The sequence below is a fragment of the Zonotrichia leucophrys genome, chromosome 8 (genome assembly GCF_028769735.1).
Source record: "Zonotrichia leucophrys gambelii isolate GWCS_2022_RI chromosome 8, RI_Zleu_2.0, whole genome shotgun sequence".
NCBI lineage: Eukaryota > Metazoa > Chordata > Aves > Passeriformes > Passerellidae > Zonotrichia > Zonotrichia leucophrys.
Window position 1 is genome coordinate 6,318,593 of NC_088178.1, and position 144,179 is coordinate 6,462,771.

The 144,179-nt window shown below is 44.0% G+C and overlaps 2 protein-coding genes and 1 long non-coding RNA gene across 8 annotated transcripts; 1 reads left to right on the forward strand and 2 right to left on the reverse strand.

The window, feature by feature from the left end:
• Nucleotides 1–23,924: 23,924 nt before the first annotated feature.
• LOC135450780 (uncharacterized) lies at nt 23,925–25,434 on the reverse strand. 2 transcript variants are annotated; one of them, XR_010441159.1, is made up of 3 exons: nt 25,305–25,434; nt 24,087–24,214; nt 23,925–23,963 (listed from the first exon to the last, which is right to left on the reverse strand). It is a non-coding gene; the product is annotated as an uncharacterized LOC135450780 (long non-coding RNA). The 2 variants fall into 2 exon arrangements; XR_010441160.1 differs by lacking the exon at nt 25,305–25,434 and adding an exon at nt 25,001–25,067.
• A 9,947-nt stretch (nt 25,435–35,381) lies between these two features.
• PLA2G4A (phospholipase A2 group IVA) lies at nt 35,382–103,746 on the reverse strand. Of its 4 annotated transcripts, none has more exons than XM_064720350.1 (19): nt 103,654–103,746; nt 87,911–88,007; nt 87,614–87,752; nt 81,250–81,331; nt 69,053–69,201; nt 66,525–66,638; nt 64,054–64,091; nt 62,195–62,333; nt 57,263–57,399; nt 53,816–54,038; nt 52,450–52,564; nt 49,916–50,053; nt 49,481–49,573; nt 48,040–48,111; nt 46,115–46,366; nt 41,067–41,251; nt 37,985–38,180; nt 37,621–37,778; nt 35,382–36,814 (listed from the first exon to the last, which is right to left on the reverse strand). In XM_064720350.1, the coding sequence occupies exons 3-19, from the start codon at nt 87,644–87,646 to the stop codon at nt 36,680–36,682; spliced, it is 2,259 nt and encodes a 752-aa protein (XP_064576420.1). In that variant the 5' UTR covers nt 87,647–87,752; nt 87,911–88,007; nt 103,654–103,746; the 3' UTR covers nt 35,382–36,679. The 4 variants fall into 4 exon arrangements, with proteins under 4 accessions (XP_064576420.1, XP_064576422.1, XP_064576423.1 ...); XM_064720352.1 differs by lacking the exon at nt 103,654–103,746 and adding an exon at nt 103,461–103,595; XM_064720353.1 differs by lacking the exon at nt 103,654–103,746 and adding an exon at nt 102,641–102,658.
• A 23,768-nt stretch (nt 103,747–127,514) lies between these two features.
• PTGS2 (prostaglandin-endoperoxide synthase 2) lies at nt 127,515–135,028 on the forward strand. 2 transcript variants are annotated; one of them, XM_064719614.1, is made up of 11 exons: nt 127,515–127,654; nt 128,053–128,169; nt 128,278–128,421; nt 128,848–128,991; nt 129,371–129,552; nt 130,337–130,420; nt 130,590–130,836; nt 131,736–132,022; nt 132,179–132,326; nt 132,470–132,681; nt 134,261–135,028. In XM_064719614.1, the coding sequence occupies exons 1-11, from the start codon at nt 127,600–127,602 to the stop codon at nt 134,309–134,311; spliced, it is 1,671 nt and encodes a 556-aa protein (XP_064575684.1). In that variant the 5' UTR covers nt 127,515–127,599; the 3' UTR covers nt 134,312–135,028. The 2 variants fall into 2 exon arrangements, with proteins under 2 accessions (XP_064575684.1, XP_064575683.1); XM_064719613.1 differs by lacking the exon at nt 134,261–135,028 and having other exon boundaries at nt 132,470–133,411.
• Nucleotides 135,029–144,179: the final 9,151 nt, after the last annotated feature.

Consider the following 144,179-nt stretch of genomic DNA (forward strand, 5'->3'; position numbering starts at 1 on the left):
GAATATGAAATAAGAGAGCGACTCAGAGTTCAAAGCAGACTCGTGCATTGGTAACAGGGTTTTGTGGGGTAGCCACAGCGAAATAATGCACTAGGGGCTATAAAAAACCATAAAATCCCACACAGATCTGGATAAAATTTGGCACTCTTTCAAGAGTGGGCTGCCAAGGGGCTCTGGATTCACCCACTGAGGATTTCCCACCTGGAAAGCCCAAACACACAGATATGCGCCTGCTCAAATGCATATTTTATTTCCAACTTTAAATTACCTGAGAATATTTTGATCTGATGGTTGCAACCATGCAGATATTAATTTAATGCCTGTAAATTTAAATTCAACTTGGCAGCCAGTGCACAGAGCAAGCATTACCTGTCCCACATATGAAGCAAAGAGTTGACAAGCTGCTTCCTTTCTGTGAGACAAAATATTTATCTGGGTGCTCCCCAAATCAATACTGGGGAGGTGCAGCCAATTTAGAGGCCTCTGACACTTATGCATTATGAATTTACCACTCAGTATTTAACTAGAGACCAGCTATAATTAATATTAGCTTGCCTGGAATGCAGGAATAAGCAAACTAAAGTGTCTGTGGGGTACATAATTTTTGGAACACACCACGATGACACAGCCAGGCACTGTGGAAGTGTGGAATGAATGTGACCCCCAAAAGGGTTGAGATGGATGTGTGCAGCTGCTCATAGGAGGCACCCAACAAAACTATTGATTAAAATGCTATCATACGCAGGAAATTTGAGTTCTGTTTTGAAGCTGAGTTCTCCAGAGTTCTCCCTGTCCCTCCATCCAGCCCTTCCTCCTTTGCAACACAGGGAATAAAGAAACCCCAATCTCCATTTTCCTCAACCATTTCATTTAAACCATCCTTTACAACCTGCTCAGGTCACCCTTTGTATCCCAAAACAAGCACATGAAGAGGGTAAAAGACATTTTGCCAAGGAATGTGATGGAGCCACAGACACTGTGCTCCTGTGCATCCACAGTGCTCCCCAAACTGAATATTGAAAAGCCTCAGACTGCAAGAGCAGCCAAGGTTAATTTTGGATAGAGTTTGATAATTAGAGTTATCAGACAGTAGGAGCCTTCCCTGGGCATGTTTGAAACTTCCTCAAAGGAAAGACAATGTGATATTGTGAATATATTATTTCTTTGCAAAGATAAAAGCTGGAGTCATGCTGTGGGCATCACAAAATCTCTCTCTCTTTTGGTTTCTGATGTTTTTCTGCACTTTCTGTAGATCCTGCTCTTCTGTTTCTTCCAGATGTACCTGCTTTAGACAAAATAATCTGAAAATCTGTAGTAGTGTGACACCAGCTTACTACAGCAAACTAGATCTAAAAACACTCACAGCCCACAAGTCCTTCCATTAAATGGATGGCTATTTGCATAAAACAATATATAAATTTTAAAACCTGCAGAAAATAGCTGAGATATTTGAAGGTTATCATGTCTTGCTCCAAAACTCTGAAATTTAATCAGCTTTGAGAGTAAATTTGTTTTGGCTGAAATGTCCCAGTGTCCAATTCTCCCTGCACTGCCTGGTGGGAAACATCCTTCCTGTGCAAGCCAGGGAAAACTTAAATTAACTCCTGTGTAGAAAGTTGTGCCTATAATCACCTTTTTTCCAGGAGCTGGAAGTTTGGGGAGCAGATTGTGGTCAGCAATGAACCTGCTTGACAAGGTCAGGTGGTTTGTGAAGAGAAAATTGGTGCCTGTGCAGTAATTAGGTTGCACTGAAGAGAAGCTGCCAAAGTCCCAGCAGCCTCCATGGGGTAAAGCAGAGTAATTAAAGCAATTTTAATGCTTATTTACACCAGCAAAGGCTGGCTCTAACACTGGCTGTCAAAAAAAAAAAAAAAAAAAAAAAAAAAAAAAAAAAAAAAGGCACACAGAGGTGATGAAATTGCATCATTTCATAAAAAGCTTCTACTAAATAGTGGGGTGCTGGTGCTGAAATACCCAATTATCCCCTGGAATATTAACCTCTGTGCCCACAGGTGTCCAAGCAGGGAGCAGGAGAGGGGAATTTGCTGCAGTCATACATTCCCTGAGCCTTCACCAACACCTGAAGCCCTGCCAGCAGAGCAGCCCATGATTTAATCTGCTCTGCAAAACCCCCCAAAAGGGTCAGGCAAAGCTTTGTACAGGAAAAAAAAAAAAAAACAAAAAAACAAAACATTGACAGAATGCCTTTGGAGCAAGGGAAAAGCAGGAGGAGCTTTAAGAGCTTGAGCATAAGTTGGATAATCCAAAACTTGAGTTTTCCAGGCTGCTGAGGGGAGGGTGCCCAACCTCAACTCAGCTCTCCAATACCCAGACTACAACAGTCTTGGGTTTAAGCACCATTTCTCCTTTCATATTTCCTAGGAAAGAATTTGCCATTAAGGCCAAAATTGCATCCACAGGAACCAAAGATAACCTCAACTGGTGAAGAGATAAGACTTGGTAATTTCTTAACCATTACCAATGTTTCTATACTTCCCATAAGTTGTTGAGATTTGAGGGGAGGGTGTTGTTTTGCCTTTTTTGTTTTGTTTTTAATTAAGCAAAGCAGACAATTTGTACTAACTCTGTAATTTTCCCCTCACCCACAGAAGAGCTTTGAACATCAACTTCTTCCAGTTCTTTCCATTTTACCTGTGAGCTCAAAGCTGACTTTCCTCTGCTGCTGACAAAGTGAACCTGAGCAGTGGGAAGCCAGTAAATCTCAAGCAGCAGTGATGCTTTATGTACCTTAAGTACTGCAAGATTAAAAATGTGGTTTTATCACAGTGTGATACCGACGTTAATAACTCGTCTGGAGCAGGAATTCAAAGCTTTCACTATTCTATAATTGAAAGTAGCCCAGTTGCACACGGATTCAGGTGGCAACAGAGGAGCTCAGATCATCTTAGTCAGTGTTTCACTCCAACAGGAGTCTGAGAAGGGCAGTGGAGCATCACTCAGGCAGGCATTACCAACACTGGGGTTTGCATTAGCAAATGAAGCTACATGCAAGTCACAATCCCACACCAGCCGACTACAAAGCAGGTCAGGCATGCAGAAAAATTCACTTGTGGCACTCACTGAAAGCAGAGAACATTTAAATTTCAGATTTTCAGCCCATCAGCAATAGCCTTACCTGCTGCTACATTTTCAGTTGTCCCAGCAACAAGCAATCCCTTTCCTTTCAGCCTTTTTATTATGGCTTCTCCTTTTCAGTGGGCTTTTGTGAGACAATTATTTCATAAATCTTAATTACTGTATCATTTTGTTTTTCTGGGCTCAACACAACACCTGCAGGCTGTGACAGAAAGCAGCTGTCCCTCCCAGCATGGCCATGGCCACCACAGCTCTCACTGCAGAGCTGCCACTCTCACATCAAAGGAGGCACAGCAGCAGCAGCAGGGCACACTGCAGGGATTCCAGGGCAGGACAGAGGGACACACAGGTGGTCACAGCCTGGGAAGGGGCTATGGCATCTCCAAAATGCCAGGGACAAGATGGGAGTGACTGGCTGCAGGCAGGATGGCCACAGGGCACCAGGAGAGCAGGGAAGGTGGGCACAGGGAGGGAGGCTGGACCCCACTGCAGGCAGTGCTTGGGATGGCACAGCTCTGAGAAGGGTGGGCTGAGGCAAAGGCACAAGAGAGGGCAGTCAGGGGCACTCTGGTGGAGCAAGGAAAGGAAGGAAACCTTCCTCAAATAGTTTTGGAGGAGTCTTTACCCTGCCTGGGGGCTCCTGAACATCCCTCTTTGCAGAGAGTTCTCCTCACAGGGTGGGCAAGACAAGGCTCCTGGAGCTCTGGCAGCCTTGACCACTGCCCTGAGCTATTGTGTCCAATAAAATTATCAGGATGTCATTTTAACAGCTTTTGGTTACAATTTCACTCCCTTCTCATACAGGGCACACATTGCACCTGACTTAAAAAGACTATAAAGATGTCAAGGATGCACAAATGCTCTGTGTGTAGCCACAGCTTTGGACCCAAATCAGCTCTGCAGTCATAGTCCTCTCTGAAATCCAGCAAAAGTCTCTGGGCACACACTGTCACCATTTGTATTTCCTAAATCAGCTTAAACACAGCCTAAAAGAGTGGTTCAGTCCTGCCTGTAATTCTGTGTGAATGGCTCTCAGTGCACACACAATGCCCATTTCCCACCTAGATTTGCTGCCATTCCATCTCATTTGTGCAGGCCCAGCTCCTGTTTCCAGGTCAGGCTGCAGAGGAGCAGGAGCTGCAGCACACAGGGAAAGAAAAACCAATTCACTCCTCCCTTGCCAATCATAAAGAAGCCATGGAGGTAGAACACAAACCAGGCAAATCCCTGTGACCATGTTCACAGGAGTCTTAGGATGAGGGAAGAGACGAGGATCTGACTCCATGTTTCAGAAGGCTTGATTTATTATTTTATGATATATATATTCTATTAAAACCATACTAAAAGAATAGAAGAAAGGATTTCATCAGAAGGCTAGCTAAGAATAGAAAAAGAAAGAATGATAACAAAGGCTTGTGTCTCGGACAGAGAGTCCAAGCCCGCTGACTGTGGTTGGCCATTAATCAGAAACAACCACATGAGACCAATCACAGATGCACCTGTTGCATTCCACAGCAGCAGATAATCAATGTTTACATTTTGTTCCTGAGGCCTCTCAGCTTCTTAGGAGGAAAAATCCTAACGAAAGGATTTTTCATAAAAGATGTCTGTGACAAATCCCTGCATTTCTGATTGAAGAAATCTAAAGGTAGCAACCAGAAACTTGCCACTCATCTACAGGAATTTAAATAATAAAACACTCAACATATGCAGACATTTATATGTGTTTCAAAAGTAATAATATTTAAATGAAGGGAGTGAATGTCCTTAGGTAGAATTGAGGGCGTTTTAGTCAGCCATAATTTCATTTGAAAAGCCTAATAACACCTCTGGATTTAAATTCTATATATCATTCTGCTTTTGTTTTGCATTGTTGAAAATGCCATCACAAGAAAACAATGTACACCATTTCTAGTAGTGCATATTTATAGTTTATGGCTTCTTTATCCCAAGAAATTGCCACATACATATAGAAAATCAATCTTTTCAATTCCAAACTGTTTTAGAATTTATGTTCATTTTCTATTATAAGCATTTGATCTGGTCTATGAGAAGCCAGATAGGAAAGTTTTACCTTTTGCAGTCAGGAAAAAGATGTTCATGAGTATTTTTAGTCTCTGCCATGTACAAGCCTTAAAACCTGAGATATCCCTTCACATTTTATTTCCTGATGCTCAATATCTTTTCTGTTGCCTGTTTGTGATAACAATTCCTTTGGGCCATAATGAGGAAAAGTCAAAGTTTGTTCCACACAAATTCTTCCTTCCATTAATAACACTGACAGGGGTAGAGATGCTGAGGCAGTTTCTGCGCAATTAAAAAAAAAAAAATCTAATATGAAGCTGTAGAAGCAGTTTTGGTTATATTTATCATCAGATACTGCAATTAAAGACTGACAAGTTTGCAAAGCAAACAAAACAGAAATAACAATTGAGGCCACACCTCCAGAGGAAAAGGGAAAGTCAGGGTTTGAAATTATCACCTCTTGAACCTGGTCAGCTTGGCTTAACACAGATCTGGAGGAAAACACAGGTGTGTTTTCACACAAATGTGTGATGTAGGTATCTATGAATTTAGCTCAAATTTAGCAATTAGCCCTCTTGCTAAATACACAGAACTTCTGCTCTGAGGCCAGAAACCTCAAAAAGTTGTGAGTCACTACCACAAATCAGTCTATGTGACCACTTTTCATCCTTAAAGGCTCAGATGATTCAAAACTGTTTGTCTGCCCTTCCTCCCTCAAAAATGCAGCTATTAATTAAAACCCAGAGTGGAAGCAATAACCAAGCAAAAGCCAGAGTGATGCTGCCACATTTTTGGGAAATGGTTCATCATTTTTTATTCCATGGCTGCTGACCAGCTCTGGGGGTTACATTCCTGCTGACAGGGAGGCACCAGGAAATCTTGAAAGTGTTGGGTTTTCCCTCTTTCCAAATTAAAAAAAAAAAGTAGAGCAACCATGTCTGAGAAGATGCTGACACTGCTTAGTAACCAAAGGGATGGGGAAAAAACAAGGTTGGGAATTCACCTGCTAGAGTTTAAATTACCTTAAAAACCAAAGGTGAAACCCAAGAGTGCAAGGCACAACTTCTGAATGATCTGCTGGGGAATGCCCACACAGGCAGGAAGGATTCCCCACAAAATGCCCCCAAAATGGATAAAAGGATGTGGAATAACTGCTTTCTATATAATATTTCCCTATTTTTGCTATCAGCTCTGCACCAGTTCCTGGATATCATAAATAATAACAAGGCAGAAAAATCTGGAAACTCAGTGCAGGGTATGAGAGGGGAGGAGTTACAGGATTAATTTCTGCTTATTTTGCCCCAGGATTATATTTTGCTTAAATTTTAGTGTGCTCTGGTGAAATTTAAAAATCAGAAAGTGAAATGTGCAGGTGGAATGGCTGAAGCACCTTCTGTGTGACAGGGACAGCTCAGGGAGGGGACAGGGAGAAGTGGCACAGAGAACTCGTTGTGCCAGCGCTTCCTCCTCTAGGATTTGACAGCAGAATTCTTGGAGGACACAGGAAAAATTCCAAAATTCCAACCCACAGAGAATTTGAGAGGCTGCAACTCTCTGCCGACAAGTGACAGTGCTCCTCTCCAGTATTATGAGGGAATTTTGGATTTTGGAAACGTGGAGCTTAGCAGGATTTCCAAAACTCTGTTGCATCTCAGGGATGAAATCTGAGTCAACTCTAAACTAATATAAATCAAGGTTAAAATGCAAATCTGGCCAGGCAGAAAGTACAGTTTGTCTCTTATCCTGCTTACACATTTCTGGTACTTTCTGTGCAGTTTCAACCACTTTTATTTTTTCAATGAGAGGCCAGTCTCAGAAATTGCAATATAATTGTGAAATTTAAGGGTTACCATCCAAGTATATTTTCATTTATCCTCTTTAGTTCTGAAATATCCCACCAAGCTGCTAATATCTAATAATCCATTCAGAGAAGCTGAATGTTATCTGTAAAAACGAAATTGTTTACATTCACCATGGCTTACTGTAAATAAAAATGTTCATTCATTATTTAAAATGCAGCAGAGCTTGGTGAATTTTGTGTTTTCCCTGCTCAGTTTTGGCTCCAACCAACTCCATAAATACATTAGCACCATCTTTTGGCTAAACTAGGTCCAGACCTATATATTTGTAGCTTTTCCTTACAAGTGGGGTTGCTGCATTTTCCTGGAATTTCCAACCTTTTGAACATGAGGAGGAGCCAGACAGGGAAGCGAAGCTCAGGCTGTGGCTGACAAACCAACCAAGACAACATTTTCATATCTACACTGAGGTGCCTTTATGTTGTTGCAGCCCTAAAACTGAATTTTTATAATTATTTTTCTTCCCCTAGAATTGTGTAAAGGTGATTTTTTTTTTGGTACAAATGCAAATCACCTCCACTAATTATTAATCAGATGCTTGTTTGAGTCATATCTTTTTCATAAAACATGCAATGTGGGCCTGCTCTAGGGATTTGCTGCTACTTTGCCACTCACTTGTACTTTATGTTACCAGATATAAAAGACTCTAAATTCAGACTTAAGGTGGTTGGTAAAATGTATTTTTTCCCTCCTTATTTTACCTTATATTTTTTATTGTGCTTATTGAAATTAGTTGAAAGGTGGGATGAAAATGCAGCTTCTGTTTAGGCAAAAATCCCTCCTCCTTTGTGTATTCCCTTTTTCCTTCTGGCATTCCATCAGGAAAACCATCTTACATGCTTGCTCTGCTTAATGGTGTCTCAACAGGGTCACATCAGAGCAAAGATGGAGGGAATATATGGCAAATGTGACAAATTCAGGACTTTGGGACATTGTACAAACTGGACTCCTGGAATTTCATAAGTAACAGGTTGGGGGGTTTTGTTTGTTTATTTTTTGTTTGTTTTGTGGGGGATTTTGTTTGTTTTCTGTTGTTTTGGTTGGGTTTTTTGGGGATTTTTTTTTTTTTTTTTGCTTCTCTGGATCTGAAGGGATTCTGGACGGACATTTCAAATATGAACACCTGTGGAGCACAAAGGACCTTGGAAAAGTGGAATTGTCTTGCTGAGGATCCTGTCAGTCCAGTTTCAGCCTCACCCCAGTCAAGTGTCCCAATCTGCCCCCAAGGAGCTCTCTGGAGCTTGGCCAAGCTCCTGTGGGATTACTGGACCTGCAAGGAGAGGGTGATGAGGATCCCCAACTCCACACCCAGAGCTGGGGAGAACAAACACATTTCCAGGTGACTCAGGGGATTTCCATCCCATGAAATCACCCCACGCTCCATGGGCTGCAGAGGAAAGGGCATTTCAGAGCAGGATAACAGCCAGCTGCAAAGATGGGTGGTTCCAGAGAGAAAGGACAGAGTTTGGTACAACCTTCTGTCGAGTTTGCATCATCCACAAACCTACTAATCCCACCAGAATCCCCTTTTCCTCATTTGCCAAAAAACCCCCACATCTTCCCAGGGCAAACCAGCGTGAAGTAGTGTGTATTTTTAGTGATATTCTCTATATTCCAGCTGGGGAATGGGATTATTTGGACACTGTGCCCTGCAAAGCTCTCACCATTCATCACCACCCTGACCCAGGAGTGCAGATACATCAGGATTTGCCCCTGGCACTGAGTGTTGCAGCTTTGTTAATCTGGAGCAGAAAAATAATTTGCTGCATGAAAGCAGCAGATACCAGAGCAGAACCTCATGAGAAATATGTGCCATATTTATATATATATATTTAATATGGCATTTAGAAACACGTCTTTGCCAGTAACAGCTACTGGAGTAGGGTCAGTGAAAGCAAGTCAAAGAAACTTCCGTAAAATAGGCTGAACCTGTCCAAACAGAAGCACTTCTCTTTTCTTCCTGTTTTTCCTTTGGAATTTTTTAGCTGCAATGAGAAAAACTGGTAATAATTGGCTACTTTATGACTTATGGCTAAAGCCATGCAGTTCAAAAGTCTCCTGTGGAATATAATATTTATCTGTATAATTTTTACCTCTATAACACACATACCCCACACCAAAATATGTTCTTGTATCCCTGCTGATGTCATTTCAGGACTGAGGAGTCTGGAAAGATTGCTTGGACTAGATGATCTGAGAGGTTTCTCACCTTCATGATTTTATTATTCTAAATAATGTGGGAACAGGAATGTGTTACGGCCACGTGGAACAACAGCTGGAAATAGGAGGCAGATAATAATGTAATAGAAAAATATTGACATATATCTGAAGAAAATGATGCCAAGATGGGCAGAAAAGCAAGGATGTACAAGACCTTGTCTCATTCTAGCTGGCAACAACCACATTAACCAGGGGAAAAGCTGCCCTGGCAACACACACCAGTGACCAAATCCATGCCAGCAAAATCTGATATAGGAAAAGAGAAGGGCAGAGAACCAAAATGAAAGAAAACTTTTATTATATTTGAAATGCAGAGGCAAAAACTGAAATCACCTGAAGCAAGGTAAAAAACTGCTTGAACTGAAAAATTAGAAATAGATGTTTCTCTTTTAATTCTGAAAGGCTAAAAAGACTCACCACATACCCATTTGCATGAGGAACTTTAAGTTCAAGGAGATGTTTTGGATAAATAAAAAATTACTAAAACCTAAGTGTTCCTCTAAAGGTACTACCCCAACTTGTTGCAATTACTTTAAAACAATCCAGAAAGTCTTTGAAACACACCAAAAATAGTTTCTAAATAGAAATATGCGGAATATGTGAGAGGAAAGGGTTTGAAGGATTTGCAGGAAGGATTTTTCTCCTTGTTGCACTGGATTTGCTGGTCTTTTCTTAAAACACTTCTAAAGATTCTAAATCTGTAGAAGTCAATTTTTTTTCTATAATCTGTTATTTTTTTTAAGCATGAAAGTTTTGAAATTTCAAGCAACAAAACATACCACTGTGGTTTTTTTTCACCTTTCCAGTTACTATTTGATAATGGGCTATGAAACCACTTAATTGAAGGGAGCCCAGCCAGTCTCAATGGCTTTGGGAACCTGCATTAAAAGCAGCCCTTTTCTACTCTGTAAAATGGCAATTTCCCCAGGCCAAACACACATTATTTGGAGTCCTTTGGCCCAGTCTTTGTGTGCTTTGTTTTGTTTATTGGAATAAAAGTGTTTTATTTATTGAAAACCCACTCTCTGTGAGACACTAAGCCAAGGAAAATTCTGTATTTAACACCTCTCTGCACATTGGGCCCTGACAAAGGACTGCTGCAGTCACTTTACTGCAAAGAGCAGAAAATCAGCTCCTGCCAGACCCTTAAATATTCTCTTTTTGAATCACCTAAGAACATCTGATTGAGACTGGATTGTTTAGAGATTGGGTGTCACTGTTAGAGCCTCTCCTACTTCTTCAGAAAGATCATATCCCTGATGTGGGAGAGACTAACCAGACCTGGGAAAAACAGGACAACTGGTTTTATTTCTCTAGTATATTGTCCTCCCTAAAAATAAAATATAATAACTGAAGAAAAAAACCAAACAGGAACCACTCTGGAGTACCCTAAAAACCCAAACAACAATCCACACCTCATCTTGGATGATCCATTCCCTTCCATAAAGACAAACCTGAGCACTGTTTCCCTTTTGGCAGAAAATTATCCTTTTAAACAGACAAGTGACACTACTCAACAGTTGGATTTTCTTACCATTTAAAACCATCCTACCAAATACCAAGCAGGCCAAGTTTTCCCTGGCTGCTAAAAATCAGCCTCAACATGAAGAAAGATATCAAACTTCTCACCAGCACTAAATCAGTACTCCCCAGGTTAAACCATAAATGTACTCAACCAAGTCAGCCTTAGAAGCTTTTCATTTAGCTCTACAAAGATAACACTAGATCAGCACTTTCATTAAAAAGAAATGTCATGGCTCATTCCTTTCTGTGATTGAAGAGGAAGCAGCAACATCTTCCAAAACTCAGGAGAGAAACATATGCTGCAATAAGAAAATAAATACAACTGTGATTGTTGTTCCATTTAATATTTCAGTCTATGATTATAATTACTTCCTGATTGGGAGGAATTCTCATGTTAAAAGCGAATTCTCATGCCATGCAATGGTAGCTCAAGCAGATCAAAAAAAGCAATGGCAAAACCCACAGGATGAGCCAGGCGCAAGGTGCAGGGACAGAAACTTGACTGGTCTTCATTTGCTCTGGTTTTATTCCAACTGTGCAGCTGAAGAATGTTTCACCCCCACCACCTCTCGTTACCTGTCCAACATCTGTAATTTAGCCACAAAACTGGACCAGAACTGCTGGAACACCTAAAGCTGCAGCAGATTTTGGTTGTGGCAAGTCAACAACTCCTTACCAGGTCTTTCCCTTTGGTATCTGCAGCAGTCAGAACGGGAGGGTCAAAGGCCGGATATGGACAAATCCTTGTCCTCAAAGGAAGCCACCGTCACAGAACAGGGGGCAGTGTCCCTGCACTGGGCAGGCACAGACCCCACAGACTGTTAGGGTCTGTGCTTAAAGGCTCCTAAGACTTTACTCCTAAGGAGTAAACATGGAGTAAAGCAAATGGGGAGGGGTTTGGCAAAACATCTTCCCTGCCTGCAGATCATTTGAGGTCAGAACTTCTCACTGGAGGGGGGATGAGTTTCAAGGAATGGTTTGTCCAGAAGTCTTTCTTCAGGATTAAATGGCTGGTTGGAATGAAGGGCTGATGGAGAAAATGAGGAAGTAGGAAGGGGAGAGCCTGAAAAAGCAGGAGCTGAACTTCCCAATATCATGGCTGGCATATGTGGATCAACCATGACCTACAACTGTAAGAAAGCTGTGATCTGAAAAGCAGCAAAGGTGCCTCACAGGCAGCACAAAGCCATCCCCCAGGGCCCATGGCAGGGGACATCTACGGGATGGAGTCAATCCCCAGGCACACTCAGCCTCTCCCAGGAGTGGAACACCTCTGTGCCATTTCCACTGCTCCCCTGCCAGCAAACCCCTCTGCTGAAGCCTGATGCTGTTCAGGATGGGACTTGTACTTGAATCCCAGAATAGTTTGGGTTGGAAGGGACCTTATATCTCTTCTTATACCCACTCCCACAGGCAGGGACACCTTCCACTTTCCCAGGTTGCTCCATGCCCCATTCAACCTGGCCTTGGACACTGCCAGGGATCCAGGGGCAGCCACACCTTCTCTGGGCACCCCATGCCTGTGAGCTGCAGGGTATCCAGGTGGAAGCAAATCCTCCAAATTGCTCTGTTTGAGAGTCAATAAAATACACTCTGATCACTGGAGAGGAAGAGATGAGCACTCTTAAGCCAAAAGCAAGTTTCTAAAGTTCACACCTTTTCCCTTTTACTGAAGGCTCCATGTTCAACCAGTGTGTAAATCCACCAGAAAACAGCACTAATCTTTCTGCAAGAATCCAAGCCCAAATTTGCAAACCAAAGTGAAGACCTGAAAGAGTCTTTCTGTTGTTTACACAGCACTGTCCTCCAGCTCTTTAGTACCACAATGCAGAGCACTAGTAATTCAACATAAATACATAACTGTACACACAGAGCGTACACAGAGTCACTCACAAACAGCATCCCCAAAACCCACAGACAGGGAGCTGGGAACCTTTGCTGTTAATCATGACTACTTTCTTTGTGTTAACTTTAAAATAGTAATGATCTTCTTTTATGTTAAATGCACGAGCAATGAAGTAAAACAATGTCAAGTCAGATGAGAGAACGCGAAGTCACTTCAAACAATCGAGATGTGACGCTCACTGTTAAGTACAGTTCTGCTTTCAACAGATTAAAGTACTCTCAGATCTATTTTTTGTTCCAGTCAAAGGCAGACACGTTGCATAAAACATCAGGGGGCTTTCTTTGATCAGATGCATAACTTTACATTTCTTGTTAAACAGTTATAAAAATAAAAAGGCCGTATAAGAGGTAAACTCAGAGGATATTTATACTTTCCCGATGACAGCTCAATCGGGGTCTGGAGTTTAGCACCACTTTCAAGATGTAAAAATAATTATTTGCAGAGTAAGTTTTCAAGTTACATCTCTAGAGGAGATAAAGGAATGATCCACAGCTCTGTGCAAAACAAGTCCCACTTGGAGAGGGTTGTTACCTTCATTGAAATGAACCTCTGCTTAATATCACTGGATTAGAATAGAGAGACTTTCCAAGCATTAATAGGGCCTTTTTGTGCCACTCTGCAAGTTCACAGGAATGATAAAACTGTCTTAATTAAGTCTAAAGATTTTCTCAGCATAAGAGATTATCCCTGGGAGAGGCTGCCAGAGCAGTTCTTTGTCTTTGACAATTAGATCAGATCTGAGGCACAAATGGCAAAGCCCAGAACAGGAACTTCTAAGAATAAAGCATGGCAAGGACAGGCTGGTGCTCAGCCTCAACCTATAGCCTCGTTTACTGAGGGTTTTAAGGCTTTTCCAAAAATAAAAATGAATTTGAGATATCAGGTTTTTATATTGATTTTCCTCTCTCTCATAAAAAAAAAAAAAATAAAAAAAGGAAGGTTAATCAACAGCTAAGGAATTTGAAGGTGATTAACCATAGGAAAGAACTTGTAATACAAAGGAAAATGGGGCTGTTAAGACCTTCATGCTTAGGGTGAGATAAAAACCATGCTGGACTAAAGGTTGATTTCTCCAAGTTTTTTTATCTTGCAGCTCTGCAGATTTTAATACCCAGCAGAATAAATCCAACCACACAGTGAATGGCTGCTTTTCCTGGGAGCACATTTTTTTTGTTGGATCACCAAGTGAGCACCAGGCATGCATTGAACAGTTTTGGTTTGTGTGTTTCCCAGGCAACTTAGTTTTAAGCAGTCAGAGCAAAGAGAGAAGGAATTCTTCTTAAAACATCAAAAAATCAAATAACCTGCCAGCAGATTAAAGGAGTTTTATCCTCGTTTATCCAAACTCCTCGTCAACATCCTTAAACTCAAAGGGATGTAGGTCAGCTCTGCTGTCCTTTCTTGAGTCACATCTGAGACTGTGACAGGGTTCAACTACTTTGAACAGCATCAGCTCTGTATGTGCTGCCAATCCCACCCCTACCTCAGGAATGGGAACTTTCATCTTCTGAGACACTGAGTTTTAAAAGTGCAATGTTTTTTTTTCTTGCCCCAGTGATATGATAGCATTTCTAAAGTCTTGGTCTCTCCATAAAAAATACTTGTTGGTTATGCAAATAAAGGACAGCTTAATGCTTTGGGTTAACTGACACAGTTAGGAATTCATGCACACAACTTTTCCAGACTGTAGAAAGCAATTTCGCTCTGATTTGCAAGACAGCAGCTCAGAATCAAAGTTGGAAAAGACCTCCAATATCACATAACTGCACTCCTTTAGTGGCCCACTCTGCACAATCCCTCATCTGTTTCATAAGATGTGCTGGAAAAACAGCACTTAAATTCCAGCTCCCCACTCATTAAAATTACATACAGCTACCTGCATTGTGTATCTGCCAATGCATTATTTATTCTCCTTCCCAAAACTGGGATGGATTGTGCAGTTCTCCTTGAGGAGGAAGGCAGGATCACAGCCCAGACAGCTGACCCACAGCTGGCCAAGGGGATATTCTATCCCATGGAATGCCCAGTGCATAAACTGGGGGGAGCAATCACTGCTGAGGGACTCAGATATTGGGCATCACTCACCTTTCCTGCTGTTTTCCTCTGTCTCTCTCCCTTTCACTGCAATTATTATCATATTTTATTTTGTTTCATTCATGAAACTGCTGCTTTCTTCCCAATCCTCCTCCTCACCGTGGGAGGAGAGGTTAAACCTCAACAGACAGAAGGAGATTTTTGTCTGCAGCTTTGTTATTCTCAGACAAGTCCTTTGGCCAGTCCATGCCATCCCTGGCAGGATTTTTTCACATCAAGAGAGGAACCAAGAGATCCACTGAGGCTTTCCATTTTTCTTTCAGCTGTATATCAAGCATTAAAGGATAAGTATCCACCTGGTGAACAAGGAGTTTTGGTAACACAGCATGGGAAAAAGAGCTCTATTCCACTTTCCAACATCAGACACTGTGTACTGTTCACCTTTGTGCAAAATAATTTGCAAAGAGCAGATACCAGGAGATGGGGCAAGTGGTGAGGAAAACTCCTTCATTCCTCCCTTCAAAGGTTTGAGGATGTTCTTTTCCAGCTGTTCAGCTGGATCTGTGCCATAATCTATTTGCATAATCCCCTCTGAATAATAAATAACAAGAATAATAAAAAACAAGCAAGAATGACAGAGTGAATTCTGTGTCTACACCAACAGGAGCTGGTGTCAACCTCACCCTCTCCTTTGCTGCTTTCAGGGCATTTTTGTTTCACTTTCCTGTGAGACCTAAAGCAATATTCTGCTTTTATTTCAAAGTTTACATTCCTGTGATTGATCCTTCTTTGTACTGAGCTCCCCTGTGGGTGTTGCTCCACTCAGAGCTAAGAAATCATCTCTCCACCTGCCTGATTTGGTTTTCAGGATGGTTTAGACAGTTCCAGGCCAGGCTGGAAGGGGCTTGGAGCAACCTGGGACACTGGAAGGTTCCCTAGTGAGAGGGACAGTCCTTGCAACCCAAAGCAGGCAGTGATTCTGTGATATCTGCAATAAAATCCCAGTTTCCAAGTCGCAGTTACTGTCCAAAGAAAACATTCTGTCTGTATGGCAAGTGATGACTGGAAAGCAGAGGGAACAAATTCCCTGTGTCTCACAGGGCTGTATCCATGCAGAGGTGAAAAATGGGGGAACAGGCAGTTTGGCAAGACAGAGAACAACCAGAATTCATGAGCATGTTCCACGTAAAGCCTGGTGGATTATCCCTCAAAGAGGCACAGGAGTCTGGAAAGGAAGGACCTCCCAGCTGCAGCCAGGCAGCACAAGCCAAAAACAATTAAATTGAGCTAATTTCAGCTAATGAAGCAGTTCATGGAATGGAAACCTCTCAGACAACTGTGACACACAGACTCCTCCAGTGAAGCTTTGGGAAAAGGCTAAGCCTGGCCATAAAGCCAGAGCACACACATCACAAATGAGCAGGCCAGGACTTGGTCCTGAATCCTGGAGTTCTGCATCAAAAGCACCAATATGAGGAATGTGCCATGGGACTATTAAATTTTTGCCAATAAACCCACAGGAAGGTTCCTAGATACAAGAACAGTCATCAAATAAACCAAAGTAGAAGATGAAATTCATGTGTTTTAACAGTTTTGGTGCTGGCCCTTTCAAATGAATGTCTTATACCTGAATCGTTTTAAACCCCCTTTCCCTCTTTTTTAAACAAATATGTTCTACCCTTTTTTTTTTAAGTTAAACTAAAAGGTAAGAATATTTCCTCATATACTTTTTATTTTTAAAAGAAATGTGTCATATTATACATCAGGTTAGGAAGAACTGTTGGCCTAGAGTGACTTTAAATAAAACCACAATGTTCAGAAGCTTTCCATTAGCCCATTATGGTCAACTTTGAGTAAGTATTTTCTGCCATGGGGTGAACCTTGCTTTAAGAAATTCCATTCTTCCATACCAAAAATGTGGTATAGCTAAAATCGGACGTTTGCAAATGTACAACCAGCACCATCTAAAATAAACTCCAGCGAGGCACCAAGATTGATATTTCCTTTGCTTTGGAAATTTTACCATGGTCCAACACTAGAAAAGCACAAGACTAATCATTATCCTCAAACTTCTCCTTTAATTCTCAAGGAGGAAAAAATCAAGCTGACCAAGCCCATCCAGAATACTCCATGTTTCTAATTACCAGAGCCAAGAGCTGCTGAAGTTTCCAGTCAGGGCTTTTAAATCAGGATTATCCTAGGCAGAGGCACCAGGAAAGCACAGCATGCTCATTTCAGGTGCAAATCGAGCTGTTCCCAAAGGATGGGCAAAAAAAAAAAGTTAACAAAGCCTTGGCTGGCACTCAGCTTGAACCCTGGTTGAATCACATGCACAGAAATTGTGTTTCAGGGAAAATAAAAGGTATTGCTGACATCAATACATCAGAGCCAAAGCTGCACAAGTCCCAGAACTGAAGGGCTGCTTGATGTAGCCCAAATGGGGAAGCAGGAATTACAAATGGCCAACACCTGCTGCATTACTGATCTGGATTCTCTTCTTCTGAGCCTGTGGGCATAATTTGAAATTTCTGTTCCATTTGTACTAGACCAAAGATTTCTGTCAAGGCACCATCTGTAGCAATGAAATCCCCATCCAACTCCAGTTCCTGACACAAACCAAACTGAACCAAATGGAAATTAAACCTGCAAAACACCTACATGAAAGCAAACACCTCCAAACTATCAAAGCCCTCACCCATCAGAGTGTATTTACACCCCGTGTAAAATCCCTTCTGGGATACATTTGGAACAGCCACAGCCAGGAAAAGCCTCAGTGAAAGCAAATGCACAACAATCTCAAAAAGGCTGACAGCCTGCATCCCCAAGGCACTCTCCAAAATTGTTCATTTTATTCCTCTGGAGACAATTGGGGTGTCTGGAGCAGTCCAGCAGCTGCAGGTGCTGGTCCCAGGGTGTGCAGGGACCACGTGCATGGTGCAATCAGCACTTTGGAGCAGAAAAGGGAATTGTTTCTGATGTCAAAACTGCCTTTGAACTGCTCTGTTTTCTTTCTTTCATGATCTGCTGAAGGAAGTAAATGACTGGGGATGGGATGAGATCCAGCACTTTTGCATAATTTTTTTTCCCCAGGAGCATTCAGAAAAGCACTGGATTCTCAGCCAGGTAGAAAAACAGAAATTGGTATCTTAAAAGGAGAGAAAAATGAAAGGTTTTCAACACTGCACATTTTAAGCTGGGACAGGGCACACAACCAAGTGTTGTGCAAATACAAGATGTGAGAAATTTGTGCAGATTCCTGTTTTGCTGAGCTGTGAGAGAGGAAGGGAAGGTTTCGGAACACACAACTACAGAGAGGAGCTCTGTGCAGTGGGGTCATGCTCAGCACCTCCCTCACCCAGCAGATATTCATTATCTGGGACTGGAACCAGCAGAATTGTTTGGCATGAGAATTTCTGTGCTTTTGAATGGAATTCAAGAAATTGAATGTCTTTGACACCACTGGGGTGGGGATCATCAGCTAATACCCATTCTGAGGTTACCCCCAAAGAAAGTTGAGCTTCCAGGCAGCAAGAAAGAACCAACCTTCTGGGGAACCTCCTGTTCTTGGAGAAGTCAGTTAAAACCCTTCGGGAAAAGAGATAGCTGTAACATGGGTCACCACAGAATGCCAGAGTGGTTTGGGTTGGGAGAGACCTTAAAGCCCATCCAGTTCCACCATGGGTAGGGACACCTCCCACTGGACCAGAAAGGTCCAAGCTTTGATCTCCATGAGTCCTGGATGACTTTCCTAGGAAAGACATCCCACATTTTAACACCAGTTCATCATCATCCTGCTGTCCCCTGCTCTGCCATCCTCAGGCAGCTCCAACACAACCTGGGCTGGGGCAGGACAAGCACTCCCAGGCTGCTCCCTTTGCTTGTCCACAGCCAACCATGAATCTGCCAAACTCCACCTGCCTGGGGCTCCTTACAGACATTAAATACTTTCTACAAGAGACACAGTTGGCTGGACCAAGAAAATTTATTGAGCTGTTGCCACAGACAGTTAAAATTTATGAAGGGCTTCATATTAACTAGATTGTATATAAACATTTTAAAATGCTTCATGCAGAAGGAGCTGGAATAACTCAGAGCTGAAGCCATGGGGATTTGCTTTGAAAAAGTTGCATTTTTTTCTCTGAAAACATTCACATGTGACCAGAGGTTTCACACCACACCTATGTAGCTGCGGCTACTGAGTGTTATTATGATATTTCCTGAAAAATCTTTTTTGCCCAGAATTTTTCTTCTGAGAAGCCTCAGAAAAGAAATGTAAACAATAATTATCTGATTGCTTTGGAATGTGGCCTGGAGGTTGTTTACCAACAGGTGCATCTTTGATTGGTTCCATGCAAATTGTGTTGACATAATGACCAATCCCAGTCCAACTGTGTCGGGACTCTGGTCAGTCACAGATTTTTATTATTCATTCTTTTCTAGCCTTCTGTCTATATATAATCTTTTCTCTCTATATTATATATATTATATATATTATATATATTATATATATTATATATATTATATATATTATATATATTATATATATTATATATATTATATATATTATATATATTATATATATTATATATTAGTATAATTTTAGTCTATAATTTATTTTAATATCATATAATAAAATAGTACATCAACCTTCTAAAAATATAAAATCAAATTAATCTCTTCCCTTGTCCTAAAACCCTCACAGCCACCACAACTGAGGGAGAATTTTGTGGCTTTTGTCCAAAGTCACTTTGAAACAGCATCCCCTCTGAGAGGATGGATGGAGGGTTTGCTGCTCGTGTCTTTTCCGACCTTTGAAAAGAACACCCAAAACTGCACACAAGCAGCTCTTCCACAGCATAAGTGGTCTATTATTAATTAACACTCATGCCACACTCAGCTGAGCCCTTCTCCCTGGTCCCTGCAGGCATGGACAAGGAAGGGAAGTTTAAATCAGACTGGGGAGGCAAGGAGAGGCTGAGTGCCCAGCAAAGCCCTGGCACAGGAATGCAACTGGGATTTAAACATCCTAACCCTCTGAAGGCCAGGATCTCTCTGTAAAGTCACAGAAGCCGTTGCTGCTCCCTCATGCTTCAGTTCTAGTTTGCCATTGATTTGTGATTTATGGTTAACCTGTGCAATGTCACCTTGCTGAACCTGCAGGCAGCCTGAGGCAATTCTGGGGGCATTCAGCAGGATATGTGGGTGGTTTTACCTTCCCTGGACCCCTCAGTGTGATAGCAGATTGAAAACCTCCTCCTGACTGTCTGCACTGGGATGTTTTGCTGGGGGTCTCCCAGTGAAGTGGAAGGAAAAAGAGAGAAGTCAAGGCTGTGAATGAAACTCAGTTTTACAATTAATCTGAGCATGGGAATGGCTGGAGCTGTATCAGAGGAGGGTTAGGCTGGATATCAGAAAAACGTTCTTCCCCCAGGGAGTGGTCAGGCAAAAACACAACAAGAAGAGACACAAAGACACCCAAATTCATGTTAAAAAGACATTTTCCTAAGTGCTAATGTAACAGAACAACAACAGGTGAAAACACAAAAATCTAAAATTAAAATTAATGGCAAACTTCACAACACATTCCTTTAATCCCTGTACTAATAACAGAGAGTGCAAAGCTCATCAGAAATTCCTCACAGGACCGAACTCAGACTCGGGGAAGAGTTAAAATGAGCAGCTTCACTATTTGCTGGTTTGCTCTCCAAAGTGTTGCCTTGCACTGGATGCATTTAATGTGCTGAGGAAAAGGGCAGCAGAGGTCCCTGCAACCAGAAGATTTCGAGGGAAATGGTCACTTTCTCCTCTTAAGTGACAATTTAGTAAATTTTCGCTGTGACAGGAACAATCGAGAAAGCGAATGAGGGGAGGGGAGGGAGATGCTGGTGCTGGGTTTGGCACAGAGGGAGCTCCACACCTCGGCTCGGGGCTCTGCTCGGGAATTGCAGCTCCTGCAGAGCACGAGGAGCATCTAGAGGATGTGGGGAGAACTTCCAGAGCAGGGAAAGCTCATCCTCGGGAATGGGAACAGAATAATGGAGAAAATAAGGGTGTGCCCTTACCCCTTCCCCATTGCTCTTAGAGCTGCTTAAACAACCCCAGTCAAACCCCACTTTGCCAAATCTAAATGGGATATTATGGCATTTCTGCTGATGAAAGAGGCAAACTAGTAACACACACATATACACACACAAACATCCCACAAACCCCACAGCAGTGGGGAAAGGTGACACTGCAGGAAGGAGGAGATAGTCCAGTGGAAGGTGTCCCCATAAGGGCAGGGGTGGAACAAGGTGAGTTTTAAGGTCCCTCCTGAGAGAAATGGTGGATTTGTCTTTACAAACAAGCTGTGAGTCTGCTGGTAGATAAAACTAGCACTGGGAGATAAAAGAAACAATGGAAACAATTCCACTGACTGATGAATGGAAAAAGATATTTGCTTTTACAAATAAACTTGAGGTTTGCTGAGAAATGAAATTAGACATCGAAAGATGAGAGGAACAATGAGGAAGAAAAAACCCTAAATTCCATAAGAATTAAAAATTAAAAGGGAGGGTTACACATTAGAGGGAAATCAGTATCAGGCGTATTGGGGAGTGTTTACCAGCCCCACACCCTCTGTACCTTCCCGTGGCAGCATTCTGGGCCTCTCTGCTGCATTCTCCTGTTTCTGAGTGCTAATAAGTCACCAGCACAAGTTATTTCCACAAAGACCCCCTCTCCAAGGTGCTGCTGAATGATCCACTCCAGCAGAGCAGGGATCAGAGGGCAGAATAATTCACATGGATTCATGTGCAAATAAGACAAAAGTACCAGCAGCTCTTGACTTTACTTCAGTTTCTTTTTGCAAGAAACTCTTTTCCTCACTCCCAATCACCCACAAAATCTCCTAACCAACTGGAATTAATGGTCATTTGAAATACTGTTTAAAGAGCTAAAGAACTACACTTGAATAATTCAGCTTACACTCTCTGAGGCACATTCTGCAGGACTGTCAGATTTGGGCTCATTTCTTCTTCTTCCCAAATGTTTCTTATTGCCCACTTCAGGGCTTGCTCCAACTTCTGCTGGGAAGTTTCCAGTTGTGACAAAGGATTATCAAGCCCAGGAGAGCTGGGATCTCCTCCACAAATGTTTTTGTAAGATAACAGCTTCCAGCAGCTTCTTCTGAAAACTGGATCCCACCTGTGGTGTCTCAGCCTGACACTTAAATAGATCAGGAATGGGGAGCCGATTTTGCCAGGGGTCAAATTGATGGTGGGATTTGTTGCTTCTTGATAGTTTGTCATTTTTGGAGAGGTCAAACCACCGTGGTTTGGTTCTCCCACCAGCTCAAAACACATTGGGTGTCTTTCCCTTGCCTCTACTCTGCTCCTGCCATCCCTGAAAATGCATTGGAGTTGCTGTGAATAAGTGATTGCTTTAAAAAAAAAAATTAAAATTCCCAGAGTACAAAAAAAATAAAGAAAACCTCATTAAATTTCCCACTAAAATTTTCCTGCAGGGAATGAGCTGGAAGTGGCATTCAGAAAGAGCAACCAGCAATGCCAGGGACACTGTGGGACACAGAGCGACACAGAGCTGTCACCTGGGTGTGATGTACCAACCTGGTGAGCTTGGGGAACTCCTGAGGATCCCCAAAAGAGGGGGAAATAAACAGCACAGATGTGGTAATCACATATCCTCTGAACAGAGAGAGGCAAATCTCTCCCAGGATTTTCCTGGGAAGCTGTAAGAAGGCTCAGAAAAAGAATTAAAACCATTATTATCTCAATCTCTGCACCTGGCAGGCAATCTCTGTTTGTCAAAGATGTTTACAAAAGGACTTCTCTTCTTGACCAATAGGTGAGAGAAGATTAGCTTTTAAGAATCAAGTCTTACATCTACTATTGTTTCTATAAGAACCGCGAATTTCTAATAATAATGTGATTTTTTCATGCCTTCTGATGATGGAGTCTCTGTATCACCTTTGTCTGTCCCCAATACCCCTTTGGTGATACACAGAGCTTAAAGAGAAGAGAGAAAGAGGGCCCAGGAAGAGGCTGCACATGCTCCAGGTTCCCAAAGAAAATAGAAATTGTGTGTGCTAAGCAAGCAAATCATGAGTCAATCTATTCCTGCAGAGCTCCTGCAGCAGCCCATCCCCCTGGGAAAGCTTTCTGTCATCACCTGGGGCAGCTCATGCAGCTGGGGATAATGCAGCCTCCTAAGCCAAAGTGCCCAGCACTTCATTTCAGGGCTCTCCACTGAAATGCTTGCAGCTCTGATGGACAGCAGGGCCACATTTTACTCCTCCACCTTTAGAGATTGATATGATCTCCAGGAGAGGCTGAATTCTCTTCAGCTGCAGGACCAATTCAGGACCACAAATGTGCAGTGAGAATTTATCAGACAGCCTCTCTGTCCCAGCGTTCAGGGAAGGTTTGCTAGAGCCCAAGAGACACATCAGCATCGTTTCCATCTCCGTCACTCCCTCCCCTCAAAGAAACAAAAATGTGAACAAGGTGTTAAGAGCCAGCATTACCCACAAGAGACAGATTTATTCCTTTTGTTCCTTACTGCTCTCATGGGCTATTTGGTCTCTTTCAATGCTAATCCATCTCCTCTCATTTACTGTTTGCATTAAACAGTAACCCGGGGTCAAGGCTGAGGGTGAGATTACCAAGGGGAATTCATTGCATTTTCATTGTGCTGGATGCACAAACACATACTGGCCTCTTGGGGTACCTCCTTTAAAATCCAGCTGGGATCAAAGCCCCGATCACTCCAATTGTCCTTTGAGCCATTTGAAGATTTCCTGGTCCCTCACAGGAATAAAAGAGTAGAAGATTTCAGTCTCTTTTCAGCCCCCAACATGCACCCACACTTCCCAGAATCCCACATTACCAAAATTATTTCCTCAATCTGTGCCTTGACTCCCATTTGCTCGACAGACATCATGCAAAATCCCAGAATGGTTTGGGTTGGAAGGGACTCAGCTCATCCAGTGCCACCCCTGCCATGGGCAGGGACACCTTCCACTGTCCCAGGTGACTCCAAGCCCAACCTGGCCTTGGGCACTTCCATATCCCATAGTTGTCAAACTGACCTGAAATTTCTATTTCAAATGAAATACTTTTCATCCATTCATTTATCTCCAGACAAAACCATTATAATTAGAGATTTCACTCCAGCTTGTTTCCAGGCTCCCACCAAACAGAAGAGAAAATAGGAGCCACTTATTTTATTTTTAGCAAACATTTTCTACCTGTTTTCCTTTTCTTTCCCTTGTCTTTTGTTCAGGAAAACCTGGCCATATTCTAGGCAAAGAAAAAAACAAGGAGATTTGATGGAATAATTCCAGTTTTACTGCTTGGCACACAGGAGCCAGAGGAGGATAAACTCAAATACTCAGAAATATAGTGCAGTGTTAGAAGCCTTACAAGTATCTGGGTGGCCTGATTGATGTCCCTGAGCCTCCCAGCTTTGCCTAGGCCAGCCAGCCAAGGAGAACACCAGTCCCTGGGATGCCATATGGAAAATGGGCGATGACACACATCCTAAGGGTGGCCTGTAGGGTAAACACGGTGAGTAATGATCCCTGTGACCTCCTTACTGGTGCTGGAAACAAGTCTGCAATTCCCATCTCAGTATTCAACTCCAAACATAACCCATTCACAACAATTTCAGATTCATGGAACAAAGCTGGGCCCTTGAAATATGGCTGGGACAGCAGAAAGTAATAAAAGAAAATTTTATAGAGCTGGTAGTCATCATGATGCACTTGTAATCATAGAAGCATTAAGGTTGGAAAGGACCTGTAAGAGCATTGAGTCAAAATCCTGTGGTTGTCTGGGGAGGAAATGGAGGTGACACAGATCACCACATTCTCATTAAAGAAAAATTTTTAAACAAAAATGTTAAAAACTTAAAATAAACCCTGTCACTTTGATCTCCCATGTTTTGCTCCTGCCCTGCTGGGATTGTGACTATTTAATCCAATAATGAGAGCAAACAATTGACCACTCAGACTTGTACCCATTTGCAGTTCCTTTCCTTCCTAATGATCCCTTTGACTCCAGGTGCAAAACTGTCTTCTGAAAGTGAGGAAAAAAGAAAGCCACAAAAAGCTTCTCTGAGCAACCTCTGCAGGGCTGCACCACTCTCACAGTAAAAAAATTCTTTCTTGTGTTGGAAGGAGGGAATTTACACCAAATTTTCCCTGATGCAGCTTGATCTTGTTACTTTCTGCTTTGTCTTCACCACCTGCACTTTCCAGCCTGCTCTTCAAATACTCATGGAACCCCCTTCTGTTGTCATTATATTGCAAAGGTTCCATATTGCTAGAGTTTCATACCTCCTTGATGTTTCCTGTAGGCAGCTCCTTTAGGCACTGACTCTTCCTCATACTCACAGCAGCCAACTGACTCCAGTTCCCCTCAGGCAACCAATCCACTCTTTTATAACACTCTTCTTATTGGCTACAGCTGTGGCCTGTTAAAATCAGGCCTGCTCCTAATCTTTAATCATTAACCCAGCTACAACCCTTTAGGGGGTACAATTACTTTTTATACTACCTTTATTTACTTATAATCTATCCCCCTACACCCCTCCATTCGTACAATACTTTTTATTGCTTCTTGTTAACAATTCCTTAATACCTGTCTAAGATGGGCTGAAATGAAGGAATATCCTTGTGCTTTTTCAAGCCATCCCACAGACCCAGGTCGTAGCACTGTTCTCTCTCCACCTCCTGGCAATTAATGTTGGCTCCCCCAGGTAGAGCAAAACTGCAAATAAAGAGGAACATAAAAATGTCCAGGCCCCATCTATTACGAAAGGCAGCCCTTGTTGCTGGAATTTACAGACTGCCTTTTAGTTTTATCATTTTATCCCCCTTGAACGCTAAAATCAGTTAATCCTGGGTAGCAGCATAAAACTTGGGACCAGAGACAGACTGTAAATCATCCGAGGGTGTTGTGGCACAAATCCCTGCTGGGAAAAATGCAGCAGCACTTAACTCCTTCCCTTCCCTTCCTGTTCCTCCTCAGGGCTCCAGGCAGGCAGCAAGGTGGGTATTTATTCACTAGCACCTCTCAGAGTGCTGCAGTGCAATGCCTTAATCAGTCAGTGAAACTTTATCATGCTCTTGTGCAAGAGCATGGATGGATGGATGGATGGGCAATGGAGAAATGTACCTGTGAGCTAGTGAACAGGATGCTGAACCTCATCCTGTGATGTTTCCACTTCACACCACTGTCTCCCTATGGGATATAGTGGGTTTCTCTGGAAGATCAGGCATGGGCTACTCATGGGCACTAAAACCCTCCGCAGAAACAATAATAAGGAGTAAAACAGCAACAAAATCCAACTGGACAAACCTCATCTGACCCAAAACATTAAAATCTGTTTCAGCTTACAATTGTGTCATTCACAAGGGAATTGGTTTCTCTTGGAAATGAGATTTCCCATTTCCTCGGGTGGTGGTACTGCACTTCCAGTTGCTGCTGCTGCTGCAGATGAGCTGCTTCCCCTCACATCCTTGGCTTTTCTCGCTGAAGAGCACAAATCTGGGCACAGAATCCCTCAGTCCCTGTCCAGCACCAAAGGGAGGAGCTGTCCCAGCACCAAGAGGTGGCGCCCAGAAACCAGGAGATGCTGGGAATGGGACTGGTTTGTGCGAGGCAGCATCAGGGTGAGGAGGACAGGGGAAAACACATCAGGACGGATATAGAAACTGTACAAAATGAGGATCAGCCCTTTCCAGCTCCCATTCCTGACTTCCAGGGCTCCTCATGCTCCAAGCACCAAGCTCAGGTTGCTGCAGCTGTGCACACACCAAATCAGCAATTTGTTCTTTCTCCACACCTTTGCTATCAATTTATTCCAGACAGACCCTTGACTCCTTCTCTTGGCCTCAGCTTTTTATAAACCCTTACAGGAACACTGTAACAGAGTAAATTGCAAAATTCCATAGTAAAAATCCCTGCCGTGTTTTCCAGTTTCCTTAAGCTAAAATTTTCTTGGGTTTAAAGTGAGAAGTGAATAGTCAATATACACAGTTTTGAGCACAAACTACTGAATGAAGAAAAACAAACCTTTTACTGTAGAAATTAATTGAATTAGGAAAAAAACCTCAAAGTACAAGTCTATAATATCTTTCATGTTACAAACACAAGTTCATCAGCAACATATTGAAAGAGAAAAAAAGAGAAGGGGGTTAAAGTTTGTCACTTAAATTCACTTCAAAGAGATTTCACTGAGGCAAGACATTTCAAGCATTTTAAAAAATAGGGTTTTTTACCAAAAAAAGAAGGAAAATATTTACATTTTGAGAAATTGATAAGCCAGTACTTCAGAGTACCCAGTCACTGACTGAGTGCTATAACTTATGGGCTGAGGTTTTTATGGCTGATGTATTCAAGCCTTTCTGAACACTGATGAAGGACATAACAAGGAAGCAAGGAAGACATCCTCTAAACCCAGTGGAAGGAAGCCAAAGTTAAGCAACCTTCTAACCACTTTAGTAAAATAGTCTGAATTTGTACCCTGAGCAACCTGGTCCAGTGGAAGGTGTCCCTGCCCATGGCAGGGGGATGGAATGGGAGGAGTTTTGAGGTCCCTTCCCATCCAAAGCAGTCTGGGATTCCATAATTCCTCACAGCTCTCTCCTCAAAAAAAGAAAAAATAAAAATTGTGGAGGGCACTACAACATTTTAAGTTACTTTTGAGAAAACTCTGACGTTCTGCTCTGCACTGAACCCAGTGGAGCCTCTTCTGCCTCTTGCATACTCTGTATTTGTTTTTACCATTTCTTGTCAGTGCCAAACAGAGCAACATCAAATTTCTTCAAAGTACTCCCTGAAAAATGACATTTGAATTTAAACATTTCACCTGCTAGAACTAAAAGTCTCTGTACAGTGCCTGGAATTACACATTTTCCCCCCTGTGCTTCTGCATCTGCCTAATAATTATTGTCATTCTGATTTAGGGCACTGCTGAACACTTTTGGGAGGGTAACTTGGACAGAACTTCAAGTAAACATTTTTTTTTTAGGGAACAAGGAAAAAAATAAGAGTTTTTTGCTGCAAACACAGGATCTAACTGAACTTACAAGGGGAAAACATGGAAAAAAATGTTGGACTTCTGTGCCACTCCATCAATTTTGTGCCCACTGAAACCACCCCATTTCCACAGTGCCACTTACCAGGGTTGGCTTAGTGCTGGAAGGAGCCGTCATTGAAAATTTACATTCATGTCCATTTCAGAGTAGCAACAAAACATTCTCCAGGATCTTTTTTCTTTCTTCTCACATCAAAGAAATATATCCTGTATTAATTCTAAACCAAGGAAGTGTTAAATTAATTTTTAACATCCTCACTGTTACAAATTCATGACTTTTGGAGATATTTCTTATAGTTTCTTCATAGTTCTGAAAGTTTCCTTAATTTCCAAAGAGACATTTCCAGTAGTTTTTACACCACTGAAAAGTTCCTTGAGTTTCTAAAACCAAATCTCTTTGTGGATTTATTTGCTGAATTGCAAAACAAATTTAGCCACTAATTGGAGACAGGTTGCTCTGGATAAAAACTACAGATCCTGCACAACTGTCCTTAATCAGAATGCTGATGAATCTCAGCCACACTTTGATACAGTATTTGAATATCTTCCAGCCTCAGGATTCTGTGACTCGTTGTCAGGAAGACAAAATAAAGCAGGTAACGATTACAAACTAACCTGTGAAATAACCCAGCCTCATTTGTGCAGGTAAATATTAACTGAGGAGGAATGAGGGGTTTGTTTAGTTCAGGGCTGGAGACTTAAAACAATGCTGTGCACGCCTGGGGAAAACCTGATGGCTCATTAGTGGTCCTGCTTGGCTGAAGGGTCAGGGAGCTTGGGAGTGCTGCCAGCCACAGAAAGCTACAGAAAAAGGCTGGATAGCTTCCAGGGGTGTTTTGATGGAAGTCAGGCTGTAAAGGATGTCCATGGCAATGTGGGGAAGAGATGCTGAAATGTTTTCTCTTTTCCTGGAGCCTCCATTCCTCCTGTTCTTCATAGAACTGGTTTGGGTTGGAAGGAATCCTAGAACTCATCCCATTCCAGCTCTGCCATGGGCAGGGACACCTTCCACTGTCCCAGGTTGCTCCAAGCCCTGTCCAGCTTGGCCCTGGAAACTGCCAGGGGCAGCTACAGCTTCTCTGGGCACCCTGTGCCAGTGATCTTCCCCCAGCCCTGCCTCTGAGTGAGTCCCCTCACTATGGAATTGTGACACAGAAAATGTTTAACCTGAGATTTCCCCTTGCTGCTTACAAAATGCAAAATGTGCCAGAGGCCACTCTGTGGTGGGATGGGTGACCCTCAGGACTTTCACATTCATAAAAATGGACCTTTAGGAAATAGTGGCAGGAATTTTTGCTCTTGGTAAAAAAAATCAGGATTGAGATCAAACCTCCCATCATCATGCTATCAGCACAGGTACATGCTCTACACTCCATCTGAGTCTTCCACCTAAAACAGTGAACCAACAGATCTTATCCACTACAAAGTGTCCCTGCCCATAGCAGAGGGTTGGAACAAGATTGAGCCTAAATGCCCCTGCCACCCAAACCATTTTGGGGTTTTTATGGATGAATGTATGGAATGTCAACCACAGCAGCTGAAGTACTGCAGTAGAGCACACCCAGAAAACATTACCCAAGACACAACCCAAAGCTCACAAAAAGCCAGGGATTCTTTCAAATTTGCTGTTAAATCTGACACATCTTGAATGTTACGTTGGCTGTGTTGTTTCTAAAGAACAACTGCTATAAATAAATATATGTGATTATCTGCATCAAAAACTATTTAAAATTAAGCCCAAGTAAAGAGTCTCATTTTTCTTTCTTGCCTTTTCAGAGTGATAGATAAGAATTTATGAGCTACTTAGCTCTTAGGTATTTACAAGTGAAAATACCTAAAGGCAAGAAAACCAATAAGGCACAGAGCAAAATATGAGACATATTGCCTTGTACAGACAAAAAGAAAAGAGAAGACTTCTGATTATTTTTCCTGCATTAGCACTGAGAAGTAGAAAAAAAGAAAAGCAAGTTTTGAGGTAAGATTGCTGAGGAAAATCTGATGATAAATGGGCAGCTAAGCCTTCCTGTAAGGGACGAATGAAACCTGTCCAGTTTTCCACTGAAATGATTTCTATTCCAAGGTTAATCACCTTTTTTTTGCAGCTTGAAGAACTGACTGTGCTGTCCCTGAGGCACTCATTGGGTTGCAGAGGTTGCCTGAGGGACAGCCAGGTTGCTCAGAGGCACCTGGTGTTAATGTCCTGCAAAAAGCTGTTCATGCATCCGGGAGGAATGTCAAGAATCATTAAATCCCTATTTACTGGCCTTGTACATCACAGCATTTATCACTCGGTGCTGGCCTGGCAGAGGGCTTTCTCACCTCGGCGGGCTGAGGGAGGCTGGAACTGTCCAGGTTTTGCAGGGAGCAGCCCCTGGATGCCAGAACTGCCCTTCCTCTCTGGGTTGCATCGCTCTGCCAAGACCTTCAGCCCACAGTCAGGGGGGCTGGGTGAAATAAACAGGGCCAGGAGACTTCTTCTCCTTTTTAATGCCTTTATTAAAAGTGATCAGCTCAGGATTGGGCGGCTCGGCAGGGCTGCAGTCCCCGTCGCGTCTCCCAGGGCGACTCAGAGGAGGAGGATATGGGCAGCTCTGTCCGCTAGGGGCAGAGCCGGGGGATCCAGGCCTCGTGGGAACCTCTAGGGCGTGGTGTCTCCGTCAGATGTTACTTTCTCAGCGTTCAGTCTTGCCTGGTCCCGGCGTTGGGACGACTCTTGCTCAGGGCGAGAGGGGCTCCGCATCTCTGCAGGCTCAGCACTTGGCTCCTCATGTCCAAACATCACTTTAGTCCCTCAATTCTTATTTGGCTCGTTGTTTTTGGGGTTTTCTCTGTGGGTTTGGAGTCGGGGTCCCACAAAGCATTCTGGTCTTTGGAGTCACTTTGCATAACCCCCCCCTCCAGGTCTCTTCTCTTCACTGTTCTGGGAAAGGTACAACTTAGCCTCGGGCAAGGCTCTGCTGATACAAAGGGAGCGATAAGCCACAACGACTCGTGATTACCATGACAAAACACCAAGAACCCTGGCAGAGAAAGAGACCTGGCTGCGTCCCTGTAAATCTTTCTCTCAAAAAAAAATATTAACCATGGGGACACCAAGGAACCCATCTGGGAGCCACTCAACCTCTGTGTGCTGCTCCTACTGGGAAGCAAGGGCTGGATCTTCACATCATTTCTATTTTTCCTAAGCACCCTGTGTTTACTTAGATGGTGAAATAACGTTGCTTGGCTATTACCTGTGGATTCATAATACCAAGTTCTCTGTTTTGTAAGAGATTTCCTCGGTGTCCCACCACACAGGGAACTGGGAAAACATGAACAAGGGCTGTTTTCCACTGCAAGGATTTGCCACCAGAGAACAGTGATTCAGTGACATCCTTTAAGCCAACAAATATTTGTGAAGTGCATCTTACAGCACCACAGGCAATTATAAAAAACTCTTTCAATGAAGTTGAATTTGTCAAGCTGACATTTATTGCATTACTCAACAGAGCAGGAGAGTTGGCTTTGGTCACACTGCAGAGCACAAATGTTGGAATTTTACATTGGAGTGAAACGTTCAAACTTCACCAAACTGAGCTCCACAGGAGGAGTTTTGGCCTCACCCTTCCAGGCTACAAGAGATCAGAACTGCCTTGGTTGGGCAGAGGGAAAGCTCACAACAGAAGGATGGTCTAAAACTCAGTGTTAGACTAAACTCTGTGCTTTACAATTTTCTCTCAGATTGATAGGAATTTGGCTGATATTGTGAGAAGTTATCACTGCCTGGAAGAAAAACATCTACATTATAGTGTGTGCTGTACAAAACACCCAAGGCTGCAGTCTTCAGGACAGAGAGAGGCTTTCTGACTCTGGGAGTGTGTAAAGCTTACAGAGGCAACTCAGTGTCCCTCAGTGTTCACCTACTTTTCACATCCTCACCGTTTTTAGCCATTTTATTAAATTTAGGTCACTCTCATCACGTTTTGCTGCTTGCACAACTCACCCTCCTTGCCACTAGTACTCAATCATTTACAAACACAAAGACCAACCCAAATCCTGCTGCCTTTTCCTCACACAGGGACCAAACAGCAGGACAGGAAAATGTTGGGACTTTAAATACTTCCTTTAGCTGGAAACATGCACTGACCCCATGGGTGAGAGGAAAAGTGGGGTGAGTTTGGTCTAGAGTAATGACAGTTCATAAGTTGAACATAAATTTCAAATACATATATTTAACTGTATAAATATCTGTATTCTTAATCTAGAAGATTGTGTTTCCTGTGTTTCAAACAATGTACACTGAAACATTGCTTGCTGCTGGATCTTCCAGCTGTCCCAGCTCACAGCCATGTCATGGAGCATGGTGGAGTCCCCATCTCTGGGGGTGTTCAAAACCCATGTGGATGTGACATTTGGGGACCAGGTTTAATGCTGAACCTGGTGGTGGTGCTGGACTGGTGGTTGGACTTGATGATCTGTTAGGTATTTCCCAACCTTAATGGTTCCATGATCCCAAGATTCCAAAATAAAAGAAAAGGAAGTGAGCAATAAAGACAGAGTGGATTTCAGATGTCAAATTATTCTCTAATTTGTTTTCTGGCAGCTCATGAAAAAAGAGACAGAAAAGACACAGAGGCAACACCAGCAAAAGGCTGGTGGTCTGGTGGGGTATTGAAACCTGCTCTGTGTCACCTTGGAATAAATTTCTTTACCTAAAAATGGGTTTAAAACGTGGTTTCAAACAAGGTGTTAAAAGAGGCTTGAAGCTGAGGGAGGAACAGCAAATGAGAGTTAAACAGCACTGCTAACTTCTGGGCTTCTGCAAGGTCAGAAAGGCATCAGTTCAAAACAGCTTCCTCGCAGGGTTATAAAGGGGCAGAGCAGTTCCAAAGGAGGAACAGAGACCTTCCCGACCCCAGCCCTCTGTGCTGGCAGCATCCTGGGATTAATCAGTGCCAGGAGCAGGGGTTGACCCGTCACACAAAAATGCCCTCAGGCAAATCCCTGGGGTTTGGTGAAACCGGATCAGAAGGATTTGCCTTGAATCCACAGCTGCAAAGCATCAGAGTCTCTGCTTCCCAAACACGCTAGCGAAACATTTCCCTCAGTCTCTTTTGAAGCCGTGGCATTAATTCCGGTTTGTGTTTTCCGGCACACGCCCTAAATGAGCTGTGAGAAAACGTCTGGGAGGTGTTAAGCACCAGCGGAATGTGGAGGGTGTCTCCTCTGTTCTCCTCATCCCAGAATTTGCAGCCTGCCTGGCACAAGTCCCGTGTCCCCTGCTGTCAGTGCTGGCCCAGCATCCCCAATCCATCCAAAAAGTTGGGTGAGGAGCAGAAATGCAGCTAAAATACAGAACGGTACCAAACAAATTATGTAACTTTAGAATCATAAAATCATGGAATGGTTTGGGTTGGGAGAAGCCTTAGAGCCCATCCAGTGCCATCCCCTGCCATGAGCAGGGATGCCTTCCACTATTCCAGGCTGCTCCAAGCCCTGTCCAACCTGGCCTTGGATGCTGCCAGGGATGGGAGGTGTAGCTTTACCAGTCTAGTGTATTCTTCAAGACAGAAGTTACAGTTTCACTCCCAAATAAGCCCAGAGCTGCCTATTTTTCCCTTGCTCAGTTTTGATTTGCCTAAAACCATATACCTGGGTAAGAATTTTGAGAGAGACACAAAGGCCAAAACCACCTCAAGGTTCCCAGGTTTCTGTGGCCAGCTTGGCCACAGCCTTTGAGGAGGACACACTGGAAGAGCATTGTACTGATTAAAGACAAAATACTTCAGTATAAAGGTGGTTTGATGTTAAATTCCCTGAGGTTTTTCTGACAGGTCTCGGGATGGCCTCATGAATGGGCTGCTGGCTCCAGGTGAGATGGAATGACAGGGAAACCCCAGGTGGTGGAGGACAGTTCCATCTGCAGACAACAGACCCAGCCCAGCACCAGTGACCCCACCACAGCTGGGGTTCCCCTTTCAGTGCCCCATTTGTCCCCGTTTCTCAGACCTGGCTGTGTTCCTGGCACCCCTGAGATCCACCCTACCACATGGATCTCTCCAAGCTCATGGCTGCCCGCTCATGGAGCTCTGTTCACAAACATCTCCTGACAAAACCAGGAGTCTTTTGGCTTGGCCTTTGTTGTCTGATTTCAGGTTTGTGGGGCCCTCATGGGTTACACAGCCACGGAAGAATTGCTGTTCCTGTGGGGTTTGGTTTCTCTAAAGGTTAAGGAGTTGCCGTGTCCTGGCCGTGCCCCAGGGCCTGCTCCTAGCGTGCTCAGCAGGGCTGTGTTTGTGTTGCCATGGGGAACTCCTGGGAATCCTCCTGCCCCTGCCTCCCACCCCTCCTCGTGAGAAGGGCCCTGTGTAACCTCCTGGCTGAGTCACATCCCCACACAAACCTGTCCACCCCGGGAGCCAGCAGCCAGCGAGGGGTGAATTTACAGCTCCAGGAAACGTCTGCTCGGCTTTGCTTCCAGTGAGCACCAGAGCAAAACCTGTTATGTCAACACAAGGGGTTGCACAATCTGCTGTTTGATGCCACATCCACTCCTGAGCACAGGCAGATCTCCTGGAAAACCAGCCCTGTGTGCTCTGTAGGAGATCACTCAGTGCTCAGGTGTCATCCCACAGACAAAACATGCCCAGGGGAATGGGAAAGGGCATTGGCTGCAGCCCCATTCCCTGCCAAAATGGGTTTTCTTCTCACCAACACAAACAGGCCAAGGCCACTGCTCCAGACCTCCCCAGGTCAGTAGGATTTATTCTGAGCATTCCCTTCTGCTGGTAAAGGAAAAGGCAGGCAGAGATTTCCAGTGCCCATCCTGGCACTGCAGCCTGCCCCAAGGGCCCAAGGAAGAAAAGCTCAAGGCCACCCTCAGTGCTGGGTGTCCCAGAGCCCACCAGAGCAGGTCTCCAGAGCCCACCAGAGTTTTCCAGAACTGTTTTCTGGAGCCCACCAGAGATGATCTCCAGAAAATACCAGAGCTGGTTTCCAGACCATACCAAAACTGGTTTCCTGAGCTGTTTTCCAGAGATGGACTCCAGAGCCCATAACAGCCATTCTCCAGAGCCCACCAGAGCTGGTTTCCAGACCATACCAGAGCTGTTTTCCAGGAATTCAGCTCACCCCCAAGGCTTCACCCCCTTCACCAGTGCAGGGTGGCACTTCCATGTCCTTCAGGCATGAAGGATCTCCCATGTGCTGCCCCTACAGTAATGTTTGAAGCCTGAAATAATTCATTTTCTAAATCCACCTTTTTATGCCTCCTAGGGATCACAGGCTGGGTTGGGAAAAAGTACTGTACACACAAAGCAGAAGAACCTGGATTAAAGGGAGGGAAAATGAGAAACAAAGGATTACATTTCTAGGTATGGGGAAACTCTGTGTGGTTGGTGTCACATTGTATGTCAGAAGAGGGGTTTTCCTGCATTATTATTCTCCTTCTACATTATTTTTAATAATGTTTAAGGAACTTCCCTGCTTTATAAGGAATCCAAGATTAAAGGTAGCAAAGACTTATCCCGTGCACTGTCAGTCTTGTGAGCTGCCCCTCACCATCGAGCTGCTCCACATATCTTCACAAAAAACTGAAAATAGCCCACAAATTATCAAAATAAAACTGTCTGAAAACAGCAGGTGACAAATATAGTTTTATTTTTTATCATCTGGTAACACTGTGATAATATAAACTGTATAAAGCATGATAAAACTCTTCCATGAAACAGAGTAGGTAAATATTATAAAATAAAAAACACAAATATTACATTACCAAAAGGAAAGATGACATTTTAAAGAAAATATTACAATATTATAATGGTACCAGTTCCTTTCTGTATTCCAGAATTTATGGCAAATGTTTAAATTATGCAGCAATAAGATAAGTTACTTTTATTTTCTCTGTTGATTTTAAACATGCACTAACTCAAACAGAAATAAAACCTATTGATCAATACAGGAAATGTTATTTAACCACAGAACTTTGCATGTAGACTTGGACCAACCTAGACTAGTGGGAGATGTCCCTGCCCATGGCAGAGAGTGGAATGAGATCTACTTTAAGGTCCCTTCCACCCCCAACCATTCCACAATTCTTTGGTATAGTGGCTGTTAAAGAAATGCATTGTAATTATTCCCCTTCCCAGGGATTTTCTGACTTTAGCAATTAAAGATTTCAGAGGTGCAGCTGCATTTTCTGTGCATTTACAGTTACAGCAATACTGGTTGAGATGGTACTAAAATAATCTCTGTCTACGCAGTCTTTCATTAATCAAAGTACTAAGAATATATTTTTAAAATAGCTCTTAAGGCTTCACTTTCTTACCTGGGCACGTTCTACCAATCCCCAGTAAACATTGCCACTGTCCCTTTGCAGAAATGTGTTATTTTAATCATGCTCAAATGCAAAATCACTGTCAATTTATGAAAAAACATTCAGGTCAGAAATACACAAACTGACAATAATTTAACCTATGGCTGCCAGTAGCTCAGGAGTTAAAGCAATGTAATTTTGAGGATCAAATAAGAAAAAGAAAGTATCAGAGGTTTCGTTTTTTGTTGAGTGGTACAGACATTCTCATATAGCAGTAAAGTGGATTTCAATTTTTTTTTTAATTCCATCTTACCCTTCAAGCTACGCCCAGTTTACACCAATTAAAAATCAGTTACCTCCCCAAAAGAAACCAGTGTTTCCAATTCTATAAGAAAACACAAAGACACTGAACCCAATGATCCACAGTTTTAATAACAAGGATCTCAGCCCACTGAAATGTTTTCAGCTCTCAAAAAAGCAGTACAAAATGCATTCACAAGAAGACGTTCTCAGGAGTGTCGCACAGCCCTGTGAGGAGCAGGGATGCTCCACTCAAGTCCTTCTGCCTGCAGTTCCAAAGGCCGGAGCAGCTTCTGGGCAGGGCAGGGCCGGGCACAGCCTCTACGTGTGGTTGTTGTTGTTGAGGTTGCTCTTGTTGAAGAACCTCCTGGCCTCCACGCTGCTGAGGGACACGGAGCAGCGCGAGGGGTTCTGCTTCCTGTACTCGATGCTCTCCACCATCGCCTCCTTGATCACCTGCAGCCAGCAGCAAAGCTCAATTTGAACACTTTTGAAATGGACAGGAACAGCCCTTTCTCCCATTAACAGCTGCTGCTCCAACTTTTAGCTCCCCTCCATCACTGAGCAGAGGGATCGATGAGTTTTAGCACAAATAATATTTCTTGAGTGTATAAAATACTGGTTTTAATGTGGTTAGTAAGAATATGAGGGATACCACTAACACCAAAGAAGTCACACAAAAACACACGGTATTTAAAAAAGCCACAGTGAAACTCAGAAAGGTAAATCCAAACATTGAGAAAATCCATATTTCAAGGATGTAGAGAGTAATTATTATGTTGAGAAAGATTAAAACTTCACTTTTAAATCCTTTGAGCTGATGTAACAAGTTTTCTTCACTGTATTGATTAAAACCCCTGTATCTTTATCTGGGATGATCATTACACTTGTCAGTCCACAGATGTTGGGATCATGATGTCATGTCTCAACAACTATCAATTACAAATAATTATTACTGAGTTAGCCGAGAAAGAAATTTCCTTCAGAGGAAACTTCCAGTGTCCTTTTTGTCCAATTAGACAAAAAAACCCCTGAGTGTAAAGTCCTGCACATCATGTTTACATCTTTAACACTGCCCTTTGCTCAGTTATCCTGAATGGACTGGGATGGTAAAATGGCAAAACCAAGGCATGAACCGAATGAGAAAATCAGGCAAACACTGAGGCAATGCCCTGCACCTTCAGAAGGGCAGATTTAGGGCTTTCCTCATATCACCCACTTCCCCCTGTAACAATCCAGCCCCTTTAACCCCCCATACTCACATCCATGTTATTGAGGGTGTTGAACTCCATGAGGTCATGGAGCCTCTTGAAAGCCTCGTTGGGATACTGGAAGTTGAAGGTAGAGAAAGGTGTGTCTGGATCATCAAAAATATCAAAATCTGCAAAATCCTTCTCTTCTTGTGTTTCTCTGGGAACACCTGCACAGGACAAATACAAAAATTCCATCCAAATGTTAGGGCTGAGGATTTATTACCTTATTTTTAATGGCTCCTTTGAATTAATTCCCTAAGAACTGCAGACAAAGCTGCTCTGAGTTGTTTCAGAGGTAAAACATTCCTAGTACATAACCACCGAGTGATTCCAGAGGAACAGGTGGATTCAGCATCAGGAATTGTGAGCTCACCTGGAGCTTTGTACTTCCTGAAGTCGATGTTGGCCAGCACAAAGTGGATGATGGTTGGACAGTCCTTCTCTGAGGAGGTGTCCTTGGGTTTGAAAACATAGCACTCCTTCATGCCCTCCCTGTCAAACACATTGGGGTCTATCTTGGGAAAAGGAAGCTTGTTCATTTTGGCCCATTTTTCAGCCAGCAGGATCTCCTGGAAAGAGGAAAATGTTTAAATTATGCAGCATTGACTCTTTCTTTTCCTGGAAAGAGGAGAAAGACTCAGGTGGCAGAAAAGCTTCCACTGCAAAGTCAGGAGGTTTGCAGAGACAGGGATCGTGTGGGGTGGTTAATGTAATCCATAAATTATTAGATCTCCAACACAGGAAGGACAGAGGAGGCCCCAGGATGGTCAGAGGGATGGAGCAGCTCTGCTGGGAGAAAAGACAAGGACAGCTGGGATTGTACAGCCTGGAGAGGAGAACCTTTGGGGACACCTCACTGTGGCCTTCCAGTGCCTGAAGGAGCTGATAGGAACCATGGAGAGAGACAATTTCCAAGGGATGGAGTGACAGGACACAGGGAATGGCATCCCACTGGCAGAGAGTAGGTTTAGCTGGGATATTGGGAAGGAATTGTTCCCTGTGAGGGTGGTGAGGCCCTGGCACAGGGTGCCCAGAGCAGCTGTGGCTGCCCCTGGATTCCTGCGAGCATTCAAGGCCAGGCTGGATGGGGCTTGGAGCAAATCTGGGCTAGTGGAAGGTGTGGGGTGGGATGAGGTTAATGTCCCTTCCAGCCCAAACCACTCTGTGGTTTTCAGGATTAATCAAGTGGATCTCAGCAGGACCAAGTGAACACCTCACTCACCCTGCCCTGGCTCAGCCACCTGCCACATGAGTCACAGGAAGGAACGTGGTCTGCCCCAGAAACCTGGGGGTGAATTTACAGAGCTGACAGTGAGGGAAAAGACATCCATAATTTTACTTTGCAAAGCAGCACCAGTGCTGTGGCAACCACTGAGAGCTCCTAAACACTTGTTGTACACATTGCCACACATTGTTGCACTCAGAATTAACTCCCACACTCAGGGGCCTCTCAAAGCACACCGTGTGAAGAGCTCTGGAGAACAGGCTTCTTTTTCCTCATGACAACCCAGTAAACAAGATAATTTGTAAATAATGACTCAAAAGCATGTAATGAGGGTGTGTGAGAGGGAGGAGAGGGAAGGTTAAACATCTTTAATCTTGGTTTTCAATGAAATAGAACCCTTTTTTGGACGGCTGTTTTGATACGCAAGAGATTAAGAGATAGTGGGTGTAAAATGGTAAACCAAGGCTCGAGTCATTGAGTAAAATATTAGAGTGCTACCATAGATACAGGCCCATTTCTGAAGTGGCATTTGCTCTTTGCAATGCACCAATGGGACAGAACTGGTTCCTGTTCTTGTCCTCTGCCTCAGGAATACACCTGTGTCTGCCTCAGCACACACCCACTTGTGCTCCAGAAACAATTCCCTTCAAGAGAGGTTCTGGAAAACCTGAGGCACCATCTAGTTTTCCCACCATTTTTTATCATGTTAAGGGATTTTTTGCATTTTGAAAATTATGGTTTAGAGAAAAACCTTCAGAATACCACTTGAGTGCTCATTAATCTCTCCATGTTCCCCAAAACAACCCAGAAAATTGCAGCTGACAATGACAGAATGCTAAGGGTAGCAGGGGTGACCATTTACAGCCTTTTGCATGGGCTCCACCTGTGGAATGTTAAAAAAGGAAGGAAAAAGATGTTTCAGAGGCAAGGGCAGTGCTGTGTCAGCAAATTTAGCTGCTGGGGCAAACATTCTTGACAAACAAAGGAGATACATTCTTATGCAAACAGAATATTAAAGGAAAAAACAGACTCTGGGATTCAGTCATTTAAGGAAAAACAAAGGAACTCAAACACTAGGAAGTCTTCTCAGTGCTCTATTCTCCCCAGTAGCCCCAAGAGACCTGGAGATTACAGGAATTTCTCCTTTTTATTCTCCTTTAATTTTGCTTTGCAGTTGGCAGCACTGATCTCAAGCTCATTTTCCTACTGCTGTTGCTTTCTAATGCTGTTTTGGGAGTTTTGTCACTCCATAGCAGCTGAAGGAAAAGAATTCTCCATTTGTTGTAACTAAAATTTGTCTGTAAAGCAACAAGGAATGCCAGCTGTTTTTCAAACAGGAGTGTTTGAGTTCTCTTAAAAGTGAGTTCCCTTAAAAATTATTTTAAAAATCCATTTGGGTTTGAAACAAAATATGCCTCTTTTCCGAGGATGGTAGAATCATTAGAGTTGGAAAAGATCTCCAAGATCACACAGATCAACCAAATCCCACCACACCCACTAAACCACAGCACAAACTAAGAACCTCACAGCAGTCTCTGAAGAGCTGCTTGTTCTGTAGCAGCTACCAAAAATGATCCATGTAAAGGCTTTGGGACCAGCTGGAGCTGTGTGGATGTGCAGGTGGTACAGACTGACAGCTGTGCTTTCCACACCTGCTGCAGAAAACAGCCATGGCACTTACTCTCTGTTTTCTTGTTGCCGTTTTGCTCTGGTCTGGATGAATTTAACATGGATGAATTTAAGATGGATTTTAAACCAGGATTATCCTGGTGAGATGTAAATGAACAGTTAGCCCTGATTCCAAAAGGTTATTTATTTAGCAATCCTGAGATGAGACATTTCTGCAAGATGCTGACACGAAACCATCCATTTACATCACAGCACACAAAGGAGAGCAGCTGGGTGGAGGGAGAGTATGGTAGGGAAAATGACTTAATTGTTTAATTCTGACAGAAAATAAAACTCTGCAATCAGTGCCAAAGCAAAACTTGCATAAAAACAACCAAGCTCCTGCTTCAAGGCAAGTTCATGATCCCTCTTTGTGCCAGTTGCCTCACAGAAGGCATGTAAACAGGAACTGAGGTACAGGGCAATATTCTGCCTTGACGTGGAAAGAAATATTCCAAAGCTGCAGATACAACAGCACCAAGGCTTTTCTGGGACCATGTGGAATAGAACTGAGTCACCTCAAACCCCTGAATGCAAGAAAGGAGGGGCCTGTGTCACTTACTTTGAAAGGAGGGCTGGAATCACTTGGCCTGGCTGAGAAATCAAAGGAGATGATGAGATCCACGCCTCTCTGGGGCCTTAGGATGAGCGGGTAGGGCAGGTTAAAGGTCAGCCCACTGTCCACAATGTGGATCTTCTTGCTCTTCACATCCAGGGGCTCATAGATCCTCTCAAACTCGTCAGGATCTGCATGGAACATAGAAAATCCAAACCAAGAAGGGACATCTGAGTTAATAACTGAGGTTCTGATGAGGTCTCCCCAGATTCTGGGGACAGCATGGAGTTTGAACTGCACAGTGTATCCCAGGTAAACACACCATGAATTCAAGTGTAACTAAAACTCTTGAAAACTGGAGAATGAGATGAAAAGCCAGAACTGGAAGGGCCCTCAGGAAGTTCATTAGGTAGACCCAGAGGGGGTGAAGCAAAGGGGATAAACACCCAGGTTTGATCCCAGCCCTCCCACCTTCACTCCATCATCCCAAACAATCCATACACAAAGGAAAAGGTGTGTGGGATGTCAAGAGACATATGGGGGTGTCAGAGGATGGTCCCAGACTCTGTTCAGTGGTGCCAGTGACAGGATGAGGAGCAATGGCCATAAACTGAAACACAACAAGCTCCACCTCAACACAAGGAAGAACTTCTTTCTTTGGAGAGTGCAGAGCCCTGGAACAGCTGCCTGGCCCAAACCTATTCTCCCAGGTTCCCTCCCAACCCCACATCCTTTGCAGCTCTCCCAAATTTACCCAAAAATCCTCAATGTGGCTCTGCCCTCCTGTGACACTTGTCTGTGCCTGCTTCTGCTCATTAAATTGGGACTATCAGGTCTTGTTTTCCAACCTGCACCAGACTTGATGACCTCACTCTCACCACTCCAGCAGGAACAAAGAGAAATAGTGACCCATATCCATAATTCAGGCACTGGACAGAATTCCCTGTCAGCCGTTTCCTGCTGGTGCTGTCCCAGTGTGGTATCCACCACTCTTTTCTCTAAGCCCAACCTGATGATGTTTCCCTCTAACCCCAACATTGCCTCAGGTACAGCTCAGGAAAACCCAATCCATTTTCCCTGAGTGTCTTCACAGTTGTCCAGGTCTCTGGACACTACTAAACTATCCCTGCTGTACTTAAAAACTTTTCCCCTGACAGTCTTTTCTTGTTCCGGACCTTACAAATATTCCCAGTGCATGGTTTTGCTTTTTAACAAAAAATCTATTTCTCATATCTGTAGAGGGCAGTGTAATGTAAGGAATGCTGGATAGAAAAATGTAAAAATATAATTATTTCTGCTATAATTGAATGTCCTGGTACCTACTTATTGACAATGATAGTAATCTGGGAAATAAAAGGGTATTTTTGAAGCAAAGAAAATCTATAAAAAATAATTCTTACTCTTACTCTATTTCAGAAGCAGTATGTTGTGAGGACCAAACAAAATCTTAAAACAGATTATTTTCTTTTTTATTTCTGCTGTTGTTTAGAAGAGGATCCTTTCCTAAATAATAAGGCACCATTTCTCACTATTTGCCTTGATTTCTAAAGGAGAGAACACTTTTAAATCATTGCCTATTGCTAAAGGGCTAAGTGTGTTTATAAATTTATTTTAGGACTTACTTTAGATATATTTCATAATCATGAATGAGCATAAATGAATGAAAATGTATCAGTATTTATCAAATTCATCACAACTTAAAAAACAGGAAAAAATCCACACTGACTACAGTTCCCTTTATCACACGTAGACCAATTTGTTTTTCCTCTTCTTGTTTAAACAAGTCAAACACAAATTAACCCTTGTTCTCACTAGAACTTCTAAGAAATTGCAAAAATATTTTTGTTCCTGTTTCATCTTTTCTTATGTTACAAAAATTGAATTTGAAAGGTCCTTTAATCAAGAACAGCATTAGCTATAACAGTGTTTGTGATGGGAGTTTTATTACTGCCACACAAACTTCCTCCCAACACTAAAGAGTAAGATGGATCCTATTGCTTACAGCCCTCATGACCCTTTTTGATAAATCAAATTTATCAAAATAATCTTACTATATTTGAAAGGAGAAAATGTCTTCATGCTGTCAATAAATTTATAACAGCCATATAAATGGGTTTTGGTAATCACAGTCTTCATAGAATCCCAGAGTCTGGGACATGAATTTTCAGCCTTTTAGGAAAGATGCATTCCTATTACCAGCACCTTCCAGTCCCTCAAACAGCAAAGTGAGAGAAAATGAGAGGATGTGGCACTTGGGGACAGAGTTTAGTGGCAGTGCTGGGTTAATGGTTGGACTTGATGATCTTAAAGGCTTTTTCCAGCTTTAACAACTCTGTGGGTCTGTGTTTAGCAGCCCAGCTCCATGTTTAGCCAGCTAAGTCCTGTCAGCTTCCCAGCAATGGGATTCACAGAGAGATATTTGTTAGGAATAAAGAGGGCACACCTAGAGACCAAATTTGCCACAGATGGCAGCTCCAGTGGGAGGAGGGCAGATCAGAAGGGCACTTGCTACTGACGTCCATCCACTACAACTGTTTCCATAAATACTGAAATAAGGAAGCAGGGATTAGGGGTTATTTTTCCCCATTGTTATGCACTTGGCATTTTCTCAAATTGTTCAAGTGTGTTGTAACATCAAGAAAAGAAACAGAACAACTCAGAGTTCACAATGAAATCACTCCTGATGAAATAAGAAAATGTTTAGCATGATTTCCACAAATAGAATCTGTGGAAAAACAAAGCCAAAGGTTTTACTTCCAGACCAAGCAGCTGGGATCTCTGCTGCAGGCACTGCACACCCTAAATTCAGTAATGACTGTAAGACTGCCCAAGGTCAGCCACAGTTCATCCTCTGCAGAGGGTTTGGGACAGCTGGAGATGGAAACTATTATTGATATCCTTTTTGATTCACTTATTTCTCCTTTGGAGTGTATGGCAATAAAGGAGAGTAAGTCTTAAAGCAATACAGACTTCCCTCTGCACTCAAGCTGACAGGTAAACTGCCAGTGCTAGGAATAAATGTGCACAGTTTAAATGCATCCAGTGCCACAGTAATGTAAGGATTTAAATTTTACACCACAGTCTCCTTTCCCTCTGCACCTCTGGGCTCCTCAGCTCTTCCATATATTAGAAAAATTCACAGCATTACAATGTGGATATGCTCATCACACTACTGAACGATTACATTTTATATTAACTACTGACATTTCAAGGGGTTTTTAACTATTTTTGACTACAATATTGCAACCACTCACAGCTGTCAGATCTGAGTTGTAACTGCAGGTTTATGAATGTGGGCTTTGGCTAACAGCAAAAAACTGCAGTCATGTCAAACTTTTCCCATTTTAACCCACAGAAGTTTCAGGCACTCCAAAGTAATTGTGTCAGAGGTGCAGAGTTCTGTCAAACCAGCATTTTATTTCCATCTAAATCAAATCCCAGGAAGCTGACAATTGATTCTGAAGACTATCCACGTGTCTTAATTATGCAAAATTCTCATCAACTGTCATTTTTTCCAACCATAAATTTCCTACCCACTTTCCTGCCTCTTTTCCAAGTACTATAAATATTAAGACTACCCAGTTGTAAACACTACTGAGATGACAGAAATATTTAGAAACTGGAGTCCAGATGGAAATTACTCTTCAAGCCCTGCAAGGGATTTGTTACATTAACAAATACACATTAGAGCACGGCTGCTACTTAAGCTTTTAAATGACATCAGGTATTTACTGTTGCTTAACGAGCAGTTGGGACAATCTCCTTCCTCTGCATAAGAAATGAGGGCTGAGGAGAATGGTGCTGTCACCAGGGACAGTTGGTTGGGCTGTGCTGGGAGGAACAGCCTGGAGGGACACCCCCTTCAGAGAGGTGTAGTGGTTATTTGCTTGATGGATCACAGAAACATGGGTTGGAAAGGACCTTGAAGATCACTCAGGGAAACCCCCTACCATGGGCAGGGACACCTTCCACTATCCCAGGTTGCTCCAAGCCCTCTCCAGCCTGGGCTTGGACACTTCCAGTGCCAGAAGAACACTGAGAAATTTGCCTTTCACTGAGCAGATTGCAGTGAACACTAAAGCAAAGGCTCCAAAATCCTAACCAAGCACAATAATTCTTCACAGCTACTGTTCCACACACTACATCCCTCACGGAGTGAGGGAAAACTATGAACTTCTTTTGCAAATTCCTACTTTTCTGAAATTCTTATTCTCTATCAGCATTCTTGTTTAAGCCAATATGAAACATGGATGCACCTGCACATCAGGGACCCTGGAATGGGAGAGTTTGTCGGGGTTACACTGGGAAGAACACGATGGCAGCAAAGTAAGAGTCTATCAGTGCCAGGGCAGGGTCAGGCTGAAGCTCAGGGAAAGGCTCTTCCCCAGAGGGTGCTGGGCACTGCCCAGGCTCCCCAGGGAATGGGCACAGCCCCAAGGCTGCCAGAGCTCCAGGAGGGTTTGGACAATGCTGCCAGGGATGCACAGGGTGGGATTGTTGGGGTGTCTGGGCAGGGACAGGGGTCAAACTCCATAATCCTGGTGGGTCCCTTCCAAAATTCACTGATTCTGTGATCCTACAAGTGAAGAAGTGTGTTACCTCCAGGGGTTTTTCAAAACACAAAGCAGATGAGCTACAAAGGTTTTGCAACAGGGAAGTCCTGCCGAAGAACAAGGAAAGGTTTCACTTCCACCACCAGGCTTAGCATCAACAAGAGCCAAGGAACAACCTGGATACCCTTTGGAGAAGGCCAAGACAGTGAGAAAGCAGATGTAACAAAGGGCACCATGCACAAAAGCAGTTTGGTTCTTTTCTGCCAAACCAAGAGCCACTGTCCCTCCCTGCCCTGTCCCACAAGCTGTGCCGAGGGACAGGGCAGGGAGAAGACAGAAGTCACCATATGGTGCCCTTTGAGCTTCCCAGTCCCCTCACAAGCTCCACTGCTGGACAATACCCACGGAGCTGTTGTGGCCCTCCCGGTGTGACATTACCACACTGGGAACGCGCTGCCTCTGCCTTCATGAATAACCATAGTTAGTGTTCTGGGAACTGACCTGCCACTGCTGCCGGCTCCTCCTCCTCCAGGGACTCCTGGGTGAGCAGCTCTGCCAGAGGGGACAGGGGGTAGCAGCTGTTGAGGTTGAGCCCCAGCATGAAGTTGTGCACCTTGCCAGCGCGGCCCTCGCGCGTGTTGAACAGGGCGCTGTCCCCCACCAGGGCCATCAGCATGCGCTGCACCCAGCTCTCCTGGCTGCTCTCCTGCAGCCTCCCCTGGCTCTCCTGCTTGGCCTCGGCGCCCTCCGTGCCTGCACACAAAAATGGAAACACCCAGCAGTGTAACCCCACCATTGCAGTGGCTATAAAACAAAGGAGCTACCAAAATACAAAAGTTCTTTCAATGAGCCGGGGGCTGGATGATGGAGTTTTGAAACAATGATTTCAGAGAAGTGCAGAGAATTCATCCTTTCAACTTCACAGCCCAGTGAAACGTTTCATCTACACCCCAATAGTGTGGATGCGTCCATCAGGAAAATAACTGGGAACGTTAGATGACCAGAGCATGGCTTTCTCTGTAAGCTCAGGGATAGACCTGAGCTGATAAGATCCATACTTGATGTAGACATAAATTCATCTGGATGTGCAATGACAGCCTTCTCCATCTCTCCTGCCTGTTAGAAATCCAGCTTTGCTCAGGAAAGCAGAGTTAATCAGCATAAAGGATAATGCTGTAGCATGGGAATTGTAAAATACCTGAAATTATCATTATAGTAAACTGTAGACTACAATTAATATCTGGCTTTAATTAACTAAAGAATACAATGAAAGATCCAGACTTAGATGTCTACAGTTGAAGCTCTCACAGTAAAAATGAGCTGGACAGGCACCACCCTCCATTCATTTACCTGCCAATACTTGAGTTTTTGAGGGTGTTTTGGATAAGAAAATAATTCAGGCTCAAGCTTGATACATTAAATTGAGCTTTTAAACTTTTAAAGCCTCTTTAAGCCAGGGTTTAAAGGAGCTGAGTTTTACATAAGTAGAGAGAAAACAAGCATCAGAGAAGTCCAACATCTGTCCAATAACATTCTATGGAAGTGAGAAGGATTTCCAAGTGTTTACAATCCCAGATTTGTTGGTTGTTCACTATGGCTACAAACTAGGAGAGAAATGTGTTTGGTGCTGGCTGTAGTGTTTAAACAGGAAACCCACAAATAAACACAAAATCTGGTACCACCTATGGTTTTACACATAGCGGGAGCTGAAGAAGCAATCACTGAGCTGAGCTAATGACACAATTCCCTGTCTCCCCATACAGGATTGTCTTTTCTTCTGTAGATCCTGAAATCACAAACAGCTGCATTCTCAACTTTGCTCCACTTGCTAGAAATAAAACTCCATTTTTGCAGGTGAAAATCACCTCAAAAATATAATCAAATACTGAAAGCTGACTAAGGCACCAGAAATCTCCAGGTGCTTTAGGTTCTTAGAGGTAATTGTCAACAGAATCTTTTCTTCCCACTGCCCAACATTCCTTTTGTGGCTGTGCCTCTTCTGGGCACCTGGATTTGGGCACTGTTACAAACACTGTGCCATGCATGAGGAATTTCCTGTATCAGATGTCATTTGTAAAGGTGCTAGAAGACACTTGTGAATGATGGAAACGCACATTAAACCATTCCCAGGTAAATATTTGATCACTAAACCCTTGAAAACAATGAACAGTGTTGGTTTAGGGGGCTGGCAGCAATTCCAAGGTGCCTCTGAGCTCAGCAGTCTGCTGGAAACAGACTTCTGAGGAACTCTGGCCCAGCAAACCCCATATTTTGGGATGTATGTGGAATTCCAGACAGCTGAGAGAATCAGGAGACATGAAGAGAAGCCCAGTACCTCCTGGGGTCTCCTGTTCTCTATTTTGCTGAGCCACACAAAAGCTGATGGAAAAAGGAAACAATGAAATGAAATCTGAGCATATCCTTACCTTTTGGATGCTGTGACTCATCTTCACTGTCTGAACTGTCATTGCTCACAAGGTGCTTTAGCCTAATATTTTCTGTTGAAAGAAATATAAATTCCTTTAAACTGCTGGGGTTTAACTGGCAGAACAGTTAAGAATTTCAGAACAATCTGAGTCATAAAATTCTCAGTCTTTGTAACAGAAAATACATCTGAAGAAGACTGGGTCTGCTGTGGACATTAGAATGTGAGCAGCAGGTATTGGATTCAGCCTGCAGTTTTTAGCCTGGAAAAGAAGATGCAACCCTAAAGCAGTACCTCCCACTCCCGTCTGCATACCTGACACACTTTATTCACCTTCATTAAAATGTAGATGTTTCGCTTCTGTCCTCTCAGTAGCTCCAACTGAACTAGGAAAATGTTACTGTGGTGCCCAGGTGGCACTGGGACATCTCCAGCTCTGCTCCAGACTGTGGTTCAAGTCACATAAATATTTTCACACCTGATCCCACTTCAAAGAGTATTTTTTAAATGATATGTGAAATGAGTCACAGATGATAAATAACATTCTGTGTCTCACTATCTTTCAAAACCAAACTTTTCCATGATCACAGTTGTTGACAGGGATCCTCCATGAGGAGGTGTTAACCCTCAGGAGCTGTATCAGAAATTGGAACCTGGATTTACCTGGTCTCATTCTCATCCACAAAGAAGAGATTAGCAAGTAGCTGAATTCCATCCATTAGGAGGCAGACAGAGGTTATTATTTAAAAACTATCTCAATCTACATTTGCTCTTCTTGCTCTTCAGAAAGCTCTGGCTGTCTAGGACAATTTATTTATTGGTCAGATCTTCCCCTGTAATGCTGTTTTTTCAACAGGAAGCAAAAGTATGAAAAGCCTTTTATCATTAACTACATTCTCAGATAAAACTCAATTAATTCCATCCAAACCAAGCCACAACTCTTTCTTTACAGTCACCTTGTCATTTCTCTACCAGGAGTGAAACCAAAACCACTCAATTTGCAAGCAAAGGACCAGATAACCAACAGGCTGTGGTTAGAATGGAGAAATTTAACAACCCAGAGGTGAGGAAATTCAGGTGCATTTTGCTAAACCCTTCAATACCCCAGTGTCAAAAGACTACATGAGTAACTATTAAATACTTGTCAGCTTCTGCTCTCAAAAATCACATAACAACATGAAGAGAAGATTCTATTAACTACCAGAAAAGAGCTGGATAGATTCATGTGACTTTCAGCAGCTCTGAGTGACCAGAAACAAAAATGAAAGAAAGGAAACAACATTCCCAATGCTCTTTCCCTGCCTCAGCAGCATCCAGCAGTGCCAGCAATTAAAGGTAATTAATTCCACATTCTTAAATGACTACAGGCAGTGCCATCCTTCCACAGAGGGAGAATCTTGCTAGTAATTGCTCTGTATAGTGGAATTATTTACTAATAGTACCTAATTCTTCTTCCATGGTGGGCCCTTTATTCTGAGAATTGGAGACACCAAGGACTCTGTTAAATAATATTGAAAATGCACTGCCCCAGACACCTGAAAGAGAAAAAAATAAACACTGAATGGTGATGGGCAGAAGGAAAATAAACTCCACATATTTTAATAAGCACTACTGAAGCAGTTGGTTGCTCTCTGAACAGACCTCTGAGTCTGGAGCAGGCCAAATCATAAGCTCAGATGTTCAAATCACAACAAAACCCCACAGAAATTAGAAATAAATCAACAATGCCAATCCATATCTATGAAATCTTTCAAATTATGTCTTCCAACAAACTGAGAGCTCCACTTCCTGTCTCCACACTTTGTGTAACTTCATTTAAAGTCCATGAACTACTGAAATTGCTTTTCATTTTAAGTCTCTTTCTGTCACATACTCACCCATGAGGAAATGCAAGGGATTTTCAGCATATTTCTTCACCACTGTCCCCATAAAAAACTTGCTTCCAAACAGATCAGGAGACATGAAAGTGCCATACTTGGCCATTCCAATTTCATATGGACTGAACTCCACCCAGTCTGCAAAGTCAGAAACAAAACTGCTCAGTCAGAAATCTCGGGGTGGAGGAAAATGATGGAGAAATGAAGCAAGCAAAGAAATTTTAGTGACATGGGAAGCCAATAACCATTAGGAATATCAAATCAAGGTCAGTGATGTCTCAGCAGGGAAAGAATCCTCATTCTCTCTTATCAGAATAAACTTTGGTGAAAAGAATGAAGTTGGAAACCTGAGGTATAAAAGGAGAGATTGCAAATGAGGGAACACTCAGTAACATCTGATTTTCATCCCCTGCTTCAGCATAGTTCCCTGCCACATGTGGGTCTCAGCTCCAAGCTGCTTTACCTTCACTGCAATTCCACCAAAAATGGAGAGCAGTGACAGAGGTGGCACAAAACCAATTACTGAATATCCCAAAGGTTGTGAAATATTCTAGCAGAGGCATTTGGATTCTACCCAAACCTAAAGTTTTGTGTGAAAACCAATACCAAAAGCAAGACTGAGAGGCAGCTGATAAACTTATCAATTCAAACATTGCCAAAGATCTCCTTAAAAGTCCATTTAATTCAACAGAGAGCTCAAGAAAAATATGGAATAAGATGTTCAAATGCATTTTCTCATCTTAGCAGAAAATATCAAAAGTGATGTGGATTCTATTAATGAAGGCCTTTGAAAATGGATCTTAGCTGACTTGGAACACTTTTTTTTTATACCAGTGGAATTGCTTCCATCAGAGAATTCAGTTCAAAAAGGGAGCAAATAACAAACAAAACATATCTTCCCTTTTTATCATTTCACCCATTCATCTATTTCACCTTCCCTATTTTTAGCAGGGGTTGATTTGACTGGAAATAAACCAGAAGTAATTCTGAAATAGAGAGGTGAAAGAGACAGCTTGGAAATATCCCCACATGTCATCCACCCTCAGGATATTCCTGCTTCCGTGTGGAGCAGAAGGTGAACACTTGTCCCGAAAAGGAAAGATTTAATCATGACTGCTGGGAGTTTCATTTCAGGTAAGGGTAATGCTTATCTGAGCTAAGTCAAATACAACATCCTATTTTCCAAATAAGTCACCCACAAATCTTCACATTCACTGGAACAGAAGGTAATTCCATTGAAGCCCCAGTCCAGGAATTTCATATTTCCTTTTAGCTGTATAAACATGAATTGGCAGATATGTATGCAGAACCAGGGTGACAGCAAAGTTGAACTGAGAATTAGAATTAATTTGTGTTAGTCCATCTCCAGCTTGCATTTGCACTGAAGGAGATTTCTCAAATCACAAAGCCTGCTCAGGGAAACAAAATTTCTGCCTTAGAATCAATGTAAATTAGGAAGTGTAAATATTTCTGTTCAAGATTTACAAGAGCTCTCACATCAGGAAAAACTAAAAGGAGGAACAGAACTTAAAATAAGAAGCAATCAAGATCCAGCACCCTCTGTAATGAGAAATATCAGCCTCAAAAGGCAAACCGCAAGACCCACTTGCACAGGGAATATCTTTCTATAGAGCAAAGTAAAGTTTCTGGTCTTGCTTATAGAAAGACATTATTAACAAAAGATCATTTTGGTTTTAAAACAGTAATCTAGTTACAATATATTGAAAAACAGAAGTTCATCTAAAACCCAAAATACTCCTACTTTCAAACAAAAACGTATCAGTTTCCTAAGTAGCAAAGTTAAAGACACATTTTCCCATGAAATATTCAGCCTAATTTACAATTCCTCATTTTCATTTCCAACCCAAACTCTGACAGCCACTTATCCAAATAACTATTTCAGGAAATATAATGACATTGTATTTTAGGCAAATGACAATGATATTTTAGGAAATACAATGAGGCAAACCACCTGGCACTTCCCTTTCCTGTATATAACTATATACAGATGCACACATCCTTATCTTATTGTACATCTTCCACAACTGGACCCACTCTCAACTGAAGTTACCAGAGGGGATTAAAACCTATGGAATAAATACAAGTGAAAGGGTTTTTTTGTGTTACCAACAGCACTTCACACTGGTCAAGAAGTGAAAAAGAGGCATTATACCTAATTTGTTTGTCCAATTTTAATCACAGAATCATTAGAGTTGGTTAAGACCTCTAAGATCATCAAGTCTAACTGCTGATGTCACCCTTCTCTGAAAGAGAACATGACAGGATATATTTTCCTTTTCCTGTTTGATATCCTAATTTAAACATCTTTTCCCTTGCTGAAGTCACCAGGTTTCTCTTTGGCTTGGCACTCCTACCTGAATATGTCATCATCTATCCCTGAGTAACTTCTTATCACCCTGTCAGATTCCCAGAAGTCAGATGCAATTTGTCTCAGACACATTAAAAAGGGTTTTTTAACCAGCCACACACCTCCCTCCTTGCCACAAGTGACTCAACACAGACTGGGAACACACCTGCAAACATCAGCTCTGAGACATCTGGTTTGACGTGCAGACAGGTGAAGAGTGGCAGAGCACACTGGGCATTGTTGACCTTCTCTTTCATATTGCTCAGAGTGGTGTCCATCCTCTGCAGGGAAAGAAAGACATTGGTCCCAAACACACCCTGGAAAGGCCTACTCATATATATACATACATAGCTTCAATATATATATATATATATATATATATATATATACGTAAATATCACATTTTTTTTTATTTTATATAAAGATCTGGGAGTCTCCTCCTGTCAATGAAATTTGATAAGAAAAGTTTCTCACTGATGCGTCAGGTTCTGATTTTAATTAAACATCTGTGCATTTTTTCCATCCCTTGGTACACAGGGACTTCTAACCAACCTCACACAATCATTAACACCCCTTCAGCATCAGAATTCTATACATCTGCCAGTAAATGCTGTGTTGCCTCTTTCTCAGTGTTTTAAATTGTTTAAAACCCATTATCAGTGTAGGGATAGAAATGTATAAAACACATCAGCAAATCTACTGACACATTTCAATCTTTCCACAAGATCAATTCCAGCTGTTGCTTACCTGACTCATTTGAATTGGAAGTTTCTGTGCTTGATTCAGCCAATTAGGAATTTTCAGCCAATTATAGAATACAACAGTGTGAAGCTCTCCTGTTGTCTTATTTTCAAACAAAACCAAAAGCATCTTTCACGTTGAAATTAGTACTTTTTTAAGCAAATGTTGTTTCTTATTGTCACAGACATGTTTTATGAAAGATCCTTTCCTTGGGATTTTTTCTCCTGAGAAGCTGAGAGGCCTCAGGAACAAAATTTAAACAATGATTATCTGCTGCTGTGGAATGCAACAGGTGCATCTGTGATTGGTCTCATGTGGTTGTTTCTAATTAATGGCCAATCACAGTCCAACTGTCTCAGACTGTCTTGGTCAGTCACAAGCCTTTATCATTCTTTTTCTATTCTTAGCTAGCCTTCTGATGAAATCCTTTCTTCTATTATTTTTGTATAGTTTTAATATAATATATATAATAAAATAATAAATCAGCCTTCTGAAACATGGAGTCAGATCCTCATCTGCTCCCTCATCCTGGGACCCCTGCAAACACCATCACACTTATAGCAAAATGTGCACCCTTTATTAGATGTCCCTAAGGTAATTTCAAAGAAATAGTAACAATGGGAATGATATAAGAGTTTTTCAGCTTTAACACCATCAAATAGTACTTTTTTAAGCAAATGTTGCTTCCTATAGCAAAATGTACACCCTTTATTAAATGCAACTAAGGTAATAAAAAAAATTAGTAACAATGGGAATTTTATGAGAGTTTGACAGCTTAGATGAGCACTCACATCATGGATTAGTGTTTCCCCTATGAGCATGCCAAAGATGTCAGTGAAGGTGACAGGCTGCCCTGAGCTCTTCTTGTTCCACAGGGCCTCGATGTAGCGCTTGACCTTCTGTGGGGTGAGCAGCAGCAGGGGGTTGTGGCTCACCGAGTGCATCAGCTCCTCATTGATCTCCTTTGGGCCCTTGGCTGGGAAGTCAGGGTGGGAATACAGAGTTGACATATACCTGCAAGGGCAAACAGGCTCTGTGAGCATCAAACCTGCTGCCTGGAAGCTACACGAAGCTCATACATGAGCTGATACAGGTACTGATTAAATCAGGTTCATTAACTCTCCATTTATACAGGAAATTTTAGTCTCCCTTTTCTCAAAGCACAGAAAGCTGAGCAATATGTTCTATATATAAGCACAGGATCAAACACTCAACATGCATTTTCCATAATGTGTATGAAGCAAATGATTAAAGAGTCCTCATTTTTCTCTTTAAGGGATAGCAGACAGAATATGCTATGCTGAAAGGAGCTCCTCAGTTAGCATAGCTGTGTGGCAGACTGGAGGTGCTAGAAGGACACATGCAGCTCTCTCCCTATAAGAGTTACCTCTCTGCCCTCTAGTTCATTATCACTACTGAAAAATTCCTAAAATATCTCAGTGTATCACAGAATACCAGAATGGTTTGGATTGAAAGGGACCTCAAAGCCCATCCACTCCCACCCCATGCCATGGGCAGGGACAACTTCCACTGTCCCAGGTTGCTCCAAGCCCTGTCCAGCCTGGCCTTGGACACTGCCAGGGATCCAGGGGCAGCCACAGCTTCTCTGGGTACCCTTTGCCAGGTCCTGCCCAGGGAACAATTCCTTCCCAATATCCCATCTAAACCTACTCTCTGGCAGTGGGAAACCATTCCCTGTGTCCTGTCACTCCATCCTTTGGAAACTGTCTCTTTCCATGTTTCCTGTCAGCTCCTTCAGGCACTGCAAGGCCCCAGTGGGGTCACCCCAAAGGTGCTCCAGGTGAACAATCCCAGCTCTCCCATCCTTCCCTCCCAGCAGAGCTGCTCCATCCCTCTGCCCATCCTGGTGCCTCCCTGGGCTCTCTCCAGCAGCCCCAGCTCCTCCCTGTGCTGGGGCAGCTCTGCAGGTGGGGTCTCACCATGCTCAGGGGCACAGGGGCACGATCCCCATCCCTTTCCTACTGCCCAGGCTGGGGCTCAGCCCAGGGCAGGGGGTTCTGGCCTGGATATGGCCCCACTTCCCAGGATATGTTGCTGCCATAAGCATCTGAAGCACAGTAACTACAAGCTGCACAGAGAGCTGGCTGGCTGTGAGGATGAGGTCAATCATGAGTTTGTCACTAAGAAACAAGCTTAACTTTACTGCAAACAAAGCTCAGACACACGTGCAGGCAGCCCTGGCTTCCACTTGGTTGCCTTAGGTCACACCAAGACAGGCCCTTCTAATCTGTGAGAGGCTCATTTACTATTATTTACCCAGTGACCTGGCCCAGGTACACATGCCTTACACTCCTGGCACAGCTCTGAGACACACACAGGGTCAGCCTGGCCCTGAGGTCATGCCCAGCCATCTGTGTGACAGCACAGCCAGCCCTGTCCCACGTGGGCTGCCAGGGCTCCATGTGAGCTCCTGGGTGCAGGGAAAGGGGGATGAAGCTGGAGGACTCAGCACAAGGTTGAAGCAAGATGGCAGGAAAGCATTGCTCCAAGGTTAGGCATGCAGCTGAGGGGACAAGTAAAAACCTGCCTGTCCCACCAGGAAAGGAATTCTCCACCCTTCAGGAAAAAAAAAAGAAAAAAGAATTATTCCCAAAAGACAGACTGCATGGAAAAGAAAGAAAAGGTAGGGAGTGCCAAAGTGTCAATTTATTTATTCATCAAGCAAGGAAAGACTGAAGGATGACATCAGAGAGCAAAGACAAATTTGTGCAAACACAACTGTCTCCAATCTGTTTCTGACTGGAGCAGTTCAGATAATCTAATATAAATGATAATCTCACTATTTTAACTCAGATTTTATAGGTTTACATTAGATCACCTACGCATTCACCCCTGGGTTTTCCCCAAAAAGGACCTCACAGCCAGCAAAGTGACGTCTGTCCTGAGCAGGGACTGCAAACCCTCCCCTAGAAACACAGGTAATGTTTTAACACCACATTCCAGTGCTCTTCATCCACCTTCTGCTTCTCACAGCTGTGACACAGGTCCATCCATCTGTCTCAATGGACAGTGATAAATCTTTCCCCACCACCAGAGACAGAAAACACAGGTTCCCACCTTTTATAGTCCAATCTAAAGGAGAAATTTACTCTAGTTCACAGACACTTCTGGCATTTCAAAACCTCCTGGCATTCTGAAAGCTTCCCTCTAGTCTGGGAGAGGGGGAAGCAATCTTCACACAATGAAAAATAATTAACAAAAAAACCCATACATGGAATAGAACTGATAATCATCTCCTTCAAGAGTCAGCTCTGGGGTTAGAATGTGGAATTAAAATTCATGTGCTTCCTTAGAGCTAAACCAGGTGATAAAGTTCATCCCAGGCAGATTCCCTGCTTGTTCATACTACAACAAGTCTTTTTCTCTCAAAGAATTGAGACAATTGTATAATCCCATCCCTGAGTCTGAAAGGACCCTCAGGTCTCTGCTCCAGCCTCCTGGTGCTCAGTCAAGTTCAGCTTTCTCACAAGCACTGAGTCACACTGAGGATGGCTCAACACATTCCCCTGCTTAGCCACTCACTGCAGCAATTCCCCTAAGACTTCATCCAATTACTCCTTGTCCTTTCCCTAAGGATCTCCAAAAATAATTTGTGTTATTCACATCTACTCATCAGGAACTGAAGACAACAATAAGATCTCCCTTTTTGATGCCTGTGCCTGCTCCTCAAGGTTAAATGAACTATTTTAAAACCTGATGCACTGTCTAAATTAAACAGTGCCAGTGGGACTGAGACAGGGGTTAATCCACAGAGGCCCTGCAGGGTGGCCCCAGCCATCCCCAGTCAATCCACCAGGATTTTACACTGGCTGTAAAATGAAGCAGAAGATCTTTCAGTGATTTTAATGAGCTCTAAAAGCCCTCCTGAAGCATACAACAGATTTTGTGTTGATTGAGTCATCAGCTTCAAATCACAAGGGATTTTTTTTTGGTTTTTCATTTTTCATAAGGAAAATGAAACAACACACATTAGGTGTTGATACAGAAATATGGGTGCATATGGTGGCACCTCTTTCCATTCTTTCCTGCTCTCAAAGCTCCTGGGAAAGCACCTGGAATTGACCTTGCCATTTGGGGCATCCAAAACACCTCCCCCAGCAGACCTGGATGTGTAAAACGTGCTGTGAATTATAACCATAGAAATAAGCCAGCTCTGGTGACAGTTCCCTCAGAACCCGCAGCAGGGAAGCTGAGGATAAGCAAGAGGAAGGTCTTACCAGGTGGATCCGGAGAGCCCAGCAATGTAGGTGGCACAGTCCAGGACTCCTGACTCATAAAGTGCTTTCATGACTCCAGCAAAGCCCACCATGGCCCGGAACCCCCCTCCCGAGCCCAGCACGGCGATCACCGGCACCTGCAGGGAGGAGACAACACCAGCACCACATCAGGGACAAGGGACACGCCCTGGGAGCGCCCCGCCCAGCCCCTGGACATCCCAACAAGAATCAGAATTTATTTATTTAATGTTACAGGTCACCACTTGTAGCATAAAATAAATCCGTCCTTCTTATCCATGACGTGAAATAGAGGAGATATTAAATTTAGTTATTAAATGAACTTTTCACTTACAAAACCACTGGGAATTTTAAAGGAATCTAAACACCAGCTTTAATCCAATTTGTATCATTGTGACAGAGCCAAAGGCAGTAACATTTACTAATGAGAAACAGAACAGAGACAAATAATATTTTGACTGGGAGTTTATAAGCAAGTTTTATAACAAAAACATCTACTATTACTACAAAGCATGAAGACAGTCTCAATTTTACCACCACTTTGCAAAAACTATCAGAGAGATAATAGGAATTCATGGGGATCTGGACAACTCCTCAGCCATCAAGAGAGGAGTGAGCAGAACCATGTTTATTATGGCACCAGGTTAAAATTGCATCCACAGGGGTTCATTTTACACTTTTCTTCTTCTTACTGCCCAGCCCTGACCTCCAGGCTGTTCCCCTCAACTGCACGGCTTCCCCAGGTATCTAAAAAGTGGACAAAATAAAATAAAAATTCATTTGCTCCCACCATCATGTGTTTTGGCCTAAGTAACAGCCCAGAAATTTTGGCCCAGTTTCCAAAATCCAGGAGGATTTTCCACTGTTCAGGGGTGACAAAGGAACCACCTCTTGATTGTTACTGAGCACAAAAAGAATTACACAGCTGTGCAGAAAGCCCCTATCTGATCAAACTGCTAATCTGTCAAAAATCTCCCTGAAAGGCAATTCCAGGTGCCAATGGACAGGATCAGTGACAAGAAAAGGATCCATGTGATGACAGAGTCCTGTTCTTTCTGCAGACTCCATGCTCCAAGCCATGAAACTCCCCTGAGGACTGACTGTCCCAAGGAAATGCCCATGAACAATGACCAAGGCACTCAACATGTTTCTTGAGGCTTCCACTCCCCAAAACTGCTTATTCTTGATGCAGTGAGACTATTCTGTTCCCTCCTTCATAAGTGCTCAGCTTTAGTAATAGAAACCACAGGTATTCATGGTGCAGCTCCAGAGATAGGGATCTATCCCAAAAATGACACAGCCCAGGGAAGGATTTGGGATATGTTTTGTTAAGCCAACACCCCAATAACGGAGCAGCTGCTTTGAAGGAAGAGCCATGTCAGCAATCCCTCCTTTAATCACCTGGGGAGGCTTTGAAAGCTCCTCAGGAGCACTGCCCACTCAGCCTGAGCAGACACATCCCAACAGGATGGAGATGTCACCTGCAGATGCAAGCCTGGAGAAGGCATGTGAGAACACTCCCAGAGCTCCACTGCTGCACCCATCAGTGCACTGGCACTGAGAAAATGGGAGAGTCCCTCAGGAGGCAGAGGAATCCACCATGGTGATGGGCTGGGAATGCCCAGGAGAGTCACCAACATCCTGACTGCAAATGCTTCCTGATCCACAGGCACTCTGGACATCCCAGGCTCCTGCACTGGGAAGGGTGGGTACAGCAAGGGGAAGGTGAATTATGGAATCAAAATCCTTCAGAGGTTGGAAAAGACCTCCAAGATCATCAAATCCCACCATCAGCCCAGCACCACCACCATGTTCACCACTAAACCTTGTCCCCAAGCGCCACATCCACACACTTTAACACTTCCAGGGATGATGATTCCACCACTGCCCTGGGAAGCCCCTTCCAATGCTTTACAGCCCTTTCCTTGAAGAAATTTCCCCTAATACCCAACCTGATCCTCTCCTGGCACAGTTCGAGGCCATTCCCTCTCATCCTGTCCCTGTTCCCTGGGAGCAGAGCCCGACCACCCCTGGCTGTCCTCTCCTGTCAGGTTTGTTACATCAGCTTTTAACTCCAATTCAGTTTCTGACATGTTTAAGGGCACAAAACAGTAAAAACTGAAATGAAAGACACCCACCCTGCAAGTTGCTCTATGGGATAAATAGGGCAGAGGCAGGGAGGGGGAGAACGAGCTGCACCCAGAGCACCCAAAGCCAAGAATCAAGAAACCACATCCTGATGAAGAACAAAGAAAAAGAGGATACCAAGGGCTGCACACTCCTCTACTGAGCCCCAAACCCTTTTTATAGAGCCACCAGCACATGAGTTCACTCAAACCAAAAGGTTCTTAATCCTATCTTCCAGTAATCAGGCAAGAAAAAGCTAAACCATAATAAATCTTGTTTTGGGAATGAGTAGTGCAGATGTCTTTATCCAAATGCCCTGCAAACACAGTGCACAAAATCTGAATACCTGTGGTGGGCAAAGAATGCCATAGGGCACACAAATGATTATTAAAAAATTGTTCTGCAAATCCAGTCATAGAGAACTATATGATTTCTCTGGAAGATTATGGTATTTTTAGAAAATTGCTTGAAGCAACAAAAATTAAAAAAATAAATTGAGCAATAAGAGAAGTACGAGAAATCTCTACCTCTGTGTTTCCAGAACGTGCCTCAGGATTAAGTTAGGAAATTTGGAACTACTCACTTCCCCATGCAGACATGTGTAATGAAGTCAGAGGTATTAAAGTCTCTCAGCATCCCTGCAAAGTACAAGTCACTCACAGATGAAACAACTTGGGTGAATTTTGAGTATGTGACTTATCCAAGATAAAACAAGACCCACAGACAGCTAAAACTACTCAATGTCTCCCAACTTCATGTTAAGACTTCAGACATCACATAAATCCTCCCGCTACCTTCCATCTGTAGCAATAAAAGTAAGACTACAGTTTAATTTGAACAAAAACGGTTTTTTCATTGCTAGAAAGAGATAAAAACTCTGTAAGTTTAGAAATACACATTTGGCATATGAAAAATGGGAGGATACCTACAGTTACTGTCTGGGAAGATGCAATTTAACTGATATAATTTCACTAATGGAGTCAGTGAGGGATACCAAGGGAAGATGATGACAAAGAATAAGAAATCTTAGCTGTCCTTTGTAGTAATTCATGCACAGATACCACCTGAATGGAACTGAGACCTGAGGCACTGAGGATCACTCCAGTTCCAACTGGAGTTTGGCAGAGTAACCACATCCTTTCTGTGGAAGATCTTATTCTGCTCCAGGTCACACCAATGTCACACTGACAGATTCCTACTCTGATAGGATCTGCATGTGTTAAGATTAAAATAACTGAACTGAAAATTAAGAAACTTTGAAAATGTTCCTTCTCAATACACACATATTTTCTCCCAGTCCAATTAAAATATGTACAATTCTTGTTAAATTCTTTCATGTTCCGCAGAAAGTTTCATTAAGCAAGACAGAGTTCAAAAGTACACTACAATAAAACATTTACCACCTGGTCAAAACTTCAGGGAAATGTAAAAGATATTCTTCAGTGCTGGCTGCAAAAGACTGTCACATTCTCCTTATATTAAAATTGCACAAAAGGAATCAAGAGCAATGAAGGGATTAATCCACATTAATTCATAGATTTTGTTCATTGCTTGACACCTCCACAGGCACAAAGTGTTCCTGTCACAATTCTCGAAGCAGCACAGGAGAGGGAATGGACAAGGAAGGAAGAGGATGGGAAAGCTATAACAAAATAAGTAGATCTGTACCAAGTGGATTCTTAATTAACTCTAAATAATGAAGTGTTTTATGAAACCATTCTGTGAGGCCATGGCACAGGGTGCCCAGAGAAGCTGTGGCTGCCCCTGGATCCCTGGAAGTGTCCCAGGCCAGGCTGGACAGGGCTTGGTCACCCTGGGCTAGTGGAAGGTGTCCCTGCCCATGGCAGGGGGTGGCATTGGATGATCCTTTCAGTCCCTTCCCACCCAAACCATTCCCTGATTCTGTAAGATGTCCCAAGCCACCACCAGCCCACTGTGATCTGCTGGCTTCCCTTCCTCTTGGCTTGGTCCAAAGCACCAGCTAGTCAAGGAAAGCTGCAGTTCCTCATGTTTCAAAGAAACAGAGCTTCATAACCCTAATCCAGTCAAACTGGCTCAAGGAAAAGAAGAAAGGAAGAAATAAACTAATTTCCAAGCTGACTCTAAATTTAAACCAGCTCATTTCCTGTCTAGTCTTTCAGAGATGAAGGTCACAGAGCATGGGATGGGTACTGGGCATGCAGGGGCATATTCTGTGCTGGGTGAGTGCCTAGAGCTACTGCAGGATTCAGCAGGTATTTCACATACCCTGAGGCACTTTTCAGATGGCAATCTCCCCTCACAGCCAACACCTTAACAAACGAGAAAAATCAGAGCAGTTTAAGGGGCAAATGAATCACAGAACCCCAGAATTATTTCATTGGAAGGGACTTTAAAGCTCATCCATTGCCACCACAGGGACAACTTCCACTATCCCAGGCTGCTCCAAGCCCTGTCCAACCTGGCCTGGGACTCTTCCAGGGATCCAGGGGCAGCCACAGCTTCTCTGGGCACCCTGTGCTAGGGCCTGCCCACCCTCACAGGGAAGGATTTCTTCCTAATATCTAATCTAAATCTCTCCTTTTATAGTTTCCCCCAGTCATAAACTTTAATTTCTAAATTTAGAGCCAAGAAAAATTACTCTCCAGGCTAAATATTTTATGCTCACAGAAGAAAAGGATTTTTATCACCTATAATCTTTCTCCATCAAACCCTTCCACCTCGCACGCCTCATTCTTTCCTCTGGCAGGCAAATGAAGGATTCCAAAGGGGATGCTAGAGTTCCTGCTGGGAACTCTGCACACTTACATCACGGGAAGAGGTCAGGTTGTGGCTCTTCTCCCCCAGGAATGATTTGATGCTGTGCATGATGTTGTCTCTGCGCTGCTGCCGGAACCTCTTCTCCTCGTCGCACAGCGCCATGCTGAACCGCAGGTCCGTGGAGGAGCTGGTTGGGAAAGGGACAGCCTGTCACAAGGGGCTCAGTCCCAAACAGCATCACTAACACCTCCCTGGGAAACCAGCAGAAAATCCTCACCCACTTACAGAAGATGAAATAAAATTGTATTTTTCATGTGATGCCATCCATCTGCTCTAGAGTGATGCAGGCAATGTGTCTTTAAGCTGTGCATTTTATGTAGAACTCATTAAAAGCAAATAATTAAATACAGCAAGTATTATCTGTACTCACATACAATTATAAACCTACAGCACAGGAAAAACTGAGCCCTTTTCTCAGTATTTTTCTCTACATTGTGGGATAAAAAAATGTACACAAGACTGCATAAGGATCTCAGTGCTGTACTTAAGGTACAACTTCAGCTGCCACTTCCCATGGACAGCAAAGAGGAGTGGACGAATCCACCTTGGTCCCACTGAAAAGCATATGGTGGTGAATATTTAGCATATTTAGGCTCAGACAATAATTCCCCAGATTGGTGGAATGGATCCATTTAGGTTCAGATAATAATTATCCTATTTTTAAAACAACCTATTATGCAATAAAATAATAGGATTAAGAAAAGGGGTAAAAAGAGTCCCTAGTAGCAATGTTCCATGAAGATATCCACAATCTGCATGGCTATCAGGGAATAGCAGCAGAACTTGATAAGATCCTTTACATTTCAAAGCCTAAGAAGACAGAGCCAAGCATCTTGTGTTTATTTAATGTCAGAGATATGAAATATTTGTACAGTACAAAGCCTGGCATGTTCAGGGTGGTCTCAAGGACCACCCACAAATGCACTTTCCTAGTACAACATGATGAGAAGAAATTATCCCTGGGGGATGTTTGTCATCCGGAGTAATCAGGAAATAACTTGACTATTACAGTGCTCAGTGCTCCTATTTATAGCTACAGACAATAAATGACTCCTTAAATTCCTTACTCTCAGAAAATGATTTTTAGACTTGAAATGTATTGTTCTGCTTATGCCTCAATATGATTTATAGTCTTTCACCAGGATAGGGGAAGAATGAGGGGGAAAGACAGCTAGAGAAGGGGAAAAAAAAATAAGGGACAAATAAAGGTAGGCATCTGCTTAGCTTTTACATGGAGAACTCCTAGCCCTAAATCTTCACCTAAAGCTTCACTATGCAGTATTTACATTTAAATACACTTGAGGAGCAGCAGCTGAAAGTTAATGTGAGGGACCAAGTTGCCAGAGAAGGTAAAACAGTGAGGATAGAGCTGCACCTGAGTGAGGTCTGTGGATTTTTTAGAAACAAAGCCCTTTTTTGAATGAAAGAATGAAATGCCTTCACATAAACCAGGCTGGGAGATCCATGTGGGATGGCCTCATTCCTGCAAACATTTGGATGGGTCACACCTCTTAATCCCAGTGAGGGTGTTTAGTCAATAACAGAATTACAATGTGAAAATAAACCAAAGTTGTAAAATCTCTTCACTTTTACAGTACCTGGTATTTCTATGCTACAAAAGGGAAATTTGCACTCTATTTCACATGATTTTAAGAAAATCCCAACAGGGTGGGACTCTTGGGGTGTCCTGTGCAGGGCCAGGAGTTGGATGATTCTTATGGGTCCCTTCAAATTCAGGATATTCTGTGATTCCATGAAAATTTTAATGAACAGTTTAAAATAAAAAAAAAATCCTTTGCTGCTGGTATATTTTCACCTGTTTTTTAAAAAAAATATGAGATACTCACCATACTTCCAGAGACAATTCCAAAGTCATTTCTGTGACCTAAACAAGAAATATTTAAATATTGTTATAGCACTTAGAGAGGGAAAACTCACAAACACACCTGGAACACCAACTACTACTGTCAGAACTTTTCTTTCTTTCTTTCCTCTTCACTTTTTTTCAAAGGAGGGTATTTTTGGCACCTACGAATGAGATTCTTTTCTATGGATTTTTATTTTAAAGCACACAGTGGGATTCCAAAATACACCACTAGAATTGAATACAGTGGAAAATGTTGGTAAGTGCTGGCTGTCATTCCTCAGATCCCACTGTCTTGCCTTTCTTGCACTGCTAATCCCTTTCTGACATGCAGCTCATCTCTGTCCTGAGGGGATCTGATGCTCTTCACCCACTCATGGCTGGCAGAACCAGGGGATCACACCCAAGTGCCACCTCTGTGAGGGAATCACTGCTCTGTGTCCCACAGGAGCCACCAAGTGTCTCTCCAAAGCTAAACATGGCTTAATTAGCAGTCAGGAAGGGTGACTGTTTCCAGCTTGCTGGAAAATGCAATAAATGTCACTGCATAATGGCTTCACTTCCCAGCCACACTGAACTGCCTGGCCATGAGCTATGGGTTGGCCTCCTCTGCCTTTCACTGAGCACTGAAAGCATTGCCTGCAGGCAAGAAGTTAAAAAACGATGATTAAAGCACCAATTCCCTGTCAGGCACAATCCAGGAGTACTGGCTGTGGAACTCAGACAGAATGGAGAGGGTATTTTCACCTTCCCTCTGAGCAATGGCGTTGCTGCTGCAGCCCTGGAGGAGTGACAGATTCAGCGTGTCCTCTGTGTAAAACCAGATTCTCCTCCTCACTTGGGGCATGTGAGCACCAGGGATGGAGCCACAACAGCCCACACTGAAGGGCTGCCTGACCCTCAGACTGCAGAGAAGGATCTGGGATGCACAGCTGCCTCTGACTCCCATTTTCTGAAATGGGAATTGCAAATGAGGCAGGGCATGAGCAAGGTGGGGGGAGAAAGAAAGAACAGGCAGAGAAACAACAAAGGGAGGACATGAAGAAACAGAGTGAAGACTCACTGAGGAAGCACTTCAAAGGCTGGGAAGCAATTACACTATTCCCCACCTGGCATTACTAATTTAGAAAGCACTCCTGAAACCATGCAGTGATCCAATGCTTATAAAAATGTATGCAGATGAAAGAAACCCTTGGAGGGAAGCATTCCAACAGGGAGATATCATGGCATTTTCTATATCTTACACAGACTGCCACAGACATTTCAGGAATATTATTTCATTTTCAGTTTCAGGAATTCTGTATGTACATTGTCTACATCATGCTCAACCTGACTTCATCTCCCCTTAAGCATTTGCTTATAGATTTCAGAGTGTATTTACCTTTTATGCACTGTTTTTTTGCCCTGTGACTCCCTACTAAGCTTTGCTGAACACTGATGAGAAGTTCAAGCAAGGCAAGGCCTTGTATTTATGGAATGAGCTCTGTGAACGGTGTTTGCAAAATGCATTCATCAGTTCTTTCTCACTGCTCCACCTCATGCCTGGCAAAACCAGGACCTGCTCTCAGCCCATGCTCTGGAAGCCCAAGAGTTACTGAAATGTAGTGAAATAAATATGCAGAAACTTCAAAAATGCTGTTATTTTAAAAAGGAAAAATAATGGAATGTATCAAAATTCCAACTGCCCTAAGGCTATGCCAAATGAAATGCTAAACTTCAAAAACATATAAAGGTCTCTAGTTTCCAATAAATAGGCCTTTAACCAGTTATTTGCTGTTAACTATGCTTTAAAATTGTATCAGATGGAAAACAGCAGAGTGGTGACAAATCAAGATCTCTAATCAAAAAATAAACCATAACCCAAACCAGAAATGCAGATGGTATTTATAGATATCAATATGTGCAGAACAAGCTTAATTCCATCCAGCTTTAACAACAGTTTCCAGGAGTTACAGTGCAGGCAGACAAGCCCTGTTCAAGGGACTCCATCTGATTTGCAGACATGTTTAAAGGGAATAATCCAATTACTGCATCATCTGCATCACTGCATGTTAAGCAGGTCTGTGTTACAACAAGCCACTTCCAGAAAGTGAAACGTGTAATGATAAAAGAATTCCTGCAGCTTTCTGGAAGCCACAGGCAGCAGCAGGAAGGGCAATGCACTGACCAGCAAACTCTGAGTAACCTCACACTGACTGAGGCCATGAAACTAAACTGCACTGAGTGTGAAAGAAACTGCTTTAGGCAGAGGAAGTCCCAAACTGGACATTTAAAGATGATTCTTCCAGCAGGGACACCAAGGCTTTCAGTGGCACTGCTTTGCTTAATTCTCCTCTCAGCAGGGCTGTAAGAAGATAGATAATTAAGGCTTAAAAGTGTCTTTAGGCATCCATGGGCAACACTGAATACTCAGAAAACTTCTGACCAGGGCAAAGACATGAATGTCCAACTTACATTATTGAAAGTTAGCTGGACCTCCTTCTTCTCTCCCAGTTTCAGAGAAGAGATGGGAAACGTGGATGTGCCAAGAGTCTCATCCATAACATAGTTGGCATCCATGAGAGTAACCTGGAAGAGATATCCATATATTCAATTCCACTGCAAGAAATCCTTTTTTAATTCCATCAAGCCTATCAAAAAATTATATGGAAGAAGAATGGGTCTGACCCAACCCAGTCAATGCCCACTGCCAACTGACATTTCTTTTAAACCAGGATAAGTGGAGGTGGCACTTCAAGGAACTGAACTGCAGAAGTACACCAGGACTACTCACAACAGGATTTTAATCTTAGCACCTTTATGGCAGCAAATCACACCATCTTTCCAATACCTTCAAATTCTACATACAGTAGAAGCAAAGCACAGTACCTTCATATTTCCAGTCAGTAAAATTTCCCTGTGTAGAAACTTGTATAGTTCTAACTATAAAAAACATCCAGCAACTTTTCAGAGAAGATGGAATCCACATACCCCAGCCTTGACTCCACAGACCAAGATTGTTACAGCAGTGATTTGGCAAAATGTGCAGCATTCCAATTTACACAAAGCTGCCCTCTGTATCCAGCCAGACTTTCAAGTCTCTTCTCATACCCTCCATGCTGGAGCAGACCTTTCAAAAATGTGATAATATCCAAAGAAGGATGTGGATATGCAAGAACACCATTCCATGCTTTTGCTCTAATCCATGTGGATCTATGTTTAGCAGACTTCTTTTTCCCAGTGGCTGCTTTCCAAGTCCTCAAGACATATAGAAAGAATTTCAAATTCTCATTTACATGGTTTTTAAATGAGATCTGCAGACTAATTTGATTTACAGGTTCTTTTTCCACTTTGTGGCATTATATCTTCTAAAATATCACATGTTCGTGGCTTGGACTGCATCTTTTGTAGAAAACAAAAGGAATCAAGATACAATCACTTGAATAATTAGTTGCTACATCTGGGATCAGCCTCTTCTCAGCTATAAAGAATTTTCTTCATCCTGTGCCACAAGCAACCCTTTGAAATTATGAATTCTCTTTCTTTTAGGACAGAGCTCATTATTTTAATGGTATTTACCTTGCTCTGTTTCCTTGCAGAACTTTATGCCCATTCCTGCAATCTCTGAGTTCTGTCTCTTAAAACCAAAAGCAAAAACTTCTTAGTGGGATTCTAAGAGCTGCCTACACTTCAGAAGGCAAATTACCCTTGGGATAGAGTTAAAGATGAAAACTGAAACAATCGAAGGAGTCAAAAGGATTGTGGAGTCTGAGCTTCAGAATTCACAGAGTATTAGGGTGGGGAGGTGACTTTACATATTTTGGACACTGCACTCCATTGTAGAATCCAAAGGCTCTTTCCTACTCTGCCAGGTCCACAATTAACCATTATTAAATGTTATCATCTACTCTTTGAGGGCAATTATCAGGGAATTTTATTGCACTATCTCAGAAGCAGCAACAGCCTTTTGTTATTGTAAAGATGCATTTCTACCTATAATCCATCTTGCTGTGTTTGTGACTGTAATATAATTTTATCCTTTTCAAAACCCTTGAACCAAATTTCGTCCTCAACAAATTCAAACACTCCTAGAGAACCTGCCTCAGTGAAAAGGAGCTCAGAGCAGGGCCCAGGCTCTGCTCTAGGAGACCCAGCAGTGGCAGAGAGGAACAGGCAGGAACTGATGCCCAGGAAATCATTGTGAATTCCCTAATATCTTTTGTCTCTAGGATGCATGGGATAGTTCTTCAGATCCAACAAGGAATGGGTATTATGCTCAAACAGTAGAGCCTTCCCCAGGAGCACAATTCCCTTTCAGACCCAAGGTCTGATGGTCACAGGCTCAAGGAAAACCTTCACAGGCTGCAGCCTCTGTCCCAGTCGTCCAATTTAGACTGAACTCTGTAAGCTCTGGTCAGAAGAGAGCAGGTGGCAGGGCCATCCTCTGTGAAAAACAGAGCTCACAAAGGACCAGAGCTAACCCTAAATCCTTTGCCATGCCCACTCAGAAAACACTCACAGCTAACATTCAGCTCTTGTGTGCAGCCCGGAGAAGTTTAACACATGAGACTGAACAGTGGCTTGGCCAACAAGGCTGGAGTGTGCAGAAGAGCCCTGGGTGTGCTCCAGGCAAGGAGGACACAGCAGAACCAGCCTTTTGCTCTGTTTCCTTGGGCAGAGACTTGACTTAAGCCCCACCTATTCCCTATCTGTAAGGGCTGAATCAGGGTAGGAAGCAGGGAGTACTCCGCAGCTGATGTGAGGAACAAGAAGTTACTATCCCTCAGGAGCTGTCCAAGGGTGACTCACAGGCATATCTGGTAATGACTCTTCAGGCTACTCCTTGAATAACTCAATTTATCCACCACTGCTTGCTTAGCACCACAGCTAAACCCAGGTTTAACATTTTAAACAAAGAGGTGATCTTGAGACATCAAATGCCACACATGTGCAAGGCACTGTTGTTTTACCCTTCACCTGCCCAGCCCAGCCATGGGATTTACCTCCAGGACATTCTCCAGATTGGGGTCCAGAATGAACTCAAAGGTCTCATCCCACACGGGGTTGATGTCATTGTTGAAGTGTTTGGTTCTCTTCCTGCAGTCGGGGGCAGTGGGGATGAACAGCTCCACGTAGGGATCTGGAGTGTCAACTGTGGAGCACAACACAGGTCAGGCAAGGGAAAACTCCAGCTTGGGCTGGAAAAAATGATACAGTTCTGTGTACCACTCATGGGAAAGGACAGAAAGATATGCAACTCTTTAAGCTACATAAATGCAATGACAAAAATGATACAACAACTGTAGCTATGATATTTTCTGAAAAATCCTTTTGCTAGGATTTTTTCTCCTGAGAAGCTGAGAGGCCTCAAGAACAAAATGCAAAAACAATGGTTATCTGCAACAGGTGCATCTGCGATTGGTCTCATGTGGTTGTTTCTAGTTAATGGCCAATCACAGTCAGCTGGCTTGGACTCTCTGTCTGAGACACAAGCCTTTGTTATCATTCTTTTCTTTTTTTTATTTTTAGCTATCCTGATGAAATCCTTTTTTCTATTCTTTTAGTATAGTTTTAATATAATATATATCATAAAATAATAAATCAAGCCTTCTGAAACATGGAGTCAGATCCTCATCTCTTCCCTCTTCTTCGGACCCCTGTGAACACTGTCACAAACAATACCAACAATCTCCCCAAAATAAACATTAGGGTTTTAGGAGGAGAGGGGCAAAGCCTTGAGCAAACAGAAGGGCACAGGGACTGAGTCAAGTTTATTGGGAATATGCAAACATCTGCCAGAGAGTGGTGTTTTTAAAAGCTTTTACTTCTTCCTCTCTTTCTAGCCTTTAATGGCTTTGGCTCATGCCACAGCAGCAAGTGTCCCACAAAATAATGAAAACAAGCAGTTTGCTGTGGGTTTTGGATCCTCTTTCACCTTTGCTGGTTTGGGAGTGATGGAGGAAATCTGTCCCAGCATTGCAGTGCTGCACACAGCATAAGGAGCACTCAGTTCTGAAACATTGCCACCACCACAGCCCTGGGGAGTCACCACAGGATGAGGACATCTCATTTACACAGCAGAACCCTGACTGGAAACAGAGATATGGCAACTGCAGCTGATAGGAATTACTGGGGGAGAAAAGAAAACATTGGCAAATCCCATCGGATGTGTCTAAAAATAGCCATTCCCGAGAGCACAGAATGCTACCATAAAAATGAACTTTCTAACAGTGAAAGCAGGGGTTTCTGTACAACGAGGGGGGAAGTTTGTGTCAAATGAGGCCAGGGCTCAGAAGCCTCCCAGGAGAGCAGGGGAAGTTATTTCTGTGGTTATGGTGGATCAGGAAAAGTTTCCTCCTCTGCTCTGGTGAAACACCCACATCTTTCCAACACTGAAACACAGAATCACAGAATATCCTGAACTGGAAGGGACCTACAAGGACCATCAGTGCAACTCCAGGCCCTGCCCAGACACCCCAACAATCCCATCCTGTACATCCTTGGGAGCATTGCCCAAACCCTCCTGGAGTTCTGGCAGCCTTGGGGCTGTGCCCATTCCCTGGGGAGCCTGGGCAGTGCCCAGATTAAATCTTACCATGAGGAAAAGCAAGTCCAAACATTCCTCCTTGTACACATTTTCAATCTAAAGATACTTTTTTCCAATAAAGACGAATTTTAGAAACTGTGGGAGTTCAGTAAGACCTTATCCATGAGATTCCTGAGGACCAGAATCACTTCTCCCTCCTACTGGGAGAAGAAAGAAAAGAAGATAACAAAGAAGTTGGGTAATTTCAAATCAAATCAAGTATCTTTTGGGGAAAAAACCCTGACCAAACAACCAAAAAATAGGCTTTTGGAAATTACTCAGAAGGCTCTGAATGTGTCCCCAGGCAAATCCTATTCAGTGTTATCCTAATCCAACTTGTCAAGGAGTTTTCCACTGTGCTCCATACCTGTGGGGCTCAAATAATTGCTACATTGAGGTGGTCTCAGTGCTCCTTGAGTAATGAACAAGCAGCTATTTTAAGCTGGGGATCAGTGAGGAAAGACTTTAAATAGCAACTTTTATTAGCTGCTGAGGAATTATGCCTGATCTTGTCTCTTCATTTTGGGCAGGGGAACTGGGGGATCAAGCCCCAAGTCTTTCCTCACGGGCAGATGTTCCAACTTGCCAACTTTTCCATTCCTTCCAACTACTACACAAAGCTCTGCCACAAAGAAAAGAATCAAGAGAAACAAGGCTCTCTGAAACTAAAAATCCATTAAGCGACAAGGTCTTGTTAAGTCTTGATATCCAGCATGATTTTAGCAATAAACACCCAGGCTTGCCCTGCAAAGAGACTGAAGCTGCCTACAGAAACCTTGATTTTAGACAAAATCCTGATGGCTGAGCAGAGCTCTAAGCAAAAGATCAGTGCCTCCCTCTCCATTCAGATCATGCTGTGTGATCAGTCCAAATGCTTACAAAAATCCAATTTTTCTTATCGACACAAACAGCAAATGGTTTCCAATATCTATATTTAAATTCCCAAAGCATGAAGAAATCCCAGACCTCTGACATGCAGATCCATCACTACCTTTCTGTCAGTCAAACCCCAGTAGGTGTTGAAACAGAAACTAAACCCAAGGCATGGATCAACTAAACTTGGAAAAATCAGCCTTGGTAGCTCAGTACTGCCAAGTCACCTCACTCCATCTCTTTATTAGCTTTTTAACCAAAGGCAAAGATTTAATCACCTGCCCTTTCATGTTTGAGAGTTTATTTGGAGCTTTTTCAGCTAAGAAAATGAAAATCTATTCTTTTTTAACTTCCTTCTTTAGATGAAAATATATGGGAAGACTGCTTGCTCTGATTAAGATACTGCTATAAGCAATACAAAATACTTCTTTAAGATATATTATATGAATCAAAATCTAACTCCTTGGATCCTTGGATGGGGATCAAAAACTACTAGCTACCTGGCAAATAACACAGAAGTATTTAGCTAATGTATTTCAAAACACTGAAGTTATCAAATGTACATTAAACAGCCAGCGTGCACTCTCAGCATTCCTGCCTGGGCTTCTGCTAATTGATTTGCCAGGTAATGTTAAAAAAAAAAACTAAGCTGAAAATGTAACTAAAAGCAGCTTGATCACCCTGTTATCACAGAACCTCCAAATGGTTTGGGTTAGGAGGGACCCTAAAGCCCATCCAGTGCCACCCCCTGCCATGGGCAGGGACACCTTCCACTGTCCCAGGTTGCTCCAAGCCCCATCCAACCTGGTCTTGGACACTGCCAGGGATCCAGGGGCAGCCACAGCTTCTCTGGGCACCCTGTGCCACCCACACAGAGAAGGATTTTCCCCTAGAACGCTCTCCATCCTGCCCTCTGGCAGTGGGACGCCATTCCCAGTGTCCTGTCCCTCCAGCCCTTGTCCCAAGTCGCTCCCCAGCTCTCCTGGAGCCCCTTTAGGCACTGGAAGGCTGCCATCCATATTTTGTTTTTAAGAGGAAGAATCATTATGGTGTATGGGTCAAAAGCTGCCATTCAATCACGACAAGAGAATTATTTATGTCTGAGAACGATCTCTGTCTAGACCTGATGACCTAAATGTCTTTTCCAACCTTAAGGAAAGTTCCTCTTTTGGGGAACTGGTCCTGTGTTGCAGCAGCTGCCTCAGCAGCAGCCACGTGGGGGAATTGCACTTGTTCCCAGGACATTTCTGAGGAAAGCAGAGTTTCTGTGCAGCTCAGCCCTCAGGCTGTTCCTTATGCAAGCCTGCTGCTCCATCACCATTTCTCAGAAACAAGGCAGGCTGAACCAACAGTTAAGCACGAGTATCTCAAACCCCACCTGCCCTCTAAAAAACACAATTAAGCCTTTCAGCACTGATGCCAATGAGGGTCCTGCAATTAGCAGCTTGGAGGCAGATGAGGTCTTAGGTAATTAACAAAATGTTGGTGATAATCCAGATTTACAGCCCCCTCCCACCCAAAGCTCCAGGAGCTGAAGACACACATCCAAAACCAAGAGCAGAGCCAGCATCCCCTCTGCTGGTTTTAAACTGCTGCCTTAGGAATGGCTGAGAGGTAGAAAGTAAGGATTCACTGACTTTGCTTCATCTGATTTATCTCCTTTATTTAAGTCATGGCTATAGGATTCTCCCTTTAAATTGCATTGTGAATCACCAAGTGAAACACACAGTGGACAATAATTAGGGTCAAACGTTTTCACAGTGAAAAATGAGTAATGCTTTAAGCAATCTGGCTATTAGGGAAACCTGTAAAATTTTCTGCAATGACTGCAAACCATTTGATCTTGTGTTATTAAGATTGGTGAGATGGCTATCATCAGGCTCTACAGTAATATGATTAATAGTTCAGATATATGATTTATATTTCAGTCATTCCAGTTTCAATAACTTCAACAGCATAATTACCATAAAGAAACTATAGAAAGCCTGTTCAAATATAACACTGAGATAGACATATACCTATATAAAAATAAAAAGTGGTAATAACCTTTAATTTATTTACCATTAAGTGCAATCCCATTGATAAAAACTTACTAGGTCCCAAAGGACCATCTTTGTGTATTTCCCACCATTTTTTTTGCTTGCTGCTCCACACTACAACTTGTTCAGCAAATGCAGCTGAGCAGCCTGGCTGAGGTCAAGCCAATAATGGGAATTGCTGGACGACCTCTCTCTCCTGAAAGTGGAAGGAAGCTAAACAACTACAGAATTTCTATTCAAATTGTGACTTTTATGGGGCCTCACAGCAGCACAGAAATTAGTTGATGTCTCTGCCACAGTCAGGAGAAAAAGTAAAGAATTTTAAAATCATGGGTTTTCCCAGATTCATGTGATTTTTCAGTTTTTAAAAAGGGAATTCTTAAAAACTGTACTTATCAATAACTGTCCCTCCAACCATGGAACAGATACTTGAAATGCTCCAACAAATCCATAGTCTAGCAATTATTCAGATACCAGGAGACTTGCCAGAAAGCCACAGGAACCCAAAAACCCCAGGAGTACTCCCTGCTGCTTGTGTTTAGGGCACCAGAGGGAATGCCAGGGCTGGTGGCTTTGGGGATTTTGCAAAGGGCTGATGCAGTGCCAGATTCCGTGAGCGGAAGGTGACTCCAAGGGAAGTAAGGCACCTCTGAAGCAGCACCTATGCTATGAGAAATCCTGGGATTAGGTAATACCTTCATTAAACATGATTTGTGTCTTTTATGTGCTTTTCATCTCTGGCATTACTTCAGTGGAGGGAAGAACCAGCTCCCAGCACAGGCTCTGCACTATCACCCAGTTCACTGGGGCAGGACACCAGTGCTCCCACTGATCCAGCCTTGAAAGGGCAAAAAATCCCCAAACAAGTCAGCTTTTGGTCAAGCCACATTTGTAGAAGGGCCAAGAAGAAAAGAAACACTGCCTTCTCTAGGTTATCTGCACAGGCCCCAAAATGATACAGTTCAGATTCTTCAGCTCATGCTTTTAAAATAACATTTTCAAAATGAATTAGAAGTCTCCTTCAGGCAGCAACCTGCAGAATTCCTTACCCAAAGAGCTGTGGATGAGAAGACCTATGTGGATTGAAGGAAAACCAGTGAATTTTCTGCAAGAGAAACTCAGAGGCAGCTGATGACCCCAAAGGCACATCCAGCTCAGGGAGTCTCACTGAAGGCAGCCAAGGAGAGGACAGGATCAGTGGGAAGTGTCACACTCTTACTCTGTTTGGATTCCTTCTTTACATCTCACTGTAACTGATGTTCTTCCCAATTCTCCCATGGATCAAGCATTAGTCCAACCCTAACAATTCTCCCATGGATCAAGCATTAGTCCAACCCTAACACATCTTCAAAGCACTCCTGGGACAGGGGATGAGAGGGAAAAGAATCGAAAGCAAGAAAAAGTCAAATTATCACAGGGGACAAATGGGAGCTTCCTGCTAAATGGAAAGGCCCAAACTGGAAGGACAGTGACATCCACAGGTTCTGGAGGGGAGCCCCACCAGGAAGCTCTGCCTGGAGCAGGACAGCACATGGGACAGTGTCACAACTGAGATGGCCATGATATCCAGAGCACCACCTTACCCCTTCAGAAAGCTGCAAGCATCCACCCTTCCTGTTCTTTAACTCAACCTTTTATCCCCTCCTGTTGGTGCCCTGCCCCTGTGTGGCCTCTGTTCCCTTTGGTGGCTGCTCAGTGCCCCTGGGCACTCCATGGCTCCTTGCTGTCAGTGCTGCTCACCTGCTGCTCACAGCTGCACCCACTGGGGATGAGGCTGGGCCCATTCCCAATCACCACACGCTGTGTGCCTACAGGACAGGAGCAGCTCCCAGCCAAGCTCTGGGGCTGGTCACAGCCTGGAGCAGGGACAGAGGGCTCTCCAGCCACACAAGATGGATCCCAGGCCTGAGCCAGCACTGCTCCATGTCACCATCACAGCATAACAGAGTCACAGGAGAGCTTCGTAAGGATGGGAATGAGCTTTCACCAACGTCTCACAGAAACAGGTCCTCCCTCAGTAACTCCATGGCAAGCACTCTCAGACAGAATGTCTCATCAAAATCGTATTTTTGCAGCTGGGAAGAGCAACATTATCTGGATCAATTTCACTGTGGAACACAAGAGCCCATTTCTAGCACAACTTCCCCCTCCCAGCACTGGATATCCACACAAAAGGGAAAGGATACTGGGTGTGCCAAGGAAACTGAAATCTAGCATTTGGTTGCCTCAGTGTTAGGCTCAGATCTGCAGCAGACATCTTGAGCAGTTGTTAGCAGCACTGTTCATTTAAGATTTTTTTCTTTTATCCGTCTTTTATGGATCCACATTTCAGCCACATGAACACTTGCATATGCAGCTTGTAGGATGTGGAGGATTGGCCAACTCTGACCTACTTTTCCCAGGCTGTTAGGCTGGAAAAGGGGAGCAGTTTAGCTTGTTTTCCCCTTGCAAAAACCAGGAGCTGCTCCAGGGCCTTGCAGGAAGAGCCTTATCTGATGGCACTGCACCAGGTAAGTGCACTGTAGCTAATTTAGGGTGCAAGACTGGCCAGCTGCAGACCAGACAACAGCTGGATGAGTCCTGGATGAGCTGCTGTAGCAGAAACCATAATACAAGCAGGCAGATCTCCAGTTCCTTCCTTTCAGCTAGGCCAGGTTTAAAACCGTGCTCACACCTGTCTGGACTGTCATGACTTGGGTTAAACAAGCCAGCTCCAACCCCAGGAGCTCTGGCTCACAGGGAACGGCCCCAGGGGACAGGGGTGTGAGGGACAAACAGGGCATGCTGCACATCCCTTCCTCAATTCCCAGATCCCAGGGCCAGACAAGTAAAGGTGTGCTCCCATCCCAGTTTCCTTTGGAGATGTGGGAAGCCATGAGAAAGGGCATCTCCTGAACTCAGCTGGCTGCAGTGACATGGGCTGACCATGCCAAAAGCCACCCAGGAGCTGCTTCCCAGCTCTATTTGGCCAAGTTTTGCAATGAGAGCTGAGGTCTAGTGACTTCACTGCTCCCAGCTCTTGTTCATCTGAGCAGCTAAACCGCAGTGGAGATGAATCCTTGATTCCAACGGGGTGGGCAGCAACTGGGAGAGAAGCTGAGTGCCAGTGCTGCAAGCTAGCAAACTTTAAACATTTTTAAAAAGGGAATTTTTTCCTAAAAATACCCAGAATGTGGAAACCCAGGGCAGTGGGAATATTTCTCTGTCTGCTCTGGGGTGCCCTGACCCCCAGGGGAGCACTGACTTTGACCCTCATTCATGGAGAAAGTTTCCCAGACTACAAGATGAACTAGAATCCACAAAAGCGTGAAATAGATTATAGGGAGTAGTGTAGGTGTGTCACTTGGTGAGAAATTTAGGTTTTGGAGTTTTTAGTATGTTGTGGATAGAAGCAAGATAGAAGGGCGTCATCCTGGGTTTCTTTTTCATGCTTCTTCTTCCTTCTTCTCCATGGATTTGGGTGGCATTTTGTAATTGGGCAGAAAACTCCCATTGCAGCTCTTTGGGATCAGTTATTGGGTTAAAAGGGAAAATAATCTAGGTGTCAGTTGTTAATTGGATAGTTTAGTTTTAAAAGACCTTGTAACAAGAGATTGTTGGCCATTTTGTGCCTTCTAATGAAAAGCTGCCCAACTCACAGTACTGAGACTGTTTTACTGATAAGAAATAATAAACACTTGAGTGTCAACATGAATTACTGTCTCAAGTGCCTTCAATCCAGACCCAGAGAAACCAATGACTGGTATCCCCACACTGGAATGACACTGTTCATTACCACAGCATCAAAAGAAGATGAAGCAAGGAAAAGCTGCAAATCCCAAACAGGATTAAGCAAGATGAGTGATCGCTAAGAGCAGAGTCACACAACTGGTTCCCTCCGTAGATATCACCGTTTGTTGTGAAAGCTAGTACATTTAAATACACGCTTAAATATATAAGACAAATTTTACAATGCTTCCTCTGACCCAGTTTTCCACCAAGATCCTTGAAAGTCCAGAAGGGGAGAGAGATGTTATGGAAAGGAGATCCAGGTTCCAAGCATTTCTCTTCCACAATGCTGCAGTTTTGGACTCTGGGATTTTTCCTACAAGTTCTTGTACTGTCATGTCAGTAAGGAAGGGCTCTACAGTTTGGGTGGCATCTGAGTAGACTCAATACTACACATCTACTGTATAAGAACTCACTGGGCCAGAGGCAAAGTCTTTTTCAGGAGGTCCAGTCAGACAAGTGATTTTACAAGGTCTGCAATCAGCAGCAAGCTACGCAATAGGATAATTAAATTAAGATAATTAAATCCTCACCAAAGCCATGCAGATTTCCTGATTTTTCACCATGTAATAGCTTTATGTAGCAGGTTTGGGGCAGCAGGGGCATAGAATCCTAGAATGGCTTGGGTTGAAAGGGGCTGTAAAGCTCTCCCTGCCATGGGCAAGGACACCTTTTCCTAGCCCAGGTTGCTCCAAGCCCCATCCATCCTGGCCTTGGGCACTTTCAGGGATCCCGGGGCAGCCACAGCTTCTCTGGGCACCCTGTGCCAGGGCCTCACCACCCTCACAGAGAACAATTCCTTCTTAATGTATTTTGTTTTGTCTTCTTTTTCATTGACCTGTGTTTCTGAATTCAGCAGAGTGCATTGGCTGACCCCAATCTCCATGACAGCTGGTAGAGGGATGCAGCAGGACAGAAGGAAAGGTGTACAGGAGGTGGGTTTTCCTTTATTCCTGACTGTCCTAGGCTGCTACAATTAACTGGCAATAAATTACAGTCATTTTCTCTGAGTGAGCCTGTTTGTGTGGTGAGAGGTGAGAGCTGTCCCTGTCGTCACGTGACCCTCTTGTCATGTTCTCTCCCTGTGCTGTTGACAGAGGGAGTGACAGCAGCCAGCCAAGGTCACCCAGCACCCACCTGCTGCACTTACTCAGCTCATAAACCTCAGGAGCTGAGCACACCTCCCAGAGCAGCAGCCTCCAAACCAGGATTTAAACCTTTGTACAGCTACAGCTGCACCACCTGGATGCTGACAGGAGGTATCCAGGGTGTGGGAGTCACATTTATCACTCCCACTCCCAGGGGACACTAAAACTGAGACAAGTGACACCAATAAAGGAAGGACTTCTATAGAGACAACAGTAATGGGCAGACACCTGAAATAAGAAGGGACTTGAATGAATTGATGGGAAATAAAGGGTCTACCCTCAAACCTCTTTTGTCCCCTTCCCACCACCCTGGGTGGGGAGTTCTTACAGGAAATCTCATTTATCACTCCCACACATGGATTCAAGGAATGACAAAATGGCCTGAGGATGACACAACCATTTACACTGCCCATTCATGAAGAGCTCAACAAATCCTGGAAAACTTTCTAGAAATACTGGTTATCTGCCCAGCCTGGGCTTGAGGAGACAGAGGTGTGGATGGGCATGCCAGAGGAGTCAGTGCCTCCATGCCACCCATTGTGGGGGGCACCACACGCACCAGATCTGCCAGCTAAAACTCCTTGAGCACAGGTAGAGTTCAGGGCCTCCAGATGAAAAATGTCACACAAAGCACTTCAGCATATTTCATAAACTTAGATTTGCTCAGATCTCTCAGAGCTGTTCCAGAAAGTCTTGGAAATGCTGATATGGAAAAACAACAGCAAAACAAACAAAATCCCTCATGTTGCCCCAGGCCTCCATCACACCACAATGTAAAATTGTTCCCAGAGCACTTCTGGTTCATAACCTGGAGCAAAAACAACAGAAAAAATTAAGGGGAACTCATCAGAAGAGTCAACAGCTTGGGAGTGTCCATGAGGAAAATGAAATTCAGCCACCCATCCCAAACAGGGCTTACACATGGTCTGTCACAGCCATCTTCCTGTCCTTGAGACAGAAAACCTGATGGAAAAGTTCAGCGATTCCTTCAACAAGTTTAATTTTTGGCAAATCAGATAAAACAAATATATATATATATATATATATATATATATATATATATATACACAAGTTGGCACAATCAACTGTAAAGCCCTTCTACACTCTCAGCTTCAGGCACCTCCCCACAGTAATTAACACAATCACTCTTTTCATCAAGTAGCTGCCAGGCTCCCACAACAGGGAATAAAAATACTTTTAATTTTCCCAAAATAAAAAAAAAAAACAACAGTCTGTTTTTTCTCATTTTGGGGGATCTGCCAGGACCCCAAGTACCAGCCCTGGGTCCTTGAAGCTCACCCAGAGATGCCTCTGCCTGGGGGTGCCTCAGGCTACTGAGCTCTGGCAGTTGTCTCAGACAAGAAGCCAAGCAGGTTTCAGCGGCCCTACAGCATCACTCTGGCAGGTTTTATCAAAATAAAATGTTCTTCCTGAGCAGCTTCTTGATTTTGATGACTTGCTAAGATAAGAGGACTTTTTTGTTTTCTAGAAAAAAAAATACAATTATATTGAAGAATAATATTCAAAGTTTATACTATAGGACCATATTTGATCTAGTGCACAAAGTTGCCATGGCTTTTTTTTCCTGCCCATGTTGCCCACACTGCCTCATGACAGACACCTGCATCCAAGACCTGTGTAAAGCCTTTGTTTTTCCATTTAACTCATCCTCTTACACACACAAACTCATGGGCTCTTTGTTCCACTCTTCCAGCTCCTCTCCCGAGGTCTTCTTATCTAAAGACCACCATATGTATGAAATTATATATATCTGTATCCACACACCACTGCATCTTCCCTGCGTGCTCCTTCCCCTCACCCCACAGGGGATGACAGGTTCACAATTCCCTCTTTTCCCCTTTTCCAGGGCTCCCCTCTCTTCCCTTGTACTTGTGGCTGTTGAACATCCCCCTCTCAAGTAACCCTCCTGCAATTTTAGCAACAACAGCAGATTTCAGTGATGAAAACCCCCTGGAGCAAAGTGCAGGATGGGTGGGTCAGAGCAGCAGATGTACTTTGACCCAAAAGTAGTTTCCAGGAGTTGTATGTCCAATCAGCTGGATGGGAGAGCAGGAGACAAAGGTTATACTCATCCTCCCTGCCCCAGCCTGCAAGCACTGGGAAAAGGGAGAGGTGGCCTGGCAGCAAAGCAGACAGACATAAGGAAAAAAGGAATATTCTTTTTGTGGATTCAGCTAATATTCTCTCCCTTTCCCTCCTTAAGAGCAGAGCAGAGTTGTTCTTCCTAGTGGTTTCCTGTTCAGCTGTGAAGTCCAGAGGCTCAGCAGCCTCCTAGAAAGAGGAAGAGGTGCTGTTGCCATCCATCTCCCCACCACAGGATCTGCTGGACCGTTTGGGTGGGTTTTCTCTTAATGGACTTATGTTTTTTTCTGCTTTCTGCACTGACTCAGCAGTGCTGAGGCCCTTTTTATCCCCCACCAAACCACAGCCCTGTGAGGTGGCAGCAATTTCCAGTTTCACTGCACTCACACAGCACTTCTGACCCAGCCAAAAAGCTAATTGTAGGTGTTGCTGGCTTGTAGGCAAATCGTTTACAACTCACTCAGCCCTCCTGGATCAATGAAAGGAGGAGCGGCACATCTGCTCTCTGAGTGAGAGTGAGCACTGACACGGGGACGCTGCTTTAGACAGACAAACAGACAGACAGACAGAAATCCACCACCAGCCCACTGACAACCATTTAATGCACTATGAGTCACCAGCTCCCCCTCCCTGCCCAGGCTCACAGGAGAAAAGCAAAATAGAAAGAGAAGAGAGGTACTCACGCATGTCACCAATGGCTCCTTTGGTGACATTTGTGGCTTTCCTTACTGTCACAGTGAATATGTGCGAGTACTGATGCTCCACCTGAAAGTCAGAGAGTGACAGGTGATTAAGATCCAGAACCAAGAAACACCCCATCTCTCAAAAGAAGCTTTCATTTTGTCCAAAACCAGAGAGAGAGAAATCACCCAGTCAAAACAAAAGGGAAACTCATACTGGATAGAGCATCCTAAAGCTGAACTGCACCCTGGAGCTTTACCAAGAGGTACCTGCACTGGGGCTGCTGGATTTTCCTGCAGCCACACCTACTAATCTCAACCAACAACACTCCCTCTCACCACAGAACCTGCTCCGAGGCATTTAGTCAGGCAGCAACCACTGAGAACAGCAAGGGAAAAATAAAAATGGGCTTTTTTACAGCTTGTCTTGGTAATTGCCTTCCCCTGCTAAAAAGAATGAGAGGAATTACTTCAAAGTCTGTGTTCTGGAGCAGATAAATGCACAGTGCACACACAAGGGGTAAGAGTTAGTGCTGTACTTTCTAGTACACATCAATATTCAGTGTGAAAGCAGCGTCAAGACAATGTAAGGAAGGTGCAAAGCAAGCTGTTAAAACAGCCACCAGCACCTTTCCTGCACTTTCTGGAGGTTCTTGTTTCCTGCAAAGCCCAAACACACAGCAGGAGCTGCCTGCCTAGGAGCAGGTGTGTCCTCAGCAAACCAGGGAAGTAGGAAAAGACATGAAATTAAGAAACAAAAAGCAAAAGCCTTAATAAAAGAGGTCACTAACTTGGCTGTAGTGTTGCATTATCTACATGGCCCTGAGTTTGACCAACCTGCTAGAAACCACTGAGAATCACCAGTGCAGACTGCAGGGCAGCCAAGACTGCCTTTACAGGGACACAGAGATTGGAAGGAAAAGTGAGGTATTAAAGCCAGGATCAGGTCTCACACCATTGTATATTTTCTATCTTTTCCTAACCACCCACTGACCTTGTGAAGTACATTAAAATAAACTCACTCACTGGGACCAAAACAACCAGGGAGAAGGCCACCATCAGGAAATTCACTGAAATTAATTTAAAATCATAGACAATACCCTTGCTATGGGACATGCTTATTCATGCTCTGCCTGGTGTTTTCCTGGTATTTTTTCATCTGGATATTTCCTTTTTTTTCCTCCAGAACTGGTTGTTTCAGCCAAACCTCCTTATTTTGTGTCTACAGCTCACACCCAGAGACCTGAGCCAAACTGGATCCCTCTCATAAGAATAAATGAGAATATTCTCATGAGAATAAATAAGAAAAAAGTTAACATCTCATAGGTTACATAGAATTTTCTGGAAAAAAATTTAAAAAAGGAAAAAAGGAAGGCCAAAACAAATCTTCTAAAGACAGCAAAGTGACTTGTGAGTGCTTAAGTGGCATTTGAGTCAGGAGTCAATAAAAAGCATCTCCAGTGACAGCAACACAACTCCTGCAGCAGCCTGAGGTGTGCCAAGGCACAGCCACATCCCTGTGGCAAAGGCTCCAGGAGAAAACACCCACAGCCATGCAGGGTGGGTGGAAAACATCCACACTCTCATAGAGGTGGCCACAGATGACTCCACTGCAGCCATGCCTGACCCAGACACTGAGTTTATCAGCTTTATCTGGCTGGAATCACCCCCACACTGTGCCAGCTGCTCCAGGATCCAGCCAGGACAGTCTGCCTGGCTCTGGAATTTTCCCCTGGCAGCCACAGGGGTTATCTGGATCCAAGACCAAATGAGCAGGCAAGGAGGAAACTGTGGCAATGCCAGCTGTGGTGCACTGAAACTGTCATGGCACTGCAAGTGGTTCAGCACCACAGGAAAAAGGGAATTCAGACTCTTCCCAACACTCCCAGTGGGATGCTGCTCACCTAAAACATCAGACCCAGCAGAGAGGGCTCAACTCTGGGAACCCAGAGTTTCTAAGGAGCAACATGTATTTCACAGCCTTGCATGGGCTGACATGAAGACTTCCCAATGACTGAGTGACATCCATCACCTTCTGCACTGCAGCTTCTAAGATGGATAAACGGGAAGGAGGATGAGAATTCTCCCTGAACAAATTTCTGCCTCTGCCAGAGGGCAAAAAGAAGTCCAGAGTTTCCCTCCACAGAAGGGTAAATGGGGATTTTGGTGGGTATCTGGGAAGGGCTGTGTGAAGTCACCCCAGCTCTGACATTTACCCTGCCCCAAAAACTTTTACAAGCTGTGACTCCCCAGAATCCATGGGCTCTCGCTGCCCCCTATTTCCAGCTTGCTCTCTGAAATTGTCCAAAGCTACTTTATTATCTTCCATTATATTATCTCCCAAGTATGCCAGATTGATAGAGTTGGTTTCACAACTGGTCTCAGTTTCTTCATACAGACTGAAGCATTTCCTTTGTCATATCCAACCTTGTAATTAAAAGAAACAGCCCAAAGTACAAACACACCACCCTCCTCCTTTTTCGCAGCTGTCAAGAGAGAGCTTGTCCTCGGTGGAGACCACAAATCAGAGATCACTGAGCATTTAACAGTGAAGAGGAGTTATAATTAAGTGACAAGGATGGGACATGGGTGTGCTGGGCTTAGTTCTCAGCTGATAGATGAAGTTCATGTGCCATTCTGATGTCCCACAGCTCTGGCTGGAAAAGGGGGGTACTACACAATGTTCCCTGACAACAAGCACTCTGTAAAGTAATTTGCTTGCATCTCCCATATGGCTAAACTTATATGCCCAAAATTCTTATGCCTACCATCAAAGCAAGGCCAAGCCACCACTTCCCAGTTTGCTCTCTTCCCAGCAGCACAGATAACGCCACTATTTCTACTACAAGTTTATAACTGTTTTACTAATGCCTTCACAAAAATTGCTTTTTATTAACTTAAGCAGCAATGTCCATCATTCCAGCTGTTGCACTGCCAAGGAAATTAAGTCTGGTTTAAGACTGCGATCTTCTGAAAGGCATGTGAAAACACAGAGGCCTGGCAAAACAGAAAAGCAGTATCTTCTTTCCCTGTGCCTCACCCAAAACAACACACTGAGGATTACAGTTTTACACAGTTATTAATATTTGGCCATGGTCATACACTTGGAAGAAATTTGCCACTACTGAAATAAACAATCTCCCTCTTAGTAAAAAAAATAAATACACAGATACACACAGGAAGCTTGAAAGTCTACATCTCTTCTTACACTAAAATAAATGTTTTTCATGCAAATTAAATGCAAGTGGAAATTAGAGCAATTTTCCACTTAGGATGCAGTTTCTAAGGAGATCAAAAGGCATAAATGTCCATATTTCAGAAGCATTTTTTATTAGTTTTTCAGAAGGAGGTCTGATGAAGGCCCCTGAAAACACAATGAGAAATGTATTGACTCTGAATGCCCTTACAAATCCAGTCCTTGCTAGTTCAGATGACTAAGCTGCGTTTTCTCAAGTGACTTACGTTCACCTTAAGTCTTGATAAAAATCTGTACAAATACATCAAGTACTTCTGAAAAACAGATTATGGTAAATAAATCACTTAAACGTTGCAACACTGAGAAGAGCAACATCCACATTCCTTTAAAAATCTAGGACAGGTTACAAATTTCAAAAGCTCACCATTAACTCCAGTGCAAGCTGTCCCTGCCCATGGCAGTGAGGTGGGGTGGGCTTTAAGGTCCTATCCAACTCAATCCATTCTGGGATTCTACAGATTAAAAAACTCAAATACACTGTCCAAAGTGACATGCTTCGCATGTGTTTCACTTCACTTCCTCTTTCTCCATAAATGTAGAGAGGAAAAGAGAAAAATCAAAAAGTTTTCACCATGCTCTGTCTGAATATGGGTTTTCTGAGTTATGGAAACTCAGGTGGACAGTGTTCACTATTCAATCTACATTTTCCATGACTGCACAGCCACAGTTCAGCATCTCCTGTTTTCACACCTCAGCTCTCATTTGTTCCTCTCTCACCTTTGAGCGCTTTCCTTGCCCTCAGTAAAATTTCCCTGATTATCTGCTCTGCTGCTCTCATTTAGCTGTCCCTGCATACCAACACACCCCTTCCCACCAGGGGTAGGGACAGAGCCCCAGGATCTCCCAGCACACGGGCGGGTTTTGCCTGCCGCCCTTCCGGCCGTGCCCGGCCAGCCAGGGATTTGCATGGGCTCAAAATCACATTTGTCATATTCCAGAATGCTGAGTCACAGAGCACAGCTCCACCAGGACACGGGCATTCTGCAAGCCAGGCAGGCAGGCAGACTGCACAGGTATTAAATGGGTTTACTTCCTTCATGTTAAGGACACTTGAGCTAACAATGGAGCTGGACAAATGAAAATATTTGCTTGTTTACTTAAGTAATTGATTTTCATGGAGCCCATGCTCTTCTTTCACAGGGTATTATAGTTAAGACAAACTTCAGTGCCCACACACAAATTTTATCTTTTTTCCATTGTTATAATATTTATCCCCCATATCAAAGTAAATGAAGAGGTATTACACAGTTTAATTCTTTGCATTTTTGGAATAGTCAGTTCTCTCTGCACCTGCAACAGCTTTCTGAACATCCTAATTTATACATCAGAGTCTTTCATAAAATGAGAAAAAAAAAGCTCAGAAAACACACAAGAGCCAGCACAAGGATTTCTGGAAAATGCAGAATCCTTCTGAGTAATTTAATGCCAAATATCATTTAAATCCAGTATTTTTGCATTAATGTGAGCCTGCTGCCCATGACTGATCAAAATTGCAATAAAAACTTTCCACAGGATTTCAGTTTTCAAATTTAAAAACTTCAAAGATTTCCATTCACTTTCCAAGCAATTAAAGGATCAGCTCTTGCACAAACAGTGTTGATTCTGGAATTAGCAACAGTTCAGCATTCCCAGGGAGCTATAACTACATTTACTACACACATTTTTTATGTATTATATTACATATGCAGGACAGCTCCATTTTGTTGATTATTGGTATCAAAAAGTCCTTTTATGTAAGTAAGATTTATTAAAATACATAACCGAGTGCCTCAGAAACCTCTCCCATAAAGATAAAGATCATTCCAAGCAATCCATCCAGGAGAGGGCACTGATGCTGGGAGGAATTAAGCCAGCATTGTTTTAACACAGACATCACCCTGAGGTTTTGTCCTCCCTCCCAGCAGCTCCCAGGACTGGGCAGGGAGTACAAGCCAGTTTGACATCTGCTGGCTGCACACTGGCGTGGAGGATGTGAGTGCATGGGGCACAAACCACAGGGCCGATAAGAGATCGCTTGTAGGAAGCACAGGGAGTATTTTTAGCTGTGTAAAAGTAAAACACTGTGACAAGTGTGTGGCAGCTATCACTGGGGACACCTCACTGTTGCTGTCAGCCCAGTGCTGTCACAGGAAGCCCCTGATAGGAACATCCCCAGTGTGCCTCTGGATTTTGGCTTGGGCAGGAATTGCCATCCCAGTGCTGGCTCTGGAAACTCACTTCCAGCTGTGCTGGAAGGTTGAGAGGCTGCTGAGCCACTGAAGGGAGTTCTGCTCCCATTTCCTTCCTCCTACTTCCACACATCCATGGGCTGAGCTCACCTTGGGCCAGCTGCAACAGCACAGAATGGGATTTCTAACCCTTCCATGGAATCCCAGAGTGGTTTGGGCTGGGAGAGACCCCAAAGCCTGTCCAGTGCCACTCCAGGCAATGGACAGGAACACCTTCCACTATCCCAGGGTGCTCCAAGCCCTTTCCAACCTGGCCTTGGACACTTCCAGGGATCCAGGGGCAGCCACAGCTTCTCTGGGCACCCTGTGCCAGGGCCTGCCCACCCTCACAGGGAAGGATTTCTCCCTAAGAAATTTTTGTCTATTTTTGTATTGAACAGGTTTTTTGCTCATTCAGCGGGATCCATTGGCTCACTGCCATCCCAAGGGTGTGACAGCTGGGACAAGGATGCAGCAGGAAAACTGGAATAAAGCAGGAGGAAGGGAGCAGGGGCACAGTGTGCTGCTGAGTGGCACAGATCATCTCACTCTGAGTTTGCACAATATATTGTGAGGATTCTCTTTGAACCAACATTAGTGACATACACCAGTTTAAGATCTAAATATCCCAAAATGCCAACTTCTCTCTCCATTCACATTCATACTAATGAAAAGGAAAAGAGTACAACCTCCTCCTCCTGCCCCGCTCCCCCCAAAAAAACCTGCACTGTGAAGAAGAAAAGTAGACATACCATTTCTTCTAGGAAATAATAACAACTCTAATGTTATGTCCTTATATAGAGTAACTTCCAGCAGAGAAGTCATTATACAAGACAGTGTATATATATCAGAGAAGATAGTGTGTACATAGATATATATATATATACGATTCAGTGCTACTTACCACAATGTGTTGATAAGGATCTATGATAGACATTTTTGCCTTAGTTTATTCAAGGCAACTGCCAAGTATCTATTTCAAATCCACACAGGAGAGGCTTCCCCTCTTCTCAAAGCAGAGTTCAGTATGAAAGGTCCTTTAACTAATAAATAAAAAAGAAGATATAGTTAAAATTAATCTGTTCCTTCTGAACTATATTTTACAGAGCAAATCAGTTACTACTCTTTTGGAAGGTTTTCACAATTAATTTGTTTACCAAGAACTTAATTTCCCATAAACTGTGGAGATATAGGTATTTACCTGCCTGAGCGGGAGAAATTTCTCGTGTTTATTTCCTCTACTTCAGGGTAAGAATCCAGTATCTTAAATTCCAGTCATGCCAGTGTTTCTAGCAGCTCTGCAAATAAACAAAAGAAGAGAGGAATTATATTTATTCTGTAACTATATTGTAGTATTTATGCTACCACGCATTACAGGGCTGGTTGTGACTGCGAGCTCTGCAGGAGCAGCAATACTGCCCTCTGTAAATCCAGGAAGGGAACTCCAGCTGGAGCTCTGTGTAACCTCCTGGCCAACCTCCACTGACTGGACATGTTCCAGAGGCTTGGAGGGACAAACTGCAAATCAGGACTTCATGGCTCTCCCACAGGCTCACCACAGGCCACTGCTTTCTGAGCACTCAGTGAAGATCAGGGGCCACCAGAGGCCTTCAAAGTCAGAACTGTTTTTAACCAACCAAGTACCAGAGGTTACTCTTGTGTGCATCTTTAAAAAACCTGGGGAACTGCTCAACAGGATCAGTTCTCAGATCCAGCTGGACCATCGTCAGACCTGAACCATCAGCAGAAATTTCAAAGTGAAAGGAAGTGAAGCACCATTAGGGGTTTGGTCACAAGGCAATGATTCCTAATGCTCAATTCTGAAACAGCAGGATAAGCCCCAAGCAATTCTATATATCACTCCCAAACCTTTGCTCTTGAGCAACTACATGAAGGCATGACAATAAAAATTTAGTTTCATTATGATCACTAGAACATTACAATGTCTTTTCTTTAATCACTGAATCATTAAGGCTAGATAAACCCTCCAAGATCATCAAGTCCAGCCATTAATCCAGCACTGCCAGGTCCATCACTAAACCATGTCCCAAAACACCGTAACTCACATGTTTTCTGAATGCTTCCAGAGACAGCAATTCCATCACTTCCCTGGTTATGCCTAACCACCCTTTCCTGTCAGCCCTAACAATAGTTTGAGGGTTGGAATCACCCTGGGTTTATTTATTCATTGTTATCTGAGGAAGTGGGAATAAGAAAGACTTCAGCATTGGAGAATCATGGTAAACGTGCCCAGCTATATAATTTCTGGAGAAATTGCTGACATCTTGGAAGGCAATCCAGGAAAGGGAACAGCAGGAGCTACCCAATCACCATAATGGAGAGGAAATTTGTAAAACCAGAAAATACTCATTTCCCTGAAGTGCACAGTCAACTACCACACTTGCTTTGAGAGGATACACAAAACCAAGGCAAGGTTACTGCTCTGTCTGGGGAAATAAGAGAACAGGTTAGAACCAGGATGAAAAGCCTGGTTCGAGTTAACGTGCTGCATCCCAAAGGCAGAGTTCCAGCTCCCCAGATGATCCCTCAACTGGTTCAGACATGAGATCATGCTCTCTCTCCCTACAACCCCCCGCCTCATTTGTTTCGACATCTGCAGGAAGCGCGTTGGTGATGCTGCAGACAACAAAACAGCTTCTTTGGCTGCAGGGCCAGCAGAGTCCCCAAGCGCCATCTGCCCTCCATGGATGAGGCAAGGATCCTGCAGATGGACAAAAACACGACCACGTCATCAGCCACTGCATCCCAACACCCGCGCAGGGCCATGGGCAGGGCTGTCAGCAGGGCCAGGGAGCAAGGAGACCTCGCACACAAAGCCTGGGATCTCAGGGTCCCACAGGGCTCCAACCACCAGCCCTGCAGATCCAGCCCTGCCCATGCCATGGTACTCCAAATGGCAGCTCCTGGCTGGCTGTGTTAATCAGAGTCTCTCAGGATGTGACAAACACAGGCAGGTACTGGAGCACAGGCACCAGTGCCACTTCATGCCCCAGGGCTGGCAGAGGGACAGCTATCCATGCTCCTCCCAGAGCCAGTTATCCATGTTCTTCCCAGAGCCCATCTCAGGAGAAAGCAGATGTTTAAGTGACATGAATACTTAATCCCTCACAGTGGACTTAATTCAGCTCAGGTAATTACACCACACCCTCTGGAAGCTCGCACTGCATTACCCACAGAGTTTGGGTAAAGCAAATTAAGAGATTTCTATATCTAAAAACTGTAGTGTGGCAGAGGAGCTAAATACAGAGCAACCAAGAAATCCTGATCCTCATCAAGAGCCGTGAAGAATGTCTTGAAGAATGTTTACTGCAAACATCTGCAGCAAACAGAGCTGTAATCCCAAAATTATCTTGCTAAACACTTTCCCCTACATGCTGTCCATCCCACAGTGCCTAATGGGAAAAACTTCATGGAATCACAGGACATCCTGAGTGGGAAGGAACCCCCAAGGATCATCCAGTCTGATTCCTGACCCTGCCCAGACGCCCCAACAATCCCACCCTGTGCATCCCTGGGAGCATTGTCCAAACCCTCCTGGAGCTCTGGCAGCCTTGGGGCTGTGCCCATTCCCTGGGCAGCCTGGGCAGTGCCAGCACCCTCTGGGGAAGAACCTTTCCTGATATCCAGGAAAACCTTCCTCTGGCCCAGCTCCAGCCCTTCTCGGGTCCTGTCCCTGGTCACAGGGAGCAGAGACTGGAGGAGCTGCAGCCCCCAGTGAGCTCTGCCCTCAGCCTCCTCCTCCCCAGGCTGACCATAACAATTCAGGGCTGTATCACAAGCACACACAAAGTCCTGCACTTGAGCTGGAGTTGCTGAGCCCCACCCTTGGCAGATGCAGGGGAAGCAGTGCCTCTAAACACATCTTCAAGGACACTGTAGCATTACCAACACAGGTTGTTTTGTTTCCCTGATACCTGGTGGTGTCACACCACCTGTGACTGTGCTGTTCCTGGGGCTGACAGCGTTCCTTACTAAAGAAAGAGCACCTCAAGGCAGCACCACCACCATTAACTGTTTAACTTATATTATAGGTAATCAAAGAAGAGATTAAGTTAACTGGAGAACAGAGGGTTGTGTGGAGACCTTTCAGCAGCCTTTCAGGATGTGAAGGGGCCTACAAGGAAGCCAGAGCAGGACTCTGTATCAGGAATTGTAATACAACAAGGGGGAACGGCTTCAAACTGACTGGGGGGAAATTTAGATTTGACATACAGAAGATATTCTTCCCTGTGAGGGTGGGCAGGCCCTGGCACAGGGTGCCCAGAGAAGCTGTGGCTGCCCCTGGATCCCTGGAATTGTCCAAGGCCAGGCTGGATAGGGCTTGGAGCAACCTGGGAAAATATCCCTGCCCCTGGCAGGGGGTGGCACTGGATGGACATTAAGGTCCCTTCTAACCCAAATTATTCCATGACCCTCTGGTTCTCACTGTTTTATTGGTCAATGCCCCAGTTTACAAATTACACAGCAAACAGGCCACAGTTTAGCCTGGCCCTGTCATGGAGAGGCAGCCTTTCCCTTTCTCCCAGTGCCATAAATCCCAGCCTTGTCATGGAGAGCCAGGATTTCCCAAAGTGCCTAAATCTCACTTACACCCAGGAGTGAACTCTACCTCTGCCAGGACAAGGGTGTTTCATCGCCAGGCACATTTTCAGACACCATCAGTACCAAGCTATTAGTGGATAGCTGGATCACTCCTTGAGTCAACAGTCTTCTGTGATCTCAGCTCATACTCACTTACTTGAGGTGACAGATTGAAGTGGAGAAGGGATTATTCTCTTGGAAGACCAACTATAACACAGTAACTCACAAAAAGAAGCTACACACACATACACAGAGATTATTACTGGAACATTTTCATTCTCAGTACATTCCTACAGATAATTCATTTGTACAGGATATGTCAAAAGATAAGAATAATGAGATTTTTCCCATGCTGAGCACAAGCTTACTCTGGAGTTAGTCTCACCAAGTGGAAAAGCCCTGAAAATGAGTAAACGCAGCATAATATAAATATCATTGCCAGAATACGTCTTCACAAGTGTAAGAAAAATCATTAGAGGGAGGTTGTTTATATCAAGCTGTCCAATTCTTCTTAAAAAAATCAAAGACAGGAACAACTTTAAATATAATAAGTGTGACTCACCAGCACAGTCATTAACTTTCAATCTATCAGAAGAGTAAGGGGTAGAGAATAAGCTAAGTAATGACTCAGACTTTTTGTATGAATGTCACCCTCCATTTCTATCAAATCAGATTACAGCATTTTATTTGGTTAGATTGATCCTGTGATTGTATAACAGAAATAACAAATACTCTGTTTCTACATGACTTTGTCTAGCATCCTGGAAAATCACTGTAATGTTATTTCTTAATTTAGGGCTTCCCACACAAGGAGGAAGGATTACCTCTGCTCCATGTAGAGCCCCCATCACTCCACTTCCACCACAAATGGAAAAGTAGATGCTCTGCTGGCACGCCAAGCAGACGAACGGGCCAAGGCCAAAGGGATGAGGGTCAACAAGGAGAAGTGCTGGGTGCTGGCCTTGGGTCATCCCAACCCCCTGCAGCTCCAGCCTGAGGGGAAGAGTGGCTGGAAAGCTGCAAGAGGCCCTGGGGGTCTTGGGGACAGAACTTAAAAAAGAACCCAGGTGTGCCCAGGTGGAGCAGAGGCCAGTGGCCCCTGGGCTGTGCCAGCCCTGGTGTGGGCACAGGCCCAGGGCACTGGCTGTGCCCTGTGCTGGCCCTGCTGAGGGACCTCGAGTGCTGTGTCCAGTTCTGGCCCTCATGGCCAGAGACACCTTGAGGGGCTGGAGCGTGTCCAGGGAAGGGAACAGAGCTGGGGAAGGGTCTGGGGCACCAGGAGGGGCTGAGGGAGCTGGGAAAGGGGCTCAGCCTGGAGAAATGGAGGCTCAGGGGGGCCCTTGTGGCTCTGCACAGCTCCTGACAGGAGGGGACAGCCAGGGGGGATCGGGCTCTGCTCCCAGGAACAGGGACAGGACAAGAGGGAACGGCGTCAGGATGTGAAGTTGGACATTGGGAGGAATTCCTTCATGGAAAAGGTTGTGAGACATTGGAATGGAGTCCCCATCCCTGGAGTTGTCCAAGGAAGTGCTCTGGGCTGGTGACAAGGTGGGGATCAGTCACAGGCCTTTTCCAACCCCAGTGATTCCGTAGTTCTGTGACTGCTCTCCCCATGCTAAGGAAGTGTGGGTGGGAGGAAGGATTCTGAGCAGAGGGGCAAAAAGTTCAACCTTTGTGCCACATTTTTGAAGGACACTGTGAGGTGAAGCTTGTCAAGGAAGTTGACACAGCATAGCTAGACAGGAGATTTTAAGATCTGACTTCCTGCTATAGGGGAGGTAATAGATGAAGAGATAGTGAATCTTTTTTTAAAGATGACTTGTCGGCCTGTTAGCAATTACTGAAAGTATAGGTGACACAGCAACAGTGGAGGGAGGGCTGTAAACACTCTAGCAGGGCTGAAACTCTGGAAAAGTCCCAACAATCACCACCAGTGTAAAGTTTCTCCTTTTCTAGTGCTGAAGGCTACTTTAGAGGTCAAAAGTGAGGAAAACAGAAGTTGCAAAATTATCAGGCCACAGATACGCTCCATGATACACGATGCAAGGCTTGGTGAGTCAAGGGCATCAGACATGGTCCTTTAATAAACTTGAATTAGACTGGATTAAAACCATCCTCCTTATCTTATATTCTGCAAGGAATGGCCTCCCCAACAGGAATATTCTAGAGGCTGGAAGCATTTCTCCCTGAATCCCCACACCTGTGTCTCATTGGCCATGGAAGTGCCCTGGATTGTAAACCAAGCCAAGTGCTGTAGTTTCCCCATAGGCAGCATCTGCAAGTCTGAGGAAGAGGCAACTGATTCAGGGCAGAATGGTTTATGTTACAATTATCCTGCTTACGCAAAGGGGACTTAACAAGAACCACTCGCTGCAACAGCCTCTGAGGTTATGAGAAAAACCCATGTCCCCATATGTGAATGGCAAACTCACAGAAGGATGTTCAAGTGGAACTGAGTAAATTCAAAGTAAGGAGTTCATTTATTCAAGGAATGAATGAGCTCCTTGAGTTTATGCCTTTAAATAACTGTTCTTCAACATCATATTTCACTTCAACTGAAATTGCAGTGGAAATAAAAAAACAGCCTTGAGAAAGAACAACAAACTCAGCTGAGAGATGCCAAGAATACTCTTTAAAAATGGCAACAATCACTATCCTTTGCTACAGAAATCAAAGCCACAAGGCAGAGTCTCAAAAGTGGTCAAAAAACCTCAGGCAGCTGACCAGTGGGTCAGGCTTATGTGGGAAGCAGCTCACTTGTTTTCCAGCAAGAAAGCCAAGAAACAAAGAGGAACATGAAAAATCTGACAGAAATTCCATTAAAAACAATTATTAGGATATAGACCTAAACCAATCAGAATGCACTACTCAAACCCACCTCTGCAGGTAATTTACTATGAGCACAGTGCAATTAGGAAAAGCAGATGGGAAAATGCCCAACATTTCTATACAGTAGGAATTTGGAACCTAGTTATTCTACAAATAAACTTTCTATCATATAATGCTGGAATGATGTGGGTTGGAAGGGACCTTAAAGCCCATCCAGTGCCACCCCTTGCCACAGGCAGGGACATCTCCCACTATCCCAGGTTGCTCCAAGCCTTGTCCAACCTGATCTTGGACACTTCCAGGAATGTTTGACAGTTATTTTTGAGGAGTATTTTCACTTTTGGAAACCCAGCTTAAGGCTCACCTTTGAATGTCAAGATATTGGGTGCCCCAAGTACCCAGAGCCAGGCTCTCTGAAATGGAAAAACTCACTGCCAGTGGCAGCTTCCAAAGTCTTGCCAAGAATGCAAACACTTATGCAAGAACTCCTAAAACTAAAGATAGACATCTCAACTGCAACACCTGACTGGGCAGAGCTTTTTGTTGACTATATTCCTTTAAAGCTCATATGAAGGGGGAAAAGAGAGGGAAACAACCTTCCCTGCCTGCCTTTCTTACCTGGAGTATTGGCAAAACTTTCCACTTGCTCTGCTGCACTGTGGTCAAGAGCTGCTGCCTGCCAAAACCTCAGGATCCCCCTTCCAGAAGCCTCATGGTACCGTGGCAAGAACTGCTGCTGCATGATTTAGAGCTCTAGAATCAGCCTCCAAAAATCTCATTCCAAACCCATCCCTGTTCCTTGGGGACAACACCGAGCTCAGCCAACTTCTAAGTATTTCTGAGCCAATGCCTTTTAAAGATTCTATTAAAATCATGAGGGTTTGCTTCTTGCATATCTTTAACTTATCCACGCCTTCATTCCCCTTGTTTTCCTTCCCTGCTCTAAAATAGGAATGGTTTAAAAACAGAAATTCTAGAGAAAACATTAGAATAAGCTTTTAATTAAGTATTTATTGGGTTTTGTGGGAGAATCCAATATGCAAAGGTGCCTGATGCACTCAGGCTTCAACTGAGGCAGCTGATAGTCCTTCTGCACTACAGTTATGCAGCGGTTTCACACAAAACCCCCAAAAAACAGCTAAAAATGGAACAAGCTGGTAAAATTTAACAGCTAGCTTCTGGTCAGCAATGCACGTAAAACAAATTTAGCTGACCTTAAGGTCAATATTTCCTTTCAATATCTTTTTCAGTTCAGTTCGGGATTTCCTGGCATTTTGGCACAGGCTGTAGCCCCAGCCAGGCTGCTGGCACTGCCAGGCAGGAGGAAGGGCTGCACTCACAAGGTATGTTTTGTCATCTCCCACTCGTCATGTCTGCACAACGTGACTCAACTTTCTGGTTTTGGGCTCCTCACTCCAAACACGAGCTCTGGTCACCATCTGCAGCCAAGGGGACAATTGTGCAGCACTTCCTTTGGTCTCTATGGTCAGCACTTAAAGCATGACAAAATTGGAGTGACTCAAGGAAATCTGTCTGGACTTTCTAGTAAAAGTAGTGATGAACAAACCTCTGACGTTGACATTTTTCAACCTCTTTAAATGCTGAGAGTAAAATTTATATGGAAATATTTCATGGCTATTGACAAGCTGGAGTCTGAGTAAGTAGCATAAATATATGTTTTACACACAGACACAAAGACAAACATAGACATGCCCAACACATATATTACATTTTTGAGAGGAGAAATTAAGTACTTCCATAACAGTGATCTTTGTCTTGTATCCAACTCTTGGCTGCTGAGCAAAGCCAGACCTGGAGCAAGCCCCACCTGGCTCCACAGAGCCAAGCAGACCTTCAGCAAGCTGTTAGACACAATCCCAGACTGGCCTGGGTTGGAATGGGCCTTAATGACCATCTCATTCCACCCACAGGGATGCCACTCACTATCCCTGCTTGCTCCAAGCCCCATCCACGCTGGTCTTGGCTATCTCCAGGGATGGGGCAGCCCCAACTCTCAGGAGCAAGCAGCTCCTGAGCTGCCAGCTTGTGTTTGAAGGCAACCTCATCTTGGCACAACATTTGCACAGGGGCTTGATTTTCTGCACCAGGCTTGGGTGGAGGCTCTCCTCCACCCTCCTGTCCTGCTGGAGAGGGCGAGCAGGGGCACCTTCCTGCTCAGAGACCACACTGGGAGCGGCGCCTCATGCCCCTGCCCCAGCTCCTTCCTCTTCCTGTGCTATGGGCTCACAACTTCCCCAAGCTCTCTGGTCCCTGGGCAGCTCTCCCTGCCCTGCCAGCCCTGCCCTGCTCCTGCTTTGTTCCAAGGGCTTCTGCTTCCTGCCCCACCATTCCAGATGGATTCAGAGTGCCAACAGGGAGAACACCGAGCTGTGGCACAAGCTACAAGCCACCCCTGATGATTTGGGAGGAAAGCTTTGAGTCAGGTGCCACTTCATTTTTAGATAACTAACTCTTATCCACACACACACACAGTCAAACCCTGAGAGGATGAAGGACTAAAGCCACTACAAACAAATTCCCAACTAAGGCTTTGGAGATGGATCAAGACTGAAAAGAATATCCTTACACAATTCTTGGAAAATTTTCTCTATAATACACACACACAAAAAAAATTCTCTTTACTGTAATGTGATTCCACCAGTACCAGGAGGTAAATTCCATCAGTGGTTACACAAAACAGAAAAAACCCACAGAAGTAACAAAACCCATAAAAACACAGTAACTTAAACATGGATTTCAGGAGAGTGATACAATAACTGCCAATCACTAAGGAGCCACAATGACTTCAAAAGTAAAAGGACAGTAATCAAAGGGAGGAAGAAACCCCAAATTTACACATCCCCTTGTTAAAAGAGCTTTGCAAAATCTGGGACACAAGGGGGACTTTCATGCTCCTCTCTGAGCCACAGGGGATTGGTTCAGGAAACTTAAATGAACTATGACTACTCTCTTACCAAACTACCTAAGCTTCTAATTTAACTATTTCTTAAGACACCGAGGGCTTGCTCCCTTCCTTGCCAACTCAAACTCTCTCTCAGCATATGAAACACCCATGGATGTGTTGGCTCTGTGGTGAAAGGGAAATGACCGACACGTTACAGGGCAGAGTGTTCAGAGTGAAGGTGTTTGACCACTTCTCAAGAAACTTTCTATAAATAAAATGTCCATTTGTCAAAGCACAAAGTTGTCAGAAGTGAGCTACATCAGTTTAAATAAAGCTCTTTGGGGGAGAGTTTAACCCCAAAATCAGCACTTAAATGAAAACAGCCACTAAGCGGCCAGGAAAGGTCACTCAGCTCGGGGAGAAGACCTTGCCCCGCCCACACCATTCCTTTCAGATGCTGATTTTGAATCAGATTTGACTTAATGCCTTGCAAGAAGTTATTTAATTTCACAGAACCATAGAAGGTTTGAAGGGACCTTAAAGCCCATTCAGCGCCACCCTGTGCCATGGGCAGAAACATCTCCTACTATCCCAGGTTGCTCCAAGCCCTGTCCAACCTGGCCTTGAACACTGCCAGGGATCCAGGGGCAGCCACAGCTCCTCTGGGGGCACCCTGTGCCAGGGCTTCACCCACCTCAGAGGGAAGGATTTATAATATCCAATATAATTTTCTGTATTTCAAAAACACCCTTATAAAAATTTAACCTGCATTCTCCAGGCCACAGGGGAGTTGAAGAGCTCATTGAATAGCACACTGAGTCAATGAATTTGGCATTCTTGGAAAAAGGAATTTAAGTTTAAAAAGCAAAACAACACTTGGAAGCATGTCCCAGCTGAATGCAATCACTCACCAAAAAAACTTGTGTGGACATGTGCTGTTCCAAGTGGAAAATGCCAGAGAAATGCAACATGTTGGCAGGCTTTGCCATTAGCAAAGAGCTGGTTCTCATTACCATCAGCACAGGCTTCACAGCAGCTCCCTAAGGGAATCTCACAGCGCCTGGGAAAAGCAGGGACTCTGAGAATATCATCACTGAAACAAACACACACCCATAAAAACACTCTGGATTTAGGGAAAGCCAGGACCTGCTTCCCAGCACACTCTCTCAGATGCTGTACAAGCTCTTCTCCCATTTTTTAAAGTTTTTCACCAGCACTGTCCTTAAGTCACAGCTGTAGGGCTTTGGCACAGGGAAAACTACTTTTTCTTCACAATACAGCAGTCCAAAACCACCAGGCTTGTGAAAATTAGAGTCCTGCCTTTTTCAGGAGATAAAGGGGTGTTATTAGAAATTCATTATCCATCTGCTTGGATTAAGGAGGAAAAGGATTCAGAACAGCAGCACATAAATAGTTAGTTCTGTATTTTATAGAAATTGTCTAGGACAAGAGATGGCCACTACTGCAATGTTCACTTCAACACACACCCATATTGATTAAATTAAAGAACAGATGTGCCTCAAAAGTCTTTCAAAATTCTCAATTATAGGCTTCTTTCTGTTTTGAAAAACAAAACACAAGAGGATCAACCATAAAATTTCCATTTACTCACATTCCACAACCACCTTCTCCCCAAAATGTAGTTTTAAGCTGCTCCTCCCAGTACTGCCAGACCAGGCAGCAGCTGCTGGCTTTGCATAGAGCTCCAGTTTTGCATGTGAGGTCCAAAGGCACAGTTTTTGGGATGGAGCATGCAAAGTGCTGGTGCATGCCACAGCCAGAGATGCTCCCTGATCAGTTCAATCACCCACAGGTGCTGTTTGCTTTCCCCTGAGATGGGACAGAATGAAACCTCTGCTTGGGGGAATTTGTTTGTTAACATCCACTTGACAGTGCAGTAAGTCAAATGCATGAGAAACACAGTTTTAGTAATTAAATCCTATTTATAATCTCTACCCTTGAGAAATAGACATGGTAGAGGGGCAGGGAAGCACCACAAATTAAAAGTAATTTCACAACAAATGTTAAGGCTAAATCTTTCTATTTCATGGTCTGGCCAAGGCCATGGAGCAGATGGGATGAGACAGTCTGGACATGTGCATCCAATTCTTACTCCACCTATCCCAACATTCCACTTATCAGTCCTGTCCTTCATGCATGTTTAGTAAAATGCAATCCCTTGGGGGTTGGGACTGCCCCTAACTGGAAGAAATACACATTTGTACAGATCTTATTATAAGATCTGTGTGTGTGCATAAATAAGAACCTTTATAATCCCAGTAAATAGAAAAGGATAATTTATTACAGAAGTGCACATTCCTACCCGTCTTGGCAAAGGATATGAGCACTGATAATATTAATAGGAAGAGAAATTAGTCTTACTGATTTATGCTGAAATCATTCTAAGGAAAATACCAGATGAATATCAAAAATGAGTCAGTTCAACAGCTTTACTATCAGGTAACCACAAAAAAAAAAAAAACACAGATGCAACTGATACATCTCAAATAGTTCAGAACTTGTGTATGTGAAAGCTTTTGACCATTTGTTTTGTGTCTACTTCCTAAAGCTGCATATTTAGGGAAGCTGGAAAGAAAATTATTTTTGTTTGCAGGCTTAGCTGTATTTTTAAATACTTTCAGCATCCTACGCTGAAGCAATGCTGTTAGCAGGAGAAAAAGCAGCTCTGTATTTTTCTCTCCAAGCCACCAGTGCTACCACTCATCTGCAAGGAGATTAAACATCACAACTAAAGAGGGTTTGCCAGCAGAGCTGTGCAGCCTGGACAGCAGCCCAGTGCTCAGAGACAGCACAGGCCCCTCTCAGCCAGCTCCAGCACCAACCCCAGACACTGTGCCCTTGCACAGAGCAAAAGGCGCTCCCAGAGCATCACCTCTGTGCTCTGAGAGACATCTCTTTGGAATCACTTCATCATGGAAGCACCTGCTTTTCCTCCACGGATCGCTTAAAGAGTCTGGGACACTCCCACGCTGACTCCCACTCTGGCTGTTTGTCAGTCCAGAGCCCAAAAACATCCTTCCCTACATGTGCTGAGAGTCTTGGAATGACCAGCACGCAGCAGAAGCGTAGGCAGAGAGGGAAGTGTCATCCCCACAGCCCACTCTCTGGCAAAGGAAACCACCTGGGAGAAAAGCTGCAGTGTCTGTGTCCCCTGGCACTGCTGCCAGCTGAGACAGGACCAGCACAGGCTGAGGAAGCACCACGGCTGGCAGCCCACAATGAACCCATGAGAAAATAAGTCAAATCTGTACATCTGTCAACATATGGTTGGTATTTTCCCCTCATCAAAAATATTGGCTTATTTTTTACAGAAACTGTGTCATTCTATATAACATTACAGAAGCCCAGAGTGATTTGGGTTGGAATGCACATCAATGGGCAGGGACACCTTCTACCAGCCCAGGCTGCTCCAAGCCCCATCCAACCTGGCCTTGGACACCTCCACAATATGTTCAAATGGGAGAACTAATAGATATTTCTAAAAAAAGTCAATGGAGTCTCACTTGCAATATCACCACAATATTTTTCATTTAAAAAAAAAATTAGAGTAAAGTTTAAATGTTCACTAATCCTTTTGTTTTCCCCATAATCTATTAAAAAATATTGGAAGCTTTTGGTGTTTAGTTTGGTCCTGCTTTGGGGACCACTTTCCCCTGTCCTAGAGCCCACCTCCCATCCCTGCCTCATGGGCTGAGTAACTCTGCTCCAGACGTTGACACACGGGCTACTGGAAATTGGTACAGTCAGGAAATTTGGGTCATCTCTCTGAGGTAAACAGTAAATGAAAATCCTCAGGAAAGTCTGAATACCAAGGTGATGAGGGGCTGCTTTTTTTCTTATTTTTAAAAAAGGAAGAATTCTTTTGAAAGTATTCTGTTACTACATCACGTTATTATAACCTAGGGCAGTGATGAGGTCATTTCCATTACCAAAGCAGGTTCTGGGATTTGTTTTTCAGACTACTGAGAAAGACACAGTTATATCAGTGCCACAGCAAACCCAGACAAGAGTTCATCACCTCACAGCATGATCCTGTTGCCCCTGCCCACCAAATCAAAGACAAATTCTTCCACAAATTATGTGCAGCTTCTCCTTGGAAAGAGACAAATGAAATAAAACCAGACCAGGGCAGACTCAGTTTAAAAGTGTGTTCCATGAGTGGCCCCCAGGCTTTAACTGGAAGCTGAATCCTTAGCTGAACCAGAGCTGTAGGGAAGGACCTGCTTTTATAGTTTAAATCATGTCCAGACTGTGAGGCACCAATATTTTTGACACCAACTTGCCCATCAATGTCAACTAAACTATTAGTTAAGAATTCAGTTTTGCTCACTCAAGACCACTCCCCTTCCTCAGATATGGAGGATACATGCCCTGAAGGATAGGGAGACTCTGCTCCACAGCAGAGTTATGTGTCAGGTAAAAAAATAAATTGGAATGTAATCTCTCAACTCCATATTCACACAGGCCATACCATACTGTAAAGCTTTTACCTCCTGGGCTAGAAATTTTCCAGGGACAACAAAGTATTTTCTCATACTTTGTAGTCAGTTTTAATACACTTGAACTTCTGGATACAAGGGAGACACCTCCTTCTCTGGATACTATTTGTTGCTCTCCCTGGTATTTTCCAAGCCATTCAATTCACTTCATGTGATTTGAATTCTCAGTTCCCAAATCTCCAGTTCCACTGCCAAGGCTGTCCCGTTCCAACCTCCATGGAAGTCACCGAGGTTGCCACATCCCTGGATATTGCACATCAATTCAAACACCCCAACAGAGCCATTCCCATTACTCCTGCAGCTGTGTGCACCCAGAAGGCCATTTCTGCATTGCACTTGTGTCAGCCCTTGGCATTGTCAGAAGAATTGAGGTTATCCAAAGTGTCGCTGAAGTTTGCTCAATGGCTTTGCAGGAATACTTCTGAGGGAAACACTCAGTGCTCACCCCATGCTCGTGATTTTTCCCCTTTGTAGGATGAAAATTCACAAACTGAAGGGAAAAACTAGGGAAAAACCTGAAATACTTCCCATTCTAGCTGGTTTAGGCCAACTGGCAGAAGTAACCTATTCAAAGAGCTGTGAAAATTATAATCATGATAACAATGTTCAATATAACATATTCAAGTTAAATATGCAACCCTAGTGATGCACTAGCATTGGATAATTTTTTTTGGCTTTTTTTTCTAATTTTTTTAAGAAAAACAAGTCATAATCAGCACTTGGTGCCAAGAGTCAAACTGGTGTTTTTCCAGTGCAGACTGGCCATGCAGGAGAGATTAATTTATATGATTCAAGCATAAATCAATATTTGCATTTCTCTTTTGTTATGGATCCCTGCCACAGGAGAACACGAGAGTGCAGAAAGGTGGACAGGGCCAACGTGAAGGTTTGGAGAGATGACAGTGCTAGAAGAGCATTTATCTCTACACCATATATTGAAAACCTGTCACTAACGAAAATAATCACATCAGTTTTAGATTCATGCTTTCTGTCTGGAATCCTCAGCAGGCTGAACAGCTCTGGGTAACCACAAAGCAGCTGATCCCCTGCATCAACAGCTTCACGTGCATCTCACCCTACTGAGCTGCAGAACAGCATCTTCTGCCAGGTACATCCACTGCAGTTACAGGTCCTACCCACAGCACTGCTCCTCCCTTGGGGCTGGAGCTGGAACCAGAGTCTGCATCCCGTCATCCACATGGGAAATTCCGCACTCAGCAGTTCAGGCTGCCGAAGGGATTTTCCCCAAAGTGAAGGCACAAGGTCGAGCTCTGGGCAGGGGTCAGCCAGCCCCAGCAGCTCCCGCTCACGAGGGAGGGGACAAAGCCCATGCAAAGCTGGGGGAGCACAGAACTGATCCCACCGCTGGGGCAGCAGCACAGGTGAAGCAGGGCTGGGCACAGCAAATACCCTGCACCTGTGCGTGTGGGAATCCCAAAGAGGCACAGGGAACCCCATGGAACCGGGCATGGAGCAGCCTGGGTTAGTGCAAGGCGTCCCTACGCAGGGCAGTGGGTGGGACTGGATGGGCTTTAGGGTCTTTTCCAACCCAAACCATTCCGTGACTTTGGTCCGTGACCACACCAATGTAAGTGAACAGAAACCTGCTAAAGACCGTGAGCAGGAACTCTTACAGACATTCGTCTCGCATCGGACCCAAGAGAAAAGCTGCTCTCGCAGACACTTTGCGAAATGTTCCCTCTGCAGCCGCCCTGCCGCACTTCCCCACAGCTCGCACGCCGAGTGCTTCACCGCCTGCCAGTACCCGTGTCCGTGCCGGCCGGGGACAGGGGCCGGGCACGCACCCCCGCCCCGGCCGGGATGGAGCTGCGGACCCGTGCAGAGACGCCGCGGTCCCGCTCCCGCCCCGCTCCCCCGCGCTGCCGCCCCCGTACCTCTCGGAGCCCCCTCCGCGGGGCAGAGCGGGCCGGGGCTGTCCGCGCAGGGACTGCTCCCCGCGGGGGCTCCGCCAGCCCCGTCCCGTCCCGCCGCGGGGGCGGCTCCGCTCCGGCCCCGTTCCCGGCACCGCTCCCGCCCGCCCTGCAACCGCTGGAGCCGCGGTGAGCCCCGCTCCCACCCCGCGCTTACGGCTGCCGGGCTCCGCCGGGCGCGTCCCGCTCCGCTCCCGCTCCCGCCGCGGGCCGCTCCGCGCTCCGGGCGGGGAGGGGCCCGTGCCGCCACCGCCTCTTAAGGAGGATCCAGGCGGCGGCCGGGGCCGTGGGGACAGAGCTGAGAGGGGGACAGGGGCTGTGCGGGGACAAGCGGTGAGCGGGGACAGCGGCTGCGAGCGGGGACAGCGGCGGGGCTGCGGCGGCTCCGTCACTCCCGGCGCTGCGGTGCCCGGGCCGAGGGGACGGAGGAGCCCCGAGCACTGCCGTGGGGAGCGCTTGGCCGGAGCCGGAGCGAGCGACTGCTGTGGCAGAAAACAGTAATCAGATAAATGGAATATGCATTAAAATATCCCTTGCGTTAAAAAGCCCTTGCTGTCGCCGCAGCGGTGGATGTTACTGTGGGAATGTGCCTCTCTCAAGGTGTTTGATTCAGCAGATGTGACCACACAACACTTTCATGCTCTTCAAGTACCTCGTGAATGTTTGCACGCGTAACCCTTTCACTTACAGACTCTTGGTTTTGAAAGGATGGGTGTTGAAACAGCGGTGACTGTGCCCTGTGAACCTCGGGCAGGTCCACCAAGGTGTGGCTTGACCATTCAGTCCCCTTTGGTACAGTTTACACTTCCATCCAAAAAGTGGAATTTTAAGTCATTATTAATTCTATCACTTTCACCCTTTGTGATGATTACCTTAGACTTCCCTTCCATTCATTCACTCACATTTTTTCTGTTTTGCTTTAGCAGATTTGAAGTGTTTTGAAATATACTGAAATTGGTAAATTTCTTTCTAAATGGTATTGTATTATTTGCTGCATTGTTTCCTGCTAAACAGGGAGTGTTTAAGCTGAAGGAGGGCAGGTTTAGATTAAGAAAGAATTGTTCTCTGTGAGGGTGGGAAGGTCCTGGCACAGGGTGCCCAGAGGAGCTGTGGCTGCACTGGATCCCTGGAAGTGTCCAAAGCTAGGCTGGATGAGGATTGGAGCAGCTAGGCTGGATGGAGATTGGAGCAGCCTGGGAGAGTGGAAGGTGCCCCTGCCCATGGTAGTCCATGGGACTGGATGTGCTTTTGGGTCCCTTCCAACCCAAACTATTCCAGAGTCTATGATCCTTTGATTAACATCCAAAAAAGTATTTCCTACCTGGGGTTTTGGAGCTCACAGTGAGTCAGTGGGAGAGTCTGACAGGCTCAAACCTCAGCTGCTGCTCACCCATAACCTGCACTCTTAACGTGACAGCTCTCAAAGATGCCAATTCTTCTCCAGACATGAAAAGATGAGACTGAGTTCTACTTCAATGTTGACGTCCAGCTCTTTCCAAAGACCCATTTTTACACTGGGGCTTTGCACAAATTCTATGTCTAAATTGGAACTCACTTTGAAAAACGTGGTCTTAAAAAAGCAAAGATAAAGGGGAGAAGAAAAGGCTGAAATGACTCAGCTGAGACCTCCTCAAAGCACAGCAAACCGAAGGATGGCGGTGAGGGGCACGTAGGTGGCATTCACATTGTATTAACAAAGCCGAGCGTCTGGCAAAGCTGTAGCCACAATTAGAGGGCAGCAAGCCACTCCTCGGCACAGAGCAAGCCAGAATTCTCATTTTCTCCATTATCTTACAGGTCCCCTGCTGTGATGCGCTGAGGGGCTGAGCTGCCCTAGCCACCACTGATGATCTGGTGGTCTGTCTCATTGGTGAGGATAGGGAAGCAGGGTAGGGAAGAGCTGCCCTCTGTAAATACTGTCACAAAGAAGGGCAAGTGTATGTTTAGAAAGCCAGCCTAGGACTGCCAGCTCAGAAAGCGCCTGTTTGATGTGGCAGCCTCCTCCTCCACATCCTCAATGTGCCATTTGAGGGAACATTGACCAGAAAAATGCAGAGAATCCACGGTGGTGCCATTATTTGGGTCTTTTTGTCTTCCACGTCAACCGCTGTCTGCAGACCACCTCACCTCATCTCTTGATAGGAAACGACTCTGAAATGTGTCAGACAAGCTCAGTGCTGGTCTGGAGACGTAGAGATGACAAAAACATGAATAAAATTGTTCTTATTGAGTTAGTTACCCTTTCCCCTTTGACAGCAAGTCTGGAAGTCTGACCCTATCATCTGTGCTCTAAATCCTCCAAATGCACTTAATTCAAGCACCCAAGAGATGCCTTGCTGAGCACAAGAGGAGTTCCCAGAGCTCCAAGGTGACCATGGGTGCCCAGAGCAGGTGTGAGCTCCATTCCTGGGGTCCCCCTGCTCCCCCTTCTCCCTGGCACAGCCCTGCTCCAGCCACAGACCTGTGTGGAGCCACGTGCTGCTCACAGGCCTGATCAGCTGTCCCTGAACTCTGCCAAGGAGGGGGCATCTGCAAGCCCAGGCTTTATCTCTGACTCTCCTTCTCGGCATTTGAAATCTCTCCAAAGCACGATTCCCAGGGAATGGCTCTGGTTATAGATTTTGTGGTTTTACAGATAGCAAATGCTGGAATAAACACCACCCACAGCAAGCAGGGGAACTCCAGGATTTCCATTAGAACTCCCAAAGTCAGTTCTGATTATCAAAACCCCAATTTCTCCCTGGTCAAGGAAACAGCTCAGACTCCTGATAAAGAGCTGAGTAACTAAAAGTCAAAAATTCCTCTTCCCTTCTTGTTGACGCAAGGAGAAATAAAAGCTTTTTTTTTCCTACATTGTGACTGTTCATGTTACTTCATATAATTATTTTTAATCTTAATCCTGTTTCTTCAAGAAAATTATGGATAGGGTTTCATTATTTATTTTTTTCCCCTGTGACAAAGGACGTTTAGCAGCTGCCTTCCCCCATCCCTCATTCTCCCCCACACAGTGTGCTGCGGGGTGCCTCACCAACTAACCTTGGAATGGGTTAAGAAACCTCTTTGCCTTGCCTTTTATGTGAAGTTTGTTGTTGTAATTTCAGGCTGTTTCAGCCCACTGCCTGCTGCAGTGTCCCTGTGTGTGTACAGAGCTGCCGGAGCCCCCAGACCCTGCGCTGCCTCCTTGGCTTCCCTCCCTTCCTGGGCTGCTCCACAGTGGGAACGAGCCCTGGACTGTGGTGAGGCAATGACAGGGTGTGGAAAAGCGCCTTGAGAGGGACCAAAGAGATCTCCCCTGAAGCAGAACTTTAAAGGAAACCATGCCAAATTACAGGGCCCCTCTTGGTGTGTCCTCAAGGGCATAGCTTCAGGCTGACCATGGAAAAGGGAGAGTGGGGATAGCGGGACAAACACGCAATTAAGTAAACAAAAAGAGGTATTTTGTCAGATGCTTCACACAGATCCACTACTTTTTTCCAGACATTGCACCATGTATCAGAGAAAAATCATTATTTGATCAGGTTCACAAATATGAGGTGTTCATGGAATGCTGACATTTGCTCTTGTCAAGATAAAATACCTCTCCTCCTGTGGTGCAAATCATTATCTACAGCACCATAAGGTGAGGGGGGGGACTGTAAACTTGCTATTAAGATTTCTCCAAGTGAAAATAAGCCATTTGCTTATCCATTGCATATCCTGACATAGTTTAGCTGGGGTTCTGCCTAAAGCAGGATTTTCAAGCTGCTGCCTCTTATCATTGACATCTAGCAGAGTAAATGCATTTCCTTTTTACCACTTTACTCCTTAAGACCATTTATCAGATATATCAGGACTGCAGAAAAATGGCTTTTCCTCCAAGCCAATTTGCCTTTGCCCTTACTTCCTCACTCCCACATGGAAATATTTCCCCTATGGCATAAAAAAATAAGCCATAATTCTGGAGGACTTTCCACTGTGAATGAGAAAACTCTGCACCAGAAGGGACATCTGGAGGGAGCTCTCAGTCAGGTGTCTGATTCCTTGATGTTCCTCTCCCTCTTTCTCTCCCTACTTCCACCTACAAGGTGGTTTTCTGGGGCTGTGGCCAAGCCAGCCATGGCACTTATGGAAACAAACATAAAGAGCTGAAATTACAGCAGGTTTCAGTCACAATCCTGTGATCCTGAAATATCCCCTGAGTGCTTGAAGTGGAGCACGTCGGGGGAAACCTTAATATTAAGGGAGAAGTCAGTCCCTGTAATTGCCTGCTACTGGATCTATGGTGTCTGTCCTCATAAAATGATGGGATCACAGGAGAAGTGGCTGGAAGGGACCTCAGGGGGCTCCTATCCAATCTTTAGCTCAAAGCAGAGGCAGCTCTGGGGTCACATCAGGTTGCCCAGGGCTTATATTCCCAGCTTTCCAAGACAGAAAACTGGCTTTTCATGAGATTTTGACTTGTGACTTTTCAACAAATTAGAATAATTTTATACTGAGACTGATCCTATTTATACTAGGACATTTTAAATGAGATGAATACAGGACCAAATATTTTATTAAATTTTATCCAGGAGTACGACTTACATTATGGATGCAAATGAATGATTGCCTCAGTCTAAACAAAAATCAGTCACTAAAAGAGGCAACAGACAATAAACCCCAAACATTTTAAGAACATGAATGCCAATAAGCTCATTATTCTGAAGATCTGTTGTCCTCACTATCATTTCCCACCTGCCTTCTTGCCCAGTGCCTTGTTGATAACCGTGCCCAGCAGTTTCCCCTTGATTTCTCCTTGAAAAAAATCATGTGGTTATCACATATTTCTAGATATAATTTAATGTTCCCTGAGAAGAAGTGAGGACTCACAGGTCCAGAAGACTCAGCTCTGTCCTGTAACCATTAATTGAGAAAAGGTCAGTGCAAACAAAAAGCTACAAGAAATAGAATTCAGTTTGAAATTCAAACTAAAAATCAGTAACTAATGAAGTCCTTGTGGTTGATACATAAATCAAAAGAAATTAAGTCAACCCCACTCCTAAGAAGTGCAAAGAACTCCCCCAAGTATCACAAGAAAACTGAAAGGAACCCAGAAACTGTATTGGAGATATACTTTTGAAGAGATGCATTTTCATTAAACAGCTGAAGGTGTTTAGACAACCTTGTTTGCCTTTTGAGAGTAATGGCACCATCAACATTCACTTCACACTCTGTTATTAACACCACGGGTCGCTGGTTTTATGGTCCATTCATGCTCTTCAAAGGCACTACTCCTTTTAAAGGGTAACTTGGATATTTCCTCTCCCAAATGAGGCCATTTCTGTTCTAATGCCTTCCTTTTCTTTCCATGCAACCATTGCTCTTCGGTTTCTCCATTGACTAAAATCAATCTGAGCTCTGCTGTGACCACAGGAGACCTGGCTCCACATCAGAAATTATCCTGGAAATCCAGGAGCAGTGCCAAACTCCAGGTATGACAGACCAAGGAGAAGCTCTGGAGAAATGTGTTTGCCGAGCTTTGCATCTTCTGTTGACAAACACTGCCTTCATCTCTTTGGGATATTTTGTCCTCATTCTCCCAACTGTTACTCTGTCTCACACCCATAAACTAAGTTAGACATGAAAACCCCACATCAAAGGCTGATATGAGACACTACACCAGGCAGAGGGCTGAGATTATTTTAAATATGTCCTAACATTCATGGAAGTTCCTAGATACCATCAAAGTTTTTTACTAGCAGGAAACTTTATTCCCTAATGCCCTAAATCTATTCTATTGTTATGACAAAGGCAAAGCACATAAAACCATTTCCTAACCACAAAGAAACACTCTGTAAAACAAGTTAAACTCAAACAGGACAAGTGTTTAACCAGTAGGAGTTATGGACCCTCAGTCCTTTTCTATGAGGAAAAAAAGATATGTTTGTGCTGAGGCTGAATTTAAGTTTTCAAAATACTCCTAGAGCAGCAGAACCTCAATGTACTGATTCAGTCTGGTACCAAGTATAGTAATCAAAAATAATCAAAAATAATTGAAACAATTTAAATAATTTAAAATTAATAAAAAGTTAATAAAAATATCAAAAAATAATAAATTAATTACAATTAATCAATTTTAATTAATTTTAATGAAAATTAATTAAAATTAAATCTTATATGGAACAATCTCCCAACCTCCTGTTTCAGGAATAATAGAGTTCAAATTTGCAGAATTCACAGAAAAGTGAACAATTTTTTACATCTGCAGAATGAGGAAATTGGTTTTTTTCCTAGCCTGGTTTTTTGTTTGACACTGAGGAATTGATCAGGTGGAAGTAAAACATGTTTGCCATAATATACAAATAAAACCAAGGAACTCAGGAGCCAGCTGTTTCTCAGGTACTGTACAGACTTGCACATCTCTCCCTGAGAAACTATGAAATCTTTTCTGTGTCTTATAAATGGTCAGAGACACTCTGGAGTAAGAGCAAACCTAAAGATTTCTCACTGACAGCCGAATTTGTGAGTTGCTGCTCCTTATCAAGTTGATCCTTGACAGTCACTTTACTGAGTGATGAATATTTCCATTATTTATTTCTGAAGAGGAGGATCCTTGTGATTAAAGACATCTGGTCCCAGAAATAGCTGGAAAGCATCAGGATGAAGCAAACATGACCCACACCACCCTGCCTGGCAGCAAGCCATCACTCTCCCCACAATAACAAACCGACAGATCATTTTGCAAGTAGAAGTTAAAAAACAGAAGTAAAACCTGGAAATATTCAAAGTCATTATCACACAGAGATAACACAGAGAAGTGGATAAATACATGGTGCATGCAGAAGGATTTTTTTACAACTCTACAAACATACCTGGGCATTCCAATACCGCAAGAAAAAAAAAAATCATTTTGTGTCTCAGGACTTGACTATCCCAGTCAGACTTTTTGCACAATGTGGAGTTACAGAAATACTCTGGGTAATTTTCCTATCTCTTACTTCATTCTCTTAAACTTCAGGATTTGCTGGCCCCAGCCTGGCATCCCTGGTGCTGCAGCTCAAGGCAGTATGAGGCAAGGAAAGGTTTCAGCCCTGTGATCCCTGTAGTTCCATGGACTAATGCTCTGTGCTGGGACAGACGGTATGGGGGGTGTCTAAGGAAGCTAAATTCCTAAGGAATTAAAATCTCTGTGGTGGATGATTCCTTAAACATGAGCAGTGCCTTGGGATTTTTATTGTTCTCACAGTAATGAACTGGACCCTCCCAGGATAAGGTATTTTTTGTTATGTAAGAAAATTGAGGAGGTCCCTATGATTCTGTGAAAAAAGGAAGCACCTTCCCCACAAGCAATGGCTCCTCTGGGAGGGCTTCTCTCCACAATCCTGCATTTAACTCCATCTCTGTCTCACTTACCCACTGCCTTGGGAGAGCACCAAAGATCAGAGTGCAGAACACCAGAACAGGAGGGTGAGGCTGGAGATAGGAAAGGTTCTTCCCCAGAGGGTGCTGGCACTGCCCAGGCTCCCCAGGGAATGGGCACAGCCCCAAGGCTGCCACAGCTCCAGGAGGGTTTGGACAAAGCTCCCAGGGATGCACAGGGTGGGATTGTTGGGGTGTCTGGGCAGGGCAGGGGTCAGACTCCATGATCCCACGGCCCACTCAGGATATTTTCTGATCCAGTAATTCATGCCTTATCTACTCACCCCTTACAAGTATCACTATCTACTGGAAAAGAACACATAGCAATTTTCCAAAGAAAACAAAATTTATACAGGAATTAGTAGAGGATGTTATTATTTGATTGAGCATAATCCTTTTTTATTAATGACTAAATGGGTGCATTGAGCTTAGTCTTCAATGATTACACTTTCAATTCCTGGATATTCCCAAAATAAATTATGTGAAGGGACATAACTCTGCACTTACAGTGAGTCCAACAGGGCTTACTCCTGTGGAGGTGCCAAGTGAAACATCTGAAGAAAAAATACCCAACGATTGAAGCATAAACTTTATTTTTCTCAGTATGTGATATGGGAATGTTTCAGTATGACAAACCAGCCTGCTAGTGGCAGAAGGTCACAGTCTTGTGCCACTTGCAGGAGCAGGCAAGTGAATGAAACACATGAGGAAAACAGCTCACAGATAATGCTGATAATTGTCTGGTGAAGAGTGATCATGGCAACAAGGTACTCTGGTATGCAAATTGTTAGAAGTAGCCAAGATGCAGAAAATAAGGAGAACAAAGTAGTTCTTGTGCTTGAGACAAATTTGCAGAATTTTTCTGTTCTCTGTTCCATCTTTTGTTTGGGGGAATTCATCCCAACTGCCCTGGTGAAACAGTGCTGACTGCAGAGCAGGGCCCTCACCTGCAGCTGCACCCTCCACTCCTGGGCCTGCAGACCCCAGACTTTCTCCCTTTGCTCTGCTTGCCTTTTGTTTTTAAACACAGAAGTATCATAAACTACAACCAACATTCACCAATCATTGTCAATACCCAGAGCTCAGCACACAGCCCTGAGAGCAGGTCCAGCACAGCTGACATCGGCATCCCCTCTCATGTGATGCCAAGCACACAGAGCTAATTCCAGCTCTTTGCTTATCAGAACAAAACCTTGTTTCCTTGCAGGCTACATCTTCCCTTTAACATGGGAGGGTGGCATCTTATTCAAGGAATGTAAAAATATTCCCTGCTGCCTTTTCCCTAATGAGACCTCTCCCTGTACACCCCCAAACAAAGCTTCCTGTGGAGACAAATGGTGGCAAAGCTGTATAAAACCTTGCCATCAATCCTGCAGCCAGGTCTAGTTCTGAATACAACTTGGCACTACATTTTTATTCTATTGTGAATACATTTGCCAGTGGGATTGAACATCACATAAAAATGCATGGAAGCTTTAAAGACATCTGTTTCAGTCCAGGTTTAAATCAACAGAACAATGAGGCGATGGAAGCTTCTCTAGTCAGGACATCACTTAAGCCCTGTTGAAGTCCCACTGACGTCAAAGAAATATAAACATATGCTTAATTTTAATTGTATGCTTAAAGACTGGTCTGAAATGGGTCACAAATGGCCATTTTCTCTATTTGTTCTGAATTCTATGGGATCATTTCCATCAGGGGAAATAATTCTCATTAACACATTCATTTTTCCAAGCCCAAATCCTTTCTGCATTCTCTACGTAAAAACCATCCTAAGCCTAACCAGGAGAAAATCCTAAAGCATGAGTACCTGACAATAAAAACCTACATTTCTTACAATAAAGTGTTGGAAACAAACCATTACTGTGCTTAATGATTAATTTGTTACGTCTTTTGTTTTCAGCTTTGCCTAAGGCTGCAGGCTGTCCTTCCAGGCCATTGCTTGCTACAAACATCCAATTTCCTATGTGTTTCATCAGGATTTATTATAACACTACTGAGAGGTAAAGGTCACCAAAAAAGTCCTGATGCCAGAAGCCTTTTCCACCCATACTCCACCTCTCCAGCGTGGTTCTCAGCACAGCTCCAACCGTGCTCCTCCAAAAGACAGAGAGAGAGCAGCTGGCCCAGCCCTGTGTTTTACCAGCCCAAATCTCTAGAAAGAAACTCCCACATAAGAGAAATGCAACCAGATGCCCTCCTCCCCTCAACTTGGCCACCACTTTTGTTTCTCTTAAGTACCCACTTGTTAGCGTTTCCGAGCAACTTACAGCAAAAAATTCCCAAAGTGAAAAGAAACAAAATCACCAACAGCCATCAGTATAGACATAGAATGTTATCAGTTATGGAATATATAGAATCAGGGAATGGTTAGGGTTGGAAGATACCTAAAAGTTCATCCTGTTCCACACCCTCCTATGGGTACAGACACCTTCCACTGTCCCAGGTTGCTCCAAACCCCATCCAGCCTGGCCTTGGACACTGCCAGGGATCCAGGAGCAGCTACAGCTTTGTGGGTACCCTGTGCCAGGGCCTGCCCACCCTCACAGGGAAGGATTTCTCCCAAGTATCCCATCTTACTCTGCCCTCTAGCACTGGGAAGCCTCTCGTCCTGTCCCTCCATCCCTTGTCCCAAGTTCCTCTCCAGCTCTCCTGGAGCCCCTTTTGGGGCTGGAAGAGCTCTGAGGTCTCCCCAGAGCCTTCTTCAGGTGAACACCCCCAGCTCTCCCAGGCTGGCTCCTGTCAGGGCATGACTCCCCAGTTAGTGGGAGCCACTACAGGCAATGGGAATTCCTTGCTGTGACTTCTCTGGATGGACACATCCCCCTCTGCTCCTAGACCAGCCCTGAACTCAAGCTCTCATATCAAAACTCTCTGCTACCAACCATGCAAGAAAAGGCAATTAAAGTGTGTCCTGCTACCTACAATCCCATTGTCATTGGGATGGAATGTGCGTTCCAGACAGGGATTCTCAGGCGCTGAGCTAAAACCCTGAGAGCAGCTGTGCTTGGAGAGGCTCTGGCACAAGGAACAGCCCCAGCTCCTCAGGGGGATGCTGTCCTCCAGCAGCCACTCCCAGCACAGCACTGGGGGGACTGGCCCAGCATGCCTGGGAAAAGGAGAGAACAGAACAGGAGTTTTTACCATCTCTCCTGCCTCTCACAAAGCAGTTTGTGGCTGCTTTGCTTCTTACTACCCCCTCCCCATTCTTCATGTGCTGCTCAGCACCCTCCAATGTTTCTATCACTTCTCAGAGAGAGAATGGGATGATCTGCAAGATCTAAGGATTTCTAAGTATTCTGTCCCCTGTATCCAAATGAATATTTCCTCCATTACTTCATCTACTATTTTTAAAGACACCTGAAACTCTTCTATGGACTTACCCCAACAGTGTGTCCATAGAAGGTGAACTGTCATGGAGCCAAGTTGTGCTGTATATTTACCTACTTTATTACTCTCGTAACTCCAGACTTCCAGGCACTTACCTGGTTTATTTCTGGGTCTGAACTTCTTCCAGCTCTTCTGTACTCAGAAGGGAATGACAGGATCTAGGTGGAATTGCACTAAAAAACATTACATCCCACTCTGGTACAGGATGGGACCAGCCTCAATATCATACTAGGTTAACTTCCTAATAACTGGGAAGTTAGTTCTGTAAGGAAACCATAGTTTTTGAGCATCTTTGATTTACTGCTAATCAACCCATTATCAGCCTGCTGGAAATTTCAAGGAGTTTTGCACTTGAGATGGCAGAATTTCATTTTTTCCCCTTTTGACAATGCTTTCACTCAAAGTCTGTTACTAAGCTGCCATCCCTTCAGCCATTAGTTTTGTAAAACTCTCCTAGGAACGGATGTTGGAATTTTGAAAGGGCACATTGCTATTCCTGGGTATAAAGAGTCATTTTTATCCCAAATTGAACAAAACTCTCGAAGTTTTGAAAGTTTGATTCACTTTGGAAGTCCTAAAAATGTTATCTTGGATCCAGACCTGTTCTTTTTGAAATTTTTATCCTTCAGTGTAAAACATCCAGATGCTTTATTGTTTCTAAAAAGTGAGCAGCAATTCTAACATTCTTGAAGGTCCCAGTGCTTGCAGTTCTTGCTTGAGCTCAGGTTCATAAATCCAGGTTAATAATGCTCAGAAAATCCCAAGTAGTCCAGCAGACACAGAGGGCCATTAGCAAGGAAAGATTAGGTAGAAAAAACTAACTATTCCTTCCCTCACAGAAATGATTTCCAGTTTCAACTCAGCACAGTTTAAAAAATCTCCACAAAACTGAAAGGATCCCAAGGAGGAGATCCCTGCACTGAGGCTGACTTGGGAACTGTTTGTTCTAGCAAAGGACTCTGCTCGTCCTCCATGCCAACTCTGACAGTGCCAGAACAGCTCCGTGTTTTTCCTGCAGTTATGCAATCCCAAGGATTGTGCCTGGCACACAAATAGTACACAACTCCCTTCCCATATTAGAGAAATATCCCTGTCTTTTCCCCATCCACAACCTCAAGTGATTGGATGGGAATGCAGGAGCAAAGGGTGAGAAGGAAGACCAAGAATTCCATCTGTCATTATTATTTTTACCTTCTTTGAGTGCAACAGGCCCCTGGTGCAAACAGGGTGCACAGAGCATGGTGAAATTCTGAACTTAGCACCACACAAAGCCTCTGCAGCCATGCCATCCACTTGACATAATCTACATTTAAATCAAGACTGCGAGTCTGCAAGTTCTTATATTGGTTAAGTAAGATTTTATCTACATTGTATCTAAAATTTTATATACATTTTATCTCTAAATGCACATGCTATACATTTCTAACTTGATTGGAATTAAGTCTAGAGCTTCAAATAAATTGTTCACAGTGGGCTCTCAGAAAACCCTTTGAATAAAGGTTTATATGGTTGGATGTGTCATGTATGCAAGCATACCTCCACACATTCTGTATCTATACAAATGTATCAGTCCAGGATGGTATGAGCCACAAACAGGCACAAAAAGCAAGGCAAACACAACCTGCATCACACTGAGGTAATATCCATTACTGCCAACCAAGAAAGGCAAAAGAAACTAAAGCAGAAATACCAGCCTACTGAGGTTTCCTCTATACAACTGGACATGCTCAGGTTTAACAAATTCACAGAATCCTAGAATGGTTTGAGTTGAAAGGGTCCCCAAAGCCCATCCAGTTCCGCCCTCTGCTATGGGCAGGGACACCTCCCACTATCCCATGTCACTCCAAGCCCCATCCAGCCTGGCCTTGGACACTGCAAGGGATCCAGGGGCAGCCACAGCTTCTCTGGGCACCCTGTGGCAGGACTCCAGAGCCAGATGCTCCTCTATGCAGCAAAAATGTCCCTGCATCATTGTTGATTCCAGATTTAATTTCACCTTGCTAACCAAAAGCTGTAATTCTTGGGTATTTTCACAGGACCTGCCCAAGTCTTCCCTCTGTGAAAAAAAAAAACTCCAACTTGACTAAACCATCAGCTCTAATTCTCTGCTCTTCTCAGATGATTTATCTGCTGATTTATCTTGACAACTCACAGTTGTGATTCTGCTCAGCCAATCCTGTGTCTCTGCTTGCTGGAAAGACTGGGAAATTTGATCTTCTGAGTAGTGACAGAAAGAAACCTAAGACACAAATGCCACTGTGTGGTGGTTTTTGCTAAAGGAGGTATAAGATATAGCTAAAACCTGCTGGATGGATGGTTAGGGATCAATAAATGGGATCAGGATCCTAAAACATTTGGTGGATGGTTAGGGATCAATGAATGGGATCACAATCCTAAAACTTCAGCTGGAAATAGACTGGCTTTGAGTACAATATTTCCACAGGTAAAAAATCATTCATTTGCAGACCCCTCCTCAGCATGGCTCTTTAGAGGTGACTGCATCAGAGTCCACATTTCCTCATCATAATTCTGTGCCTTAAAGGATGGGCACAAGGTTGTGCCACTTGGAATATAGATATTCACCAGACAGGATTAAATCAAAATCCTTTGTAAGCCCAACATTGTTTTGGCTTCACCTTTCCTATTTTTGAAGTTGTAAGGAGACAGCCCAAAAAGAGACACTATTTCATCAGATATGTGGATAAATTTTGTGTCTTCAAAATGTTGATCTGTTTAGTACTATTTTCTGTTTAAATGAATTTTATTATGCCTTACACATATTTATCTAGTAAAGTTCATAAAACAAAAATACTGGAAGCCTGGCCAGGAGAATGCTGAGGTGAGAGTCAGGGAGAGGAGACGGAACAGGGCACATAATGCACATCACTATCCATGGCTTGCACACTCTCGCCATCATCAGGAAAAGGTTTTGTACTCCCCATCTGTGGAGGTGTCCAGGGCCAGGCTGAACAGGGCTTGGAGCAGCCTGGGATAGTGGAAGGGCCAGGGGCTGGAACTGGATGGGCTTTAAGGCCTTTCCCAGGCTAAAACATTCTGGTATTCTGGGGTTCTGAAAATGGACTGAATCACATGAGTGTCCACACCCAGCTGAGAGCAACTTGCCAGGCATTTTCAGTTGGCAATTATTTTGAAAACCAACATTTTTCCTTTTTGATAACAAAGTGGGAGGTCAATGGGAGTGAGAAACTAAAGACAGATGATTATTTTTGGTCTTGCTACATTTTCACCTTTATTCTCTGGTCAAACAAAAGAACAACATGAAGCCAAAAATGATCACCTAGCCATGGCCATTATTCCTTAAAACCAGTCTCTGAACTGAACACACAGTCTTAGTGACACAGGGATAGCCTGGCGCTCCAGAGCTTGCAGCTCCTCAAAATCCCCCAAAAACTTTTCAGGAGGTTTCAGAGGTTTATGACGAAGTCAGGGAGCAGAACAGCTCCTGTAACAGGAAGGCAAACAAGGCTCACACGGCTCCCAGCCCACGTTACGTCATGTGGATAAAAGGAGGAGGTGTGACCTCAGAGAACGACAGCAGTGGCTATCACTCCTGCAAAATTTGTATGGATTATTTTAGGATGCACGTCAATTCAAATTTGTCATCTCATTTGCCTAATGACACTTTATTCAGTAACTAAACAAACTATTTTTTTCTGTTAGCATTGGTTACCTTCATGTTAATTATTACCTTTTAGCTTTGAGGGTAGCAAAATAAAGTTTTTTTCCGTGTGTTTTTTTTTTTTCCCCCAGAGGTTTTTATCTGCATCTCTCCCTAGCCACAATACCCAGCAAGTTTACTAACTCAAAATTGTGTGTGGGCAGGCATTGGAAGGAGCTGCCCAGTCCCCATTCCTGGAAGTGTTCAAGGAATGACTGGATGTGGCACTCAGGGCTGTGGTCTGCCTGATAAAGGCTCATTGAGCTGAGTGCTCTGGTGATCAGTCACAGGTTGGACTGGATGATCCTGGAGGTATTTTCCAACCTGAATGATTCTGTGATTCTAAAACCTCTCTAGGAAGCCACACTTCTAACCCACCCCAGGTGCATGGGAAGGGCAGAGGGGTGAGTCCCCTAATAATTTCAGCTCTTGTCAAAACAAAGCACTTTGCATATCCTCAGGAAAAAACATTGTGTTTTAAACAAAAATTCTGCAAACATGGAATACATTGTTTGCCACAAGCTTCAAATACACTATTCCACACCTAGAAATGGATATGGAATATCCATCATATCCATATATAAATATATATGCCTGGGGTGACTATATTAAAGACATGTTCTCTAACAGTGCTCCTGCTCATGAATGCCTGATCCCAGGCACAACAGGCATTATAGCTCAGGGATGGGCACTCCATCCCAAAATCAGGACTGATTCCACATACTGGTAATTTAAAAAGAAGAAATGGCTATATCAAATGTGAAATTCAAAGTGAGAGAAAAAGATTCACCCCAAGGATAGAGCTGTATCAGGTGGAAAAGCCAATTTTTAATGCAGAGGAGGTGAAGATTTTATGAATATTTTGGTTAAGTATCAGAGCAAATGGAACAGCTGAGAAAGAGTAAAATTAAAATCACCCTCCTAATTAAGTTAGAACCAGAACACCTGGGAAGGAGATGTTTTGAAATGTTCAACTGTATGAAATCCAAAAGCCTTAGGGTATGGAATGAAGCACGTTATCTCAATCAACACCATTTTTGATGGCTGCAAGCCTGAAGTCGTATATGGTTTTTTGCATAGGAAGTGGTTCCAAGTTAGCTAGGTAAGTGTTATCCAGCAGTGTATGAAACCACTGGATCTGAGGAGTTCTGCAGACAGGCTTGTCTCACTCCTGCCCACCATGAACATTTTAACTGTCCAGATCCTGATGCTGTGCCTAAGTTCTTTATTTCACACTGATCTTGAAGTGCCTTGTGCTAAAGAGGACTTCTAGGTAATTGGCAATCACTAAAATATTCCAGCCCAAGGATAAATAGAGCATCCAAATCATTGCAATGTAAATCTCCACGGGGCTGCAGAGACTTGTTTTGGAGCAGCTAACAAATCACCTGATATGAAAATATTGCACGCCCAGTGGGTGCAGCACACAGAAAAGGATGTAAGGTGGTTATCTGGTGATTCCTGCGGTGCTTTGCATTTGTTGGGGGCTTTTTCTCCACTCAGCATTGCTCACAGGCCTGCCTTTATTAATTTACATTCATTAGTGCTGCAGAGCAGGGAGCAAGGAGCCTTGGGCAAGGGGCCCAGCATTTTTATTGCTCAAGTATAACAGAAATTATCTACACGTAAATATTTCCCTCTTTCCTACCCTCTGGAAAGTCTGTAAACATTTAAAATCCCCAGGAACTAAGTTGCAACACTTCAGAATTATTCTGAAGTGTGTGGAGCAACCCATATTTCATTGATCTGGGCAAGTACTCCAGCCTTTCACAGGAGTTCAGCCAGTGGAAGTTCACAAGGTCTCTCTTGCCACATCCACACTTCTATTCCCAGCCACCCCACACAGGCCCGACCCCAGATGATCCCAGTTCATGGAGTCCAGGAGAGAGGGTGGAGGAGTGTGTTTGTGGTGAGAGGAGCCACGGGGAGTGGTTTGCAGGGCAGCTCAGGCCCTTCCCACGGAAATCGAATCAAGACGAAACACAGGCATTGCACAGAGTCAGGTGTTCTTTCCCCAGGAGGAGCTGGACCCCTCACAGAGCTGCAGGCACAGAAAAGCTTCCTGGAACAGCAGGAAATTGTGATTCCCACCGGCCCTGCCACTGGCTGCTGGCCTGGGCACCCCTGCTGGCCTGGCCAAGGCTGTGGCAGCCTTTGTGATGGCTGGAGCCAGACACACGCAGGAACGGCCGATGCCTCAAAGAAGCACCAGCCCAAAATTAGCTGCCCAGACAGAGCTCTGTGCTGGTGATATAAACCCTGCTATTTCCACCTAAACCTGGCCTCCAGCCCACTGGCCCTAGGTTGCTGGCAACTCTCTCCACAACAATCCCTGGAAGAATGCCACCTGAAACGAAACCCCAAAATAACACATGGCCAGAACGCTGCAAAGCCCTCATTTACTTAATGAACAGAGAGGCAACCAGCACAGAGTTTCCAGAGAAACCACAGAACCAGACAAGCTGATCTTTTCTGTTGGGCTTTTATGACTTATCTCTTCTGCACCGGAGGTCAGGATGAGAAATAAATCCCAAAGTATACTCAGGACTGCCTCTGGATAAAATAGTAGAATAGAATAGAAAAATAGTAGAAGAGAGACTCATCAATATTAAACCAAATTTACAACTGCTCCACAAAGAAACACCATCAAAATTCATGCTATAGGATGAGTTGTGTGAAGGACAATAATAACAACCATAAATTCATACACTTTACTTGTAAAAACAGTAATTCATCTAGCCATGAGTTAGTCCCTAACCTGGACACTTCATCTCCAGGAATAAACACTCTTGTGTGAGAACACATCCCCTTGCAAATCATGGTTGGAGTTGATGGTCTCCAAGGTCTTTTCCAGCTTTAAGGATCCTGTGATGGCCAGTTCTGCTCTTTGAATAAGGGCTGTTTCTGCAGGCACACGTAGCACCTGGCTGGCTTCAGGTTCCCCAAGATATCCAGATAGCAACGATAAATGGATTGCATTCCTGAAGAAGGATGACTGACACAGCTCCAGCAGCAAAAAGAGATATGAGATGTTTTTCCTTACAGATATAAGGAAAAACACAGGCTGTGAGTCTGACCTCTAACAACCACTGCAGGGCTTATAGATCCCTAATTATTTTCTATTTCTGTAATTTTGATCATTATACATTTTCCCTAACTGCATATTCTAGGGAGAGGAGTCAAAGCCAGCAAGACTTTATCTCCTGATGAGCATCCCCAGGGCACAGTTTTCCTTGGAAGCTGGATTTTAAGCCCAGTGAGCTGGCCAGGTTTTTATGCCATTGAATAATTGGCCATCTCAAAAAGTAGAAAAGTATTTGAAGAACTTCCAGATGATTTGCTTTTGCTTAGAGTCATATGTCTTGGCAAGACAAAATATGATGTGATGTCTCCTTCCCAGTAATCTAATTTAATTTTGAATAAAGCAGGAATTTCTCCAGTTTGTATCTCCTGAGATGTACATTGTCTTGATCTTGTTCTGACCTGAGTAGTTTAATTCACAGTATTTCTTCAGGTGCTTTCAATTCCCACTGGTAAGTACAAATAATTTGAGCTTCTGGAGGGCAGTTATGGAAAAGGATCACGGGGCATAGTTTTAATCTGATGGCTGAGTCCTTTTCCCTCACTAGTAACCAGCTCATTCAAAATAATTTCATCCCTTTTACTTCTTAATTTCTTCCTATTTTTTTTTTAATTGTAAGGGTATGCCGGAAGTGTGGCAAACTGACAAGCCATTGGAAAACAGTCCTGATTTAATTCTGTTAGTGAAGATGAGTAGAGAGGAGCCCTGGGAGTTTGGGTATGCTGCAGTGGGCAGAGCCTGCTCCAGGAGCCTCCCCACCCTGGTGCAAGCCAAAGCCATAATTTGTGCGGGCACTGTCCATCCAAGGGCCGCCACGGGAGCTGTGTCATGGAACATTCTTCTCTGGCTGACACCAGATGACTCCTCCAGCCTCCAGCTGGGAAGAGCCAGAGTCAGTTTTAAGGAACTCAGTGTTTCAGTATCAATATCTGAATCCCCTTTGGGCCATGGAGTACCTTGGTGGCACCTTCCCTGTGGGCGCCGAGGGAAGGGTCACAACAAGGAGCTGCAGAGTCCCCCTTCTCAAAGCACTGGATGGCATTGTTCTGGGGAGACCTTGGAGCCCCTTCCAGTGCCTAAAGGGGCTCCAGGAGAGCTGGAGGGGGACCTGGGACAAGGGATGGAGGGACAGGACACAGGGAATGGCTTCCCACTGCCAGACAGCAAGATGGGGTAGATGGGATATTGGGAAGGAACTGTTCCCTGTGAGGGTGCTGAGGCCCTGGCACAGGGTGCCCAGAGAAGCTGTGGCTGCCCCTGGATCCCTGACAGTGACCCAGGCCAGGCTGGAAAGGGCTTGGAGCAACCTGGGACAGTGGAAGATATCCCTATCCATGGCACAGGGTGACACTGGATGGTCTTTAAGGTCCCTTTCAACCCAAACCATTCTGTGATTTTGAGATTCCATAAACCCTCGAATTCACAGACAAACTTACAAAAGCCTGCAGAGCAGAGCTTACTTGGTAGAACAGCAGGTTTTGCACTGTTGTAAACTGGTCTGGTAAATGCTCTTGTAGAAAAAAAAAATCTTAATGAATAAAGCTAAACAGATTTCAATACCCAAAGGCATGTTTTATATAAGAAAGCAGTACACTGAAATAATTTACCACTCAGCAAAACCTATCTCCATTTCCCTTATCCAGTTTAATGTCCATGTGCTTGAAGCAAAGGAAAATTCCACATGATTGTATTTGCACAACAAAAGAGCATGAGGCAGGATGACAGATTTCACTAACATTAAGCAGGAGGTTGCTAAAAGAAAATTCAAGCATCTGCATTGAGGAGGGAAGTGTTTGGAAATCTCTCTAAGGCGGGTTTTCTGTGCAGGTTTCCCACAGAAAGATAGCCTTTCAATATACAATGCTTACTAAAAAATGGAACAGCAGAAGCAATTACCTTAATGTGAGTTGCAGCTGGTGACCAAAAGCAGATAAAATGTCAGCTGACGTTTCTTTATGTAAGGCAGTTACAAAATCTCATGACGTATTTCAGATCTGCCTGTGATCAAATGTCCACATCAGAAACACATGGAGGCTGCGTGGGGAAAATGGGCTCTGCAAAAAAAGAAAAAACCAACAGGATAATGGGAAGTTCATGGCTTAACTTTGGTAACAATTACCAATAACGATTGCCAATAAAGAAAGCATTCTTTTTTTCGGTCAAGAAATGACGAAAAATATTTTCCATTTTAATAGGTACAGCTTATATAGGAAAAAAAAGAAACCCATAGATGAGTGCATCCAAACAAAGTCTCTGAAAAATTATTTGAAATTTTTAAAAAAGTTTAGAAAAACATACAAGTCTAATCCAGAGTGTGGCTGCCAAAAATCTTATGTTTATCCAATAGTTCATGTTTATGGCCTCCCCCTTTAAATTCATCATAAAAAGGAATTTAAAGTCTTATGACCTAAAAAAAAATTAAAAATTGGACAGATTGTAGCCGGGATGAAATTTTCAGTCAGCCTCTGCCTCAAACTACCATATAGAATAAAAATGTTGTGCTTCATCCTCCATTCATCTACACTCCTTGGAAAAAGGTTGTCCTAGAGAGCTTCAAGCTGAGTTTAAGTCATTTATGGCTTATTTGTCAGGAACTAGTCAGGCAAGACTGAAGTTGTGACTACCAAGAGTGCCAATGAGGAAAGGAACATCAAATACACTTCATCTGAACAAACAAAACACAGCTCTGAAAGCCATTTCTGCAGGGGCTTCATTCATTCCCTTTCATTTAAAATCATGGGGATTCAGTGTCTGGGCACCTCCCAAGGAAAGAGCTCAACCTTGCTTTGGATCAGGTGGAGATCTGCATTTAAGCTGAGCAAAAGGGAGCAATTCTTGTGTTCTTTTCCTCTCAAACTGATGTGTATCATGTCCCAAACAGTGTGTGCAGATGCCCTGTAGTCATGATATCGTACAGGTACCTGGCAAAGAATTTGCAAAGCAAACAGACCTGGGAGAAACGTGGGCACCACACATGACTGCACAGGTATCTCATTTCACATCTCATCTCTGCAGGTAAATCTGATGTAAAGTCACTCTTCTCACCTGTTTCATTACAGCCTTTGACTTGTAACTGAGTCTGTCAAGAATGCCTGGGAATTAAAACAAGAATTCAGAGATGTTATTAAAAACAGAGGCTTGGAAAGGGTTTGTTGAGCAGGGTTTACTCTATGCAGATGTTAATGGTAAAATAAAATCTATCATATTGGAAAGCATTCCTCAAAACTCTTACTGGCTTGCAAATAAAACACAAGCTGTGGATTTTTGTTGTTTTCCAGCGGCTGAAGTCCAAAGGAAAGCTGCTCTTAAAAAGGAAAAAAAAAAAGAGACTCAAACTTGCTCATGTCTTGCCTAAGTCAGATGTAGATTTTTATGCCACCCACTTTTTTTTCTACACATTTAAAAAAAATATAATTCTAGGAATAAAAACAACCCCAACTGAAGCTGATTTGGATAACAAGGTATGCTCCATTTCCCTAAACAATGACTGATGTCCCCCTGAGGTGAGCTCCCAGCTCACCCTCCTGGTCCCCGTGCAACAGGTGTGTGCCAGCAGCCTCAGCCCATGCACAAGCATTCCTTGCCAATCTCTGTCCTTGGGATTTCTCCTGAGGGCAAGGCAGTCCAGCTCCCAGCTCTCACACCCTCTATTTTCATACGTAGTTTTGCCTGGAATTGTGTTCCAAACAATTCCAAAATTGTGGTAGCCTGGAAACCCCATAAACAAGGCACCTTTTTACTGAAATTTTCCTGAGGAAAAGAAGCAAACCTCCCTTGTCTCCAAACCAGGTAAAGAGTACTTTTGTTTTCCAGCACAACCCAGGTGCCAATGATCAGAGGGCTCCATGAGGACACAGCAGGAAGACACAGGAAAGTAGAGCCTAGCTGTCTAGCCAGGGTGATCCCATGAAAGCACAAAGGAATTTCATAATGAAACCCTTCTGTTAAGAGAGTTCTAATACTGCAAAAGACACAGAACAGGAGCTTAAAGACACCAACTTCCCCTGGAGGTCCTTCGGTTCTCAAGAACATTGTTGGAACATCAGGATTGCTGTCCTATCCGTGTCTGATCAGCCTCGGAGTGTGCTTGCATTGGGAGCAGCATATCCAAGCTGACAGCAAACTTCAGATTGAGCTCCTTCTGCCATGAAAGAGCAGCAAAAAAGCACAGGGCCAATGAAACTGATTCACATCCCAGGAAACTACTGTGCTATAAAACATGAGATTGCCACAGTCACAAAGGGAGGGAAAATATTTCAAACAGAATAAAAAGGCTCAAGGTTAAATTCAGCGCTAATTCAGTTGAGTTCAGCTGACCCACTGCAAAATGGAACAGCTCCAGTGCCAAGAGACAATGTTTTCCCTGCTGCCACTCCATCTCCCTTTCTTTTGTTGGCATTACTGAAGCATGTCAATCCTTACAGGTCACTGCATCCTCTGTCCTGAACCCTTGCCTTGGAAAAGTGTGAATTTATGCAGTTAAACCTAAAATAGAAACAGGAATAGCTTCAGGGAATTGCCTCCTGCAGAAATGTCAGCAAATGCAAAAAGGCTGAGGTTGACGAAGGTTCTCTGTTCCACAGGCTGCTCTGACCTGGGCCAAAAGGTACTTCAAGTAACAGAAAGAAAAATAACATTAATTCTTAGCAAAGATTGTTTATGTGCTAAAAACGAAAAGAGCACTTTGTTGATGCATAAAATCTCCACCTGGTGGTGAATCCTGCCACAGCAAACTTTCATTTCTGAGAAAAATTCCCTTTCCAACATATAACCAGTTCTTTACCCGAGACAATCCCAAAGAAACAAGTGCGGAAGGGCAGCCTTCTGGGAAGCAGCACTATTGTATCTCCCTGACTTTTCATTATTTTGAAAAGCTGAAGGACCTCTTCAATTCTACTGCAGCTGACAGTGACACAAGTGACCTTTCCCAGCCAAAATCAGACTTGAGAGAGCTCATGTCACACTGACTGCAGAACTGAGTGGAAAGTGAGGGGTGCTGACTGGTTTTCCAGCTCCAGAAGTACTGCTTCTCAAGGGGAAATATCCTCTCCAAAGCCTGGAGTTCTGCCCTGTTTCTTGGTTTACATATTGATTAATTATAATAATTGAAAACTTTAAGCATCATCAGTTATTTCTATCTCCAGGGTCCTTTACATCATAGCACAGTTACCTTTGTATTATCATTTTAGGGGCAATTGTCTCGATTCAGTTTTCCCCTTAATGTTGCTGGAAACAACTCTGGAAACATTTTCCTACGCATGTTATTTAAACACAAGGTCTCACTTGCCTGCTGTTTGCAGTAAAGTCTTATCGTGTGACAGCATCCAAGAAAGCTTTGTGAGATGGAACAAAATCAGCATGAGATGGACAAATGAAATGTCTGAACATGTGTGTAGACCCTTGGTGCTATGCATGCCATAGCCTGATCCACTGGATAACCAACATTCCATATTTAATTGATTTGGCTTATGCAAGAAAAAATATCACTTTTTTTACACTTGATAAGACTGAGCAAGACGTGGCTGTGGCCACAGGCCCCTGGTTCAGCTGGGCTGACAGAGACATCCTCTGCTGAAGTATGACCCAGCCTGTGGTTTCTGCATGCAAATGCATAAAGAAATATTATCTGCCTTCTCTTGATTATGCAACTTTTTGTGTACCAGTCTTAAAACATCCAGACAAACCCACCACTGATGCACACTAGTTACTCACTGACTACAATACACTTTGGGGCCAAAAATAAGATTATTTTTAAATCGGCCTGAATCCACTTTCTGTCAAGTCACAGATTTGTAGTTCAAACATCAGCAAATGCCACTATGGGGTTTTGGTGTTTAATGCTGGCATCCATCGAGGGCGAAAGTGCAGCTCCACACTGGGTTGCACAACCGTATGACATCCTCCTGTTTTCATTGTCGCTCCTCACGCACTAAGGCACTAAAAATAGTACCAAAGCGTAAATAATCTATGACCAAAAGATAAAGTATTCTCAAAGAAATGAGCGAAATCTGTTTACAATGCAGCCATGGGGGGGGGGGGGGGGGTGTTAGGGGTGGATGGTGATGGAGAATTTAACAGAAAAGTGCTGGGGGGAAAGCCACTATTTGTCCCAAAGACGCCAAATAACAGGATTTGGTCTTATCAGACACACTAAATTCCCTAAAACTAAACTAAAACTGAATTCCCTCCAGCATTCATTCCCTCCTTCCCGCTGTGCGGGGCGCTCCGCAGCGCGGTGCTCTGCAGCCCGTGCGCGCCGCAGCCCTGCGAGCTGCCGCAGAATGAATTAAATGAATTAAACCAACAGTGAGGCGTCACTCAGCGGAGCCCGGCGCTGCCAGCAGCCCCGTGCCGTGCCCTCAGCCGTCCCTCGCACCTGCCCGAGAGGGGCCAGCCCGGGGTGGGCGGGACGGGCGGAGAAATTCCCTCTCCGTTCATGCTTCCGGCTGTGACTCAGCCGGCTCCGCTCCGCACTGCCATAAATACGGGGTGTGCGGCAGGGGCCGGCACATTGGAGCTGCCGAGCCAGCACCGCCAGCCCAGCACAGCACAGCCCAGCCAAACCCAGCCCAGCCATGCCGCTGCTGCCCCTGGCCCTGCTGGCCGCGCTGCTGGTCGCCGGCCGCGCTGGTGAGTCTGCGCCGCGCTCCGGATTAACGCGCGCTCTGCCTTTCTGCTTCTCCCGCTCCTCGCTCTCTTGGCATTTCTCTGCTGTCTGTGAGTGCCAGGTCCCCGCTGGCCTGTGAGGGATGATCTCCCCTTCTGAGGGGTGTTATTGCTGGCAACACACAAGAGGTGAATTCCTGCGCTTTTCAAGCTGCTCCCTGGTAGGCCAGGGGTTGCCGTGGATGGATGGATGGATGGATGGATGGATGGATGGATGGATGGATGGATGGATGGATGGATGGATGGTCGCTGTGATGCCTGATCGGCCCTAAACTCCAGGGCGTTCTCGTTGTTTGTCTAAAGCCCTGGGAAGGTGGGAGTGTATGGCAGAGATGCTAACCCCAGCTCTGGTTCCCCCGCAGCCAACCCTTGCTGCTCGAACCCCTGCCAGAACAGAGGTGTCTGCATGACCACAGGGCCGGATAGCTATGAGTGCGACTGCACTAGGACAGGCTTCTACGGGCAGAACTGCGCCACACGTGAGTATCCCACACCCCTCTCCCAGATGAAACATATAATTCAATTCCAGCATTGCAGCTTATCTTCCATAAGCTAATTGATAATAACCTTCCCATTGTCGTTTGCAGCGGAATTTTTCACGTGGCTGAAGCTAACATTGAAACCATCACCAAACACTGTCCACTACATCCTCACCCACTTCGAAGGAGTCTGGAATATCATCAACAACATTCCCTTCTTAAGGGACACTATTATGAGATATGTACTAACGTGTAAGTGTGAATTGTCTCTTCCAGTCCTCTTAAAGCTTACTTCAGAGTATTGCACTGAATTGATCTGTCGACAAACCAAGAAGCCTAAATTGCACTGAAATTAAAACATCAAAATATAAGACTTCTGCATGATGCAGGCTTGTATGAAACATGCTGAAGTGCAGCTTGATTCTGCTTTCTGCAACAATCCAGGATTTTGCTGGCATGAACTTGGCACCCCATTGCTTATGTTAACAGTGTGATCCCGCTGATCAGCCAGGATCCAGTCCTGTTATTCAGTTACTGTAATCAAATTTAACATCAGTAACTGATATACTTGGAATTTACAACTGCTGCCAAATATATGCAAAAGATCTGGCTTTGTCATTTACTCTTTGAGCCTAAAATGTACAGTTAAAAATAACCAAATATTTATTTGTCTTTCAGCAAGATCACATTTGATTGACAGCCCACCAACTTACAATAGTGACTACAATTACAAAACCTGGGAAGCTTATTCCAATCTTTCCTACTACACAAGAAGCCTTCCACCAGTAGGACTTGACTGCCCAACACCAATGGGTGTTAAAGGTGAGGAATAAACCAGACATGTAATGGTTGCTTGGTCTTTTCTAAGAGGAAAAAATAAGTAGTAGTTCCTATGGAACCTGCTTGTCTGTAGCCTTTTTTCAGTGAAGTTGACTTTAGGAATAAATGTTTTGGATATATTGTTTAAAGATCTAAAAGATATTATTCTGGTTCTTGCTGTTGAGTTAGATGCTAATAGCAGGGAATTTAGAAATGTCTAAATAAAATCAAGAAAGTGACCGTAGAAGAGTAGGTAATTCCCCTTGTTTGTGTTCTGCTGTCATTATATTCCACTGAAAATCTTAAGCCTTTTTGTTAGGAATAAACTTCAGTATTGCATAAAGAATTGTCTTGAGTATCTCACTGTCTGTTTCTCCCACAGGGAAGAAAGAGCTCCCAGATTCAAAGCTGATCGTGGAGAAGTTTTTGCTGAGGAGAAAGTTTATTCCTGACCCACAAGGCACAAACGTGATGTTCACCTTCTTTGCCCAGCACTTCACCCATCAGTTCTTCAAGACGGACCAGAAGCGGGGCCCTGCCTTCACCAGAGCGCTTGGCCACGGGGTACGGTCACAGCTGGGGACACGGCTCGTGCTCTTTGGGAGCTGCTGAGCACCTGGAATGGCCAGAATGGCATCCAGGGAACACCTGTGCACACACTGTGCCACAGTCCATGGGATTACCCCTCCTATAACTGCTCCTCAGGCCAAATTCCAGTGTTCAGCAGCGTCTCTTCCCGAGTTGGAACCACATGCTCTGCACAAGTGGTTCTGTTTAAAATACCTGCCCAGTGATCTCTTATTGTTCCCAAAAATCTGCTTTCATCTAAAGCATGTTAGGTGTAGTGAGTATCCAAAACTTCTCTGGACTCTGTCAGTTCCAAAGAGCTGTATCCAGCACTTAAGTATTGCTTATGCACTGCCAATAGCCTTAGTTTACAAAGAACTTCACAAGCAGACTTGGATTTAAGATCTTTACCTACAAGATTGGCATCCTTTGGACAAAGAGTACTGTAAGTGTCACTCTTATGTCCAAACCAAAGCTATAAATTGTGTGTTTATATATAGAAAGCTGTCTGCATAATAAAAAATTGCTGACACTTTAAACAGAGTCCTTTTATACTGCTGATGTAACAACCTCCTCTTATGCAGAGATGGCTCCAGTTGCCAGGAAATAATTTGGCTTCATCTTAAATATCAGTGCATGATACTTATAAGGTAGCAGTAATATAATTGAAAGGTAAACATCTAGGGGGTGAACTCCTATTGGTATCCATAGAACAGGAACTTATCCTAAAATAGCAAAAAATGCAGATTGGCTTCATGTCCCAAATGCTTTTATTTTATAGGTTGACTTGAACCACATTTATGGAGAGACTCTGGAGAGACAACTTAAACTGAGGCTTCGAAAGGATGGAAAGCTAAAATACCAGGTATGTCTTAGCTCAGAATTCCTACCTTCTTACTGGATGGCATAGATTTCCTAAATTAGTGCTGTGTGAATGGTGTGGTGATCTAAAGTGTGAATCAGAGCTGAGAGAGTGGACAGAGCTTTACCAAAGTATGGTAGCTCACAGCTCCTGCTGTTTCCCCCTGGCACAGATGATCGATGGAGAAATGTACCCTCCGACGGTGCGGGACACGCAGGCAGAGATGCTGTACCCGCCCCATGTGCCCGAGCACCTGCGCTTCTCCGTGGGCCAGGAGGTGTTCGGCCTGGTGCCGGGGCTCATGATGTACGCCACGATCTGGCTGCGCGAGCACAACCGCGTCTGCGACGTGCTCAAGCACCAGCACCCCGAGTGGGACGACGAGCAGCTCTTCCAGACCGCCCGGCTCATTCTCATCGGTGAGAGCCCTGCTGCCAGGTGCAGCTCCAGCTCCAGCCTGCATGGCTGGAGTGAGGGGGAAGCTATCCCCTAAACTGGGGTGTGAGTGGCTACTTCATGGCCTGTCGCTGGGGTTGTGTTGAGGCGCAGCTTGCCCCAGCTCTGCTAAAGATGGAACTGAAGAAAACTCAGGGATAGTCAGTTCCCTCATCTGAGGGAAGCAGAACTGAAAGCAGTGAAAAGATAGGAAGCTCAGGTTCCTTTCTCAGAGAAAGCCTGGGAGGCTGGATGACCTCAGGCTCCTTGATCGGGGGTTTTGGTTTTTTTCCCCCTAGGGTTGGGTCAGCTCAGGTATGCTTTAAAAGAAAGGCTGTGATTAAGGCTAAAGTTCAGAAGGTTATGTAAAATGTAACTCTGCATAGTTCTCCAGTCTTAATTGCATGCCCAGTGATATTTCATCTTATGTAAATGGTGATGTCCTCTAAGCTGGAAAAAACCTTGCCCCAGCTGAAACCAGAAACCAAGACAATTGTATTATGTAGTTCAAGCTGAGATCTGTTTTAAGACATCAACTTTCTTCATTATCCCTTCCCTCTGTCCTAGAGATATTGTATAGCTGAACACAGTGTAAATACTGGTGTGTGCTGTTCTGTGGAGGATGCAAGGAATTGTGTCTTGGGAGGGGAAGGCAGGCTGTAGAAAATACCTCACTACCCACAGCCGGGAACTCTTGGGATCTGAAGTACTATTCCACCCCTTAGTCACATAAAATACATTAATTGCTTTCTAGGAGAGATTACAGAAAAGTATTTGTTGTTCTCATCACTGTAGTATATTTTAGAACAGTTCAGAAATGGTGTTTTCCTTGCCATTGAGGAGAAACAGTGCCAACATTCTCTCCTGTTCCTTTGCCCAACAGGAGAGACAATCAAGATCGTTATAGAGGACTATGTGCAGCACCTGAGTGGGTACCACTTCAAGCTGAAGTTTGACCCTGAGCTGCTGTTCAACCAGAAGTTCCAGTACCAGAACCGCATCGCAGCCGAGTTCAACACCCTGTACCACTGGCACCCGCTGCTGCCCGACACCTTCCAGATCCACGACCAGGAGTACACCTTCCAGCAGTTCCTCTACAATAACTCCATCATGCTGGAGCATGGACTCTCCCATATGGTCAAATCTTTCTCCAAGCAAAGTGCTGGCAGGGTAGGTCCTTCCTCAAGTTGATGGTGAACCAACAGAGGCATGAGCCTCTGTGGGTGGGAGAAGGGAATGGGATAAAGCAATTTAATCACTGGAAAGGCACAACTTCCTCATGACTCATATCAGAAGATCTTACAGATTTTCCTCTTTAACATACAGGTTGCTGGTGGGAAGAATGTTCCTGCTGCAGTGCAGAAAGTAGCAAAGGCCTCCATTGACCAAAGCAGGCAGATGAGGTACCAGTCCTTGAACGAGTACAGGAAACGCTTCATGTTGAAACCATTCCGATCCTTCGAAGAGCTTACAGGTAACAGTCCTCATCCTTCCCAGCAAATGAGAGACATTGCCTTAACATGCCCACAGAGTCCTGCAGTGTCATTGCTGGGCTTGAGCAGGACAGTCTTGCATAGAAAATGGGGATTTTCCACTTACAGTTTTTAATCATTGCAGGAGAAAAAGAGATGGCAGCGGAGCTGGAGGAGCTGTACGGGGACATTGATGCCATGGAGCTGTACCCAGGCCTGCTGGTGGAGAAGCCCCGGCCCGGGGCCATCTTTGGCGAGACCATGGTGGAGATGGGGGCCCCGTTCTCCCTGAAGGGCCTGATGGGCAACGCCATCTGCTCCCCCGAGTACTGGAAGCCCAGCACCTTCGGGGGCAAGGTGGGCTTCGACATCGTCAACACGGCCTCCCTGCAGAAGCTCATCTGCAACAACGTGAAGGGCTGTCCCTTCACCGCCTTCCACATCCTGCCTCCCGAGCCCACTGAGGCCACCATTAACGTTAGTACCTCAAAAACTGCCATGGAAGATATCAACCCCACACTCCTGCTGAAAGAGCGCTCTGCCGAGCTGTAGGAATCCAGCTATCTCACTATTTATTTATTTATTTAACTGTGTTATTTATTCTATTTATGGCTTAGTATTTAAAAAAACAACTTGAGCCTCTTCATTGTGGGGGTTGCCTTAAATTCCTTACTGAAGTAAGGCTTCCATTTACGAAAGGGATTTTCTGTGTTTCAGCTTGACAGTGGTGAATCCCTTGTTTAAAATCTTCTGTAACAGAATGATGTATTCCAAAGTGGATAAAGGTTCCAACTTCTTTTTGTTTTAATACTTGATGAAGGGGGCTGGTGGTGATTCTGTCTGGCAGTTTTCATAGGTCACATAACACTACAAAAGCAACTTTTTTTCTCAGCAAGTTGAAAGTAGCTATTGACCTAAAAGTACAAGAAAAAATCTGACTTAATGAAAACTGCCAGAAAAGATTGTGGATTTCATATGAGCACTCAAAAATTAACAAAGAAATACTTGAGATTCACTTCTTTATATAAGGTCAGAAAATGCATTGCATTTCTTGTTGATACTACCTCTCCCTCACTGCAGAGAGGGCACTTTGTATCATAACTTATTGTCTCTTATGTACAAATCCACTTCTGGATTTAGATGAAAGTAAAATTTTTTACAGCTTTTTAAAAATATGTTTTTAATGTTTTAAGTATTTAAAGTAAAATTTTTTACAAGTTTTTTAAAAAAATATTTATAATGTTTTAAATATTTAAGAAAATAGTACTTTTCTTGGATTCTACTTCTTTTTGAAGGAAGTGTGACTGATGTATTTGTTGTGTAAGGGAGTGAAAATGAGATACTGAGCTTAGCAGTAACTGACTCTCAGGCTGCAATACAAGGCTGTTTGCATTTGGATAGGGATGTTTTTATTATGTAACTCTGGGGAGGTCTTAAACTTGGCCGAAGGCACTGGGATTCTTTTCATAGCTATAGTTCTCTGGTCTACTTGAAAATGTAATTTTAATGTCTGTTACTCCAAGGACAGGAGGACAGTATAGCTGGGGTTAGAGTGTGTTGTGGCTTTGTGCTCCCAAAACCAGGGAGACTGTAAACTGAGCAGCTCTGTAAATACACAGAGAGCTGAACACAAGAGCTTCAGCAGCACTTCCAGGCACAGGAGGTAGCTCTGCCTGTGTGCACAAGCTGTACATATAATTTGTACTTCTATTTATTGGGGAGGGAGGAGGGATAATATTTTATTTATAATTTATAAACAGTTATTTTAAGTTAAGTCTCTTAAGCTTCTTTAAAACTGGCCAGCGCAAAATCTCCTAGACGTATTTGTCCTTATCCAGCAGTGAAATATCTAGTCTCATCTGGGCACATAGGTTACACAGGATCTTGTATAGGACTTCAGACTTTGCATGTAAGGGTATCTTTTTTTAATTTCTAGAGAGGAAATATAGAAGATGATCCTCCCAATAAAGCAGCTGGGGAACTATAGGGAAAAAGAAAATGTCACTTCAGACTGGAATAGAGCAGCAACCGGGTATTCTGTGCCCCTGCCCAAAATTACTTGACTACTTGTGGAAAAGGACTTGAGTTTTCTATTTCATCTGAACTCTTAAGCACTTGTAGAGGCTTGTGCATTGTACCAGCTCTGGCAGCAGTGTAGTTTGTCTGTGGCTTCTGTTTTCCATGGATTTGTGTAGAGGCAGCCATGCCTCGTGCTGGGTAGGGCTGTAGTTGTGGCCATGAACAGCAGAACCGAGTTCTCCTGCAGCCGTCGATACCAGTGACTCATCTGGAGTGGTCCTTGGTATGGATGCTGTGGGAGCAGGACGGGCATTTGTTTTCCTTTCTGTGTTGGAAGCACGAAGAAGGGAAAACCTTCTCTCCCCTTGTATCCAAAGGTGGTCAGTACTGTACGTGCTAACAAGTGAACACTGCTTGGACATTTGTTCCTCATGCAAATTGTCCATCAGACCCAGCTCTGGGCACCCTTCTGCCATCAACCCAGGAGCAGGGTTTGGCAGAGTCAAAGGGAGACAAGTCTGGACAGATTGAGTTATTTTGGGGTAGGCACAGAGGAATTCCTCAGACCATCTCACTTGAGTTAAGTTACAGGCTGCTTCAGCAAGGATTCCTGTGCACTCTGTGTTCTGTACTCTGCAGCCGCTAAATGTGGATGTTTGAGATTATTTATTTAAAATTCTGTGAATTGTTTTTCACTTTATTTTTGTAGGACAACGATGTTGTTAAAATGCAATTGTTTATATAAATAAATTGAAAACTTTACCTTTATGTGCTCCTTTGTTTGTGTTTTCCTTCAGCAGTATTTCGGGTGGAACAGTTCTTTAATTGATTACATGGAGAATTACAGAGCATTACCAGCAGCACTAAATGCTCTGATGTGTCAAACCCAAGATGCCTGTAGCTTAAATTACCCAGATGCAGTATTTTTTTTCTCTTTGGCCTCAATGAAAAGGGATGTCACTATTCCATCCCTGGAGTAGCCAGCTCCTGTTATCTACATTCGAGATGCCAGCACAGCCCTGGCAGCTTCAAAGGGAAAGTACAATACTGGAGTTGCACAACACCACTTTGGTGTAACTGACTTCCCTTCCTCTCTTCCCTTTTCCCAGGCTAGAACAGCCTAGAGCTGTTTCCTTTCATGCTTGGCATTCTTCAGAAGGGGAAACTGCTTTGGGATGCAAGTGACCACTAGACAAGAGCAGGGCTGTGCTTCCTGAAATCTGGAGCAGGAGCTTGGACAATGTGTCCCTCTCTTGCAGTGAAAGCACCTTTGAGGCCACCCAGCCTCTTCCCTACATTTTCACCTCTGGTGAGAAACAAGGGGAAGCTGAGAAGGAGACATCCCAGAGGATCACTGTACTGCCTGTGAGTCACCACCTGCACCAGCCTCTGAGCAAATGTCACCTCAGTCCCCCTCAATCATCCCACTGCTGACTGTCCCCAGTACTCCCCCATCGCAGTATTGTGCCCTGTCCTCTCTAGCCTCTGCCTAGAGACCAACCCCCTAGCCACAGTACTTTACCTAGAGTCACCTTCCTTCTAGCTACGCAAAGTCCTCTCTGGTCCAGGCTTATCCCAGCTTCCCAAAGGTCAATATTCCCAACAGCTCTCCAGCCCTGAGAGTGTGATAGTTCTGCCTCTGCTTTGGAGCTCGTTTCCATCTCCAGAGATGTGCAGTTCCTTTGCATTTCTCCTGTATCCAGGCACCTAAACTCTTCCAGCAATTCTCCTCACCGCTCACTCCTCATCACTTCAGTGACCATCTTCAGTCCCAGAAACTAAACATCCTGAGGACCCTTGCAAAAGCATCACTTCAGTGCCTCTCCAAGCTGTGGGTGAATGGGGGCAGGTTCAGACTACATGTGGGGCTCTTTTCCTTTGACACCAGCCAGCTCGTTGTCCCCACAGGTGAATTGCCACTTCCCTGTTTGGGGAGAAGCTGAGCAAGGGAGGACAGGCGACAAGGCCGGTGGTTTCAGTGGGAGATGACGACCAGCGATCAGGAGGCTGCAGGATCATCCATGGAGAAGGTGGTTTGGGTGACTGCTGCCCTAATTAGGGAAGGCCCAGCCCGAATGGATTCGAACACAATGGCTGAGATAGTTTGATCTAGGAGGAGCTCCTCCTTCCCTCTGAGCAGGGGCATGTCCTGATGACACAAAAGACAAGAATGTTCCCCAGAGGAACATTCCCTCCCTGCCCTGCCAAATTCTTGCTCCCCAGCCTGGGTTGAGGGAACTGTTGCACCCTAGGAAGTGTGATAAAGGAACCGGGCTCAGCAGGAAGCCCATCCAGGCTCAGGAGAGCTCTGTGCTTTGGGAGCAGGTCACCTCTCATCCCTGCCAAGGACTTTCCCCAGCATCACTCCCTCTCTGCCCCATGCGTAGGAATTCCTTGCGTGCGCTGAGTTGGAGCCCTGCAGGCACCTGACTAGGTTGGGTTCTGCACCTGAGGTGAGCTGAGCTGAGCTACCAAGGCAGATTCCTTTGCAGATTCCAATTTCCAGATTCCAGGGGATCTTCCTGTAACAAGGAGCCGCAAGAAAATAATCCTTTGATTTTCAGCATCAATCCAGAGAAGTCAATAAATGTCTTGGCTGGAGAGAGGGAATGGATCTGTCATGTGTTCCCTGCCTGTCCACAGCCAATGAAATAAGTGAACAATTCTGGAAATTGCAAATCTGTGCTCTTCCCTTTGGAAGACTGGGAAGAAAAACACAAAAATGTTGTAGGAATGTACATATAGGACAGAAAAGAGCTGGCTGTAGCTCTATGCTCTAAATGTGGAAAAGGAGGTGATCTGAGACATCTTACCCCCTTTGCTAAAATGCATGAAAAGGGCCACACAAGGCAGAAATGCAGCAATATCCCAAAGGAATATCATAGGGAAAAAGCCCTCTTTGGGAAGAGCTGAGTGCTCCTCTTCCTTTAATCTGGGATTTCAGTTTGTAAATAACATACCGAGGAGCAGCAGAATTGGATTCAATTTGTAATTCTTTCCTCTGATCCTCTGGGGGTTTTTTTTCCTATTAGCATAAAACCTGGGAGTTCCGTGCTTACTTACAGAATAAGTCTAGATATTTTTATCAATATTGGCAAGATACAGATCAAAACCAAAATCAAACCCAACCCAATTTTCCATTCTGTGATTTTCTTGTCTGACTATCCTGAGTCCTCACTGAAAATCTCAGTGATCACGTGCAGCTAAAGCTCGGGAAAGCAGAACCAGAGGTGGCCTGGGCAAGTTGGGAGCTGAGCAGCTTTGGGAGAAGGAACCTGTTAAAGCTAGTGAGATCTCACCATTTTGCCATTGGAGAGGGCAGGGTACAGAGCACTCTGAATTTGACTCATGCTGGTTGCTTTTCATCCAACAGGCATTCCTCATTGCAGAGAAAGCAAGGCAGGGAAACCCTAAACCTGGGGGGAGAAGGCAAATAATGTTCAAAACATCTGCTTTCAAACTAACCCACTGCATACCCACTGAGGATCTCTGCATCAATGCCTCATCCCTGGAAGTTTCCAAGGCCAGGCTGAATGAGATTTGGAACAACCTGGACGCCTGGAAGCAGCAGGGGATAGAGATGATCTTTAATGTCCCTTCCAACCCCAGCCAGTCTGAGTTTCTATGATTCTGCCTAGCCCATAGCAGGGCACATCTACAAAAACCTGAAAATACTTTGCATCTTCTAACCAACTGCAACCCTAATATATATATATATATATATATATATTTTTTTTTTTAATGTTAAATTACTTAAGAGTTACCAGAAGTTACTGACAAAACACAAAGTGTCACACAACCAGGAGCATCCTGCTTTGCTTGCAAGTGCCTCAGATCTCTACATAATAGAATCACAGAATCAGTAAGGTTGGAAAAGACATCCAAGATCAAAGTAGCAGCTCATGCTTGTGTCTCAGGACAAAGCCCACAATCCTTCCAAGGCACTGTGGGAGCTGCATTCCTGCTCTGTATTTTATTTTCTCACAGTAACCAGGTGTAGCCCAGGCTCACTCCGTGGTGGATGTAGGTGTGTGCGAGCATCCCTGTCCAAACCTGCCCTGCTGACAGGGAACTTTAACGCCCATTCTTTTGCCCCAAAAGCACCGCTTTTGAGGTTGATTTTCCTCTGAGAGCACCTGAAACCTTTGAAACACACACACACACACCCCAAAATAGCTAAAAGACTGAAAGCAATGCCCAGGACACTGAGCAGCTGTGGAGATGGGAAAGCCTTTTCCCCAAATGGTCTCATCTTCCTTTCCCCTTTAGAAAATCTACCCAAGGAAATTATTCCATAGGCATTCATCAAGGGAACACCGTGAAAACCACACAGGCTTCAGCTAACAGGGATATCCCCAAATTTATGCTGGAAGATCCTTAGAGGTGGGAGGAGAAGCCAATACCGCAAGAAGCACCAGGACTTTGTGGTAAAAACCCAGTAAAAGGATTTTTTAATATGATTTTAAGCACTGAAACTCTCCAGTGAGCCATGACAGAGAAACAAAACACAGCTGTTCTCCAGCAGCTCCAAAACCCTGCCCTGGGAGCTGAGACAGCTCAGTGTCCTTGCAATTGTGGCTTTCCAGCTTGTTGCCTAGATGAGATTAATTAATCCTGCCTAACAAATAATGGCAGAGTTTCTAAGTAGCAGTGGTGGGTACTCATTATAGTAAATCGTGGCTGAGCTGGCACAGAGGTGAAATAGCAGCTCTTACACAAGGTAGGGATATTCCATGCGGTGATGCCATCACATCCAGAGCTATTACGTCCAGAGAGGCAGGGAGGGAGAGACCATTCCAACTAAATCAGGGCTGGGATTTTTATAGCATGGAGAATTTCAGTGAAGGCATGAAAAAAGAAAACATTTTAAAATTAGAAATGGACTGAGTTTTCTGAGTGCCCAATGAATTGGTAGAATTTCAGGCAAATTCAGGATGTGTTTCTGGCAGTGGGTCAGTGAACCATCTTTTCACTGCTTGCTAGGTCAAGTGTTTGAGTATTAGTCATCATAACTGACCCAGGCTGGATGGGGAAAAATGATTTCCCAACCTAATCATGAAGAGGAAGACCTATTTATAAATGAATAAAAGGATTTAGCATCATTCCAAAGGGAAGATGACATAATTGTATAGTAAGAAACCTTGTATGTTCTACGTAGTCTTCACTCTGTATCAGGAATGACTTTCATTCTATTATAAATTGAATCTCCAGCTCAGTAGGTGGACATGGATAAAACATTGATCCAAAGTTTCCGTGTGTTTTTCCTCAGTCCGAAGAAAGAAAAAGGATCCTTATCTCATTTTGAGGAAAATTTGAGGGACATATGAACACCATCCATGAAGTTAATGTCTCCCATAACTGCAGAACAAATATCAGAACACTCAAGGAGAGATGAGACTTTGAAAAATGACTCTGCTTCAGCAGAGCCCAGGGGTTTGGTTTCTGCAACTCCAGGGAACTCCTGAAAGCATCTCTGGAAATTTTCTGTCTGACAGTGAAGTCCACAGCGCCCCCAGAGCACAGGAAGGTTTTCTGGATCACTTAGTAAGGAGGTGCCAAATGTGTAAGGCTTTGCAGTTAAAATATCTCTTTAAATAGAAGAAAAATTAGGACAGGCAATGGTTCATAGCAAGCCATGTTTTTAAAAGCAGCAGCAAAAATAAAACCATTTCTCATGTGAATTGAGAATAAAAATCCCCAGGGTTCCTTTTTTGTTTTTAGGAAGTTGATTTCCTCTTTGAAGTCACTTCCTCATTCACCCTTTGTTGCAAATATTTCTCGTAAATCCCTTTAAAACTTCTCTGCAAATTAGTGAACATTTACCACCATTTCCCTTAATATTTGTTTATTCCACAGCCAGCTCTCCAGTGCCTTCAGCTGTTCGAGGTAGCATTGGTGAACCTGCACATGATTTGCATGACATTGGCCTGTTGTAAGCATAATTTGCACTTCCTACCCTCCTTCTTCAGAGAATGCAATGGCAAGAGAGATGCAAAGCCTTTTCCCTATGGAATTTGTTATAGACTGAAAATTTGCCATTGTGTTTTGACACAAACCAGCACCTTGGGACAGTGTGTGCTCTGAACCAACCTGAAAAACTCTTCTGCAGCTGTGTATCAGATTTAGAACTGGCTTCTGAAAAACTCAAGAGCTTGTCTGCATCTCCTGACATTGCAAAAATGAACAGGGAAGCTCCCTAGAAAAGGTTCCCATGAGATTTCTGTCACTTCTGATTTCAGACAGATATCTCAAGAATAAACTCCAAAATAGAATTTTAATTATTTTTAAACTTTTTTGTCCTCTTCACTTAGAAACCAGGAACCAGAAGACAGAAGGAGGAATGATTTCATAATAGTTTGTCTGAGAAAAAAATACATTGAGAGAAGGATGTGCCGTTCCCCATCACATTAAATCTGTTTGCTCATCCTCAGTAACTACAAAATTTACTGGGGGAAATGGAAGTCAGGTAAATCATCTCGAGTGACTAATAAAATTTTTATTTATTTGCCTCTAGCCCCATTTTCACAGGAAGATCCATCCTTTAAAAAAGAAGATACATTACTCATGAACAGCACCTGAATGGGTAGGCAACATGGCAGGTTATGATTAAGGTTCTTTATTACTAAAGGGCCATAAATGCACACAATTTGACAGAGCAATCCATCATTGCTTGACTTGCACAAAGCCAGCCCCACCTTCCAGTTCACAGCCAGGCTCAATTCTCCTCAAATCAAGCTCTTCTTACTCCACTGGTGATGTTTAATCAAAAATTATGACTGCACACTTTGATTCCCCTAACAAGCCCCCTGCTTATTTCTCCTCCCTGCTTCTCATTACCCTGACAGGGCACAGACTCCAAGGGGATAAGAAAAAAAGTGCATTTACTTGTAAAATAAGTTCATACAAGTCAAATTTTTGCAAATTTTGCTTTCTAATTTTATTGAGTTAATTTTCACCAATCTAAAATCTATCTAAAAGCTTGAAAATGTGAAAATTTGGACTTGGAGCCTCTCTTTTTTATTTTTTTCCAGACAATACTTATCCAGTTCTATCCTCAGATCTATTCTTAAATAAAAAATGGGACCATTCCCAGGGGAAAGGGCGAGCTGCTTTGTGTTTATTGCTTTTTTAGGTAAGAGCTGGAGCATGTCTCCAAATCCAGTATTAAAAGTTATAATAAACATCTTCCAAGTTTTGATTGTCATAACGTAAAATACTCCTCTGCAGACTATGATATTGCCTCTTTTAGGCTTCTTGCTTACTATTTAAACAAGAACATATATTTAGTACTTAAGTAGGACTATATTATAAGAAAAATAACATTTTTTATTTAGAATAGAATATAACATGGAGATCTTACAATGAATGAAAGTTAAGTTTGAAGGAAATACAGACCTACTGAGACAAGGAACTGCATGTCAGGCAATAAACAGCTTAAGCCCTACTTAACAATGATATCAGAAATCAGAAGGGGTGCAATGAAACCAATTTTAAAATAAATAAATACATAAATTATAATGGGGGAACACAATAGGAAAAATCCATGGGAGGGCAGTGCTGAGGTTCCCCTGCCTGAGTGCAGCTTTGAGAAAAGCAATGTGGAATTTTACTCTCAAATTACTTTTTTCCTTTGTGTAAAAAAAATATTTACTATCTCCTTAAAATGTCCCTGCATGTCCAGCCAAAATCTTAACCTTCCCATCCCTAAACACAAAGTCATAGGATCATGGAATGATTTGGATCTTCTTGTTCCATCCCCTGCACTGTCTGCAGACACAAGGACAGAATTGCTCTGTTCTCTGTTCAGATGTCGTAGGCCACAGCCTGTGCTGAGGAAACTCCTTAGGGCTCAAGCTGGGCCCTGGACTTTTCCTGATTTCCAACAAAAGCATCTTTAAGGTGAAGTTTATTTTGTTCTGGCATTACGCATCTCGAGTGGCCTCAGGATGAGTAAGGAGCAGACATGTGGAGCCGCATTCACCCAGAGCTGGAATCCCCTTTTGCCCCCGCCCCGCCAGAGCAAACAGGAGCTCATTTCCATCTCCTTTGTGTCCTGGGAAGCAAGGAAACCTCTCAGCTTGAGCCCATGGAAGTTTTCAGACAAATCTCTTTTGTTGGAATGTAATACTTTGGAGAAAAGCCAAGTTCAACTAAAGTGTCCTTGGGAAGTGTTTCTCAGGTCTAGCAAGGAATGTGTTGGTCAAAACACAGCTGAGGCCTTCCCCTTCCCCTCCATCTGCCAGAGAGAGCAGAGAGGTTTAACCTCTCCTGGGCCAGTGCTTGGGATGAGCTTTTGTGACACCTCAATCCTCCAGGTAAGTACGTTAACTCCCAATAAAATCACTGTTGCAGGGTTACTCTTTCCCCATCAATTCCTTTCTTTCATTTAAAAACCCCACAACTTTAAGTTTCTATTTCTCTTCCATCATAAAATAGTAACATTTGTAGGATGACAGATCTTCTGCTTACCACTAGTCCTGGAGCAGAGTCCTTTGGCCCAATTGGCAGAGAGAGCATCACCTGGGCAGTGTATTCCCAGCACCATGATGCTGTAAAAGGAAACAAAAGACCAAACTATGATTGCACCACTTGGATCATATTTCTTCCATTATCATAGAAAAAAAAAAGATGTTTAACATGGTATGTATAAGCTGTTTGGGGTTTGAAAGCCTAAGGAAAATTAAGATATTTAATGCTGCCCTCAAATGAACTGGGACAAGGAGAAAGGTTTTAAAATTCCCCCTATATGCAAAGTGGAACCATTGTCAAGCACAAAAAGTCATGCTAGAGCACAGCAAAACTGCCTCTGGGAAGTAACCCAAATTAATTTAAATTGGGTAGGGAAAACCCTACCTATTTGTTTGTTCTGACTCTGATGTCAGCCTGTGAAGGCGTGTGAAGATAGAGACACCGACCCGTTCATACTTTCGAGCCCTACGTGGCGCATCTGACGCACTCCAGGAGGGCAGGGCGTGAGGGGTGCAGGCTCTGCTATGGCACCACGGCTCCCTCCTCCCCTCCTTCCCAGAGCCCTGGAATGCTGGGGGGATGCAGCCAATCATGGGCCCAACCCTGGAGTCACCAAGCAGAACCCGGTCACAGAGTGGTCCCTGTACAGGAAGCAGGGCAGTCTGTGGTGTGACAGGAAAGGGAGACTCAAGCTGCCTGTGGGGTCAGAAAAGATCTCAGAGTTATGAGACCCTTGGGAATATTAACCAAACCCAGCCCTTTGTGTGATGCCATGGTCCCTGGGGTTCCCACCACAGGGCAGTGGGTGCTGGGAACAGCACAGTGGGAGGGTCACCCCAGCACATCCCAAGTGTGAGGAAACCCCTGGCACCTTCTGTGCACCTCTCAAAGGTCACCCCTACAGGGCACGAAGTTGAGCACATCACCCAGGGGTTCATGAACGACAGCAAAGTGGGGGAGAAGCACAGATAAAAGCCCTGCAGATGCCTAAAGTCAGCAGGGCTGTCCTCGGGTGTCCTGGCAGCAAGACTGGCAGTCCAACTGCTGTGGAGCTTTAATATTTATAATTATTTGAATTATTGACTACTGCTCCAAGAGCCTGGACAAAGGAGGTACCTCCTGGATGAGGGCGGAAGAGCTCCCTGCTCCCTCCTGCCTTTTCCAGTGGTTCCTCACTCCCCTCTCCTCTATCGGGGCTATCTGCAGGCACAAAGACCTGGAGAAGTTTCCTGGAAAGGCTGTGCTGATCAGACACACATTTTAGTGGCCAGCATTCACTGCTTGGCTCAGTGCCTTTGGAAGAGCTCCGCGAGCTCACTTAGTTGAGCTCAAGACCCATCACCACAGTGTGGGGATGAACCCCAGAA

Excerpts from the sequence above, each read along its gene's own strand:
- PLA2G4A (XM_064720350.1), bottom strand. The coding sequence starts at position 87,646 with ATGTCTATCATAGATCCTTATCAACACATTGTG. Across the intron at positions 54,039-57,262 it reads GGGCTCTCCGGATCCACCTG|GTATATGTCAACTCTGTATT; the intron begins GTAAGACCTTCC and ends TTGCCCTTGCAG. Across the intron at positions 52,565-53,815 it reads GGGAAACACTAATCCATGAT|AGGATGGACACCACTCTGAG; the intron begins GTGAGTGCTCAT and ends CTTTCCCTGCAG.
- PTGS2 (XM_064719613.1), top strand. The coding sequence starts at position 127,600 with ATGCCGCTGCTGCCCCTGGCCCTGCTGGCCGCGCTGCTGGTCGCCGGC. Across the intron at positions 129,553-130,336 it reads CCAGAGCGCTTGGCCACGGG|GTTGACTTGAACCACATTTA; the intron begins GTACGGTCACAG and ends TTTATTTTATAG. Across the intron at positions 130,837-131,735 it reads CGCCCGGCTCATTCTCATCG|GAGAGACAATCAAGATCGTT; the intron begins GTGAGAGCCCTG and ends TTTGCCCAACAG.